This window comes from Rattus norvegicus, chromosome 19, assembly GCF_021556685.1.
Source record: "Rattus norvegicus strain SHRSP/BbbUtx chromosome 19, alternate assembly SHRSP_T2T, whole genome shotgun sequence".
In the NCBI taxonomy this organism is placed as follows: Eukaryota; Metazoa; Chordata; class Mammalia; order Rodentia; family Muridae; genus Rattus; species Rattus norvegicus.
In genome coordinates, this window is record NC_141552.1 from 49453105 (window position 1) to 49572500 (window position 119396).

Sequence of the window (119396 nt, forward strand, 5' to 3'; positions counted from 1 at the left end):
AAGTGTGTCACTGTGGGGGTGGGCTTGGAGAGCTTCCTTCTAGCTGTCTGAGGATGCCCAGTCTGTTCCTGGCTTCCTTCGGCTGAAGATGTAGAACTCTCAGCTCCTCCTGCACCATGCCTGCCTGGATGCTGCTTGATGATATTGAACCTCTGAACTTGTAAGCCAGTCCCAGTTAAATGGTGTCCTTATAAGACTTGCCTTGGTTATGGTGTCTGTTCACAGCAGTAAAACCCTAACTAAGACACAGGGTATTGTTTTTGTTGTGACCTATCACCTCATTTAGTTTACTTAGACTCTTACCCAGTTTTCCCAGATATTTTTTATTTTTTTTTCTTTCTTCAAACACATCCAAACAACGCTTCCAACGCTACAGTTCAAACAGTAAGGATAATTATTGAGAGAATGAGACCTCACGTTCATTTCTCTGTGCTTTTTCTCTTATATCTTGTTTGACTATTGCTATAACATGGCTGGAACTTTCGGTGGCAGAACTTCATGGAGGAAATAGAACACTGGGCATATGCCCTTCAAAGAACCCCAGCCCATCCTGTCTTCCTAGCCATCATCAGCCTTCCTCTGTGACAGGCACCTGCCCAAAGCAACAGACCAAGAAGCCACGACTGAAACCTCTGGAACTGAGCAGAAATCAGCTTTTCTCCCTTGATGCTGGTTATCTCAGGCATTAGTAATCAAAAGCTGAGTTAACTATGAAAGCTGGGTGTGGTGGTACATGCTGGGGGAGGGAGAGAGTGACGGAGCTCCATCAGTGCTGAGTAATCTCAGACGCAGTACAGCACTCATTCTCAAAGACCCCAGTCACACAGGGCCTCCTGGGTAGTAGCTTCTCCCTGTGTTTTCTCCCACATAAGGGCAGAGTGAGTCTCTGAGAGTGATCTGCAGGGTTCAACCCTGGGACTTCCTAAAGACCTGAGTCAGAGGGAGGGAACAGCCTGGCCAGTGTGGTGTCTGGCACCAAGCACTCCGAGCCACACCTAGGAATGTGCTGGACAGTTTACGCCAGAGGCCTGGAGCAAGGGCCGTTCCTGGGCATCCCCTCAAAGTCAGACTGAGTTGCCAGTCTCTCTCCACATGTAGGGATTTCAGTACACCTCCCCAAAGCTACAAGTAGCTTTGCTGAATATCTCAGGAGAACGGCAGCACCCTCACTTTCCTTGAAAGTGATGTATTCACCCGAGCCTTAAACTGAGGCTTAACAGTTTGCTACCACTGTTGAGTCTCCATGAAAACTGTGCTCACTTAAGCTGTCTCCTTCCTTTCCCTGGAAGGGGTCAACTGTTCACATTTACTTCCATTTAGGGCTGATTTTGAGCCACTCCATGCTCCTTAAGGACCTTATTTTCAGGAATTCACTTGTGAATAGATGAGGTTCTCGTGGTTTTTGCAGTTAATGGCATCGTTTCTTTCTCCCTTTTCTGCTCCAAGCCTCACACTGAGCGGCACACCCGGTTCAGCAGCTCCTAGGTGTGCACTTAGTTAGCGTTTATGAACAGAAGTGGACAAGCCCCAGGCTGCTCAGCACTTTCCCAGTTCTCTTTCACTGTCGGGTTTTTTACGTACATGGGTGCTTGGTCTCCACATACGTCTGCGAAACATTTGGGCACCCGCGCCTGCACAGACTAAAAGCAGGCGTCTAATCACCCTCTTCTAGGGTTGCAGGTAGTTGTGAGCCCCCATGTGGGTGCTGAACGGAACCTCCATCCACAGAAAGTGTAACCAATACTCTTAGCTGCTGAGCCATCTCTCCAGCGCCCAACATTCCCAGTTCTTGCTCAATAAATACTCTGAATGATCTGAGGCAAACTCCTACGTTCTCAGTGCATCAACTTCCTCTGCTGTTGAATGGGATATTAATGCTGCATGTGGGGCTCACAGGGGCATGGCATGTGGCTCTGGTTGGCACCTGTAGATGCTTCTTGCCATTGATTTGTCATTTAGCAGATGGGCCTGAAGTTAAGACACTGACTAGCTGTGCTATTGTCTCCCACCTTCGTACTGGAGTCGCCACAGCCCTACCTAATAGGGCAAATTAAGAGGATTGAATGAGAGTACCAGTAAAGTACTCTGCACTGGGCCACGAACATCAAAGTGCTTTTTAAAGTCCCCAGGGTTAGGACAAGTGCGGAGGGACACACCTATAATTCCAGGGCTGCAGAGGTTGAAATAGGAGGTTTAGTCATTCTAAACTGCATGATTAGCTTGAGGCCAGCCTGGGCTACGTGGGCTTGGCTCAAACAAAACAAACAAACAAAACTTAAATAAACGAGTAATTACTCATGTGGACGGCAAGTGAACAGGGTACAATTTTGGAGGTGCTGACCGACAGCAACCACTCCTGGCTTCAGTGACCACCAGGGGGCGCTAGCGCACTACTGAGGGTTCCGGAGCCTCCCGCAGAGGCGAGTTGCATGAACTCGTCTAGCATCCTCAGGGATTTTATTTGTTTTGGTTTGAGTTTTTCCTTCTTATATTCCTTCCCTCCTATATATGATGCTGGAATTCCTTTCACTCTCATGAGATCAACCACCCTCAGCAGTTTCCATTTTTCCATCCCACGCCAGAGAGGAAGAGACCAGGCACCCAGCAAATCTCCTTCGGCCCTGATAAGGAAAAAAAGAGCAAGGCGCACTCCTGCCACAGGTCCTTAGCGCTTGGTTTTCTACACCAGAAACATTCTTCCCCTTAAAATGAATGGTTTTCTCCCTCATCTTCAAGACTTTGGTCAAATACCAGTCTTTCAGCAAAGCACACCTCTACTGTTCCCTTCAACACTGATTTCTCCCCCTAAAAATTATCACCTTTACCAGGCATAATGGCACTCACCTTTTAGCACTTAGGAGCCAGAGACAGGTGGATCTCTGTGAGTTCACGGTTAATCAAGTTGATATAGTGAGACCCTATGTCAGAACAGGAAAAAAAAACATACAAAATATTGCCACCTTCTGACATGTCACATTTCGGGGTTTACTCATTCATGCTTGTTGGCAGACAGTGTGACTGGCTGTTGGTGAGAAGCTTCAGTTCTTAGCCAAATGGGTCCCTGAACGCAGCTGCCTCTTGCTGTGGCAGCTGGCTTTCCTCAGAATGGTGAGCTAGAAACATGCAGACACCCAAGAGAAAAGCTGCTGTCTTTTCATTGCCTGGTTATAAGTGGGATGGGCCTATCTGTGTCCGGCAGAACTTCCCACGCACATCCCCCCCATCAAAGAAGTGCCTGACTTAACGGCACGACTTGTAAAGTGAACTTGTGGTGCGTGTGTGTGTGTGTGTGTGTGTGTGTGTGTGTGTGTGTGTTGGGTGTGTGTGTGTGTGTGTGTTGCTGAGCAAAAGGTTTTCAGATGGGAAGCTCGATGTAGGCTGCACAAGTGAGTCCAGTGCCTTCATGAGGATCCTTCTAGGGGTGGGGCAGGAGAATGAGAAGGACAGCCATGATGATGCAAAGGGAAGTTGGAGCAAAGCACTGAGAAGATGGAGGAAGGGACAGTGGACTGAGTCGTGTAGGCAGTCCAGATTAGCTGGACAAGCCAAGGAAACGGATTCTTCCCTGCAGTTTCTAGAAGGAACAAAGTCACACATCTGGAGACATCAGGAATAGAGTGTGTGCCCAGAATGTACAAGACTTGAAAGGGAAAAAGGGAGGGAGGGACAGAGGGAGGGACAGAGAGAGGGAGAGAGGGAGAGGGAAAGAGGGAGATGAAGAGAGGGAGGGAGAGAGGAAGGAAGGAAGGAAGGAAGGAAGGAAGGAAAGAAGGGAGGAAGGAAGGAAAGAAGGGAGGAATGGAGGGAGAAAGAAGGGAGGGAGGGGAGGAAGGGTGATGAAGAGAGGAAGGAAGGAAGGGAGGGAGGGAGGAAGGGAGGAATGGAGGGAGAAGGGAGGGAGAAAGGAGGGAAAAGGAGGGAGGGAGGGAGGAAGGGAGGGAGGAGCCCTGCTGATCCCTCACTGCTGCTCCGGAAGACCCACTTAGACATGTGATCCCCAACCTGTATTATCTTCAGCCATCATGCCTGTAGCAGTTGGTTACAGCATCAGAAGAAAACGAGCAAGCCAGCCTTCACTGTATTAATTAAAGTGAACCACCAAGTCTGGCCCACATTCACAGGGTGCGAATACACACAATTATTAGGAATGATTTTATCACGGTGAATAAATTAACATGAACCCCACTTCACAGGTAGATAAACTGAGACCCAGAGGAGTTAAATAACTTGCCTGAAGTCATAGAATTAAGAATGGTGGAGTCAGTTCTGTCTGACACTTGGAGTAAATTCTAAAGTCCTTGAAATATTTCTTATATTATTTTGGGGGAGGAAAGGCACATGTGGAGGTCAGAGTCAGTTCTCTCCTTCCACCATGTGGGTTCTGGGAATGTGTTCTAGTTGTCCAGCTTGGTGGCAGGCACTTTACCTGCTGAGCCATTTCACTGTCCCCCAAAATCCTTTTTAAAATGTCTGCGAAGAGCCACGAGAGCTGGGCTAGCTTCCCTCCCTAATTTTAAACACACCATACATATTCTCACCTCCACACTTTTTTTTTTTTTACAGTCTCTCTTTGTAGCCCAGGCTGGCCTTGAACTCAAAGTGATCCTCTTGCTTCAGCCTCTCAAGCACTGAAATTATATGAAAAAGCCACCACACCCAACTCCACCCAGTGAGCTTTCAAAGCTTGCTGTTCCTCCACAAAACTGTTCTTCATAGCAGAGTCTCCGTCTCATCCTCTTCCCGGGCCACCACCAACAAACACAGTGACTTCTAGTTTGTCAAATTACTTTCTGACGTCTGCTCCCACCACTCCCATCCCTCGTGAGGATGGAGTTCTGCATGCTTTGTTCATGGCTAGGTCCCCGGTACTTACAGGAAGTATTCAATAAGAATTTACAACAGGAGTGCGAGTCTTCATAAAGAGGTCAAAGAATGACACACACTGTTCAACTCACTTCTCTAGCTTATTAGGATTAAAGGGGATTTTTTTTTTTAATGACATGGCTTAGAGTCACAGGTATTATTTTAGAGAAATGAGTTTCGATTCTCCTACCAACCGACAGGACCCAGGGGCATTCACAAGTTTGAGTTCTGACAGTTCTTTGTCTTGACCTTCCTCAGTCTGGCAGAGGGCTGAGCAAACCACCAACCCATGCCACTTTTTGAGAATAACTGACTGATTTCTTCCCAGGCTGGTTCTGCTGGGCCCCACACCCCTTCTCACTGGTAAAATTCTTGGCCAGAAACTAGCGCTAAGACTAGTCACTGTTATTTATCTAGGGTGTGGCCATCTTGGGACTGGTACGGAAGGTGGAATTCATTATGTCAGTTGACAATTCACTGACTCTGGCCTCAAAGTCACTGTGTAGCCCAAGGCAGCCTCAAAATTTGTGGCAATCCTCTTGCTTCAGCCTCCCAGGTCCTGGGGACCACCTGGGGGGTCACTGTGGCATGCATTTCTTTGCAGCCCTAGCTCCCCCTTTACTGCGTCTGCCATGTATGTATGGGTATCTTTGAGTTTTTATATGGCTGTGTGAAATGGATGGTGTTCCTTCATGATAATATGATTTTATTTTAAAGTTTTTATATTTATTTCATATCAGCACACATACTTACTGTGGAGGTATGGAGGTCAGGAGAAAACCTGCAGGAATAGGTATTCTCCAACTACCGTGTGTATCCTAGAGAATGAACTCAGGTTATTACGCTTGGGGGCAAGCACCTTTACACCGTAGGCCACCTTACCAGTCATAAATTACTTTTTAAGAGGAATCTAGTCAGGTGCTAGGGAGGGTCCCTTGGTCTTCTCAAATAGAAATCATAGTTAGAGAGAGGTATCTTAGTATTGATAGACCTGGGCCCTTGAGTGCCAAAGGCTTGTGAGCCGGGCTGACAGACTCAGAACCTTATAGCTTTATGTCCTAAGAACTAAAAGCTTATGGCTCCAAGCTTTAGGGCCCACAGACCTATGACTGTAGGGACTCACCCCAGAGGCTTTATTTCTCTGGGCTTTGCCAGTAGCCCAGCACTCAGCAGCAGCCAGTGTAATCTCAGACTCCCAGCAGCAGCAGCGACAATCACCTAGTGTTGGAGCTCTCAAACCTCAGCTATATCCCTTTACATCGTATTCCCTGCTATGGTGAAAGGACTGCTATGGTTGTAAGGGCTGTCAACTCTTTTTTTTTTAATTTTTTGTATTAATTTTTATTTATATGAGTACACTGTAGCTATCTTCAGACACACCAGAAGAGGGCACCAGATCCCATTACAGATGGTTGTGAGCCACCATGTGGTTGCCGGGAATTGAACTCAGGACCTCTGGAAGAGCAGTCAGTGATCTCAACCGCTGAGCCATTTCTCCAGCCCAGGGCTGTCAACTCTTAAGGCTTAGCAGCTTCCAGGAACTCTTCCAGCAGTCAGGGCCGGCAGTCCCCCATCTTCAGCCTTTGATAACCTCTTCTCTCTTTCCAGGGTCTTTTATCATCTTGGCTGTGTCTGCTCCTCTCCTGGAAACTCTGGATTTCCTCTTACCATTGCTGTTGCTGCCTCGATTGCTTTGCTGTCTTCTCTTGCTCACCCCACTGTACCTGTGAGAAATCAAAGCTGAGCAAATAAATTTAGTCTTGGTGCTCAGGAGGCAAGGGAACTTCTGTGAGTTCAATGCCAGCCAGGTCTACATAATCTCCAGATGAGTCAGAGCTATGTAGAGAGAACCTGCCTCAAGAAGGAGGAAGGAAGGAAGGGAGGGAGGAAGGAAAAGGAAAGAAGGAAAAGGAAAGAAAAGGAAGGAAGGAAAGGAAAGAAGGAAGGAAAAAGAAAGAAAAGGCCATTCAGGAGAAACCATTTGTTCACCCTTGTTGTCCAGAGAGCAGCAGAGAAGGGTGTCTCCCAGCTGACCTTAAAAGTGAGATGAAGCTTTTTCCCCTGCCGCCGCCAAGTTCCGCGGAGGCGGAAGCTCGGGTGCGTTCAAGATTCGGCGTCACCCGTAATCCACCGCCATGGCCGAGGAAGGCATAGCTGCTGGAGGTGTAATGGACGTCAACACTGCTCTACAAGAGGTGCTGAAGACCGCCCTCATCCACAATGGCCTAGCACGTGGCATACGCGAAGCTGCCAAAGCCTTAGACAAGTACGTGTCTCAGTCTCAATACTGTGGGGTGTTGCAGCCGGAACAAAAACTGCAGCCAAGGGACGAAAGCGTGAAGTTCATGCTGTTAGCACAAAAGTTCTGAGTGTCATCCGTCCAGCAGGAAACATAGGAAAAGGCGCCAAGCCCATCTCTGCGTGCTTGCATCCAACTGTGATGAGCCCATGTATGTCAAGCTGGTGGAGGCGCTCTGTGCCGAGCACCAGATCAACCTGATAAAGGTTGATGACAACAAGAAACTAGGGGAATGGGTAGGCCTCTGTAAAATCGATCGAGAGGGGAAGCCACGGAAAGTGGTTGGTTGCAGTTGCGTTGTAGTTAAGGACTATGGCAAAGAATCTCAGGCCAAGGATGTCATCGAGGAGTACTTCAAATGCAAGAAATGAATAAATAAAATTTTGGCTCATTTAAAAAAAAAAAAAGTGAGATGAAAAGTTTGGTTCTATAACCAAGTAGGCAGTGGCAAGGATGCCTGTACCAGTCATGGTGCAGCCCTTCATGCAAACGCAGAACTGTATTTGTGCCAATCACAGCCTTTCGTGCAAATGAAGGGAATGACCTGCAGCAATCTGTCCTTCCGCGGGACAGGGGTGAAGGTGGGAAACGGGGAAATGGAAGTGGGGTTTGGGATGGGAGTTCTTCCCTCTAATCCGAATGAGCCAAAGAACAATCAAGGTCACCAAAGCTTACCTTATTATTGTTTGATTGATCTTTTTTCTACAGATAGAGCTTATGTAGCCCAGGATGTCCTCAAAGTCGTTATGTAGTGGAGGCTAACCACACTCACTCACACACACACACACACACACACACACACACACACACACACGCACACACACACACGCACACATACACACAGAAGAGTTGTTCGCTTTCATAGAGTGCTGCTTCCTGAGTCAGGGCTTAGAAATGTTCAGCTGTGGGGATAGAAAACCTTGGCCACTGCAGAAGAGTCCTCAGAGTACCGATAAAGCAAATCCCCAAAGCAATGCACATAGTCCAGCCGGGGACCGAGGGAGGGGCTGCTTAGGGTAACAGCTGACCAAGGCCGCCTGGCACACAGGGAAGGGCCTGTCAAAGAGCCAGCTCTTGACAGCTTAGTCATTCCCAGAAAGCATTAAAAGGGTGTTTACAATAGAGACTTAACGAAAGCTCCACACAGAACTGACAATGCTAAAGGCGTGTAATAATGCTCAGCAGTGCCTAACTCCTGCCCCAGTAACCTAGACTGAGGTTGTTCTGAATCTGTCCCATCGCCATACGTCAGGGCCAGTTTCTTCCTGAAGCAGCCGGCTTACAAATTTCTCCTGGTGGGTCTCCTGGTAGTTATATCTTCTGCAATGAATGTTTGCATCCCTACGAAAGGTACCCATCAGAGGTGGAATAAATTCGGTGACTTTTGGGAAACAGAACCTTTGGGAGGTTGAACACTTAGACTGAAGTCATGAGAGTGGGAACGTGAGAGCATTAGTGCCTTTTGTTTATCTGCCATAAAGCTGCACGTAGCCGGACTGTCCTAGAACTTCAGGTTGGCCCATCTCTCTCCCCAGGTTTTGGGATTACAGGTGTGCACCACCATACCTTGGCTGTGAATCTGTACCTTTAGAAGAAGAGGAAGTCAGGGGCTGAGAGGGCAGCTCGGTGGGCGAAGTGCTTGCCTGCTGCCTGTGCCCTGGACCTCTGGCCGTATAACCCTGCTTGTCCATGGGGGTGGAGGTGAGGTGGTGCAGACCAGCACAGACTCCAGGAGCAGGTGAGAACTGCAGCAGCAGCAAGCTCTTCCGAACGCTGCTGCGAGCTCCCTTAACACCCTCCACCCACACCCCATCGGTCCCAAGAAAGAATCTCTTCTAAACAGCAGTTCCCAATGGACTGCATTTTCTGCATCAGAAGAAACGCTTGGTCTTTCAGGCAGTCCTCAATTGGGTCCTGCAGGAGATACCTTTGTGGCTGTGCACCGCCCCCCACCCCCAGTGTTTATGCAGAGGTGGCCTCACCATTCCTCCTACACTTGCCAAGGGAGCATGAGGACTCGAAGTTCCTCCGTAGAGCCTATATGAAAGCCAGGCACAGCAGTCCCAGCACTGACAGGACAGGGAGACTCTTAGGGCTTGCCGGCCAGCCATCTTAGCCAAATTGGTTAGCTCTAGGTTGAGCAAGAGACCCTGTCTCAAAAAATAACATGGAGAGTGATTAAGGACACACAACATTCATCTCAGGTCTTCACGCACTACCACATACACATGCGCACGCGCGTGCACGTGCACACACACACACACACACACACACACACACACACACACACACACACGCAAGCACATACAAGAGGAGGATAAGGAGGAGCAGGAGAAATGCCACAGCTCACTGACTTTGTACCGAGCAAAGACCAGGGAATACAGAGAATAAAACCTGCCTTACTGAGCTGGAGCCTCCCAGCCTCCAGAACTGGAAATTTCTGTTGAAGCCATTTGACCTGTAGGCATCCCCCTACAGCTGGCTGGCTTCCTTTGCTCTACTCAAATAGAAATCACGATTAGAGAGAAGTTCCTACTTAGTGTTGGCAGACCTAGGCCCTCGAGTGCCAAAGGCTTGTGGGCTGAGTGACAGACTCAGAGCCTGAACTTCTCGATAAAAACAACAAAACCAAACCCAGTGTTTATCTCAAGCATCAATTTTGGTATAGATTTGCTTCCCTCACTTTCTCCCCCTTCCTCCCTCCCTCCCTCCTTTTATTTATGTATATGTGTGTGCGCCTGAGTATATGCGTATGCACTGTGTGCATTTGGTTCCCACAGAGGCCGGAAGAGGGCATGGGATCTCTTGGAACGGTAGTTACAGGCGGTTATGACCTGCCTGATGCACCTGCACCAGCAACCAGTGCTCTTGACCACTAAGCCATCTCTCTAGCCCCAAGGTAATTCCTACATGGGAACAAGTACCACATTTACTTCTTTCATTCAGTTGTACAGCTTGTTGGTCTAAGTCAACATACGTTTGGTTCAGAATCAACAAAATTCTACTGTACGGATCTGCACCATAAGTGTTTTAGGTCCTGCAGGCTGGGTATCTCTGTTGTAAGAACTCAGCTCTGCTCTTGGAGCACACAAGCAACCACACGGCTGGGGGTGGAGGGTGGGGTGGCTCAGAAAGTAGAGTGTTTTCCTCGTACGAACAGCGCTCTGAGTTTGATCCCCACTACTGCATATACCAGGCATACTGGTACAAACCTGTAATCCCAGTTTTGTGGGATCCTCGGAAGATACAGGCAGGAGGATCGATCACCCTCAGCAACATAGACAGTTCAAGGCCACCCTCAGCAACATAGACAGTTCACGGCCAGCGTGAGGTACAAGAGACCCTGTTTCAAAAGCCACAGACAGTAAGTACACAAAGGATTAAAGTTGTGAGCCAGTGAGATAGCTCATCAGGTAAAGCACCCACTACCACACTTGACCTGGATTCTATCCCCAGAACCCACACAGCAAAAGGAAAGAAGCCACTCCCCAAAGTTATCTTCTGACCTCCACACACATATGCATGTATGACCTTGAACTTGTGGTCATTCTGTCTGATCCCCCTGGAAGCTGGGCCACAAAGCAGGTGCTGCCATCCTCAGCATGTTGTTTTGTTTTTATTCTGGGACTTTACAGTTCATGTAGCTGACACAACGCACAAGCCGCTGTGTGTCCATGGAGTTGTATGTCTCCACGGTGAGCAATTCTGGCACATTTTCACCATCCCTAGAAGAAATGCTCTGGTCCTAAATCCCCTCAGCTCATCCACTTTCTAGCTCAACAAACTTCCTTTTTTCTTTTTCTTTTTTTATATGAGTACACTGTGGTTCTCCTCAGACACACTAGAAGAGGGCGTTGGATCCCATTACAGATGGTTGTGAGCCATCACATGGTTGCTGGGATTTGAACTCAGGACCTCTGGAAGAGCAGTCAGTGCCCTTAACCACTGAGCCATCTCTCCAGTCCTCAACAGACTTTCTTATTCTGAACATTTCAACAAGTAAAAGCCACAGCACACACAGCACCCAGCACATAGCACCCACAGTGCACACAGCACACACACTACACAGTACATAGCACATAGCACACAGCATACAGCAGGTTCTTTCACTCAGTGTAATGGCTTCAAGGCCCATCCATCCTGTAGCACATAGAGACACTACCCTTCCAAAATTTTGAATAATATTTCCTTGTATGACTAGGCCACACTCTTTTTTTTCTTTTTTTTTTTTTTTTTCGGAGTTGGGGACCGAACCCAGGGCCTTGGCGCTTGCTAGGCAAGCGCTCTACCACTAAGCTAAATCCCCAACCCAAGGCCACACTTTATTTATGCATATATCCATTAATGGTATTGTGACCTTCTACTTCTAAAAGTACTTTGTATTTAGTCCTTGGCAGTTTCCTGCACGTACACAACATTTCTGAATCATACCCACGCTTAACATGTCCTCCCATCTTCATGACCCCTCCTTTGAAAAACACCAGTCCACCAAGAGCAATCAGTGCTGGCTGCTGGAATGTTGACTGACCTTGTTGGCACGACCATGTGCGCATGACCACAGGAGTGCTAAGGCAAGCAGCAGGCAGAGGACGGCACTTTTCCCCATCTCCTCCCCACCCGTCTCCACAGAGTACCCCAAGCTTTTGGTGGGACAGGTCTTTTACTTTTTAATCTGTCATGAATAGAGCTCCTATACACCTTCATGTAGAAATTTCTATGTAGACATAAATCATTTCTTTCAGGTGTATATTTAGGAGTGGCATTGCTAGCTCAAATAGCAGTTAGCTTAACATTTTGAGGCAACACCTGTTCTTAATACATTCCGGTCGTCGAAATGGTTTCTGCCGTTAAAGATAGTCATAAGAATAATAACATATTGTAACACGAGAAAATGGCCCAGGGCTCCAACTCAGGGTGCACAGAACTGCCTTATTTGTCTGGGTTTTATCTGTGGATGCTTCTGTTTTGCATGGTAGTGCTGAGTAGTATGGTGGATGCCAGGCTGGCCTCAAATTCGCTGTATAGTCCAAAGAGGACCTTCAATTGCCCATCCGCCTGCCCCGCCTTCCAAGTGTTAGAATCAGAGTGCACCGCTGTGGTAGTTTGAATGAAAATGGTCCCCAGAGACCTCAGGGAGTGACACTATTAGGAGGTGTGGCCTTGTTGAAGTAGGTGTGGCTTTTGGAGGAAGTGTGCCAGTGAGAGTGACCTTTGAGGTCTCAGCAGCTCAAAGCAGGCCTAGTGGCTCAATATCTCTTCCTGCTGCTTGCTGATCTGGATGTAGAAGTCTCGGCTCCTCCTGCACCGTGGATGCTGCCATGTTTTCTGCCGTGACAACAACAGATTGAGCCTCTGAAACTGTAAGCCAGCCCCAGGTAAATGTTTTCCTTTATGGCTGCAATGGCCGTGGTGTCTGTCCACAGCAACAGAAACTCTAAGACGAGCGCCATGCTACGCTGATGTAGTGCTGGGGAGTCAAACCCAGAGCTCCTGTGTGCTAATCATACAGTTCGACAACTGAGTCCAGCCCATCCCCTGGTGGTCCTCACGGCCCCTGAAAGCAGCTTAGCTAGGTCCTGCCACCAGGTTGGATGGTAACAGGACCCAGGCATCAGATTCTCCCGAGCAGCTGCTTACTATGACATGAAGAAATGAATTCTTGGCTCAGTACATAATGATACTGGATGCTGAGACAGAGACCCGAGTTTAATGCCCGGGACCCACGTGATGGAAGGAGAGAACCAAGTCCTACAAGTTGTCCTCTGACCACATACAAACAAGGGCACACATGTACTATCACATGTAAACAGGCACACATGCACACACACACACACACACACACACACACACACACACGTCAAACATAAATAGTTGGGTGTGGTGGTGCATATCTCTAATTCCAGAACTCAGGAGGTAGATGTAGGAGGATCTCTGTGAGTTCAAGGTCAGTTAAGTCGATGCAGTGAGTTTCAGGAAAAGCCAGAGCTGCCCAGTGAGCCCCTGTCTCAATAAACAAATAAACATGATTTTAAAACAGAAATGAGAGCTGGAGAGATGGCTCAGCGGTTAAGAGCACTGACTGCTCTTCCACGGGTCCTGAGTTCAAATCCCAGCAACCACATGGTGGCTCACAACCATCTGTAATGGGATCTGATGCCCTCTTCTGGTGTGTCTGAAGACAGCTATAGTGTACTTATATAGAATAAATAAATCTTTTAAAAAAACAGAAATGAAAGCTCGTGTCTAGCCATCTTCTGGATCAGAGTGTTGGGCTCAGTCAGGCTGGTTCATGTACATTCGGGGAGGGATAAGTGAGGCTTAGCTTTTCTGTCTTCCTGGGCAACTTCCTCCTCTCCAGCTGAGAAGACTTGACCCTGAATAATTCATGGCTGGGGTTTCCAGAGCACTCCGGCTCCTCAGAGCACTTTGACCATCATTAATTAGTAAGAACTTGGCTCTGGCTGTCACCATGTTTTTAAAAAAGTGACTTTAATGTCTCTGCTGCCAACGCTAGAAGCTTCCATCTTCAGGAGCTACATGACAAAGTTTTGGCCAGCACGCTCCTTCTCTCCGCCCATTGCTCCATTGCCTCCTGGACCCACCATTTTGACTGGTGTCTTCTGAGAAGCCATGTCCCCTCTTCGCCCTCATTGTCCTGTCTGAAAGGGCTTGGGAGGATGATCGCTGCTGAGTTTCTGTTTACAGAACTGTTCTGAAAGAACCTCCATGCACAGACCCGGACATCCGATGGCCGCGCAGCTTTGAGAGCAGCCCAGCATCTCCCCACATGGTCAACCATCAAGAGACCAGATGTCCCAGCAGTTCCACTCGTTGATAGCTAAGAGGAGTGATAAGCACACAGACACCTGAACGCATGGCAGCATTGTGATGACTCTCAGAAGTAATGGGGCGGGAGCGCTGGCCCAGCAACAGGCACACTTGTGGCTTGGCAGAGGATGACACCTCCACATGGTGGCTCACAACCACCTGTAACTCCAGTTCCAGGGTCTCTGATGTCTCCTTCTGACCTCCAAGGGTACATACATGCAGCCAAACACTCATACACGTGCAATAAATAAAACAAAACAGATTCCAGGGCTCCATTTTGGACTGTGAGACATTGGGTTTGTTTGTTTGTTTGTTTGTTTGTTTGTTTGTTTGTTTGTTTCTATCATAGGTAGCTAGCCAACCAAGGACCAATAGTCCATAATCTCTCTCACTTTAATCTCCCAACTTGAAATGTCTGATCTCCCTTGCCAGGTAATACTTTTGTTTATACAAAGATGGTTCTGAATCCCCAGAGCTTAACGGCCTAGACTGATTGGCCCTTCCCCATTTTCTTCATTTCCTTTACACCGATTCTTTTAAAACTAGTCACAAAAGAGTGTGAGGTCAGACCCCAGGCAAAGGGAGAAGAAAAAAGTCAGAGTCAGTTAGAATGAAATCCAAGTAAACTTCCTGCCCCGTATGCGTGGTTGGTTTGGATGGTGATTCGTTCTTTTTACAAAAAGAAATCGCTTTCCCAAGCTATCTGCACCTTATTCCTACATACCTTTGTACACTGATTACTCTTCATTCCTAAGACCACCAGCATACCAGAACTTCTATTTTTAGTTTTGTTTTGTTTTTTTTTTTTCTCGGAGCTGGGGACCGAACCCAGGGCCTTGCGCTTCCTAGGCAAGCGCTCTACCACTGAGCTAAATCCCCAACCCAGAACTTCTATTTTTAAAAACTCTTTAGGTGAGGAGTCAGCCTACTTTGAGAAACTGAGGACCCAACTTGGAGTCACGTAGCTTCTTTATACCTTTCCCCAAATCCCCTCCGTTGTCTGTTGTTTCATCTTGACTTGCCACAGACTCCTGTATTTAAGAGCTCAAACTCTTAGCCTCAATAATCACACGCAGCCCCCGGGAGTTTATAATTTCCCCATAGTTCAATTCTGGGTAAGGATTGATGACGTTAATAACAGCAATAGAGACCCAGTGCCAGGCTCCTGCGCCGTTTCCCAGGTGTCATGTCCTCGTATTCTCTCTCAGAGCAGACTAATGAGTGAGTGTGGCTGTCCCTGGTTTGCTCAGAGGGGCTAAAAAATTTACTGAAGGATTTGGGGGAAGTTAAGTGGCAAGGTCAGAATTGAGACCCAGTTTTGAATTGTTTTAAATTTTATTTTTATTTATGTGTAAGCGTGAGTATATGCCATGTCAGTACAGTGCCCACAGAGGCCAGAAGATCCTCCCGAAGCTGGAGTTACAGGTGGATAGAATTCTTCGAACTCTTGGTACTAAAAACCAAACTCAGGTCCTCTGAAGAGCAGCCATCTCTAGCCCCCACGTTAATCTTATACTATTTAATACCTGGTAGTAACCTCAGTTCTCCATGTGAAGAAATAGTGGCTCAGAGACATCAAGGAAATTTTGAAAGATCACACAGAAACTTCTAGACCAAGCTAAAGCTGGCGCCCACATCATTGTTCTATGACATAAGTCCTACTCAATTACTTTATCAGAAAAAAAGATGCAAAACATTGATTGCCCTTTGGGGTCAGTGTAATATACTCCGGGTTTTACCACTAGAACATTTCTTTTCCAATCACAGACTATAGTGGCTAATGCTGAGTGAACAGTCTCTTTGTCCCAAGAATAGTTTTAGGTCTGTTCTTGCACCCCCAGCCTGGTTCGAGTGCTGGAATCACAGGCATCCTACACAACCCTGACTTCGAGTGTTGTATTTGAGTAACATTTCGATCCCAACAAAAGATGACATGGGACCTGTTACTAATATCAGCACACTGTGCCCACTCTAGAGACTGGCCATGGAGGTGCTGGGCTGTATGTGTTTTTGTTGTTTTAGATCTGGAATTCAGATCCTGACAGGGCATCTGTACCATCTGGGCTTTCACTCTGGAGCTGTCTCCTGAAGTGTGGTTTATACCACCGACTAAACAGAGAAACTTATCTTTTTTTTTTCCTTTGGAGACAGGCTGGCCTCTAACTTACTACATAGCCAAGGGGCACCTTGAGCTCTTTACATTCTGCCTCCACCTCCTGAGTGTTGGGAATACAGGTGTGCACTGCCACGTCTGACTTTGTAGTGCTAGAGATGGAACCCAGAGATTCCTGCAGGCAAGGCCAGCTATCTACCAACTGAGTCAGACACACCCTTAGCTCTGAACCAAAATTTATGAATCCATTACATACTCTGCAGATGGCTAGGCATAAACTCATGCCCATAATCAACTCAGAAGGTTGATGCAGGAGGATTGTGTGAGTTCAAGGCCTGCTTGGATGGCATGAGAGTTTCTCCCAAGAAAGGGGGAGTGTGTGGGGATATATATGGTTCTTGCCTAGCCCTGGGTTCTTCAAAGTCAAGCAATACAGAGAGACTTGGAAACTATTACAGTATTTAAAAAGGCTAATGAGCTATGACAACTAAGTGCAACAGAGGATGCTGGGTTAGATCCTGACTAGGGAAAATATATAAGTACAGCTAATAGATTTGATGCAATGTGGAATGGAGATCAGATGAGGCTGAGGAAAATTGTCCTAAGTCAGCTCACTGCTGTGGCTGTGTATGGAAATGTCTTTATTCCTAAGAAGAAATCCATACCAGCTGAAGTGTGTAGTGTCCCTAGCACAATTCAATTAGTTCAGAAAAGGCAGATAAACATGACTGTGTATAGAACTTGGGTAAATGCTATAGGGAAAACAAAGATCGTAAGAATATGTCAGACCGAATTGGTTCATGTGGATTAAAGAGTTCTTGGAATTTCTTGTATTATTCTTGTACTGTTCTATGAGTCTAAAATGCTATCAAAATTACAAATGATAAAATAGAGGGTGGCAGTGAGGTGGCTTAGTGGGTTCAGGGACTTGCAGCAACCACGTTGCACTGAGTTCAGTCCCCAAGACTCACATGGTGGAAGGGGAGAAAGGCTTTCCCAAATCCTCCTCTGACCCTCGCACATGTGTAATGCACATAAACACACACAGGCACACATGCACACATATAACAAAATGCATAGTTAAATATTTCATTTTTTAAGTATACACGTAGAAGGGCCATGAATATGGCTTGGTAGGGAAAGGTGCTTGCTACCAAGCCTGACGATCTAAGTTCAATCCCCAGCCCCCACAGTGTGGATAGAGAGAACTGGTTCCTACAAGTCGTTCTATGAGCCTCACACACATGCCATAAAATATACAAACATCAAAAATATACATGCTGAAATTGCTATACAACATATATGGAGAAATGAGTATGTCAGCTATACCCAGGAGTTGTCGTCCTGCAAAGCTCTTCGCTCACTGTATCCTGGATGGGAACAGACTCTCATCCACTCAGTGTAACACAGTGGTTTGTATGTGTATATGTGGGTACATGGTAGGGATGTGCATGTGGAGGCTGGAGGCTGACATTGAATGGTTTCCTCTACCAGTCCGCACTTTGTTCACTTTTTTTTTATTTTTAGATTTATTTATTTATTTATTATATATAAGCACACTGTAGCTATCTTCAGACACACAAGAAGAGGGCATCAAATCCCGTTACAGATGGTTGTGAGCCACCATGTGGTTGCTGGGATTTGAACTCAGGACCCGTGGGAGAACAGTCAGTGCTCTTAACCGCTGAGCCATCTCTCCAGCCCCTCGCTTTTATTTTTATTTGAGACAAGATCTCTCTGTGTAGCTTGGCTGGCCTGGAACTTGCTATATAGGCCAGGTTAACCCTGAACTCACAGAGGTCCACCTGCCTCTGCCTCCTGAGAGCTGGGGTTACAGCTGTGTCACCACTGACCAGCTCCACCTTATGTTTTCAGACAGGATCCCTCACGGAGCCTCACAAATTCAGAAGACTAGGTTGCCAGCAAGCCCGGACATTCCTGTTTCCGTGCACACAGGGCCCGTGGTGAGGATTGCAGCCATTTACCACCGTGCCTATCTTTTTCCCATGAACACTAAGGATCTGAACCCAGGTCCTTATGACTGTAAGGCAACCACTATACCAGCTGAGCCATCTCCCAAGACGCTGGTTTTTGGTTTTGTTTTTTTGAGACAGGATTTAGTAACCGGGGCTGTCCCGGAATGTTATAAGTAGTCCATGCTGACCTTGAACTCACAATCCCCCTGCCTCAGACTTTCAACTGCTAGAATAAGAAATAAATCCTACCATATCCAAAGTCAAGTTACTAATGTTCTCTCTGCCCATTTCCTCTCCTCACCTGTGCAGTAAGAATAGCATTGTCTACACTGGGGACTTTATAAGATGCCACAGTGTAAAAGACATATGGGTGACATGGGCACACACAAAGGCTTATACATCAATCCTTGTCACATCAAATTGATAACATTTTGAGGAAAATACTCTGAATTTTTAAAAACTCCATAAAAGAATCAGGTACTGTTTACTAAGCATCTAGGAGTTGGAGGCAGTAGGATCAGAAATTCAAGACCAGCCTCTGGAGCCCATTCTGGGCTACATGAGAAAGCTCCTGTCTTTAAAAACATCATATCCCGTAAGGAGAACACAGGATACTTTTGTAAGCAGACAACACAAAATTGAGTAAAATCTAGTGGGCTAGAGACATGGTTCAGTGGGTGAGCATGATTGTTCGTCAAGCAACAGAACGTGAGCTTGAACGCCACTGTAGAAGCTGGGATTGCAGAAGCACAGGGATCAGCTGACCAGTCGTCCCAGCTGGATCAACCAGCTTCAGATACAGTGAGAGAACTTGTGTCAAAAAAGTAAGGGGAGGGGTGTTGGCTACTCTTGCAAGATACCTAGCTTTAGTTCCAGAACCCACATGGTGACTCACAGTCATCCTTAACTCTGGTTTCAGGGCACACAACACCTTCTGCTCTCCTCTGGCACTGTATCCAAGTGGAACATATACATACATGCAGGCAAAACACTCATCCACATGAAATAAAGAGTAACCTTTACAAATAAATACTGTGGAGCTTGATAAAGAAAGATATTCAACATTGTGCTCTGACTTTGTCATGTATACATATATGAGTACATCTGCACATACATACATGTGCATACACCACAGATCCACAGATGCACACACACCACAGATACACACACTCACATGCACAGATACCACAGATGCACACGCTCAAATACAATCACACACATGTACATACACACAGATGTGCACATACACATGTGTATTCACCACAGATGCACACACATGCACATACACCACAGATGCATATCACATGTGTATACACCACAGATGCACACACATGTGCACACATCACGATGCACACACTCAAGTACAATCACTCTAGATACACACATACATGCATATACCACAGATGTACACACATATACATATGCCACAGGTGTACATACACATGTAGCACACACTCAAATACAATCATTATAGATGCACACAGGCATGTACATATACCACAGAAGCACACTCATGCACATATACCACAGGTGTACACACACATGTATATACACCACAGATGCACACAGACAAATGTTAGAATTTTAGGGAATGGGGGACTCTTTTCCAGTGGTTTAGCTCTTCTCTCTAGGTCTTCCTCTACTGCCATTTCCCTTCCTCCAGCCTTTCCTCTTCTCCTCCCCCTTGACATCCTCTCTCCTTTTCTCCAAAGATCTCTAAGTTCTTACTTGGTAATTGCCACTTCAGGAATTGCCATGGAAATTAGCCCCTACCTGACCTGTTTCCTCCTTTTTCTCAACCCTGGGAAGCAGAGGCAGGAGACCAAGGTGAGCCCTGAGAGTCATGATTGTTCCCCCCTTTGTGTGTTGAACATTTGCTGGGTGTGCCAGGCGAGTCAGCACACGCCCCACTCCCTCAGTGTATCACATGTTGGGTCCTTGTGACATCCCAAGAATGACCTTGAACTCCTGATCCTCCTGCCTCTACCTCCCAAGTATCAGGAATGCAGGTGACCACCACCATTCCAGGCCCTGTGAGAAAACCGGAGCTTGAGATCTTAGTGAGCCCCCTGAGGCCTCACAAGCCCTAGGATTGGGGTTTGAATCACATTTGATCTGGTTCCAATGCCGAATCATACTTCTCAGTCAATGAGCCCCCTGCCCCCAGACCCGGGCAAATGCACTAGTAGTTTAATAAAAAAGCCTCTCCTTTTATTGTCATTCTTCATAATAAGCCTTTTATAACAAGACCTCATGGCTCCTCCCACCTAAAAGGTGGAGTCTTTTCTTCCTAGCCCCTGACTCTGGGCTGGCCTTGTTTTGGCAAAAATATTGGGCCAACAGTGATATGTGGCAACCTCTGCTCTATCTCTATGGGCACTGACAGGAAAACAAGCCCAGGCTGGATTACTGGAGTATCGCAGTCCACTCATTCTCATCCCAGCTGACAGCTAGCCAACTGCTAAACATTGTGAATGTGGCTATTCTAGACGTGGGGGCCGTCCACGACTAGATCTGTGAATGAGCCCACATGAGATGAGCTGGGCCTGCTCTGAACCACAGAACCACCAGACAGGGTTACAGACTCATGAGCAACTGTTGAAGCTGCCAGGTTCTGGGAGTGGTTGGTCATACACAGATGTCTAATGATGGGGCTGCATCTAAAAGAGGCTTGGTGCATGAGGGGTGCAAAAACCTCAACAGAGAAGAAATCACTCTCATCTTATGTCTACCTAGGGCTGCTGGAGCACGGACCTGCCTTGGGAGGCCTTACCTCTGGTTCCTTCCACCAAAAACGATCAGTGACATCAAGTTTAATATTTACTGTACACTGAGCATTTTCAATGAATCACTGTGAAGTTTTATGTAGTAGGTACTGCTGAATATCCTTCATTCGAAATGCTTGGACCGGAATTATTTTGAATTTATTTTATTTTTTGCCAAATTTATAGCATTTACAGGTACATGGTTCGGGACTTGGGGATGGGACTGAAGTCTAAACCAAAATGTGATTTATTTCATACAGGCCTCCTACTATATTGCTCAGAGGCAAATTTTATGCCAAACTTTTAATGACTCTGAATTGTTTTTGTTTTGTTTGAGACATGATCTCACTGTGCAGCCCTGGTTGTCCTGACACTTGCTGTGTAAACCAGGCTGGCCTTGACCTGTCTCTGCCTCCCAAATTTGAGATCAAAGGTGTGCAGCACCAGGCCTGGCTGTGCCCCTGGATTTTATTATATGGGATCAAGTATAGAAACACAGACACAGACACAGACACAGACACAGACACACACACACACACACACACACACACACACACACACACACACACACTTAACATTGTCATCTAACTTCCCGGCAAGTGGTGTACTCCTGTGTGTGCTCAAATCTTTCTGCGTAGTCAGCACCTCATACTTACTGTGACTCTGATTGATTGAACAGGCTTAAAAGGCCTGTTCTTGAATTTGAGATCTCAGGCTTCTAGGCTTCATAGGTCAACAAAATCCGAAGGCCTGGTATGAACAGGAGGTTATTATTCACCCGAGAAGACATTATAAACCACAAGAACGCAAGGCCAGCAGGCAGAAATGGCCACCCAGCTCACCAGGCACATCGTGTCCTCATCCCTCTCTCCAGCCTGCTCCATAATTAAATCTGCCGATGGCAGGAGGCAAACGAGAATTTCATGCAAGCTGTCATTGGGGAAGCACTAGGAATGCAATTAATTCAATTTTGTAACCCCAGAGCTCTGGAACTGGGCTGCAACACTGCCGTTAGAGACGTCCCTCCTTAGCCATAAGACCTGGAGGGAGACAACCAAAGTAGGCTGTCAGTCAATAGGCGAAGTCTAGATTTGGGAAACTGTGACAACCAAGATAATATATGTCGGGCTGGTGAGATGGCTCAGCGGTTAAGAGCACTGACTGCTCTTCCAGAGGTCCTGAGTTCAACTCCCAGCAACCACATGGTGGCTCACAACCATCTGTAATGGGATTTGATGCCCTCTTCTGGTGTGTCTGAAGACAGCTACAGTGTGTATAATAAATAAATAAATTAAAAAAAAAAGAAAGTGTTTAAAAAAGATAATATATGTCCAGGTCCTATATATGTTCCCAGTTAAGGGAGAGAGGGAGAGAGAAAGAGAGAAAGAGAGAGAGAGAGAGAGAGAGAGAGAGAATTGGGGGTAGGGAGAGAAGCCAGTGTGTGAACAAGGGACATTAAGAATTCTTAGACAGCAGTGCCTGGCATTCTTGGGTTAAGCTACCCAACTCCAGGGGGCAGCACTGGAATTGTATTCTGTTTGCAGAAATGTAGTTCGATGGCCTATGAGTAAAATAGGGACATAATAAAGAGAAGTGCCACCATGGGGCTGGGGATTTAGCTCAGTGGTAGAGCGCTTACCTAGGAAGCGCAAGGCCCTGGGTTCGATCCCCAGCTCCGAAAAAAAGAACCAAAAAAAAAAAAAAAAAAAAAAAAAAAAAAAAAAAAAAAGAGAAGTGCCACCTAATGAGCAAGGATAGGAGTTCATCAAAACTAAACAAAAGCCCCTCTCGGTTCCCCGACACCCCACCCCCACCCCCAGTGAGTTTCTCCTGTGCCTCACTTCAGCCTCCCGCTCCACGGTCCTAGCGTTGACCCTCTCGTTCCAATAACTGGAAAGCCACAATCCTAGCTTCCAGCATCTTGCTCGGTACTCCCCACCTCTCCTTCCATTTTCTTCTTCCACTTTTCCAACCCCAGCCACTCTTAGGCTCTGTGACGATGGCGGGCAAATCCTCGGATCCCATGGCTTCAGCTCTGTGTCCTATCCTGTCCCTGCTCAACTTCTGTGCCTCTCTGCTGTGTTTACCAAGACAAAAGCCACCACTAACTCCAGCCCTTCTGCTCCTGCACAACCTTGCAGCTGAGGGGCTGAGGAAAACCCCCAGCCGAAAGGCCCGAAGGACTGTACAGCGTGTCTGAGCAGCCCCGTTGCTTTCCTCTGACCTTCCAGTCTCCTGCTTCCCAGGAAGGGCCTTTCACACCTTCCCTTCTCTCTTCTAGGTACACTCATCCTCTCCTGTGCTCACTCTGAGCTGATGGCGTCATCAGAGGAGAACTTTGAGAGGATCCCACCCCCAGGTGCACCTTCTTACTCAAGTCTGTCCCTAACCCCACCTGGGTTCCCAGAACTCTCTTTTTTAAAGACCAACCAACCGGTTTAGCTTTTCCTTTCCCCTGGCTACTCCTTTCTCCTGCGTGATCAGCTTTCTTCACCCACTGAGATTTCCACACAGACCTTCCACAGTCCTGTAACTTATCAATTAAAAACAAACAAATCACCAAAAATGCGCAGGTTAAACGGTGCACATCTGTAACCCTAGTAGTTGGGAGGTTGAGGCAGGAGGATTGTAAATGTGAGGTCAGCCAGAGATTCATAGTAAGTTCTAGGTCAGCCTGAGCTTCATGTCAAGACCCTGTCTCAAAACAAAACAAAACAAAACAAAACAACAAAAAAGAGGAACAACACTCCTCAAAGCTTAATTGGGATAGATAAAAATATAAGTCAAAAATCAAATATGAATATAAATAGGGGTTATAGAACCCTGGTAGTGGATCTTTAGTATGCTTTAGTACAATTCTTTTTAGTACAATTCTTTCAACCTTTTTGGTATATTTGGAAAACTTTTATAAATAAGATATTGGCAAAACATTTCCTCTCTGTAACTAGAAACGAAATCAAAACTCACCCAAAACCAAACAAAAACAAAAACAAAACAAAAAGTTACAGGAACGTCACATTTCACTCTAAGCGAAAGTCCTTTGATGCTGAGTCCATCTTCAACCTGGGTCTGTAATCTTGCCTTTTGCACTCTCTCTTCATCCTCCTGTTGCTTTGGTTGCCTCTGTGTGTGTGTGTGTGTGTGTGTGTGTGTGTGTGTGTGTGTGTGTGTGTGTGTGTGTGTGTGTGTGTGTGATTGGTTGTTTATTTGTTTCGTTTTGGGGAATTTGTTTGTTTTTGTTTTTGTTGTTTTAGCCAGTCTCGCTGTGTAGCCCTGGCTGTCCTGGAACTCACCAGGAAACTTTTCACCTAACTGTACTGTGCTTAAATATGCCTAAAATAAACTACTCAGGGTCAGACTCCCGAAGTTTGAACCCACACTGGTTACTGAGTTGTTTGGGCCAAACTATCTTCTTGTGTCCTACAGATAGATCATTACCCTGCTAGCTGTGGTGGACACAGAGACCCCTAAAACTATATATTGTTGGTTTCTTTTTTTAAATAATTGTTTATTTATTTTATGTATATATGAGTACATTGTAGCTGTCTTTTTTTTTTTTAAAGGATTTTATTTATTTTATATATGTGAGTACATTGTGGCTGTCTTCAGACACACCAGAAGAGGGCACTGGATTCCATTACAGATGGTTGTGAGCCACCATGTGGTTGTTGGGAATTGAACTCTGGAAGAACAGTCAGTGCTCCTAACCACTGAGCCATCTGTCAGCCCCAATTGTTGGTTAAAAACAGGATCTAGAAATGAATGAATGTCTGAATACCAGTTTGGACACACAGAAAGAACCCCAGAGCTTCTTCCACTAGGCAAGGGTCTGGGACAAAAATCTGTGCCTTTTTATCTTGACATGGGGTAAGGGCAGAGGTGGATGGGGGTTGGGGGACAGGACACTCCTGAAAGGTAGAGTATACACTACTTGAAAAGGGCCAAGGTGAAGCAGGGCAGTGTTGGAGAGTGGTGTCTATGAGACGCAGCTTCCCACTAGTGGGTCAGGAGTGTGTCAGCATGGAAAATGTCCTGCTTAGGCAGCTGACTAAGCCGGTCTGCAAGTCATTTGCCTTGCCCTGGGTGACTCCATTTTGCAAGCAGTACATGTTTGACTCCATGTTTAAGTAGTACAAGGCCACTCAGGCTGACTCTGTACCTTGCTGTACATGTAAATACAACCAGCCAGCCACATCCTCGAGGCATAGGATGATACGTAACTTATTCCTAAAAGTAAAAGGTGACCACAACAAACTTACCTTGTGAGGGGGCTGGAAAGATGGCTCAATGGTTAAGACACTTGCTATTAGTCTTCACTGAGTTCAGGCCTGAGCATCCACATGGTAGCTCTTCTGTGACTCCTGTCCCAGCGGATCTGCTTGCTGCCTTCTCTGGCCTCTGAGGGAAGCAGCCATACACATGGTGTATAGACATGCACGCAAGAAAACCTTCATACACATAAAATAAAACAAGTCGAGGTTGGAGAGATGGCTCAGCGGTTAAGAACACTGACTGCTCTTCCATGAGGTCCTGAGATCAAACCCCAGCAACCACATAGTGACTCACAACCATCTGTAATGAGATCTGATGCTCTCTCCTGTGTGTCTGAAGACAGCTACAGCATACTCATGTATAATAAATAAATAATATTTTAAATGACATTTAAAATAAAATAAAACAAGTCATTTTAAAATTACCATATGAGCGTATTAAAATTATGTCAGGAAATCTAGGTCATGGAACTTACAAATCACACCAGACAAAGGAAAGGGGGCAAAGCCTGGACCCTGGAAGAAGAAGACAACACTGTGACAGGAGTGACCCCCATGACCCATCATCTGACACATGCATCAAGGAACTGACAGGCAGGCAACCCCCACCTCTCCCAGGCTTCAGTGAGGCAGTATGCTACCACAATCACTGTCTGTGCGTCCACCCATTTGTCCGTCTGGATCGGGTACTTCGCCCCTATACTCTGCATCATCCCACACCTTACACTGGCAGTTGAATCAGCTCAGCTCTGACCTGTGGCTGTGGCCTGGCCCTGCAGCAGTGACCTTAGTTGTTCCTATACAGTTCTCTATCTAAACACCCTCCCCACCCCAGAGACTGTTTATATCTCTGCCAGCCTCTGCCTCTGCCTCCAACAAGGCCTCCTTGAACTCTGCTGTGGCCTTCTAAACCCTTTGTAACCACTCTGTAACCTGTGTGTGTGTGTGTGTGTGTGTGTGTGTGTGTGTGTGTGTGTGTGTGTGTGTGAATGTAATTGTTGTGCACTGTGTAATATGTGAGCTGAGAGTTCATATTAGCAATTAAAATTGGAATAAAAGAACCTGGGTTTGCCAATAGCCTGCTATAAAGGGAGATTGGGACGACCAGACACATTGCAGCCAGCAAAACACAGAGCATGTGAAATCGGTGTTATTTTCTAAACTCCTGACGTTGTAGGAAGGTTGACTACAATACCAAGTGGAGCAGAAGCAGAAGACAGGAGGGAGGCAAGAAGAGCTCTTCTGACCTTGTGGCCAGTGTGAGGACACAGGGTCTACACAGCTTGGGGCCCTGTAACCTTATGATCTGATGACAGTGGGGTGTAGACTGTAGAGACAGAGGCAGAAGTGGGGAGGCCAGGGAGGAGGCCATTGCCCTGGTGTAGGAAAGCTGGTGGAAGCTTGGGCCAGAAGATCCTGGAAGAACGTTGGAGTTAGAACCCATAGCACGAACTAGATTAAAGGTGAAAGAAGGAAGGGAAGGCCACTTCTAGCATTGTGTCCTAAGCAACTGCCCTGGGTCCACACTGCTGAGGCCTGGAAGCCGGCAGTGGGAACAGGGAAGGCTAACTCAGACATCACTGAGGCAAGTTATAGGGGCCAGAGATGTCCCTTGGACGTAGGCATGGATAATGTATGAAAACAGAACATGGGAATAGAAAGCACACATCCTACATGTCTACACACACACACACACACACACACACACACACACACTAAGAGAGAGACAGAGAGACAGAGACAGAGAGACAGAGACAGAGAGACAGAGACAGAGAGACAGAGACAGAGAGACAGAGACAGAGAGACAGAGACAGAGAGACAGAGAGAACTTGTACTACGTTCATTGTAGCATTAATCATTATAGCCAAAAAGTAAAGAAAAACCCAAAAATCCATCACCTGGTGAATGGATTGACTGAATGTGGTATGTCCATACAATAGCACATTACTTGGCATAAAAAGAAATGAAATGCTAACACGAGGCACTTCATGGATAGATCCCAAAACTATCATTCAGGCTGGGCACAGTGGTAGACACAGAACTCAGGAGGTTGAGTTTGAGATCAATTTGGGCCATAGAATGAGACTTTCTCTCAAACAAAGCAACAAAATCATAATTCAAAGTAGAAAAAAAGTCACAAAAGACTATTATAGCCAGGAGGGGAGGGAGGGGGTGTACTACAATCCCAGCCCTTGGGAGACAGAGGCAAGAGAGTCAATAGTTCAAGGTTATCTGTGGCTATAGAGTGAGTTCAAAGGCTGTATGCTATCCTGTCTCAAAGAGCAAACAACAACCACACCAGAAAAACCATTTCATGATTCTGTTTTTACAAAATAGATGAGATAGGCAGCTGTGTAGGTATAGAAGGTAGACGAGCAGTTGATGCTGTGCAGGAGTTTGGAAAGAGCTGAAGTTGGGCTGCAGAGACAGGATCTCTTAGAGGGTAGTGAAAATCTTCTAAAATAGATTGTGGAAGGTGGCTGTACAAGTCTATGAAGCTATAAAAACACCAAATCACACAGTTTCAATTAAAGAATTATGGGCCAAATCTTGAATAAAGTTCTTATTGATTTTTTTTTTTAAACAGAAGCTTGAAAAGAAAGAGGACATACTACAATTTCCCCGAGGGAGCCTCACATAGCTCATGTGAGCATGGGTCAGGGTGGACACCGCGACCAATCAAACCACAAATGACTCCAGCCAATGGCACATGGGAATTTGCAGTCACACACTGGTCACACGGTACTGTCTGTACTCAGTACTCGTCATGGGAGTTCACAATCCATTTTGAAGATGACACAATGGAGCAGGCAGGGTGAGGTTCCCAGAGCATGAAGAGCAGCAGTTATGGTCGTTCTGCAATGGGACAAGGCTGACTTTGACCTCAACTCTGTGTGGTGGTCACTGGCCCTTTAGTCTCTGTGTGCCTCAGTTCCACGTAATAGTGACCACGTAAAGTGACAAGTGGATCAAGTGAACTACTGTTTGTAGAATGTTTAGCATAGCTATTGATGGGGGAAGGGTCAGGAAAAGGCAGCTGGCATCAACTATAACCTACATGGATCTCTGAGCAATGTCTTTTGGGACATGAGGAGGAATTATGCTATGAAATGACAAAAGTGTATGTGTGTGTGTGTGTGTGTGTGTGTGTGTGTGTGTGTGTGTCCCCTGTGATGTATATTATCTTTCTACATGGATAAATGTGTGATACACACACTAGTCCAGATTTCCCTTGAACTTTCAGAGATTCACCTGCCTCTGCCTCCCAAGTGCTGGGATTAAAGACTTGAGGTGCTATGCCCAACAAAACTGGAGTTTTGATATAGAGCCCAGGCAAGAAATGGTATCTTCTCTCCAAAGCACAAACTGAGTCAGGAGGCTAGAAAAGAAACTCAGTTTAAAACAAAAAACAAACAAACAAACAAACAAACAAACAAAAAACCGCAGACCTGGAGAGACTGCTCTTTCAGAGGTCCTGAGTTCAATTCCCAGCAACTCCATAGTGGCTCACACCCACCTGTGATGGAATCTGATGCCCTGTTTTGGTCTGAAGACAGTGACAGTGTACTCACATACATTAAATACATCTTTTTTTTTTTTTTAAACACAGTTGGTTTGCACAAGAATTCAATCTGACTGTGCGTTAGTACACATTATCTGGTTAAAGGAGAAAACAGAATTATCTCAGTGCCTGAAGGGAAGAGCCATGGTTACTAAAACAAAAGCCACAGATACTCAGTGCTCATTTATGATTAAACATTAATGAACCAAAATCACTTTCCTGCTGCAGTTTGAAATTGCATTTGTGTGTTATAATACTCCAGTATAATAATCCTTCTACGTAATGTTACAAGTATCTTAAACCTTATCAATCAACACAGTTAACGGTGAAAACAAGAAAACTGCTCCCCAGGTGGGAGGGGTGAGGATGTGCCCATTATTTGGTGTGGTGATGGACAACTGATTCCGAACAAGGTTGCCAGTTCATCCAATGGGGAAAGAAAGGATGTCGTCAGGACAACTGGATATTGGCATGTAAATACTAGCATTTAGATTCTTACACCATATTTAAAAAAAAAAAAGAATTCTAAATGGGCCAGACACCTAAATAAGAGAGGTAAAACTATAAAATTCAGAGAATTCTCGGTGTGGGATTTTGCAGGTTTCTTAGGCAGGACACCAAGAGCTAATCAAAGAAGAAACAGATCAGTTAGACTTGACCAAATTTCCATTTTATATTAAAAGAGGCTGCCAAGCCAGATGTGGTGGTGTCCTTCTAAAATCTTAGCTCTCAAGAGGCAGAGACAGGCAGAATTTCATGGCTTTGAGGCCAAACAGGGCTGTATTGTAAAACCCTGCCTCAATAAACAAGCAGAGCTCTTTCCGACTCCGGCCGCTGCAGGGAGAGGAGTTGCCGCCATGTCTGCGCATCTGCAATGGATAGTCGTTCCGAACTGCTCCAGTTTCTTTTTCTTTTTTCTTTTTTTTTTTTTCTTTTTTTCTTTTTTTTTTTGGAGCTGGGGACCGAACCCAGGGCCTTGCGCTTCCTAGGCAAGCGCTCTACCACTGAGCTAAATCCCCAACCCCACTGCTCCAGTTTCTTGATCAAGAGGAATAAGCAGACGTACAGCACGGAGCCCAATAATCTGAAGGCCCGAAACTCCTTCCCTACAACGGGCTAATTCACCGCAAGACCGTCGGAGTGGAGCCTGCGGCTGATGGCAAAGGGATCGTGGTGGTTATGAAACGCAGATCCGGTCAGGGAAACCTGCCACTTCCTACGTGAGGACCACTGAAAGGAAAATTATACAGATTTAAGGTTTAAAATTATGAAGTTAAAAGAGTATGTTTCAAAATTCACAACTTCAGGACTAAACACTGTGAAAAGCAAGTCCAGGCAGCCCCGCCCTGCCGCTAGAACTAACAGACCATAAAAGGAAAGGAATGCAGAACAGACCAGGAGTACCGGATCTGATTCACAGGCCACCTGGCAGGAAGAGATAAGCCCCCAGCCCCTGACATCCAGGACGCCCCAAACCTGCCAATGTGTGTAGCTATACCTTATTACCTCATCATGTGAAATAGCCAATCATATGTGAACATGTTTATGTGCCTCGTTTGAATCCACCAATCCCCGTAACTATGCAACTGCTTCTGTACACCCGCTTCTGCTTCCCCAATCCCTATAAAAGCCCCATGCTGGAGCTGCTGGACGCGCAAGTCCTCCGAAGAGACTGTGTGCCCGCAGGTACCTGTGTTTTCCAATAAACCCTCTTGCTGATTGCATCTGAGTGGACTCGGCTCGGTCATTGGGCGATTGGGACTCCTCCTGAGGGAAAGGTCCTCTCCGGGGGTCTTTCACCGCCATCAACAAGAATGCTCGGGCTACCCTCAGCAGCATCAGGCAGATGATCCAAAAGAACAAGTACCGCCCTGATCTGCGTATGGCAGCCATCCGCAGGGCCAGTGCCATCCTTCTAAACCAGAAGCCTGTGGTGGTGAAGAGGAAACGGACCCGCCCCACCAAGAGCTCCTGAGTCCCACACCCCAGAAGCAATAAAGAGTCCACTGACTTGTTCGACCACCAAAAAATAAATAAATAAATAAAAATAAACAAGCAGAGCGAACAACAAAAAACAAACAACAAAAATCAGGTCTTAAGGTTGAAGGTATTGCTCGGTGATAGTGTGCCTGCCAAGGGCGGTGGTTTGAAGATGCTTGGCCCAGGGTGTGGCACTATTGGGGATATGGTCTTGTTGGAGTGGGTGTGGCCTTGTTGGAGGAAGTGTACCACTGAGGGGTTGGGCTTTAAGACCCTCTCCCTAGCTTCCTAGAAGTCAGTCTTCTCCTGGTGGCCTTCAAATCAAGATGCAGAATTCTCAGCTTCTTCTCCAGCACCATGTCTGTCTGCATGCTGCCGTGCTACCTACCATGATGATGACAGACCGAACCTTTGAAACTGTAAGCCAGCCCCAGTTAAATGTATTCTTTTATGAGAGTTGCCTTAGTCATGGTATCTCTTCACAGCAATAAAACCCTAACTAAGCCACCAAGCAAGTGTGCCATTCTAACTCCAAACCCCAGGACCAAGAAAAGACGGAAGAAGGTGGAGCTAGAGCTGCAGCTAAAGATGATTGACAGCAAGGCAGATGTTCTGGCTTCGCTCTGCGATGAACACTCTAACCAAACATAACTGAGGGGCGAGGAAAGGGTTTATTTCAGCCTAAAGGCTGTCATTGAGGGAAGTTGGGGCAGGAACTTGAAGCAGAAGCCATGGAGGAATGCTGTTTGCTGGCTTACCTACATATACATGTTTAGCCCAAAACCACCTGCCCCGGGAATGGTACTGCCCAGCCTCCTACTCAACTAATAATCAAAATGGTGCCCCACAGACATGCCCATAGGCCAGTCTGATCCAGACAACCACTCCACTGAGAAATCCCTCCTCAGGTGGCTCTAGGCTGTGTCAAGTTGAAGGTTAAAACTAACTAGGACACTTGACAATAACCTAAGTGATTGATCACTAGAACCCACCTGGTGGAAAGAGAGTTTCACAAGACTTCCATGTGTGTGCCTTGGCATAGCCATGCACACAGTGACAACCAGCCCATGGCTGTAAAACAGTCAGATTCCAGCCATTCTGCCTGTTTGTGCATACCTCAGAGCTCTATATACTCTAGTTCTCCAGGAATCGATATGAAGATGTCATTATAGCAGATTACAAATGTCAACAAAGACTTTTCAGTCCTACCTCGTCCCACATCTCCAGGTGAAAACTTTTCCCCACTTTTCTAATCTAAGCTGGTCACGTGACTGACTCACTTTAGCCAATAGGATTCCAAGGACATGACTGCTGTCTAGTTCTGAAACTAAGCCTCAGCTCAGGCCTTACAACTTCTGCTTGCACTCCCTTAGAACAATCCCACTGCTCTATAAAGAAGTCCTGCCTCAGAGCAAGCCCCAGACCTTCCAGATGAGGCTCCAGATGCATGTGAGTCATCACAGAAGGAGTCTCTGCTATCCCACTACAGCCACCAAACAAGCCAGTTTGAGTAAAAGAACCTCCTTGTCAATTTACAGAATGTTGAGAAACAAACTTATTGTTTTAAGACTGAATTTTGCTGGGCGGTGGTGGCACACGCCTTTGATCCCAGCACTCAGAGGACAGAGGCAGGTGGATCTCTGTGAGTTTGAGGTCAGCCTGATCTATAGAGTAAGTTCCAGGACAGCCAAGGCAGTCTGCCCCACAGATAAACCCTGTCTCAAAGAAACCAAGAACAAACAAAAACCAAATTAAACAAAACAAAAGATTCTGAACTTTTTCATTTCGCCAAAATAATAATGGAGAATGGGAGCTAAGCTATAGCATTCCTCAATCTCTGCCTCCCATCTGCAGATGCAGTGTGACACAGCATACCTCAGAGGTGACACACAGCCGTACCTCAAGCTCTGGGGTGAAATAAACTCCCCCTTACATACTTGCCTGTTTATCTATTTGGTTTTTCAAGGCAGGGTTTCTCTGTGTAGCCCTGGCTGTCATGGAAATCCCTTTTTAGACCAGGCTGCCCTCAAATTCACAGAGCTATCCACCTGCCTCTGCTTTGCAAGGGCTGGGATTGCAGGCGTGCACCATCTAAATAGTAACTAATACTCTTCCTATTCTTCGAAGAAGTTCATCTGAAAAGGACCAAGAACTCTCTCTGAGGAGGCTCCGAATGAGTGAGGTCTTCCAGGTCACGGATTCAGAGTTCAGCTGAGGATGTAGCTAAAAAGTAGATCCCTTGCCTGACATCCACAAAGCCCTGGGATCCGATCTCTGGCACCACAAACACCAGAATAATTCAAGTTGTTGATAATCGGAGAGAACTAGACCGGACTCTGGCAGAGAGAAAGGTTCTTGGTTGTCTAAATGTAGTCCCTCTGTGTGATGGAAGCCGCCATCTTCCATAGACAACCCAAATGTGTGATGTACATCATCTTGGAAAAGTCTCGGGAATAATTATTGTGGGTTAAAAAGTGAGTGGTAGTCAGGCGTCGGTGGTGCACGCCTTTCATCCCATGACACTGGAGGCAGAGGCAAACAGATCTCTATGAGTTCTAGGTCGAGCATGGTAGAATGTGTTTGTAATTCCAGCACTTGAGACAGGAGGTTTAGAAGTTCAAGGACAGCCTCTGTTCCACAGTAAGTTTGAGGCCAGTCAAGACCCAAACAGAGTACACAGGCAATATTCTACAGAACAGCCAGTATGTCTGCCTTATTACTTGAACTGTTGCTGGGACAAAATACTCTGACAGAAGCACCTTTAGGGAGAAAGTATTTCTTTTGTCTCACAGCTTGAAGGCATGGACCATTTTAGCCTGGAAACCAGCGGCCAGAGGCAGCTGGTCACAGCCATCCACATTCAGGAAGCAGGGAGAGATGAGCGCTGGTAATCAGATTTGTCTCCTCCCTCTTATTCTAAGGCCTCAGCCCAGAACATCTCTCACAGAAGAGGGGGTGGGTCTTCCTGCCTCAGTTAACTTAAACTCAATGTTCTCTCACAGCTGTGCCCAGAGGCCTGCTTCCTACTTGACCTGATCCTGTCAGGTTGACTATCAGCATGAACCATCACAGGGTCCTTCCTGCTCCTTGAAAGCACTTTTGTGGGCTGGAGGGATGGTTCAGTGGTTAAGAGCACTGACTGCTCTTCTGAGAGGTCCTGAGTTCAGTTCCCAGCAACCACATGGTGGCTCACAACCATCTGTAATGGGATCTGATGCCCTCTTCTGGTGTGACTGAAGACAGTGACAGTGTACTCATATACGTGAAGTAAATAAATCTTTTAAAAAGGAAAAGAAAGCACTTTTGCTCTGTTTTTTTTTTTTTTTGTTTGTTTGTTTTTAACAGCTGCTAATTCACTTCCCAGCCAGGAATAACCTTGAACTTCTGATCATCCTGCCTCCACCTCCCGAGTGCTGGGATTCTAGGCACCACCACTATTCCCAGTTAAGGAACTTTCATTATACACATAGTTCTATAACTCACTTATTTTTGGTTTTTTGAGGCAGGGTCTCTCTACCTAGCCCTAAACGTCCTAAAACTCACTATGTTTTAGGGGGAAATGTGGGGGAGGGGCTTGGTTTCTGAGTGACAACAGAGTTTTGCTTTAATTACTATTCCTTTTAATTATGCAAAAAGAACACTAGTGTGATCTATTAATTCACACATTTTTGTTGCTTTTTGCTTTGTGCTGACAGAGTCTATGTAGCCCAAAGTGGTCTATAATATTCTTCAAGTTTACAGATCTCCTGTTTCTACCTCCCTGATGCTGTGAACATAGTCATAAGCCTCCAAGTCTTGATGCTTTCAAAATTATACAAAAAATAAATAGGCAGCATCTGGGGAAATGGCTCAGAGATTAGATGCACACACAAGAGAACCTCCAGTGTTACCATTTCTTCTAGGCTCCGTCCAACAGTTACCTAGCAACAGCCAGGTACTCTGGCCTCTCTCACTACCCTACTCTGGCCTCTTCCCTTCTCCATTGTTCCCAGCTGGCTTGGCTTTTCCTCCCTTCCCCTCCCCTCCCCCTTCCCCTCTTCTCTCCCCTCTCTTTCTCTCCCTTCACAGCCCCTTCTCTTGCCCCAAGTAAAACTTCATTTTATTCTAGACCAGTTGTGTGGCTGGTACCTGGGGTGGGGGTAGGGGCTGAGGCGCCCGCTCCCGCAGCATCGTGTTACAAAACATTTCACTCAGCACTTACCTAAAAGTGGTTTTCAGAGCGCTCATAACTCCAGAACTGGGAAAGGAAAGGGCTTGCTGGCTAGCTGAATCTCTGAGTTCCAGGTACAGTGAGAGACTGTCTTAAAAAATAGAGTGGTGGGGTTGGGGATTTAGCTCAATGGTACAGCGCTTGACTAGCAAGCGCAAGGCCCTGGGTTCAGTCCCCAGCTCCAAAAAAAAGAAAAGAAAAAAAAAAATAGAGTGGAAAGTGACTGAGGAAGACATCAACATCGTGCGTGTGTGTGTGTGTGTGTGTGTGTGTGTGTGTGTGTGTGTGTGTGTGTGTGTGTGTTCTGAATGCTTTCTTTTTTGCAGCATCAGCCTGCAGACCTGCCCTGCACCGCCCCTCACATTTCTGTCTCCAGGGAGGATGCTGGAGCCAGGTGAGCCTGTAGCACCTGGCAGTGAGCTCTCCCAGACTCTTGCATCTAGGACCACCTATGCCCTCAGGCGCCTACATTCTTGTCAAGGCCTTAGATTTCAGGCTTTGATCCCCAAAACGTTTCCAGAGAATCAACTCATTAGTTTCACCCACGTGACTAGACCTGGCTTCCGACAGCTCTAAGGAGCTGGGCCCTCAGGCCAGCTGCAGAGAGCTGGGGTAGGTGTTTGTACAGGTGGGCAGCCGCTCGGTTGATTGCCAGAAGCCATTTCCTTCCCTAGCAGATGTGAAATGGAGGGCTTTATCGGGCCTTTAAATTTTTAAAGACTATATTGGAGATGGTTTTGTCTTGCTGTCGCCCCTTTTATCAAGGGGGTGGCTTTGGTGTCCTAACTATTGTGTAGGAAGGTGTGAAAGCCAGCCTCCTACAAGCCCTACAAAATGCAGATTAGTGGGGCACAGGGGGCAATGGGAGTCCAGAGACTTAGCATCCTGCAAAGTTGTTCTGTTTGTCCCCCTTCCCTGCCCTGAAGGTTGTCGTTTCTGGCTTTGACCAATAGATTCTTTACTGGCAAATCTTAAAACCTTATCTCTGATTTAAAAACAAATAAACAAACAAACAAAAAACTATTTTTTAAACTCACAAATGACAAGCTTTTAAAATATTTTAATTTTTTACATTGATTAGTTGTGAATGTGTGTAGATACACTGGGTCAAAGAACAACTTGGGGGAGCTGGTTCTCTCCCTCCACCTTGTGAGTCCTGGAGAAGAAACTCAAGTCATCAGACTGGGTGGCAAGTGCCTTCACCGGCTGAGCCATCTTACCTGCCCACAGTTATTTCTTTACTTACTTATCTTTGAGACAGGGTTTTTCTGTGTGGTCCTGGTTGTCCTGGAATTCACTCTGTAGACCAGGCTGGCCTAGAACTCAGAAACTCACCTGCTTCTGCCTCCCTAGTGCTGGAATTAAAGGCATGTACCATGCCCAGATGGAGATTTTTTCTTTTTTCTTTTTTTATATAAAACAAACAAAAAATAGGAAAATATACAGATATACTAAAAAGAAAATGAAAGAGGAAGGCATAATTACTCATATTTATACCTCTTAGAAATGTGGTTTTCAGCCTGGTGGTGGTGGATGCCTTTAGTCCAAGCGCTCCAGAGGCAGAGGCAGGTGGATGTTTGTGGGATGTTTGTGAGTTGGAGGCCAGCCAGTTCTACAGACCAAATTTCAGGACAGCCAGGCTACACACAGAAACCCCATCTGAAAAGAAAGAAAGAAAGAAAGAAAGAAAGAAAGAAAGAAAGAAAGAAAGAGAGAGAGAAAGAAAGAGAGAAAGAAAGAGAGAGAAAGAGAGGGAGGGAGGGAGAGAGAAGAAAGGAAGGAAAGAAGGAAAGAAAGAAAGAAAGAAAGAGAGAGAGAGAGGGAGGGAGGGAGAGAGAAGAAAGGAAGGAAGGAAAGAAAGAAAGAAAGGGAGAAAGAAAGAAAGAGAAAGAGAGGGAGGGAGGGAGAGAGAAGAAAGGAAGGAAGGAAGGAAGGAAGGAAAGAAAGAAAGGAAAGAAAGAAAGAAAGAAAGAAAGAGAGAGAGAAAGAAAGAAAGAAAGGGAGAAAGAAAGAGGTGGTTTCCAGTAGAATATGACGCTGTGATACTGGCCACCTGGGATCCCAACACTTGGAGAGCTGAGGCAGGAGGACGGAGACTTCAAGTACAGTGAGGGATACACAGAGAGCTTGAAACCACTTGGAACACGTAGCAAAACTGCATCCTGAAAGAAAAACGGGCTGGAGAGATGGCTCAGTGGTTGAGAGCACTGACTGCTCTCCCAGAGGTCCTGAGTTCAAAGAAACAGGGGGCTTTGTGTCCATTCATTTATTCACTCTGTAACTGCTACCCACCTTGTCATGCCAGGATCCATCTGGGGATGGGGGGCTAAGCATGGACCCCCTTCTCGGAGCTCACAGTGAACGCAGAGGCACAAGTTAGTAAAAGAAACACACAGAGAAACACCAGTCCAAACAGCAAGGAAGACAGCAGGCTCCAGCCTACAAATTTTTTGTGTTTCGTTTTATTTTGCTTTGCTTTTCCAGACAGGATTTCTTTGTGTAGCCCAGAGATCCACCCACCTTTGCCTCCCAAGTGTCACCTTGTGTCCCACCAAGTCTAGCTGCAGCTGATACTACCTCTTCTTCTTTCCTTTTTAAGATTTATTTATTTATTATGTACAAGTACACTGTCACTGTCCAGACATATTAGAAGAGGGCATTAGATCTCATTACAGATGGTGTGAGCCACCATGTGGTTGCTGGGATTTGAACTCAGGACCTCTGGAAGAGCAGCCAGTGCTCTTAACCACTGAGCCATCTCTCCAGCCCGTTGTTTTTGGGTTTCATTGTGTAGTCCTCTCTGTCCTGAAACTCTCTCTCTCTCTCTCTCTCTCTCTCCTCTTCTTCTTCATCTTCTTGTTTCACTTTTATTTTATTTTGTGTGTATGAATGTTGTATGTATGTATGTATGTATGTATGTATGTATGTATGTATGTATGAATGCTAGCCATGTGTGTGCCTGGTACATACAGAGGCCAGAAGATGGTATTGGATCCCCTAGAACTGGAATCACAGAGAGTTGTTAGTACCATGTGGTGGCTGAGAACTAAACCCAAGTCCTCTGGAAGAGCAGTCAGGTCTTTTCATAGTTAACCTATCTATCTATCTGTCTGTCTGTCTATCTGTCTATCTCTATCAGATAGATATCTATACACAGATTTATTTCCTTTTTATTTTTTATGCATAAAAATTCTTTTGTTCAGGGTTGGGGATTTAGCTCAGTGGTAGAGCGCTTGCCTAGGAAGCGCAAGGCCCTGGGTTCGGTCCCCAGCTCCGAAAAAAAGAACCAAAAAAAAAAAAATTCTTTTGTTCTTTGCCTACTCAGATGTACATATGCCAAGTACAAGCCTGGTGCTTTTGGAGGCCAGAAGAAGCTATCAAAATCCCCTGGAACTGAAGTCACAGAAGGTTGTGAGCCGTCATGTGGGTGTTGGGAACTGAACCCAGATTCTCTGGAAGAGCAGTCAGTGCTCTTACTCCCTGAGCCATCTCCCCAGCTCCACATTTGCAACTCTTGAACCTCCTGCCTCTACCTTCCAAGGCTAGAACTGTAGGCACTGTGGGGGATGGCGTTGTTTAAAGTTTAAATTTCTGCGCTTAAGAGATCTGTAAAGCAAGCATACCTCTAACCTGTAAACCCCACTTGCCGGATAACTTCCTGGAATGCTGGGGGTTGCTGTTCATGTAAGGTAACAAACCTCGTGTTTTCACTTCAGTAAACAAGGCTGGTGGCCCCAACTACACAGGATGTGCTTGATCACAGGTAGGCAGGAGTTTGCAACGGGAAGTACTTCAGGATGCATGCTTGCTCCTGGTTAGGTGTAGGTAGAAGTACTTAGCCTTATGGGGCTTGCCTTTATAAACACCTGGCAAGTCTACTTCAGTGCCATTCTGGAGTCCCAGGTATGACCTAGCCCGTGTCCATCGTCCTAGCTACTGTTAAATAAAGCTTGTTTTAATTAGACAATCATGGATTTGATCTTTCTCCTCAAAGTTTTCAGATTTAACAGCATGTGTCTCCAGCCATGCCCTGCATGTTTAGAGATTTTGAGACAGGGTCTCATATAGCCCAAGATGGCTTAAAGCTAACTGTGTATAGGGGCTGAAAAGATGGCTCAGCAGTTAAGAGCACTGACTGCTCTTCCAGAGGTCGTGAGTTCAATTCCCAGCAACCACATGGTGGCTCATAACCATCTATAATGGGGTCTGATGTCCTCTTCTGGCGTGCAGGCATACATACAGGCAGAACACTATATAATAAACAAATAAAGCTTAAATTTAAAAAAAAAACTAGCTATGTAGATGAGGCTGGACTTGAACTCCTGATCTTCCTGTCTTAGCCTCTAGAGTACTGGCTTATTATTGCTGTTGTTGCTGTTCTTTTAACACAAGATTTCACCAAGTTTCACAGGCTGGACTCAAGCTCTGTCTTGGGAGGCCTTAGACTTTCGGCCCTCCTGTTTCAGCCTCCCAAGGATCTAAATTTATAGGGGCACGCTACCAGGCTTTGATTAAGAAAAAATTTTAAGACTTATTTAATATTTTTGTATGTGTATGAGTGTTTTACTTGGACTGCATATCTGTGTGCCACACGTGTGCCTGCAGAGGCCAGAAGAAAGAGTCAGATCCCCCAGAACTGGAGCTGCAGAGGAATCTAGTTGGGGGCCTCCATGTGGGTGCTGAAAACGAAGAAATAAAGTTTCATAGTTTCACAGATATGAGAAACAAAGTTGTGAAAACAAGGTTTTGAGAAATACATCTGGTGGTTAGGATGCCTATGACAAACTTGTGACCTTTCTGAGAGATATATCTGATGTCAGGATGCCCAGTGATATGATAAAGTTTTGGTGATCAAGATTCTGACTAAGCTAATTAAGACAAAACAAAGAAAAAACAACTGTTCTCAGAAAGACCCCCTACCCCTCCCTGTGGTAAATTCCAAGAACCACAAGATGTCATCCTGACCCTGCCTGACCACCCAGTTCACCCCCCATCTAAGGGACCTGCCAACTTAGCCCTTTCCCAGTGATTCTCCAAGGCCAGGCGTAGGGCTGGATGAGGAAAGTGACCAACTGAGCCAAGAACAGCCCCTTGAGCGGGCCAGCCAATACCTGACCAGATCCTTTGTCCTGTGTTCCACCAATGAGAATAGGCCAGCTAACCCTGTTGCTGAAGTCTGCCTTCTGTAACGAATAAAAGTTGTGTGCTTTTTGGGTTCGGGGTTGCCTCTCCCTGCGTGGATGAGCAACCCCACGTATGTGGATTAAAAACCTTATACCCTCATGCTATTGCAGGGGTCACTTTGTCAATCTGTGCTCTGTGGATGGCGCTCCTGAGGTAAGGCCACTATGGGATCATCAAAAACTGATCCCAGAGTCTTGCAAGAAGTAATATTAGCTGCCAGATCACCTCACTAGTCCTGAAACCCAGCTAGATTATTAGAGTTTAGGGGTTGTTTTGGTTTGCTTGAGATAGCCTTATTCTGTTACTCGGCTGGCCTTGAAGGTGAACTATTTCTGCCTCTGCCTCCATAGCACTCCCCCCACACCTGGTTTAGATATCATTTTAGTTAAACCATTTGTTTAGCTACATTTTTCAAGGCAGAGTCTAGCTGTGCAGCCCAAGCTGACCTCAAAGTAACGGCCCTCCCATTTCTACCTCCCAAATGCTTAGAGTACAGAGTACCACATCCAGCAAATCAATTACGTCCAAATGTTTTTTTTTTTTTTTTTTTTGTTCTTTTTTTCGGAGCTGGGGACCGAACCCAGGGCCTTGCGCTTCCTAGGCAAGCGCTCTAACCACTGAGCTAAATCCCCAACCCCCAAATGTTTTATTACAAAAAATTTCTTTTGAAAAACTGAGGGGGTTGTCTGGTGGGTAAAAGCAGTTTCTGCCCGAGATTGAGAACCTGAGTTCAGATCCCAGCACATATGTTGTTGTAAAAATATAAAAAATAAAAATGCTGTCTTTTATCCCCACTAGGTCCGGCACTGCTGTGCCCCATGATAGCTGCTAGATACCTTAAGTCTTAGTCAGCAAAGCCTCTCACCCGCTTTGCTCCATCCCATATCACACTGCCAAAGGCCTCTCTCTGAGCCTGGCAGCAATCTCTCTACCTGTCTAGTTCCCAAGGCAGATTTCCATGCCAGAAACACACATCCCAACTCTGGTGGCCCAGACCAGCCACCGCACACTTTCTTACACTTAAATTGCCACATGAAAGAACACACAACACAATAACCTTTGGCCCAATTGATAAGATATAATTGCCCACCTAAACATTCAAAGCCCAATACACATCCATCCCTTAAGAACATTCGTAACAACCTGTAAAGGAATCTTAACGTCACCTGCCACATTGTCCTGCCATGGCTTCTCTCCCTCTCCCTCCCGTCTCTTCCTCCTTTCCATTCCAGTCTCCTCCTCTTCCTTCAAACTTTTCTCCCGCCCATCCTTCCTTCTCGTCCAATGACAGGCCTCCTTCTATCTTGTACCTGCCTCACCTATGACATCATCCCACACACATATATTAAAAGCTGGATTTGGCTATACACAGACCTGTAACCCAGGCACGGTTGTGGATGGAGACAGGAGGCTGACTGGGGCTTGCTGGTCACCAGCAGTCAGCCTAGCTCCAGGTTCAGTGAGAGACCATGGTCAAGTGACCAGAGAAAAGAGCAGCAGCGAAGGACACCTGTCATTCTGCACTGACCATGCACTCACCTGTGTAAATAATTCTTGGGGGATTTCTCTGCCCTCTTTGTACCTGAATAACTGCTCCAGCCTACTTTAGCTCTCGAAGAAATGACACCAAGACCTGGCATTTTTATCAACAGGCTGCAAGCACTAACTCTTGGGCAGATTGTGGTTTATTGCAACCCAAGAGGGCTGAGGTTACGCAGCTAAAAGTCTTGTCACTTGCCTTGTGGTCTTGCCCTAGTTCATTCTGGTCCATGTGTGTCCTCATGGCTACTTTCTCATTTCGATCTCATGGCAAATCCTTTCCACACCTTCTCTTCATAACACCCCACCCCCCTTCTCTCTCTCATCTCCTTTGGTACCACTGACTGGGATCAGAAGTCCTGCCCTATTCTCTTCTTCTCAGCTATTGGCTGAATCAGCTCTTTTTTTTTTTTTTTCCCGGAGCTGGGGACCGAACCCAGGGCTTTGCGCTTGCTAGGCAGGCGCTCTACCACTGAGCTAAACCCCCAACCCCGAATCAGCTCTTTATTAACCAATAGGAGGTGATGGAAAACAATTTTTTTTTTTTGGTTCTTTTTTTCGGAGCTGGGGACCGAACCCAGGGCCTTGCGCTTTCTAGGCAAGCGCTCTAACCACTGAGCTAAATCCCCAACCCCAACAATTTTTACTGAACCGGAGATTCTTTTTTTTTTTTTTTTTTCAGAGCTGGGGACTGAACCCAGGGCCTTGCACTTGCTAGGCAAGCACTCTACCACTGAGCTAAATCCCCAACCCCGGAACCGGAGATTCTTGACCATGCTAAGATCCAGACTGTAACCAGATGTCTGGGCATAGAAATCAGCATCTGAATACGCAGTGCACAAAACCATCTCCCAACACACCTGCAAACATACACACATGATACACACACGAACACTCAGATACTTATATAAATACATACAAAATTGTTTTCAAGGGCTAAAGAGAATATATCAGTAAGTGCGAGCCTTACATGTATGAGGATGTATGCTTGATCCTTAGAACCCATGTTTCAAAAAGTAGGTGTGATGGTACATCCTTGGAGCACTAGGGAGGCATCCACATACTCAGGACATGAACATGTGTACTTGAGTGTCCATGTGCACATGCATGCACGCGCGCACACACACACACACACACACACACACACACACAAACACACACACACAGAGTATGTGTATTTTTTTTTTTTGGTTTTTCTCTTATTTTAATATACTCTACATCTTTTTTTTTTGGAACTAGAAATATCATCTTTTTTTTTTTATTAACTTGAGTATTTCTTATATACATTTCGAGTGTTATTCCCTTTCCTGGTCTCCGGGCAAACATCCCCCTCCCCCCAGAGTATGTTTATTAAAATACACAAAAAATGAAAGAGTTGGATTCTCTGAGTGACATTTCTGTAGTTTTGCTTTATCACATCTGTCTAGTTACTCATGCCTCCAACTGCTGGCACATTTCTCTTTGTATTCAACAGCACACTGTGTACGTCTTTTCATAAAGTCGAACACTCTCCCACAATAATGTCTTACACCGCCTCCCCCCATGCTGTCTCAGAGTGTGGCACTTCTGTAACACCTGCCTAAGGTAAGTCTTTAAGGAGGATATTGGGACACTTGATGGGGCAGTGAGTACTCAACACTGGGATTAGAAAGCTAAGTTCTGGGGCTGGAGGGATGGCTCAGAGGTTATGAGCACTGACTGCTCTTCCAGAGGTCCTGAGTTCAAATCCCAGCAACCACACGGTGGCTCACAACCATCTGTAATGTAGCCCTCTTCTGGTGTGTCTGAAAACAGCTACACTGTACTCATATAAGTAAAAATAAATAGATCTTTAGAAAGAAAGAAAGAGAGAGAGAGAGAGAGAGAGAAAGCTGAGTTCTAAACCAACAAGAAGACAAAGGAGTCGGTAGCTGGGAACCAAATTGCACCTACATTGCTAACAAAGCTGCTATTGGAGAACGGAGGCTCTGCCTGCAGGCAAGTGGGCTTATTAATTTCCCTGTATGAGAAAGAACTGGCCAGTTAACTCTTCCCTCAACAAGGGCATAACTTGCACCTGTAGAAGAAGAACAGAACATGTCCTTTCATTCTGTTGTGTACGGAAGTTTTTTCATAATGTTTGGACTTTGGTTTGAATATGTCTCCCAAATTCATGTGTTTAAACCTTGATTCTCATTTGAGCCTTGTTAGGAGGTGGGGGCTAAAGAAAAATGGCTGGGTCAGGAGGGTGGAGCCTTCAGGAATTATCACCCTAAGTCAGGAGTGAGTTAGTTATTGGAGAGTGGACTGCTCATATGAGCATGAGATAGCTCAGTAGTTAAGAACTTGTACTTTACTTGAAGAGGACAGAACTTGCTCCCTACCACCCAAATCCTGTGGCTCCCAACCACTGGTAATTTCATCCCCAAGATATTCGACATTGTCTTCAGTTTCCAAGAACACTGCATTCCAAAACCATGTGTGTAGGCATAAATTTTTGCAGCCTATTTTAATAAATATTCAATTCTACCACCCACCAGAGGTAGTGGAAATGAAAAGTTATTAGGACACGGGGGAAGTAAACCAGTTTGGAGATAGCTCTAAACTATTGGTGAGTCCAGTCTTCATTGTCAGGATATCAGCAGTTCAGTCCCAAAGCAAATACCAAATACAAGTCAGCAGCCTCAGGCCAGTCTTCTCCGCAGGCAGAAGAACCAGAAGCTACAGTTCAATCTTGAAGAAGTCACAAGGCTCACCAACCAGCCCAAGGCTGTGGAAATGGCGGAAGGAACCTCACAAGAAGTACTTTAGCAAGTTTCTCTCTGGCATCACCACTAGTAGAGGTCAGCAATCACAATGTAAGGTGATGGTGTAGATAGCGAGGTGGAGCAAAACAAACCAAAGCTCCTGTCTGTGGGTTCCAGTGATCCTCCTTCGTCATGAGTCCTTTTACCTGTTTGCTATAGCAAAGCATCCTTTCACCCGCGTGCCCAGCAAAACAGCATTTGACATTATTGACTTTTCAAAGAAACCAGAAGTTTCCACTCCACATGTGCACATGTGCAAGAGCCCACACATACAAACACACACACACATACACATCAAAATTAAATAAAATGAAAATCCAAGCTAAGTGCAGTTGTGTACATCCATAATCACCCCACTCAGACTGCAGTAAGGACATTGGGGATTAGGAGTGCTACATAGTAAGTCCTGTCTCAAACAAACAAACAAATGCTGGGCAGTGGTGGCTGCACATCTTTAATCCCTGCTCTAAGGAAGTGGAAGTAAGTGGATCTCTGTGACTTCAAGACCAGCCTGGTCTACATGAGCAAGTTCCAGAACAACCAGGAAATAATTGTTTCCAACAAACAATTTGTTTGTCTTGAACAAGCAAACAAATAAACAAACCCGACAGATCCACTTCCTGTATTCCCTTCCGTGTGTGTGTGTGTCCTACCATGTTCTGACATGTTTTCAGATGTGATAACCTGCCAGGAGTTGACACTGTGCCTTGGACTTCCCAAAACTGTGAGCTAACCAAACTTTCCTTCTCCTCAAGCCCTGCTCCCCTTTTGAGGCAAGATGACGTCATGTAGTCCAGGCTGGTTAAAATCCTCTGCCCTCCGCTTTCTAAGTGTGGGGATACAGGATTGTACCTTCATGGCTGGTTTATAAATGGCTAACGATCAAACCCAGAGTTTTATACATGCCGCTCCCTCTTCCAACTGAGCTTTGGAAAGGGCTTGAGCTGAGGAATTAGTCTCAAATGTTTCTTTATAAAGTTCCTAGTCTGTGAGATTCTGTTATAACAATAGAGATGAGACTGAAAGAATTTTAAATTGTTTTAAACAAAAGAGACCCTGGGGAAACCCATTTTTGATAGATGTTCCAAGGAAGTTACATCAAGATGGGAGATGGCAGGTGGTTTGATTAGCCCTGAGTTTAGTCTCTAGCATCCTTGGGATAATATCTCCTGAGGGAATCACCCCAGATGGGCACCAACAGCTGACCAAAGTATGTATCTATATGGGTGGTATGTGCTCCTGAGTGCAGTTACATATAAAAGCCAAAGGAGGGCGATGATTTCCCCTAAAGCTAAGATCACAGGTGGTTCTAATCTGCCCAGCATTGGAGACAAGAACCTAACTCGGGTTCTCTGCAAGCTCATTTCTGCTCTTAATAGCTGAGCCATTCATCTCTCCAGCGCCAATCCTAGCCTTTCTTTCAGTCAGAGTCCATTCGAGTATTTAAGTGAAAGGGAATTTAAACAGAGTAACAGACAGCTTGAGAGGTCAAACAGGGAACAAAACAGAAACTCAGAGATTTGAGAGAATGAAGCCCCAAACTTTTCCTTTGCCCCACCATCCAGGCCTGAATAGTGTCTCCTGTTGGCTGAGCCCTGACGGAAGTCATCTTTAAAGGGAATCTGGGAGATAATCCTCAAGGGTAATCCTGCCTTTCAGGGAAAGGGAACTGAAGAATGTTTCTGAGAGAAGCTGTTATTATTTTCCTTACGGTTTCTGAGAGGGGTGGGCTCTAGAATTCCAAGTCTCTATACCTCCAGTGAGATCTGAGGTATCGTGAGTGCTTTATTGATTCTTTGCCATATGCATGCTTGGCTTCTGGTCTCTGAAAGGTAATCGCTCAGATCTTGGCAGGCATTCACCAAGCCCTGAAGTCAGCCCTGCTCACCCATGGTTCAGAAGGAGGGAAGCAAAGCCTTGGAGATTTCTCAATGGATGCAGATGGATTGTCTCAGCACCTTTGAGGACTCAGAAAAAGTGCTGACAGTGATGTCACACGGAGGCTCCCAGGAAATTCAGGAATAGACTCAAAGAAGAAAGATTGTGAAATAGTTTGTGACAAGCCCTGAGTGGAGCATGCCCAGAAATGGCTTCACCCAGTTTTAAGGCCACTTCCTGGAAGGCTGGGCAACATCCTGTGGTCTTTGAGATCTCCCCATAAGTGGGTTCTGGGGGAGTAAAGCTCTAGGAATTTTACTACCAAAAATGGGAAGAAAGTCTCCATCTAAATATTTCTCAGGAGACCCAGAGCTAGCCTTGAACCAGGGTCAAATATGTTTATTTTCAGAGATTCTTGAGAAAAAGAACAGTGACTTGGAAGGGAGCTCATTTGGTTGCTAAAACCCTGGTCTGTTGTCTGCAGGGCCCTGGGTTCAATCTTCAGCAAAACAGAAAAGTCACCAATATTTAGGCATTCTTTCTCATGTACGAAACATGTTCTCCAAGCTCGTTCTAGAAAATGCTCTTTTTTTTTCTTTTTTTCAGAGCTGGGGACCGAACCCAGGGCGCTAGGCAAGCGCTCTACCACTGAGCTAAATTCCCAACCCCCTAGAAAATGCTTTTTAATAGCAGGTTGGCAGTAAGTCTGGGAGTCCAGAGCTGGATACAGCATGGGTTTCACTTCTTCCTTGCTGTTTGGCCTTGGATAGGGGTACAGAGCCTCTTACTCTTAAGAAATAAAACCAGGACAACCAGGGCTATATAGAGAAACCCTGATTAGGAGAGGTAGAGGGGGAGGGGAAGGGAGAAGGAGGGGGAGAGGAGAGGGGAGGGGGAGAGGAGAGGGGAGGGGGAGGGAGGAATCTTATGAACTACCTCATAGAATTGTATAGATTAGAAGCATTAAACTCACACAGGAAAGCACATGGCTGCAAGTCTGGTGTGCAGTGAATAATACGGAATTGTGCTTATTTATCTTCTTGTGATGCGCATGATTTGTGTGGCACTTTGCAGAAACACTCCCTCATGTGAGTGCACTGGAGCGCTGTTGTGTGAGGTCGGTCAGGGAGACATTGATTTTGCTTCTCCTATGCATTTAGCACCCTGCCAGATGCTAACAGTTATTGTTTTGTTGGTCTCGCTCATTCAATAAATATTTGAGTATTTGGTGCCAGGCTGTTTTATGCACTGCAGTGAACGAAGTAGATAAAAATCCTTACCTGGGGCTAGAGAGACGGCTCAGTAGGGAAAGACTAAGGATCTGAGCTTGGATCCCCAACACCTACCTGAAAGTCTTGTGTGGCAACATGTGTCTGTAACCTTAACGGACAGAGAGGCAGACCCCCAGAGCTTTTGGGCTAGCCAGCATAGCTATATTGGTGAGCTCTGGGTTCAGTGAGAGACTCTTCTCATAAAAAATGAAGTGGAAAGCCAAGTGAGGAAGACACCTGAGGTAGACCTCTTCAGTCCTACGCAAAGGCGAGAGTGGAGGGGGCTCCAGATCTTAGCACCACTGAATCCATGAAGGAAGCACCACTCAGCAGAGAGACAGCACCTGCTGCCAGAACAAAAGGAAAGATCTAATCCACCCAAGTCCACAGCTTAGGGAAAGTCTCTAATGTACCAGCCTCGCTTGATAGCTTCTAAAGTTCCACTGCTGGCTAACTGTCCCTGTTAACTGAAGTATGTCGATCCAGGACTTGGTTTTTCTTCTTAAAAGCTCACCCGAGGAAGACTCGGTGCCACCCTGGGGTCTCAAATACCCAGTGTAGTCACCAGCTATCTCATAAAGACCTTCTTGTAAATGCAGTTCTTTGGGGGATCCTATACCCTTTTTGCCCCCAAATAACTCCAGGGCGTTTCTGCACTCTGCTCCAGCCCATTTTAGCTCTTGGATATTAGACACAGAGACCTGGCATTTGTATTAACAAGCTGCAGACCTAAGCTGGCATGTTCTGAGCTATGCTCGCCCAACTAGGATATTGATACTCAGATAAATGCCCCGTTACTTGCCATCTGGTCTTGCCCTGGTTTTCTCATCATGACCTCACGGTGAATCCCTTGGTGGCCTGCTCATCACTACTCCTCCTGGACCTTCTGCCTCATAGCCACCTCTTCTCTTGCTTCCTCGTGGAGGTCCCCCTACCACTCTCTACCTGAAACCCTAGTCTGGGACCAAAAGTTCTCCTCTGCCCAGTCAAAGGCTGAGTCAGCTCTCTATTGACCAATCAGAAGGTGATGGAGAAAAATGTTTACAAAACACTGAAACAGTAAATGCTTCATAAAAATAATAATACCGAAGTCACTGGTGCTCAACCCTTTGCAGGTATGGAAATCAGCATTTGAATAATACAAAGGCAACCTTTACCCAGCATGCAAAGAGATGATCCCCACACTTTCTATTGGCTTGCAGCTGTCCGAGCAGTCTTCTGTGGTGCATACCTCACAAGAGGACACACACACAAATGTGCACTCGTACGTACACTACACACACACACACACACACACACACACACACACACACACACACAAATAAAAAACAGTAATTAAGAGATGTTCATTAGGGGTTGGGAAGATTTGGTTAAGAGCACTGGCTGTCCCTCCAGAGCACCCGTATATCAGCTCACAATCATCTGTAACTCCAGTTCCAGAGATCTGGAGCTTTCTCTGGCCTCCATGAGTACCAGCCACTCACATGCATGACATACAGGCAGGCAAAACACTCAGACATAAAATAATTTAAATATTTTTGAAAAGATAGGGGGCTAGAGAGATGGCTCAGTGGTTAAGAGCACTAACTGCTCTTCTAAAGGTCCTGAGTTCAATTCCCAGGAACCGCATGGTGGCTCACAACCATTTGTAATGGGGTCTTCTGGTGTCTGAAGACAGCAACAGTGTACTCATATACATAAAATGAATAAATCTTTAAAAAGAGAGAGAGAAGGAAACAAACAAAAAAGATATTCATTAGTTCCTCTTCAGATAATTCAGCTGCAAGTTGATTAAACTAGTTTTTGTTTTTAAATTCCTTTCTCACCTAAGGGCTTCTCTCCACATGGAGAAAGACAATAAGCACAATATCTTTTAGGTTTGATGTCATACAATACAAACATCCATTGTACACATGACTTTCAAGACACATGGACACTTACTCAGAGTCTCGTGGCCAAGTGGAGCTAAATTCAAGGTGTAAAGCTGGGTAATATGATTCTGAGCTCTGAATTCTAATCATTATGGTCTGTTACCTCCCAAACAAAAACAAAATCAAAACAAAACAAAAACTTTACTATTTCTGGGCTTTTATTTTTGTTTTTTCACAGGGTCTCTCTCTATGGCTCTGGCTGTCCTGGAACTCACTATGTAGACCAAGGAGCATGCCTTTAATCCCAGCATTCAGAAGGCAGAAGCAGGCAGATCTCTGGGAGCTCAAGATCAGTCTGATCTACATAGAAGTTCTAGGTCATTAAGGACTACATAGTAAGACTCTGTCTGAAAATAGTAATAATAATATAATAATAGTAATAATAATAATAATAAAGAATCAGGCAAAGGGGAGAATAGGGTGTATGTCTCTATGCAGGGTGTTCAGGGAGAGGCTCGTCGAGGACTCACACAAGAGCAGAGACCTTCCAGGCATGGGAAAGGCTCCAAGAGATCTCTTGGAACAGCAATCCTGACTGAGGGAAGAGTCTGTGCAAAGGCTAGAAATGGACCTCTCCTAATGTTCTGGGGAATCACATGGACACCAGTGTAGAAGGTACCATGAGCCAAGGGCTCACAGATGGCTCAGCCCAAACTGTGGGCAGGATGCCATCGTTGCCGAGGAGGATTATGGGAGCAGGTTTGCATGGTAAGGTGAGGGGATGGTTTTGGTAACACCGAAGTGGGACTTACTAGCTCCAGAGGATGTAAAGGGGTTAGTAGTCCCCAGGCAGTCATTTTCCAAGGCTTGATTCAAACCCATGGAGATGAGTGCTGTGGTACACACCCATGATCCCAGTGATTGGAAGGCAGAGACAGAGGATCAGGAGTTCAGGGCTAGCCTGACTTACATAATCAAGGGTGAGGTCAGCCAAATACCCTCAATAAAAATAAGGGCTGAATATAGGGCTGTGCTGGAGTGCTTGCCTAGAACGTACAGGGCTTTCACCTTAACACCACATAAGATGGGAATAGTGGGTCCCAGCATCTGGGGGATGGAGACAGAAAGACTGCAAGTTCTGGATCATTCTCAACTATTAGTGAGTTCAGAGCCAGCCTGGGCTACATGAAATACTATCTTAAAAAAGGGGGGAGTGGGGTGGGAGCTGGAGAGATGGCTCAGTGGTTAAGAGCGGTCAGTGCTCTTCCAGAGGTCCTGAGTTCAATTCCCAGCAACCACATGGTAGCTCACAACCATCTGTAATGGGATCCAGTGATGACATCTTCTGGTGTGCTTAAGGTACAGTGTTCTCATATATACAATAAATAAATAAATAAATAAATAAATAAATAAATAAATAAATCTTTTTTTAAAAAAATAAGGGGTGGAGAGGAGGGGATATGGTTCATTGGTAAAAGTGCTTTTAATACAAGCAAAAGAACCAGAGTTCAGATCCTCTGAACTCATATAAATGCTCTGTGGGTGTGGTGGCTCACCTGCCATCTGCCTGGGAAGGTGGAAACATGGGATCCCCCAAAGGAGCCTGCCCTGTGAAAGTAGCTGTCTTGGTAAGCTCTGGGTTTCATGAGAAACCCTGCCTCCACGGATAAGGTAAACGAGTCATAGAAGATTCCTGAATGATAAAACAGCCTCAGGCCTCAGGCCTCCATCTACATGCATTTGTGTTTTGCACCTGCCTGCTGCATGCACTGGGAACACACACATTCAAACACACACACACCACACATACAACACACACACACCACAGAGAGAGAGAGAGAGAGAGAGAGAGAGAGAGAGAGAGAGAGAGAGCGCACAATCTCTGGTCTGTGGGCCTTACCTTTAATGCCAAATACACTTCCCTGTGTGGGTGTGGGGAAGTCTGGAGCTGTTCAATTCTGACAGGTTTAGCCCCTGTCCCCAAGGAGGGTTTAAGGTGGGAGGAAAGGGGGAGAAAGGTATCAGAAAGTATAGCAACAGACACACTTAGAGGAAAGCAGAGGCACCAGAGATTTTTACAGCACAATAAAAGGCAAGTGTTTAAACACAAAATGCAATCAAGAGATTCTGAGAGGGGGTTATTTTCTGGAAAGGAAAAGGGAATGAGAGAGTTCCAGCCCCATGGACCTGGAGGGTGTCCAACAGGCTATGCGCTGCTGGAAATGGTATTATAGTTTAGACCTTTGTCTCCCAGAGTGGTCTGGGGAAATAGCTCAGCCAGGCAGTGTCTGTCACACATGAAGCCCCAGGTTTTATCCCCAGAACCCCCCTCCCTCAAAGTCTCCAAAAGATTGGTCTCCAAGGTCCACTAACAGGAAATGATAGGAATATTTAAGAGCTGGGCCCAGGGATAGGTAAGTGGTAACTCCTTTAATCTCAACACAGGAGGCAGAGAGACAGACAGGTCTCTGTGATTTTGAGTCCAGCCTGATCTACAAAATAAGTTCCAGGACAACAAAGGCTACACAGTGAAATCCTCTTTCAAAAAAAGTCACACATAAACACACACAAAAATATGCCTGGTGAATATATTTCTATATTTCGTTATTTAATATTTGATTTGTTAATGCTACAATTTTTAATTTTTTAAATTCATTTTACGCATATGAGTATTTTGTCTGCATGTATATTAGGCATGTGAATGTCTAGAGAAACCAGAAGTGGGCTTCAGATTCCCTGGAACTGGAGTTAAGAACATCTGTCAGCAGCCACGTGGGTGCCCAGAACAAACACAGTTAAAATTTTCTCTGCAAAAACAGTGAGTGTACCTCAGCCCTGAGTCATCTCTTTGGCCCCAAATTAGTTTTGTTTTTTGTTTTTTAACCTTTTTAAAATTTACTTTCTGTGTATGCTTGTCCCCACGTGTGCATGTGCACTGCTTGTGTTCCTGATGCCTGAGGAGGCCAAGAAATGACATTGAATTCTAATACTGAAGTTTCAGGGGGGTTGTGGGCCACCATGTGGCTGCTCAGAACCGAACCTGGGTCCTCTGCAAGAGCTACAGCGCTCTTGACTGCTGAGCCATCTCATCAGCCCCTAAAGTAATTAATTTGGGGGGCAATCTTATGTATTGCGTTTTGATTACATTTACCCCTCCCCATTATTTTTTGACTCCCTCTTAATCCCACCCAATCCCTTCTTCCTGCCTAGTCCGCTGGGTTTTCAGTGTGTCTGAACTCAGGTGGGGCTGTTTGCACCACTGAAGAAAAATGTCTCCCCATTCCACTTAGGGGCATTTTCTGAAGCACCAAGCCGGTTCCTCTTCCACTCTTTGTTTCCAAGGTTACCAGGAGGTAAGTGAGTTTTGCTTCCCGTATACCTCTGCCACGATAGACTTTGGGGTCTCTCAACTGTGGATTGGAACCTCCAAAACTCCATTCTAACTTGCTCGTCTCCGGTATTTTCTTATTGGGACAGAAAACCCACTGATATAGATGTGAAGGCTCCAGAAGCCCAGGGTCGAACCTCCGCAAGCCTTCCACTGTAGGGTGCCAGACTCCATGGGTTCTCTTTGTGACAGAGTGTATCCCCCAGCCACACATGTCCTCTGAGGTGGAGCATACAACAACAGCCTTCTCATCGCACCCTGTCAGGCTTCTGAACATCCCCAAACAGAAACTCTGTTTTTCTTAAGTTCCAAGCTTGTTCTGCCCGTGATGGGATTCCAGGAACCAATCTTCGGATAAGGACTCACATTCCCACCGTGACACGTCAATAAGTGTTCCCAGGAGGAAGTGGTAAGAAGCAGGGGAAGCGGGGTAAAGAAAGGCAGCAGGGTGGTGTGAACAGTCTCAGTCCCAAAGAGAGCATCAGCCACCAGCCAGATGCACAGGGGAACTCTCTGGTGCAATTACATCTTAGGGATTGTCTGTTTGGAAGGAAGGATGCTGGGCAGTCACCTACACCAGGTAATCATTGGCTGTGGGTGGAGGAAGCATTTCGGGCATGTTTTGTTTTTCCAAGACAAGAGGTTGAAAAAATATATCTGTATTTGCCCATGCTGACCTTGAACTCATGATCAGGCTATCGGGAAATTTAACTGAAACTCAAGACTGAGATTCATTTAGTTAAATGAATGAATTGATAAATGACCAGCTGGGGAAGCTGCGCAGAAGGCAGCGTCCGGGCCCAGGCTCGCCCCGAGGAGCTGAGTATCATTTTCTCCGCTCTGCTCGCGGCCCCCCGCCGGAATGCTGAGTGCCCTGGAAGGAGGCGGAAATGAGCGCGCTCCACAGCTCTCCAGTCGAGTGTTTACTTAATTAGGGCCTGTATCCTGAGGCTCGTTTGTGTTTAACTGTCTGCCTAATGGTTTCGCCTGGCTCCGGGCCGGCGCTGGGGAAACTTTGGGGGTGAGGATAGGTCGAGCCACCCCGTCCCCTCTAGGTTAGACCATTGATCAGCCCGGGCGGGCACCTAGGACTTGGCAAGCGTCCCCAGCAGGAGAGTTGGACCACTAAGCTGCCTTGGGCTTTTCCTGAAAGTTGCCACCTCCTACCACAGCTGCTAGGACTGCGCGGATCACTGAAGACTCCAGAGATGGCAGATGCCGGCTACCCGCAGCGGTGAAATTGAAGGATTCTGACACTGCTCATTCTCTTAGTTGTGGAACTGGGAACGCTAGCCAGTTCCCTGGCTGGTGAGGCAGAGAAAACTAAATGAGCCACATCTTAGAGCCCTAATACAGCATTAGGCAACACTGGGCCCTTGCTCAGTGCCAGCTTCTGAGTTCAGCGTTTTTAACACATTAATCTGTTTAATCCTCAAGTACACATATTCGTTTAATTCTAATACAGCCGAAATTTCTCCTCCCTGATCTGTTGAGACAGACAGACAGACAGACAGCTTGTTCATGAGTATGAGTAGAATCCGTGTGTATAGCCTGAGGACAACCTCTGAGACAGTCCTATCTTTCACCTTGTTTAAGATTGGGTGTCTGCTGTTTGACAATGTATAGACCAGACTTGCTGGCTGCTGGATTCCTTCTGCCCTTCTCCCATCTGTCCATAGGAGATCCTTATAGATGGGCTACTGCCTTCCACATTACATGGTATCTGGGGACTTGAACTTGGGACTTACCAAAACTTATTATCCACCAAGCCCTCTCCTCTAGACTACCCACCTTCATTTGAAACAAATGCTCACTATGTAGTGTAGGCGGTCCTTGAACTTGCAGCAATCATCTTGCCTCCATACCCTGTGTTGGGTTATGTCTCAGTAAGAGGCAGGGCCTGAGACTAAATCCCACCCAGTAAAGTGAGTCGAGCCAATGCTTGCCTGATTACATCATAAGTTCCACTGCTCAGCCAGAGACTTGGGTAGGAAGGACAGGTAGGTTCAGGTTAATACTTGAAGGCAAACAAAACAAAACCCCTATAAACACACCTTTCAAGCTGAGCTAGATGGAGAAAGCAGGGCATCATCCTGGGGTTCTCTGGAGAGCAATGGAAGATGGGGAGCACACGAGAATAAGAGCAAAAAAGAAAAGATACATTGGTTCAGAGAGCTCATCTTTTTTTTTAAAGATTTATTTATTTATTATATATAAGTACACTGTAGCTGTCTTCAGACACACCAGAAGAGGGCATCAGACCTCATTATAGATGGTTGTGAGCCACCATGTGGTTGCTGGGATTTGAACAGAGAGCTCATCTCATCCCGGGCTGAGGCTGCAGCTCTGCATAGAGCACTTGTCTGACAAGGGCAAGGTCTTGTGTTCAATCTCCAGCATTGCAGAGAGGCAGGGGGGGAAATGGGGGAGGAGCTGGAGAGACGGCTCAGTGGTTAAGAGCACTGACTGCTCTTCCACAGGTCCTGAGTTCAATTCCCAGCAACCACATGGTGGCTCACAACCATCTGTAATGGGATCTGATGCCCTCTTCTGGTGTGTCTGAAGACAGCGACAGTGAACTCACATACATGAAATACATAAAAAAAAATTTTTTTTAAAGTGGGGAGAGCTGCTTTTATTGGGAAAGGGCATGTGGAGTGGGGCAGTTGAAGCCCAGGGACCTGTGTGCCTGTGTGTAAGGAGGACAGTCACTTGTCCAATATAGTTGAAAGAGCAACATAGAAGAGGAACATGTTTTAGCTCGCTAGGAGCGCTGTCTTCAAGGGACAAGCACTACACTGCAGCTGGTTTTTATAATATGTACAGTATTTCAGGGCAATCAAAGCTACATTTAAGATTGTCACTATTGGGACTAGGGTTGTAGCTCAGATGACAGACTGTCTAGCATGCATGAAGCTCAGAGTTCAGTTGCCATTAACCACCTGAACCAGGCATGGGTATGCAAGCCTTAGTACTAGGAAGGTAGGTAGAAGCAGGAGAATCAGGAGTTCAAGGCTATCCCCAGGTGCATATTGAGTTTAAGGCCAGCCTGAGATACATTACACTTTTTTTCTTTTAAAAAGCATCATTATTAAGCTGGTCATTACGGGTCATGTCTTTAATCCCAGAAGTTAGGAGACGGAGATGGAAGGTTTGCAGTAAATTCAAGACCAGCCTGAGACTACAACGCGAGACCCTCATCAAAACAAAAACCCCATAAAAACAAACCAAATAAAAGGGCAAAGGAGATGACTTAGCAGGTAAAACACAATCCTGATGACCTGAGTTCAATCCCAGAACCTATTTAAATCCACAAGGTCGTCCTCTGACCTCCACTTGGGTGCAGTGGGTCATCACACATATAAAGATAACTAATAAGGAAAACATCTCCATTGTTTGCATTTAACATAAAATTAAAGGAACATTTATATTTGAGGAAGAAAATATTTATATTGGGGGTGCCAGAAATAATGGAGCTAAGTTGGGGGTGCCAGAAATAATGGAGCTAATAACAAATAACTTGTTCCCTACCTCAAGCCCTTTGAAGTTACTATGGCTTCCAAACTCTGGGGCTTTCTGTACTAGCTTCCTTCCACTTGTTCAGCTGCAAACGGAAGTAACTATTCTCTCAAACGTATATCAGATCCCTTACCGCGGTCCTTTGAGACCTCGATGCTACTTTTAAAACCCCAGTGCTTCCCCCGGGATAGTGTAGGAGGTGGAGAAAGTGGCAGAGGGCAGACCCCGCTATAGCTGGTGTAAAGACACGCCCTGCCTCCATCAAAGCTTTGAACACAAGCGCCTCCGGCAGCATGAATGAGGAGCCTCTGTTTTTTTGTCGGGTTTCAGATGAGTCTCCACTTTTTTTTTTTTTCCGCTGTAGCTGCCAGCAATGGAATATTTGTCTTCCCGTGCTGCAGAGGCAGAGGTGAAGTGGATTGGGGGTTTTGTTTTGTTACATTTGTTCCATTGAAGCCAGAAACTGCGAGAGCCACGGGGTACCTTTCAGAAGTAGTTCCAGAAGAGCAGGGAGGACGGAGGAGGGTACCGGGGAGGACCTTTAGGAGCTTCGGGAGCGACTTCGGCAAGCTGGTCTGGACTCCACCTGCGAGGGGGCGGGACCCTGTGACGTTTGACCAATCAGCAGCTACCTGAGCGCACCTGGCCTCCTCCCGCGGGCTCTAGCGAGCCGCGTTGCTCAAAGCTGCACCGGGAGCTTAGCGGAACGCTTGGCTACCGTCGCGGCAGCCTCCTCACCTCCCTTCAGTCATGGAGCTGCTTAGTGGGCCCCTGGTCTTCCTGCTCCTCCTGCTCCAGGTACCACAGTGCTTTGCTAATGGTCCTAACTCAGATTGCTCCCTGGAGGGCGGGTGGGGTTCTCACGCTGCGGGCGTCGGGGGAATCTTAGGGCTGTGCTCCTTGGGGCCAAGGTTGTCCCGGAGGCCCACCGAGGACTCCCAAGGATGGGTGTACAGAACCAGGCACGCTTGTGACTCAGCCTTCTCCTTAACCCTTCTTCCCTCGCACTCAGGTTTGCTGGCTACGCAGCGTGGTCTCCGAGTCCTACCGGGAGGACTTCATCCGGGAGGCTGGAGTGACCTTGGAGGTGGGAGGAACTGACCTGGAGCCGAGCCAAGCGCTAGAGAAAGGTAAGACCCCTCCCGGAGCCAGCCTGGATGGAACCACAGTGCGGAAGACCGCGCGTGGTTCGCTTTTCTGTGGCCCATTGGAGAGTTGTCTAGACCAGAGCTGGGACGTCTGGAGCCACCTCACAACCCGAGAGGCGCAGAAAGTGGCTCCGGGGCTGGGATGGGAGCGAGAGGGCTGCGCAACGGTGCGTCTACTAACGTCCAGCTCCTCTGTGCCTCGCTGCTGCTGCTGCTGCTGCTGCTGCTGCTGCTGCTGCTGCTGCTGCTGCTGCTGCTGCTGCTGCTTGTCTTGACCTCTTGGTGCCTCCCGGCTGAGCCCCTCACCCAGCCCCGACGTGGAAAACTCTCCCGCCTGGGCCACAGCGGAGGAATGCGCAATGCACATTCCTCCCGCAACCCCCGCGCAGGTGTGGGGATGAACCGTGCCCAGAGCAGCCCCCTTCACCCCTTCTCTGGCCCCCTTTGTGAACCGTGCTTTGTGTCTCCGACAGACAGACCGGGTCTGTTTCTCTTCTCCAGGCTGCCCTCCCCGCCCCCCTTCTTCCCGGGCAGCTGGAATGCACTCTTAACCCTGACATTCCCGGAGGGCCTGTGCCCCTGCTGCCTGCCTGCGAATGGCCTGGCACACCTGGGTGGAGGGCATCATGCATTGGGGACACTAAGTCCCTCACTTCAAGTGTCTTGGTACTAGGATGTTAGATCACTTGAGTCGCGGGGGGGGGGGGGAGGGGCAATCTGTGTCCCAAGCGGGCGAGTGAGCGAGGGATCAAAGCACATTTTGATCTTTCTGTTGCGATTTTCTTCACTCTAGTTCAAAAACTTGAAAGTGGAGGGTCATTTTGGTGCTGAGAACCAGTGTGTCATGAGACTCGGGCATCTATCAGCTGGTTGGCGGGCTCTTGACTAGAGAGGACAGTGGGGTTTTCTCGGTAGATTAAACCGAAGTTGTTAAACCAGGAGTAACTTGGGGATCCTTGAGTAAAGTTTCAGAGGACTTGGGAGAGGATCTGTAGTTTCAGCTGACTTCCAAAAAGCATTTGCCACCTAGCACTTTCTAGTGATTCTCACCCAAGGTACACATGGCCAAAGCTTGAATATGGGAGTGAGAAAAGTGAGACCCTCGGGTCTGTAGAATGCCTTAAAAAAAAAAAAAACTTTTCTCAAATAACTTTGCAGATTGACAAAACAATTAACACCCAGGCTAGGCTAGGTTCCTTAAAGGCTTGGCTGTAGGGAGCCGGAGCCCAGGCATTAAGAGGCCATGCCTCATAAACTTTAAATTCTTGCACATGGGTTTATTACTGGCGGGCTAACAAACTGCGACTGAGCCAACCTGTAAAAATGTTAACTTGGCCGGGGCCCCAAATCCAATTCTGGCTCCCTGAGGAAGCTCTATGGCTGACCAGATCTCTGCCAAATCCACCTCCCTGCCCCGGCCCTCGCCCCGCCTCCACATCCTCTGCTCTATTCGGAGAGCAGGTATGGCTTTGAGTTGTAGGTGTCTTATCTTCCTCACTGAAGCAAAAAGTATCAGATTAACCGTCACTTCACTTGGCTGGAGGTTGCTGATCCCGGGTTTTGATTACATGGTTAAGTTGACCTGAGCTTCCTGGTGATATCACGAACTTTAAAACTTTTTTCCCCCTAAGTAAATTCTGCCTTCTCTGATGTCTGGTTTATGATTGTGAAAATGGTAGGCTTGTGTGCCAAGAATGTACCTGGTTAATAAAACAGAGAGTGGGCTAATGTGCTTGGCACATCGTGATTTTTCCCTACGATCTCGGGGCAGGCTTCCCCGGAAATGGGAAGTCAGTTTGGTCTTAAGTGAAAGCAAGTTTCTGGCCCACTTTGAGCTAGTAAGTTGAGATTTTCCATGCTAGATAGTGTGCTTACAGTTCCAGCTCCTTCAGAGACTGAGACAGGATCCCTTGGCCCCAGGAATTCAGTTCAACATAGAGACTATAGCAAAATCCTAGCTTTTTTTTTTTTTTTTTAATTACTTAGTTTGGTGTGGTAATGCATGCCTTTAATTCCATCAGGAGGTGTAGGCAGAGGTCAGTTAGGCCAGGCAGGGCAACATAGTGAGACCCTTTATCAAAAAACAGAACAAACAAAATAACACCCAACAACAATATTTATTATTTGTGGCCAGAGTGCATTCAGAAGTCTATTTTCTTTTCCCTCTGTGGTTTCCTGATATTGAACTCAAGTTTTCAGGCTTGCTCAGCAAGCTTTTTCACTTAGGAGAGAGAGAGAGAGAGAGAGAGAGAGAGAGAGAGAGAGAGAGAGAGAGATCGATCCCGTATGTATGTATGTACAGCACATGAGTGTCCCCACAGAGGCCAGAAAAGGGCTCTAGTTCTCTGGTACTGAAAGTATAGAGGTCGTAAGTCTCCTGAGTGCTGGGAACTGAACCCAGGCCCTCTGTGCTCTTAATCACTGAGCCATCTCTCCAGCCTAAGAGGTGGTCTCTTAAAAAAATATAAATGCAGCTGTGGCTGTACCTCAGTGGCAGAATTAGGTCCTGGATTTGATACTTAGCACTGTAAAACTGGACTTTCAAATTCTAAATGAATGAAACTTCCCCCAACAACAACAAAAATATGCGGGTCTCACTCCCCAGTATTTTTCTTCACAGTCTTCAGCTGCTGTTACATTTCTACTTCTCTGCCTCCACCCTAACTCTCTTGAAACATTGATGTCCCTGGATCTGACAAGGTTAAAAGGCTTATCCTGCAGGTACATACAAACCCCCAAGTTTGGCCAAACAAACAACACTTTCCATATTACAACCCTCCCTCCTTGCCCCTGGGTTATGAATGTTACAAGAGGCTATGAAGTTGAGCTCAAAGAAATGATGTGGTGTAATTAGTGCCTTGTTTGTGTGTGTGCGCGCCTTTCTCTTCAAAGCCCTTCGACAACTCGGAGCTTGCTCTACCCTCTTAACATTCCCTCGAAGCAGGTAAGGTGAATATTAAATACTTTGAGGTCTTAGTGTCCGAGGTGGAACTTGAGAAACCCCATGGCCAAACCCTGCCAGAGATTTTAAAGATGGAGAAACAAAGGCTCGGCTTCCTGGTTTTAATATGTTCAACAGTTCATAAACATCTTCCAGGCTCCCAGATAGAACTTTTACTTCCTGGTGCTTACCCAACGCCCAGTAAGTCCATTGTGAAGGTCAGTCCTTTTTTTTTTTTTAACCCCTATCCCCAACCCCTTTTTTTAAAGCTAGGGTCTCATTATGTAGCCCTGGCTAGCCTAGAACTATGTAGATCAGGCTGGCCTTGGACTCACAAGAGATCCACCTGCTTCTGCCTCCCATACCCAGCTTGTCATTTTACAAAAGAAACTCCAGTGGCTGTGATTTTTACCACAGCCATTGTGTAGTGCCTCGCTAGGATTTGAATGTAAATTTTGACTCCCGTGTTGTGCGGAAGGAAGAATCGGAATGCTGGGTCATGGCTCTCACAGACACCAGTCAATCCCTACTCCTGTGAGCACTTAGTCGTTTGTCTGTCTGTTTGTTTGAGACAGAGTCTTGCTATGCAACCCTGCCTGGCCTAGAATTTACTCTTTAGACCAGGCTGGCCTTGAGCTTGCAGAGATCTGTCTGCCTCAGCCTGGTGAGTACTGTGGATAAAGGCAAGCACCACCATGCCCAGATAGTCAGATGTTTTCATTGTAGCATTTTTCAAAAACATTTCTTCACAGGGAGACACAACACAGTCTCCAAGGGTCCTAATATTAGGACTTTTACTATAGAAGTTAATCTCGAAGGAAAGAGAACAGAACTGTTCCTCTATTCTGGCCCCTCCCATGGGGGGAACCTTAGTCCTTCAGGTGTGATCTGAGAGCATTAGACAAACATAGAAAGTGATCAGTGGGAACTTGTGCGATATGAGTAGAGTTATTAGAAGTGAAAGACCATAGTCACCTTACCTGTAACCCTGAGCCTTTCCCAAATAAGGACACAGAGACTGACTATATTTATTGTAAGCTTTGGGTACTACTATAGCTGGGCTATAGTATCAACTATTCTAACCTGACAGTGTTGGCCTAGCCTATGTCCCGCCAGTCACCTGTCTGTCTTAGTCCCTGCACCTGCTTCTTCATCGTGTTGGGCTGGACTTTGCCTCTGCTTCCTGTCTGAGGCCCTCTCTTTCAGCCCAGATGTCCCACCTTAATCTCCAGCCCAGCTATTGGCTGTTCAGCTCTTTAACTGACCAGTCAGAAGGTGATGGAGAGAGATGTTTACAAAACATTGAGGCAGGATGTGCTTAACAATACCCAAATCCTGTCTGTAATTAGATCTCTGCCTTCTGAGGGTTCAGGAATCAGCATTTGAATAAGACAAAGACAATCTTTACCCAGTGTGCAAAAAAGATTATCCCTACACTTACCCATTCTTGAGTCGGAGCAATTGAGAGAAGCAGCTTCAAGATATTGGCCAAAGACACTCAGGACTGTAATTGACTCCTGTCAACCCTGTCCGCCAACTCTTAGGAAGCCTTTGGGTAAGTCTAAATGCTAATGGCCACTCTGTGTTCATCAGTGAACCTGACTTAGTTTCAATGTGGTTGTGTTTAGCCTAGCTTTGGGCATAAACCCCCCCACCCCTTAGCTTGGAGTGCTTCATTCTTTCAGTAAATGTGTAATTGATATCTTCGTGTTTCAGGGGTATCTAAAAGCAGCGAACTAAACAAAGTCCCTGCTTTTGGGAAGTTCACAGTCTGGCATGAGCTGTATTTTAATCCCTTGCAAAGCAGGTGCTAGGACCTTCCCCCATCCATGTAAAATGGAGTCACTGGGTAAGTCCAGGATGTAGAACCTGGTTGGCTGCCCATGGCCCAAGGGGGTTGATTCTATAGTGCCCCATAAATCTGCCTCAGAGGAATGAATGGTAGGGAACTGGGGTTTGGAGCCCAGCCAGCTGCCTTCCTCCCTCACAGAGGGGAGGGCTGGTTGCTGAAGACTCTGATCTATATCACCATCCATTGTGTCAGGGGAGCTGGTCTCAAACCTCTAGTCACCTCCTCTCCCAACACTGTTCCTAGGTTACCCAGAACCGGTGTTCTCACCTCTGCTGCATCAGGAAGGCATCTCAGGATGGACAGGGAATAACCAGGGCCAGAAGCTAAAGGTTTTTTAAGAAACATTTGGACGATGGTGGGATAGGAGGGGGAGAGGGCCTCCCCTGCCAAGATCAGTGAGGCTCCTGTCCAGAGACTTGATGTTGAAGAATACCGTAATGTTGAGGGCTGGCAAGATGGCAGCACTTTAAGGCCCTTGTCACTGAGCCCAGTGACCTGAATATGATCCCTGGGACCCACATGGTGGAAGGAGGTAACCATTCCTGCAGGTTGTCCTCTGACCTCCACACACACACCAGGTCACATGCCTTTCCCTCCTCCCCGCCATAACTGACTAGATAAATGTAATTCTAAGAAAAGAATTAACTGTGTTGGGATAAGTGGCAAAGTAACTGGCTTACTGACACATCACCAGCTTAAGATGTGTGTAGCAGCACACAGACCGCTGGTGTCACCAGTAACTTAGATGCCTCCCAGCACCCTTCTCTCACGATAACTACTGTTCTGGCTTCTGATATCGTAGGCTAATTTATCTACATTGGAATTTTATATATGAATCTCAGTGAGGTGTGCATTACTTTTCCTGTAACCCCAGTAGTTGGGAGCTAATGGATCTGTAAGACCTTGTCTCAAAAGACAAATGGTCTCAGCAGATAAAGACATTGCCAAACCTGAATTCAGTCCCTGGAATCCACATGGTAGAAAGTGAGAACTGACAGGCATGTGCCAGGTACCATTCTGAGGACTGGGGATACATTAGTGAACAAATGAATGAAAGCCCCAAGCTTCACGGGCCACTTTGAAAAGTGGAGAGGCGGTGGGAATGGAGACTCAGCTTAGAAGGCGATACCATTAGGAAGTGATGTCTTAGCTGGAGACCGAGACATAGCTAGAGTGCTGGACATGAAAGATGGCAGGGGATGTTCTTGCAGGTGAACATATGGGTTCTAGGGTTTTAAATACATTCCATATGGCTGGGCCATAGAATGTCAGGAGGGAGCGCAAGTGAGAGCTGTTTAGGAATGTCCGAGCCTGAGCACAGATAGCAAGGTGGTGTTAGGGAAAGGCAGGCCAGATGCTGGGGCACAGTCATAGTCTCACGGAAGTCCTCCTCTGAGCCAAGATGCTGACCCCCCCCATGCCCTCACCCGCTCCTCCTGGCTTTCCTCAGACCAGAAGACATGCCTTGTGTTGATCTCTTACCCCTTACTTCATTGATTTGGGCAGAGAAACTGGCAAGAAAGGGTTCAAAAGCTATCAGCCGAAATGACGTCTTTTATTTTTATTAGGTTTATGTATTTGTCTTGTATTTGTGTGTGTACATGGGCTCATTGGTGGTGCTCAGAGGGAAACTTGCAAGAGTTAGTTCTCTCCTTCCACTGTGTGGGATCCAGGGATCAAACTTGGTTTGTCAGGCTACCTTGACTCACCGACTTGGCTCTCCAGCCCTTGGCCCCCCTTCTTGAGAGCTTACTGCATTCCAGAACCACACTTCTTACTGATGTTATAAGCCCCTTTAACCCTCCAAAAGCCCCACGGGCGGGTACGGGCCCCATTTAGCTAGAAAACCTACATTAGTAATTTTGTAACTTGCCCAGTGTCATCTATTAGAAAGTTGTGGCATCCTGCTTTGAAGCTCCCGAAGTGTACAGTACCAACCATGTGGGAATCCAAGTGGTTGAGGGAAAGCCATTGCAAAGTCCTCTGGCCCCAGACAAGCTAGAGGAAGGTTGGAAATAGTTAACTTCTGACTCAGAAGCTTTGAATTCCTGTTCCCTCCCCTGGCTTCTGTTAATCACAGGGAACTGGTGTAGTGGGGGGTTGGGGATGGGGGCAAACACTTGTATCCAACAGCTCTGGTTCCTCCTTAGGATGGGGGGGGGGCGTGGAGTTCAGATACCAGGCCTGACCCTGCTCAGACTGACATTTTTAGCAGATACTGCCATGGGCTGTTTATCTTCTGCCTCTCCTCAACCCTCACCTCCCACCCCTGGCCCTAGACAGTAGAGCTTGAAAGACCCCACCCCCCTCTCATCTCCTCCACGACCAAATTCCAAACCAGAAGCATCAACATTAGTGGTCTAGAAACTACCATAGCTACCCAGGCTGCCGCAGCTGCCCTGGTCCTGCTGGGCTGCTCAGAAATACCTCATCCTAGGAAAGCAAGCCCAGTGAACAACTTCCTTTCTCTTTCACCACTTTGGCTTCATCACTCACTAGCCACAGAGGAGAAGGCTCTGAGCCACACAGACAGTTTGGTGAGGCAACTTCTGTCATCGAGGATGTGGCGGGCTGCTTCCTCTCAGGACTTGAATGGAGTACTCTAGGCTGAGGAGATGTAACCCCAGGCCTCTCCCCCACCCCCTTAACCTGAAAATCCCATTTTTGCCCATCTGAGAGGGCCTGAAGGGCCAGGCGTTGAGGCGCATGCCAGGGATTCTAGTGCTTGGAAGGTAGAGACAGGAGAGTAGAGGGAGCCTGACAGCTAGGCATGATGGCGCATGCCTGTGAGGCCAGAAGATGGTGGGGTGAGGCAGCCTGCTCTACATAGCAAGATTTTGTTTCAATAAATACATAAAGAGGCTGCCTAAGAGAACTGGAGGTATGGCTAGATCACTGGTAGAAGACATGATTAGCAAGTCTTCGCTTCCCTAGAATTATGTATATAGGGGCGTGGGTGCATATTTCTAAAAAGATTCTATTAACTTTTAAGACGGAGTATTGCTATGTAACCCAGGCTAGCCTAGAACTGGAGACCTTCCTGCCTCAGCCTCCTAGGTGGTAGAATTACATGCACATTCTCCCAAGCATACCAGGTGCTATACCAGGCACCTGGAGGTCAGAAGACAGCTTGAGGGAGCTGGTTCTTTCCTTCCACCATGTGGGTCCTAGGCCTCCAACTCAGGCTGGCAGGTTTGGAGGCAGGCACCTTTACCCACTGACCCACTGACCTTGGTCATTTTATACAGAAATAAGACCTCCCATCTAAAGTGAACATGTGGGGTTGGGGATTTAGCTCAGTGGTAGAGCGATTGCCTAGCATGTGCAAGGCCCTGGTTTCAGTCCCCAGCTCTGGAAAAAAAAAGAAAAGGAAAGCAAAACTGATGCACTAATCGTTGGGCTGGAGAGATGGCTCAGTGGTTAAGAGCACTAACTGCTCTTCCAGAGGTCCTGAGTTCAATTCCCAGCAACCACATGGTGGCTCACAACCATCTGTTATGGGATCTGATGCCCTCTTCTGGTGTGTCTGAAGCAGTGACAGTGTAGTCATATACATAAAATAAATAAATAAATCTTTAAAAAAATAAATAAAGTGAACATGTAGCACAGATCTAATCCCACATGGATCTAATCCCAGTGCTTGGAAGCTGAGGTGCTAAGAGGACCATGAGTTAATACCAACCTGGTCTCTATAGCAAGATCATGAGCCCCACTCCCAAATTCCTTTAGACCCTTGTTAAATGGGTCAGAGGGATAGACATACTATACACCTGAGCACTTAAAAGAAAGGGGAACTTTCTGTCTTGATGCTCACCCCAAACTGTATGACCCGGGGCAAGTTCCTCTAAGTCCCAGCTCCAGACCTGGAGGCTCAGAATGCCTCCCACGCCCTGGGTTCTGAGGAGATTAGACTCTGCTTAGACAATTAGACAGTCGGAGGGTCTGCTAAAGGTGCCGTGCCCCTTGGCACATCCTGGGTATCCTGCTTCAGTCTGGTTGCTGGCTGAGCTGCCTTCACAGGACAAGCCCTGTCTTGCTCCTTCAGGCATGAGGTAAATAGGTGCTTGTGGGATTCCTACACACAAGCCAGAACAAGACACCAGGCCCACGCCCTGCCCTATCCCTACAGAGTCCCTCAGCCCAGTTTCCCAGCTAACTCCCAAACACCCCCCCCCCTTTTTCTTGTTTTTGATGGTCTTTATCCCATTCTAGACTTTTCTCACATTTTCCCCAACTTGGACTTAGCCCTACGCCCACAGTTTCATCCCTGCCTTCTTCGGTCTCTGATTCAGTAATTCACAAGTTTGGCTGATAATCAAAATTCTCTAGGGAGTCTTTTATCTTTTAATCACCCTGCCCCCATATACGTTATTTTATTTTGTTGATATAGGGCTGAGTGGTTGTTTTCAGATTCATTTTATTTATGATTACATATACATTTGTGTCTGTATGTGGGTGTGTACATGAAAGTGGATCCTTGTAGAGCTGGAGTTACAGGCAGTTGGGAGCCACCTGGTATGGATGCCGGGAACCGAACTCAGATCTTTTGTAAAGCAGTGTATGCTCTTAATGACTACCATCTTCCCAACCCCTGAGATTTTTAATTAAACCATGTACATATTCTCCTCATAGATATAAACATTTTTACAGTAAAATATGTGGTATTTTCTATGTGGCAGGCAAGCATGTCTCTAAGAACCTGATATATACTGTTAGCTCATTAAACTCCCAGATTAAGGGAGAGGTACCATCACCCAACGTTACAGGCAAGGGAACTAAAGTCAGTTAAATATCTCCCCACTTCCCAGGCCACAATGATCTCAGCAGACACAGAGTTTAGACTTAGCAGCCCTACTCTCTGTCGGTAGCAGCACATCATAAGTAAATACAGGATAGTTTTCATTCCCAGATACTGCTTGCTATGGGCAAACAGTTAATGGCTTAATCTGTTCCGTTTTGTAGGCCTTTTTAATTTTTAAAAACACATTTAGGGGTTGGGGATTTAGCTCAGTGGTAGAGCGCTTGCCTAGGAAGCACAAGGCCCTGGGTTCGGTCCCCAGCTCCAAAAAAAAAGAACCAAAAAACCAAAAAAAAAACCAAAAAAAAACAAACACATTTCTTCATCTATGTATGTGGACAATGTGGTGGAGTTAGGGTTTTGAGATCTTTCTGCGATGTGGGCTTTAGGGGATTGAACTTGGGTCTTCAATCTTGGCAGCAAACTCATTTACAGGCTAAACCATCTCGATGGCCCCATGTAGATCTTTTCCCATACAAAGACATGAGCGCACATTCAGGAATTTGAACCAACTGGACTATGTCACACATACATGTTACCGTGCAGCTTGCTTTGTTAGCTTAGAGAAGCAGGCATATTTCCAGACTGTGAAATGTACATCTATCATGATGTGAGCCACTCTGGAGTCTTCCAATGGTGGATGGACATGATTTATTCGAGCCAGCTCTCTGTTTTTATCTTTTACAGATGTGGTGGTGGGAAGGAGTTAGCACCAAAATTGTGAAGCGTTTGGGTTTTTAGAAATCTATCAAGAGTCGCCTTATTAGGAAAGACAGCCGGCCGGCCGAAAGATGATGGAATGAACTTAACCCTGTCCAGGCGAGCTGAACTTTTTATGGCCAGGCTCTGCTGCAAGCCCAAGATAAGGCGTCTGCACTATTTAAAAAGCATTAGTTTCTCACAGTTACATTTTTTTATGACTCCATGAGTGTTTCAAAAGCATTCAAAAATCACCAAAAAAAATCAAGACAGTTTAAAGCCGTTTGACAGAGAAGTAAATTGCCAGATGTATGCATGCAGGCATTATTTCCTGAGACTGCTCAGAGCTTGAAAGTGTGGTTCAAACAGAACAAGAAAGAAAACACACACACACACATGCACGCACGCACACACACACATGCACACACACACACACACACACACACACACACACGCACGCACCCCAACCCCACACCCCTTACATTTTTCTTTAGACTTCGAATTCTGCTAACAGGCCTTTTGTCCCAGTAAAAGTTGGTTTCCATTTTTAAAGCAGACATTCACTTCTGATCTTATTTTTCCCTTGAAAGAGATTTATAAATTCTTTCTTAATCCGAGATAGTGCTGTGGTAGACAGTCTTGCACAGCTCCTAGCCTCACTGATGTAAAGGGTGCATTCCAGAAGGCCTCAGAAAATCCATAACACCCAGGATTTGAGACGTGTTTCCGTATGAGCAACTGTGAACTGTGTGTATGGCTCAGGGCAGCGGGGGCTTTACATTCCCACAGTCTCTGCAGCTTGGCAACTGTGTGACTTTCTACATTCTATTTATTTTATGTATATGAATACACTGTGGCTGTCTTCAGACATGCCAGAAGAGGCATCGAATCCCATTACAGATGGTTGTGAGCCACCATGTGGGTGCTGGGAATTGAACTCAGAACCTCTAGAAGAGCAGTCAGTGCTGTTACCTGCTGAGCCATCTCTCTAGCCCCCTAGGTTTTTTTTTAATACAAAAATATTGGAATTTGTGGGGTCTTTTTTCTTTTTAAGGTTTACATATTTATTTTGTGTGTTGTTTTGCTTGCATGCATATAAGTACACTGCGTGCTCAAAAGAGTTTATCAGATACCCAGGAGCTAGAGTTACAGACCTTTGTGAACCACCGTGTGGGTGCTGGGGTCCGAACCCAGATTCTCTGCAAGAGTAGCCAGGACTCTTCACCTCTGAGCCCTCGCTCCAGGCCCCTAATAGAAGGAATTTGTGTGTCTTTAGACTTTGCACACAAAGGGGGACTTGGTGGGATCATTTCAAATTTCTACAGTTGAAATTTGCATAAAATTCATCAACGTTAGGTGTGGTGGGCTTGGGCTGAAGTTCCAGTGTCACTGGACTGGATTGAACCTGTTTGTTCCCTTATTGCCTGTGGCCTTTGGTCCCAATCTTTAACTAATCACTGCTCCTTAGTTTCTCATTTGTGAAATAAAAAATATTAGGGACTGGAGAGATGGTTCAGCATTTAAGAGCTCTGTTCTTGCAGAAGATCCTGGTTCATTTTCTGATACCCACACGATGGGGTTCACTACCATTCTTAACTCCAGTTCAGGAGATCCAGTTCCAGATCAGTGCCTCTTCTGATCTCCATGGGCACCAGGCACACATGTGGTGCACAGATACACACAAAGGCAAAACGTTCATACACATAAAATAAATCTAAAAAAATTTCACATTTTTAAAATCAAGATTTTAAAGCCAGGCAATGAGAAGTAGAGATGAGAGGGTCCAGTGTCCAGGACAAGCCTTGGATATATAAGGAATTTGAATATAGCCTGGGCTATACAAAATACTGTCTCAAAAAATAATAATTAGCTGGATGTGTTGGTGCCCTTGGGAGACAGAGGCAGACAGATGTCTGTGAGTTCAAGGCCAGCCTGGTCTACATTGTTAAGGATAACCAGAGCTACATAATGAGACCCTGTCTTGAAACAAAATAATATTGATGATTATCTAGGTATGATGCCTGTTTGCTTGTTTTTAAAGAAACGGTCTCACTGTGTATACTTAGCTAGCCTGAAACTCAAGAGATCTACCTGATTCTACCTCCAGAGTGCTGGAATTAAAGGTGTGCACCACCACATCTAGCCTTGACTCTTGACTCATTCCACTATTTGGGATGCAGAAACAGGTTGATCTCCATGAGTTCAAACCCACACTGATCTAGTAGCAAGTTCTGGCCCAGCCAGTGCTAAAATCCTGTATTAGGAAAAAGAGGATGGTGATAATGATGATGGTGGTGGTGATGGTGGTGGTGGTGATGATGATGATGATGATGATGATGATGATGATGATAAAAAAGTAAATTGTATTACAGTGAGGGAATTTAAAAAGTGTGTGTAAAACCACAAACACACCTACCAACGGGAATCTAAGCACTGAGAAGATGAAGTTCTAAGGATTGTGAATTTGAGGCCAGCCTTGATTACACAGTGAGATCTTGCTTCAGAGAGGTGGGGGGAAAGGGGGAGAAGGGAAAAGAAGAAAAAAATTGGAAAAGGAGAGGAGACAGTGTGGCTAGACAATGAGGTAAAAATTGTCTATCAATGATTTTGAGGGGCTTTGTTTTAAAGTTTTTTTTAAATTTATTTAATTATATATAAGTACACTGTAGCTGTCTTCAGACACACCAGAAAAGAGCATCAGATCTCATTACAGATGGTTGTGGGCCACCATGTGGTTGCTGGGAATTGAACTCAGGACCTCTGGAGTCCCCTAAAAAAATTTTTTTTCCAGAGCTGGGGACCGAATCCAGGGCCTTGCGCTTGCTAGGCAAGCGCTCTACCACTGAGCTAAATCCCCAACCCCAAGATTTATTTTTTTAAATGTATGTAAATGTAGTGTGACAAAACACACTTCCCTACTCATCCCAGATAGGAAACCTACAACAGACCAAAGTACAGATACTACCAAAGTCCACCTTGGTGAACCAAGTTTTATGATGGTTACTAATAGTGGGGGTTTGCCTACAGGAGCAGAAATGACTCTAAGACACTTGCATCACCAAAGCCCGCCCCAGCATGTATGACAGCTCACAAAGCTGGGAACTGGAGCTGTGGGGACAACTCAACAGGTTAGAGAGTGTCCTTTGCAAGGGACTCTGGTCTAAACCTCTTCCAGGTATCTGGGCTGGCCTCAGTCTTCCAGGCAGCTGGGCTTTCTTTTCTCCTTACTCTGGCAGGGAGGGGCCTAGTGAATCTGGTCAGTTTTAGATACTGCCTGAAGGTTATTATCTTGAGGAGGCTGCAACACAACAGTCTGCCTCCATGAGTCTATGTGCACCCCATGCATGCAAGTGCAGACCCTTTCACAAGGTGAGCGCTCAGAAACTAAGAATGTACAGAGGTCAGCAGCAGAAGCTGTGTTTGTTTGTGTTTTATTTTAATTTTAGTGTGTTATTGTTGTTAGTTTAGAACTTACTATGAAGTCCAGGCTAACCTTGAACACACAGAAATTTTCCTGCCTCTGCCTCCTTAGTGCTAAGATAAAGGATATGCACATCTTTAAAAAGTATGGGTGTTCCCCAGCTCCGGAAAAAAAAAAAAAAAAAAAAAAAGGAAAAAGTATGGGTGTTTTTAAGTTTGCTGACAGTTTTATCAGCTGTGTTTGCGACATTTGCTCTAGACATTAGGGTCATTACTGATGTGTTTGTGACATTTGTTCTGGACATTTGGGTCACTGTGATGACACTAAACATATCGAAAGGAATAGACTGTGCGTTTTGTCCCTGGCACTCAGCAGTAGAACAGAAGTCCAAGGACATCCAGAGTCTCAAGCCGTCTTGGGATACAAGAGACTCTAGCTCAAAAAAAAAAAAAAATGCCATTTTAAAAATGGAATTTTGGAGCTTGTGAGATGGCTCAGAAAATAAAGGTGCTTACTGTGCAAACCTGGTAACCTCACTTCAGCCCCCAAGACACACAGGAAGGTAGACAGAGAGAACTGTCAGCACAAAGCTGTGGTGACCCTCCCCAGTGCATGCACATCATGCTCAAACACACAACCATAAATTCCCAAATCTTAATAATTGTATTCGGGCTTCCTCTCTAGTAATTGCCACTTTTTTTTTTTTTTGGTTCTTTTTTTCAGAGCTGGGGACCGAACCCAGGGCCTTGCGCTTCCTAGGCAAGCGCTCTACCACTGAGCTAAATCCCCAACCCCAAATTGCCACTTTTTAACACTTTATATTTCTATTCTGAATGACTTACCTGCTTGTCTTTTTTTTGTGTTTTGTGAAGACAGGGTTTTTACACCATAGTTCAAGCTGGCTTTGAACCCACTATGTTCCCCCGGCTGGCCTTGAACTTGTACAATCCTGTCTTGGTTTTTCCAGTACTAAGATTTCATGCTTGCACCACCACACTTTTTTTTTTTAAAGCATATCTCCCCAATTCATCTCCCTTCCTTTCCATCTAAGCGTCAGTCAGTGCCCAAAGCCAAGCTTCTCCTCCCGCACTTTTAGACTACGGTAGCTGGGAAGGGGCTCCAGGCTGAGCGCCTCCGATTGCATCGGGTTCTCTGCAAGATCAGGACCTCTGTAAATCCTGCAGAAATGAGGGTGACCTGCCACCTAACCTCACTCCCCGGAGATTGTACATCCTACAGGAGTTTATAAAGTCACTACTGGGATGGTATGACTTCCACTTTAGCTCCAGCATCAGGATACTGAGGACCCCTTAAACATCCAGAAGACAGTGTCGAGGTCTCATGCTGGACTTCCGGCTTGTCCACTATAGAAGCTCTGGAGAAGAAGCACCGGAACCCCCAAGTGTACTAGAGACTACCTTCAATGAAGTTAGTGAGGGGGTGGACATCCCAGCATGCCCTGGGGCAGCTTCTGAGTCAAACAAAAGCACTGGGTATCCCAGCCTGCATAGCGGAGGTATATTCCCAGTGTGCTTTTCTGCCCTACAGCGTCTTCGCATCAGCCTGCTCAGTTCCAGTCTTGCTCACCATTTTTTTCCTTTCCTCTTGCCTTAGCCTTTGGTGTTAGTATATATAGGAATGTGCACCACAGGCAGCCATCTTGGTATCCCTTTGTTTGGAAGATGTCTGATGGTTTGGGTTCAAAGCTTGGGAGCCTTCTTGGTTCCAGGGCTCGGCCCCATCTCTCCTGATTTGTGCCGTGTGAAACTATTAATATTGTATAATTGTTGGATGAGTACTATAAATGGCTCTTTGTGACCTTTCCTCTGCTTTGTAGAGCACTGGTTTCCCTTGGGGTTTTCTTTTATAGTATTTGAGGCTATAGTGTAGACATTTGAGTATCTGTAACGCAGCCTAATTAAGCATTCATTGAAAGGTTATTGAGTCCTTCATTTTCTCCTATTTAAGCAGCAGATTTGAGGATGCTCACAGATCTGGTTTTTGCCACACCTGGGATGATTTCTGACACGATACCCAGGTGAAAGGACTTATTTATGAATTCCTAAGTGATAGAAAAGTACCAGTTTCTATTGTCACTTGTCCCAGCAGTGTACAGCAGCACCTGGTTCCCTGGTAGTAGTCCACAGCACTTGGCTTTTAATTAGTCTTTCTCAGTGGATTTTTTTTTTTTCGTCTAAACACAGCTTCACTTGGGAAAGTCCCAGGATCTTAACGGTTATTTCCACGTGCTCTTCCCCGAGCTACCAACCTCTCATTCAGAAGCGTGTTCACTTTGTATTCAAGACAAACTAGAACAGAGACTTTGAAGGCGTTCTCTCCTGGCCTCTCTCCTTGGATGCCCTGTGGCCACACCCTGATCAGACAGGTACTTCCCTTGTCTTGTAGTCAGTTGCCCAACATCAGCGGGTAAATTGGCCAGGACTGATCATTGAGAATCTTCTGTGCTCAGAGAGATGGGTCGTTTTATTTTGCCAGAACATCTAACAGAATTGGACGTTGGAACTCTGTAGCACCTTCATGTTGTGTCTGAGATGTCAAATCTCCACCCCACTCCCCATCCCTTTCATGGGTGTTTCCTTGGGGTTGAGAGGGAGCAGTCTGGGCATTTCTGACCCAAGGGAAATCAGATGTCCCCAGCACAGTACCCATCAGTTTGCATACATCTGTCTTTCTTCTTCTTCTTCTTCTTCTTCTTCTTCTTCTTCTTCTCCTCCTCCTCCTCCTCCTCCTCCTCCTCCTCCTCCTCCTCCTCCTCCTCCTCTTTTCTTTTTTTTCTTTTCTTTTTTCTTTTTTCGGAGCTGGGGACCGAACCCAGGGCCTTGTGCTTGCTAGGCAAGCGCTCTACCACTGAGCTAAATCCCCAACCCTGCATACATCTGTTTAAGAACCTTTCTTTCTCTGGGTTCGGTCCCCAGCCCCGAAAAAAAACAAAAAAACAAAAACCTTTTTTTCTTCCCCAGCTCTAGTATCCCAGAGGCTGGACTCTTCTTGTCCAAGTTTTATAGTGGTATCAGCTTTTAGATCTGAGGTTCAGCCTTTACAGACTGTCTTTTAAAGAAGATTTTGAACCTAAGTCAGGGATTCCAGGTTCCATTGAGTGTCCCCCTATCTAGGGCGGAAACATGGGACTCCTACCTCTTTGGTTGTGCTTGTTACGTTACTTTCTGTAGACACAATCCCAGCAAGAAAGCCGTCCGTTCCCCTGCGTCCAGCAGGCACATCTTCCTTCTTCAGAGGATCAGGTTCAAGTTCATTTCCCTCTGTGGGGAAAACAGGCTACAGCAGTCAGGCGCCTGAGGCCTGGGGTGGGAATGGAAGTCAGAGCCATGTTAAGGCCTTTTGTTTTCCAGCTTTAAAGCTGTTGCGTCATGTGCTCTCTGGTACTCATCAACTCACGTCAGAAAGATATCGACACAGGCCCATTCATGCCCCCATCAGTTAGCTAAGATGCATGGCCTTGCAACCCTACCACACCTGTTTCTACGGGCATCTTTCACTGAGGAAGCTGAGGCCAAGGCAGGATGAGTGGTGGTGAGACCTGGTTTGAGATGAGCTTCACCCTAAGACTATGGCACAAGGCCACTGGTTCCAGGAAGCCTCTGCAAGGAAGCCGTAGTGATCTGCCCCAGGGCTTAACCTGTCAGCAGTTTCTCTGTGATGCTTAACTTACAAAGAAAGTGACTCATGTTCTCACAGATACCCCAGCAAATCTCTCTAGAAAGGTCAGTGTGTCTGTGAAATGTCCAGCCTCTGCTTCCCCCCAGTGAGCCACAGAGACCCCCTCAAACAGCCCTTTCCAGAGGCAGACTGAGCCAGTTTTCATCTGTGTTCTTGGGCACTGGGCATCTGCTTCTCTGTACTCATTCTTAAGGTAAATCACAGTCGCAGGTTAACCCCTTTGCAGGTCGGGAGGTGGTTTTCCTGTGGTTTTGAAAAGACTAGCGGGGGGGGGGGGTACTGGAGAGAAGGAGCAGGGGATATGAGCTCTGGCTATTCTTCAGAGGACCCAGGTTCAGTTCTAGACACCAGTGCGACCACTCAGAACTGTCAATAACTGCTCTTGCGCCCTCTTCAGGCGTGTGCAGGCACTACATGCACTTGTCCACATTCTTTTTAAAAATTAAAACAAAAGACTAACTGGGTATGGTTGTACACACCTCTTATCCTAGTACATGGCAGGCCAAGGCAGGAAAATGACAAGTTTGGGGCCAGCTAAGCCTATGTAGTGAGTTCAGGGGCAGCCTGAGCAGCATAGCAAACCTTACCTCATAAAAGAAAAAGAGGGGACCAGAGAGATGGCTCAGTGGGTGAGAGTGCTTACTCTGCAGGCATGAGGACCTGAGTTTGAACCCCCACATAAATGTCTGGCATGGTTGTGTGTGGCTATAACCCAGCCAGCACTGAGAGCAGAGACTGGCTGATCCTGAGAGTTTGCAGTCCAGCCAGCCCAGCTGAAATGAGGTGGGATGGGCACTTCCTGTTCAGTAAGAGACTTTTTTAAGGCCATAAGGGAGAGAGAAATAGAGCAGACACCTGATTATTGATCTGGCCTCCACATGTCTGTGCACCATACATATATATGAGACACCCATATATCCAACACACAATTTGGGGGGTGGAATCTGGGACTTGATGTAGACACCTCTGTATGTATTATGCATACGTAGATTAATGGTACTTTTATCGAAGGCTTACTTGTACCAGGCACACGTTAGTGTCCCCACTTTTCAGATGAATAGATAGAACTTCCATATGCTCACGATGTTTGCCTAAGCACACAGCTGGTAATTGTGTAGCTATCAGCCCAGGTCTTCCGGACCTGTCTGAAGCTATGTGGTTGGGGCTTTCTTTCTGATGCTGTTTCCTGGAGGCAGTTCAAGACACCTCCATCCCTGCACCCTACAGCCTCTCGTTCACTGAGCTGTTGGTTAGAAGCTGTAATAGTCCTTCCCAGGACTAGGGAGAAAATCACTGAGCTGAGTGTCTTAAGCACAGTGGGTGTTTGAAGCATGCCCCTGCCTGCCCGGATTCCTGCCTCGTGGTTGTGTTCTGCTTCCTGTTGAACATGAGTTGGAGCTGATGCTCCAGGGGTGTGCGGTCTGCGGGGGAGGCTGAGACATTCATAATACGTGACTGCTGGCTGCTTGATTGTTGTCTCAGAGGGGCCGTCCCCTCTGAGAAGAGATGGACAGCAGAGATACTGAGATGCTAACATCTGGCACCATGCACCAGTGGGGAAATGCAAGCGACCGGGTAGCAGGGCAGTCTGCACACTCCTTGAGGGTAGAGTTTGTAAATAATAGGAAGAGGTTTGTCTGAGTTAGTGACTCCTTGCAGGTATGGCAGATTTTAGAGTTTGGGGGGGGCTTGAGGCTTCTGAGTATTGGGGGAACCATTAGTTCCCTGCTGGGTAACCTGGAAGGATGGAGCTGCTGCAGAGACTGAGAAGTCGCTGGCACACCTGTGCTAGCTGGAGGCTATCTCCCAGTTCAGGAACGGGGCGGGAAGGTGGCGATTAAGTTTTCATGTTTGTTTTTTTTTTTTTTTTTTTTGAGATAGGATCAAGTACAGCCAAGGATGGCTTGACACTATATATAGCCAGCAAAGACACCGAGCTTATGATTCTTGTGCCTCCTCCTCCCACGTGCCAGGATTACAGGCATATGATAACGTGCCTGGCGTGCTTTAAGTGTTTCGAACAACTGATACGGTCAGTGCCATGGGAAGCCAGAAGGGACAGTGACAAAAAGTCTTATCTTTGTCCCAGCTGCAGGGTACTCTTCCCAGAAGCCTGGGTTTTTTTTAATTGTTTTTTTTTTCAATTTTCTGTTTCTGTTATTTGTTTTCATTTTAGTTAGGGTGGGGGGTCGGGTGCCCACAGAGGCCAAAAATGGGCATCAGGTCCCTTGGAGCTGGAGTTATAGATGTTTGTGAGCCACCTGATATTAGATGCTGGCATCTGAACTGCATTCCTCTGACTGATCAGGAAGTGCTTGTAACCACTCCGTCATTTCTCCAGCCCGCAAAGACAGTACAGATATGGACTGAGGAGCGTAGCTCAGTGACAAAAGTTTCCCCTGTCATATGTTAGTTCTGGTCAATATCCCATGCTATGATGATGATGATGATGATGATGATGATGATGATGATGATGATGTACAAATGCAAACATTACTAGGGAACCATATCGCTCTACCTTAAGATGTGTTAACAATGTGTCCCAGCATCTTCTCATATAACCTACAGAATTTGAACATCCATTGATGATAGCTTGTTTATTTTTTGAGAGCTGAAGTATCAAAGCCAAGGCCTCATATGCTAGGCAAGTGCTTTACCACTGAGCTAGATCCCCTGCCCTTTTCGTAGCTTTCTGTGATGTCTGGTTTGTCTTCCATTGCTTGGAGGCGGATGATGATGATGTCACAGGACTCCATCCCTCGTTGATGTGCATTTAGATTGTCTCTGCACTGTAGCTGTCAGCCATGCACTGTTGATTAGTTTGGAGAGCCAAGAGCACCCTGCAGGGATTTAGGCAAACTTGTGGGTGAGCGCTTTTGTTCCTCCCTGTGTCTTGGTATCATAGGTACACAGTTTGCACCAAGGCAGAGTTTGAATGAATGCCTTGCTGAAGAATATGGCTTTAGACTTCTGACCATGCCTGGGTTCTGATTCTGATTCTACTCTTTAGCAGTCTGGATTTGAGCAAGTCATGTGACCCTGGAGTTCTGGTTCCCTGGTGCTGAATGCTAGATGATGCTGTTTGCGGCTGACAGCGTCATGTTTGGAGGTTTTGCTCTGCGTGGTGTTTGTGGTAGTTCTGTGAAGTTGAGTGCTGTTCTTCCAACTCTAATAATCCAAATTCTTCATCAAAACACTATGCTTATGCCAGGCCATAATCCCAGCACTTGAGAGGCAGAGGCAAGTGAATCTCTGAGTTTAAGGCCAGCATGGTCTACAGAACAAGTTCTAAGACAGCCAGGGCTACACAGAGAGACCTTGTCTCCAAAAACAAAAAAGACATTGGTGTTCACAACAGATTTTAAAGATAAAAATATAGGGGGCTAGAGAAATGGCTCAGTAGTTAAGAATTACACTGCTCTTGTCAGGGTCCCATGGTTAGTTCTCAGCACCCATACTGAGCAGCTCACAACCACTCCTAACTCTAGTTCCAGGGGATCCGGCGCCCTCTTCTGGACGCCTCACATACTGCATGCCTGCAGTGTACAAACATACATGCAGGCAAAACAGCCATACACATAAGGTTAAAACAGAACAAAGACTGGCTTTAACAATAATCTTTATTACTTCTATAGAGGAGTGGTGGTAAGTGAAGAAGCTCTCAGAGAGATGGAAAAGACCAGAGGTGGGTGGCTATGCAGATGACTCAGGGTTCAGACTGGTTTGGGAAGGACTTGGATTTTCATCGCCTCTCTCTATGTGACTTCAATGAACTTGTTGAACCTCTCAGTTTCCCAGACTCAAAAATGTCCATTAAAATGCCTCTTATAAGTTTCTTCATGAAGATGAAATAAGGAGCTATGAGCTGGGCCTGATGGCACATGTCTATAATCCAGATACTTGGGAGACGGCCGTGGGAGGATCAGAGGTTCAAAGCTAGCCTAGACTACAAGGGACCCCATCCAAAAATAAAGAAACTAAAAAGCAAACTATGTTAATGTTGGCTGGTAACAGTAACGCAGAAGAATGAGAATTCCTAACCACTGAGACTGGAGCATAGCTGTTAAGACCACTGAGACAAAGACCCGGGGCTGGCTGGCCAGGACAGGAATTGAGTCTCACAATTCTAGAGGTTTAGGGTTGGAAGCCAAGGAAGGTTTGCTCTCCTGAGGTCCTTCTTGGCTTTGTGATGGCCAACTCCTTCACTGCTGTCACAAAGCCTGTACTGTGTCCAAAATATCTTTCCCAAGAACACTAGCAACAATGGGATTAGGGCCAGTGGCCTCTTTTAAGACCTTTTCTTCAAATGTAGCCACATTGTGATGTACAAGGAGCCAGAAAACTTCAGTGTAGAGATTGGGGTGGAGCAAGAATCCAAGATAATACAGGAGTCAGGCATGGTCAGCACACTGGAAATCCTAGAATCTTGGGAGACAAAGGCAGGAGAATCGTGAAGTCAAGTTTGGGCTTCAAGTTGAATTGCAAGCTAGCCTGAGCTAACAAGACCTTGTCTCAAAACAGAGGGCTGGAGAGATGGTATAGTCATTCCAGCACTTGCCACTAAAGGGTAAGGCTGGGAGTTTTGACACTTGACACACATAAAAGCTAAGAGGGGGCCTCGGGTAAGAAGCCAGGTGGTGGGAGGAGAGAGTCAACATGGTGTGCTTCGAGAGTCACACGTCCACAGACACACAAGTGTAATTACAGTAAAATAACAAAAAGCCAGGCGGGCATAGTGGCCTGCGTGATATTCCAGCAGAGCAAACTGACTGACTAGGTCTCTGCGAGCTCTGGGCTCAGTGAGAGACCCTGTGTCAGTAGGTGGAGAGCAGCTGAAGAAAACGCCACACACACGTGCACACAGAGTCAAAAAGATCGCCAAAAACAGAGAATGAAAACAAATGGTTAGCATATAGCCATGGCCACGTGGTTAGAAGAGTTAAAAGTATCCTGCAATCATGGGAAGGGTCATTTCTTCAAGGTTTTTCCCCCGTCCATAGTTACATGCACACTGTGTCATTTCAATGCCTGCTTTGTTTCATAGCACAGGAGCGTGTCCTTACATACTTTTAAAACTTTACGGGCTGGAGAGATGGCTCAGCGGTTAAGAGCTCCTACTGCTCTTCCAGAGGTCCTGAGTTCAATTCCCAGCAACCACATGGTGGCTCACAACCATCTGTAAAGAGATCTGATGCCCTCTTCTGATGTATCTGAAGACAGCTACAGTGTACTTATACATATTAAATGAATAAACCTTTAAAAAAAAAAAAACTTTACAAGTGCCTCTTTGCACAGCTGTATGAGTGCATGCTACACACACACACACACACACACACACACACACACACACACACAATATTTTCTGTATTTAAGCTGATTTAGTCTTTAGCATATCAGTCATTCCTGGTTTTTCTAGGGTTAAGGCAAAGCAAAGTTCCTCAGATGAGCCTGCAAAAGTGTGCAATAGAGTAAAAGACAAGGCCACTTCCATAGATCCTGTGGCTCCTGGAATGGAATCATGTCCAGGTCCCTTTCTTGCCCCAAACCAAGTGTGTCAGCGCAGGCCTCCTCAGAGAGGATATCGTCAAGGAGGCAGGGCCGTCTCTAAGCAATCTTCACTCTCCCACACGTACATCCCAGCCTTCCAGGAGGACTCTGCCTGCATGTGTGCACTCAGGGGCTCCGGGGCTCCGGGCCTCGGGGACTCCAGGCCTCGGGGTCTGGCTCTGGGGCTCTGGGGCTCTGGGGCTCTGGGGCTCCGGGGGACTCCAGGACTCAGGGTCTGGCTCTGGGGCTCCGGGGCTCCGGGCTCCCAGCCTCGGGGACTCCGGGACTCGGGGTCTGGCTCTGGGGCTCTGGGGCTCTGGGGCTCCGGGGGACTCCAGGACTCGGGGTCTGGCTCTGGGGCTCTGGGGCTCTGGGACTCCGGGGGACTCCAGGACTCGGGGTCTGGCTCTGGGGCTCCGGGGCTCCGGGGCTCCCGGCCTCGGGGACTCCGGGCCTCGGGGTCTGGCTCTGGGGCTCTGGGGATCCAGGGCTCTTTGGCTTCAGGACTGGGGGGCCCCGGAAAGCTGGCACTGGATTCCTGTGGGCTGCAGGTGGCTCGTTATGGTTGTTAAAACCCGCTGCCCCTTCCGCTGACTTCATCCACTTCCATAAGCTCTGCCAGGCTTCTGACTTTACACGGTGGAGCCACACTGCCGGCAAACAAATGTGTTGCCAGAAAATATGTTGTGGATCTAAATACTTTTGAGCAAAGTGCATTTAGGAAGAACCAAAAGAACCAGGCATGGTGGTGCACTCTTGAGTCCCGCTGCTCCCTTGGCTGACTCTGAGGTCAAGGCCAGCCTGGTCTACAGGGCTATCTAGGAAGACCTTGCCCTAAAAAAAATAATAATAATAAAAATAAAGCGAGGGGCTATATACCGAGCATGCGTAAGACCTGGATTTGGTACCTAGCACTGGAGAGAGAGATGGCTCTCTCTGCCCTCCTAGGTCAACTAGGCACTCCTTTCTGAAGACCAACTCTTATCAATAACGAAATCTCACAGCATTAGCTTGCTCCCTGGATTCACATCCACAGTCTCCTGCCTCTGTAATGGCTTCCCTCTGTCTAGTCTTGGAACCACACCATTCATGATGCCGTCCACTGAGGCTTTGCCTATGTGACACATACTGAATGCGCTAATACGCTTGTTTGTCTCCTCTTACTGTCTTTTATTACAGGGTCTGTCTAGACCACAAGCGTTGGCTGTTAGTGGGGGATTGTCTTTCTTCCCTGGCAAGCATGCATCTGGCTTTGCTTCTCACCTTCTGCTTCTTGAACCCACCCTGGTTGCATGTTCTTGTGGTTGAGTTGTTCCAAACGTGGCAGTACCACCATGTTTCTGTCCGTGCAGCTTTCAGGGACATCTACCATTTCCAGTTGTGGCGGTGAAGAGAACATCTTAACATGCACCTTCCCTTTTAAGTAGTGGGAATTTGATTCAGGACTTGGTATATATATTAGACAACACTCAACCACTGAGGGACATGCCCAACCTTGCGAATACATTTTAACTTTTTTTTCAAATTGTATTTATTATTTAATGCATATGGTGTTTTGTCTGCATGGATGTCTGTGCACCACATGCATCCTTAGTGTTCATGGAGGCCGGAAGAGGGTGTGAGATCTCCTGGAACTAGAGTTACACGATGTGGATGTTTGGAATAGAACCCAGATCCTCTGAAAGAGTAGCCAGTACTCTTACCTGCTGACCCCCTCTCCGGCCCCACTGCCTGACTTTTCCACAGTGCCTGTTCCTTTGCTCTCCCCACCAGCCAGACATGAGGCATCTGGTCTCTCCACTTCCTCCCTCTGGGAGCACAGTTCCTTACTAAAGCACCAGTCTCCCATTCGCAAAAACCCTGGGCTTAGTCCCAGCAACACAGAGTAAAAGGGGCGGGGCGGGGTGGGGCTAACAGCAAGCTTGGGCAGATGCCAGTGACTTGTAGTTACTGACTGTTCTTCCACAGGACCCAGGTTCGATCTCCCAACATCCACGCGGTGGCTCACAAGCAGCTGTCACTTCAATACCTGGGGGAATCCAGTGCCCTCTCCTGGCGTCTTTGGGTACTACATGGTTGTGGTGCACAGACTTAGAAGCAGGCAAAAATAAAAACACTCAACACTCACATGTGTAAAATAAAAATAAATCAGTCTTCTTTGTTGGGGGTGGCTAGAGGGCAGTAGCTTTGTAGGCAGAATTCAGAAGAACTATTGTCAACTTAAATCACCAGAAGTTGGACAAATCGTCTGTGGGTAACAGTGTCACGTTCTCGGGGATAGGTTGCCTGCGGTGTGCAGATAGCCTCCAGGATGCTGTCTTCCTTCAGCTGTATCTCAACAAAGCTACCTGCCCACAACCTCCAGCCTGATAAACACAAGGGTTAGTTAGACACACGAAGGGGTGGTCCTCCCTCTCCCAGATCCAAATGTAGGGGCTGGAATGAAGATGGCTCAGAGGTTAAGAGCTTATACCATTCTTCCAGAAGACCTGGGTTCAGTTCCCAACACTCATTTGACATGGCTCAAAACCACCTGTAAGTCCAGCTCCCAGGCCTCTGACTCCTCTGGCCTCCACGGGCACCTGCACACATAAGGTGTACACCAATGGAAAAATGTTTTAAATCGTGATAAGACTGAATGTAAAAATGCCAACTGAGAGTTGTAACCACCGCCTGGCCAGGAAAAGTAAGCCAAGGCCCTGAGTGCCTTCGGCTGGTAGTCCTTAATCTAGTCAAGGGACTGCTTTCTAATTTTCTCTCTCTTCCTCACAGAGGCATTGGCTGGACACGAGGTGCTCGGTGCAGACAGTGGAGGAATCATTACACTGAATAGGGAGACAGTCCAGGTAAATTGTCATGTCTGTCATCAGGGCAAAAGAAAGGTGCTATGTTCAGATTTCTGCTGGCCAGAGTCTTTGTTACTATAGTAACAGGAACCAAATTAACCCTAACCCCAGCCAGCCGTGAGCTGTGGCTGCTAATCAGAGCCGTGACTGAGGTTTACCAATAGGGGACGATAGAGAGTTGGTCCAGGGGCAGGGAAGTGGGGCGGGGCTGCCATCACCCAGCTCACTCAGGCTCTGTATACTTTCATCCCCTTGCTCCCTTCCAGTTTTGTCCAGGTTAACCCCAGGTGAAGCCTATTTCAACACAGGATTGCCATCCCTATGGACTTCTAGAATTGTAGACCTGAGGCGTTTAGTCATACTTCCTGATGTCTTTTTCCCCCTTTCTCTATGTATTTCTGGCTATCGTAGAACTCACTATGTAAATAAGGGTGGTCTCCAACTCACAGAGATCTGCCTGCCTCTGCCTCCTGAATGCTAGGATCAAAGGCATACGCCACTACAACCAACTCCTGGTGTCTTTTAATTGTTTGAACGGGAGAATGTTCAAAACGTAAAAATATTTAAAACTATATAACAATCTGTCTCCCATCTATTCATAGCCTGTCCATCCCTTTTGAGAAGACACACATAAAGATAAATTATTCCTTGTATATATACAAATTAAAAATGGACGTCTTTTTTGTTTTCCTTTATTGTTACTATTACAGTTGTTGTTGGGTGTGGTGGCATGGACCTTTAATCCCAGCTTTTAGGAGACTGAGGCACGAGGATCTCTGAGTTCAAGGTCAGAATGGTCTACAAAGCCAGTTCTAGGACAGCCAGAACTGTTATACAGAGAAGCTCTGTTTCAAAAACAAACAAACAAAATTAAATAAACAATTGTTATTGTTACTTTTTGTGTTGTTGTTAAAGGCGAGGTCTCATGTGGTTTAGGTTGGCCTCAAATTGCTATGTAACAGAGGAGGACCTCGAATCCTCCTGCCTCTCCTGAGAGCTGGGAGTATGGGTGTGTGTTGCCACGGACGACTCTTTCTCCTTCCACGCAAAAGCTAATGTGCTCTCCACACCTTTGCTCGCAGGGAGGGAAGGGTGTGATGAACTCCCCACCCTCACGCATCTTACGGAGACGAAAGAGAGAGTGGGTGATGCCACCAATATCGGTCCCTGAGAATGGCAAAGGTCCTTTTCCTCAGAGGCTGAATCAGGTATGGCTGGGCAACTCTAGGGTCTACGGGCTTTATCGTCCAAAGGCCTAAGAACAAGGCTTCTTGCTGCTGGGTATCGCCTGCAGAAGGCTCCTGGCCACCAGGTGAGGCACCTGTCCCTCTGTCAACTGTCATTTTCCTCTGCTTCTAGCTTAAATCTAATAAGGACAGAGGCACCAAGCTTTTCTACAGCATCACGGGGCCTGGAGCTGACAGTCCCCCTGAGGGAGTCTTCACCATAGAGAAGGAGACGGGCTGGCTGCTGTTGAATATGCCACTGGACAGGGAGAAAATTGTCAAGTATGAGGTAAGAAGCCTTCAGCACCCAACGTAGATATGTTTACTGAGGCAGGCGCAAGGCCTGGGGCGGTGGGAACAGCAGCTGACCCGAAACCTCTGTGCCCACAGCTTTTTGGCCACGCTGTATCTGAGAATGGTGCGTCTGTAGAGGAGCCCATGAACATATCCATCATTGTGACAGATCAGAATGACAACAAGCCCAAGTTCACTCAAGACACCTTCAGAGGGAGTGTTCCGGAGGGGGTAATGCCTGGTAAGGAGGTTGGGAAGGGGCTCTTCTGGAACTTCATCATATTCCCTGTGCACCCCATGAGTCCTGCTCAAGCCTGACTTGTAGCAGAGCTCTGGCATTCACATTTGAAACCTTCCCAGAAGCTCTGGACTCAGCCAGACTTAGGAGCTGCAAAGACTCAGACTTGGATCTGGACTTTGTCTCTTTGCTGGTTGTGACCATAGGCAGGACCTCTGAGCTTCAATCCAAATGGGAACATCAACTTTGAAATGCTACAGAGATTAGAAATAACACATGCCACTGAGGGTGTAGCTCAGGGGTGGAACACATGCCACATGTATGACAGGCCCTGGGCACCAGCAGCACGCGAGAGGGTGGGAGGGAGGGAGAGGGAGGGAGGGGGAGAGGGAGAGCACGAGTGCATGCATCATGTGTGTACTCCTACATATGTGAAGCACCCAGCCAGAAGTTCTACAGCTACGGGGCAAGCAGCCAGGACTTGGAGGGATTAAAGTGTGATTTTCAGAAAACAAAATAGGTTGCCATCCCTAGGGAGGAGATGGATAGAAGATGAAGGAGAAATAGATTCGTATTCCTAAGAGCAGCAAGGGGTACAAGGAGATGGAGGGGGCTCCTCTTCTTGCTTAGAGTGATAGGGAGGGACTGCTCACCACTCGGCTTTCCGGCTGAGAGTTTCAGAAATGAGTTCACCCGAGATTGCCAACAACAGAAATTCCCACCATTAAAATGCTGATTTTTGGGGTTGGGGATTTAGCTCAGTGGTAGAGCACTTGCCTAGCAAGCACAAGGCCCTCGGTTCGGTCCCCAGCTCCGAAAAAAAGAAAAAAGAAAAAAAATGCTGATTTTTTTTTTTATTTGTTTATATTTTTTGGAGACAAGATCTCCCCATATAGCCCAGGCTAGCCTCAAACTTGTGGCCCTCCTGCCTTAGCCTCCTGAGTACAGGCCTGCGCCAACACTGATAAAATGAATGTTGGGGGCTGGAGAGATGGCTCAGCGGTTAAGAGCACCCAACTACTCGTCCAGAGGTACTGAGTTCAATTCCCAGCAACCACATGGTGGCTCACAACCATCTGTAAAGAGATCCAATGCCCTCTTCTGGTGTATCTGAAGACAGCTACAGTGTACTTATATATAATAAATGAATAAATCTTTTAAAAAAAAAAAAGAATGTTGGTCTCACTGTATATCTTTGGCTAGTCTGGAACACACCATGTAGATCAGGGTGGCTTTGGACTCACAGAAAATCACTTGCCCCCACATCCCATGGCTGAGATTACAGGTGTACAACACCATGCCCAGCTTTTAAGTCTTTTGTTTTGTTGTGTGGTAAGTTTGTTTGTTTGAAACACGGTCTGTGTAACCTTGGTTCATCTGAAACTGACTATGTAGACCAGGCTAGCTTAAATGGTCTTAACAAGATGAAAACTTTCCTCTTTCCTTTCCTTGTACTCAGAAAGCTTAGAGGCTGTTGATCCAGGTGCCAATGGGGATCCTGTTAAAGGGCAAGGATCCTGTCTTGTTATTTTGCTGTTTTGGCCTCTGTTCCCACAGTTAGCTCTTGTGGCTGCTAGAGCCGTTAGATTTAGTGTGTGTGTGTGTGTGTGTGTGTGTGTGTGTGTGTGTGTGTGTGTGTGTGTGTGTGTGTATCTGTGTGTACCTGTGTGTCTGTGTGTGTATGTGTGTATGTGTGTGTGTCTGTGTGTGTATGTGTCTATGTCTGTATGTGTGGGTGTGTGTGTCTATGTCTGTATGTGTGTGTCTGTGTGTGTGTCTGTATATGTGTGTATGTGTATGTGTGTGTGTCTGTGTGTGTATGTGTGTGTGTGTCTATGTCTGTATGTGTATGTCTGTGTGTGTGAAGAACAACATCCTTATTTATTGTTTGTTTAAGACAGAGTTCTCCCTACTTAGTAGTGAAGCCCTGACCTTACAAACCGCTCTCCCGCTTCAGCCTCCCAAAATTGGGATCACAGGCTTGAGTCACCAGCTACAAACAAGCACAGTCTTTTACAACAAAAAACTTCCTCCAGGGCTGGAGAGATGACTCAGCAGTTAAGAGCACCCGACTGCTCTTCCAGAGGTCCTGAGTTCAATTCCCAGCAACCACATGGTGGCTCACAACCATCTGTAAAGAGATCCGATGCCCTCTTCTGGTGTATCTGAAGACAGCCACAGTGTACTTATATATAATAAATAAATAAATAAATCTTTAAAAAAAAAAAAAAAAAAACTTCCTCCAAATGTGTATCCTGTTCTCAGAAGTCACTGCCGTAGTCATGTGGTTGCTGGAAGAATGGGCGCTAGTGTTTGTCCCCAGGGTCTGTGACCAGCCTAAACTGAGAATCTACTTTCTGGGGAAGAAGGACAGGATGGCAAGGAAGGCTTGGAGAGAGACCTTTCTGGTGTGCAGGGCAGAACTTCACAGGGTTCCAAGGTAGGCACGACTGGCTCTAGGCTGAGCGGGAGAGGTGCTCAGTGGTCCCCTCTCCCCCGCAGGCACTTCTGTGATGCAGGTGACAGCCACAGATGAGGACGACGCCATCAATACTTACAATGGGGTGGTGGCTTACTCCATCCATAGCCAAGAGCCGAAGGAGCCACACGACCTCATGTTCACCATCCATAAAAGCACTGGGACTATTAGCGTCATCTCCAGTGGCCTGGATAGAGAGGTGGGTAGTCTTCGGGAAGGCACCCGACAAGACCTGACTCAGAGTGGAAGCTTCGATGGTCAAGGCAGGGCAGGTCATCTGGATTGGCTTGGCTGTTGCTGCATTCACTTCTGCTGCCCCACAACTTCTTTGGGCTAGAGGCCTGCTGTCCAGCCTGCTGGCTAGATCCCCTGGGGGTGAGGAGGCAGCTGTAAAATGCAGGCTTTTCAGCTTTTCTCATTTCCCGTCCAAACGGCTCATTTAGTTTGCTTGTTGCCTGGATTTGTCCCTTGTGCGCCACAAAGTGGAACTAGCTCCATGGATATTGGAATTACCTTCTGTTTCCTAATTAATATCTTTGCCTAGATCCTTGCTCCAAGTTCCTGTGTGGAGCAGCTGAGGGTTGGGCAGTGCCTGGGCTTCCCCAGGATAGCCCAGGAGGGCTATTGAGCACCTCTTCCCCCCACCCCCAGTCATACATATACATGTCTGATCCCTGGAAGTTGGTAAGGGGTGAGCCAAGGAATTGAGGAACACTGAAGGGGGGAGGGGCTGCTGCTCCCTCCTCCATACCCCAAGGCAGTTTCTCATTACCCAGGTGAGTGGCCTCTCACCTCGGACTTACAGTGAACTCTCTGCTCCTCTCTCCCTAGAAAGTCCCTGAGTACACACTGACCATCCAGGCCACAGACATGGACGGAGACGGCTCTACCACAACAGCCGAGGCCGTAGTGCAGATCCTTGATACCAATGATAACGCTCCAGAGTTCCAGCCGCAAAAGGTAATGGCCCCTTCCTTCCTACCCGCGTCATCACGTAAAGGCCTGAGGTTGGCTGCTTCTCTCAAACCAACCCACGCCACCACCAGCCAAGTCCCAACTCCGTCACTTGCGGACTGTGTAAACTTAACTGCCTAGCCTCTCTGTGCCCAGTTTCCTAGTCTGTGAAATGGAAATTATGATACACACTGGATACAGTGTTCTGGAATTTTGGGGAAATGATCTGTGTAGAGTTCTTTCCAGTCTACAGCTGACATGGGGGCTTGGTGTGGAGACCTCATATCTGTTGCCGCCCATAAGTATTTATATAGCTCCTAGGACAGAAAGCTCAGTGCAAAACTGGAGAGTGGGCAAGAACCCAGATGACCTGAGTTTGATCACGGGACTCACATGGCGGAAGGAGCAAACTGACCCCAGCACCTGCTCCCACACCCACACCCCGCCCCATACATGCATGCAGTACAAAAATTAAAAGGAAAAAAATCTCAAATCAGTTAAGGTGACACGTAACACCTACATGTATTTACAGATCTAGCTTTGGAATGTTATTTAGGGCTCCTTAAAAAAAAAACCCTAGGGACAGTGCTCCCGATTGTGAAGTGTTTACTGTGCAAGCCTGGGACCTGAGTAAAAAGCCACGCATGGTGGCCCACACTCAGAACTCCATTGTTGGGGAGGTGGAAATGATATTTCTGGGGCTCCCTGGCTTGTGTCAGGAAACATGGTGGACCTATAATTACAAGGTTTAGGAGGTAAACGCAAGAGGAATTCAGGGTCGTCTTCCACTCCATGTCAAGTCCAGGTCCAACCTGGGCTACATAAGACTATCTTTAAAAACAAAAACAAAGGGGCTGGGGATTTAGCTCAGTGGTAGAGCACTTGCCTAGCAAGCACAAGGCCCTGGGTTCGGTCCCCAGCCCTGAAAAAAAGAAAAGAAAAAAAAAAACTAAAGTTTAAAAAAAAGGGGCTGGAGAGATGGCTCAGTGGTTAAGAGCGCTGACTGCTCTTCCAGAGGTCCTGAGTTCAATTCCCAGCAACCACATGGTGGCTCACAACCATCTGTAAAGGATCTGATGCCCTCTTCTGGTGTATCTGAAGACAGCTGCAGTGTACTTATATATAATAAATAAATAAATCTTTAAAAAAAAAAAAAAAAACCAATAACAATTCCCCAGTCTATTACCTGCACCAAAGCTCCTGGCCAGTGCTGCCAGCACAGTGAGGCACCTGTCCTTGTGGCCATCTTTCTTGGAGCCTCTGCTCTCTGTGGCTATGTACAGCTGGGGTTTATGCATCCAGACTGGAGAAAGTCCCGAGTTTCAGGCTCCCATGGAGAAGGAAAGTAAGTCCAGAATGTGTGGCCTTATCCCCAGAGCTGTGCTGATGGTTGGGATTGTCTTTCCATCCCTGTGTGTGTCCTGGGGTCTTTATGGGCCAATGGCCCAGAACTGTGAAAAGGCCACGGGGCTTCCCAGCTGCTGGAGAGTGGTGCAGCCTGCCGGGATGGCTCCTCTCTGCTCCGATCTCACTGTGTCCTGTCCCTCTCTTCCCAAAGTATGAGGCTTGGGTGCCTGAGAATGCAGTGGGCCACGAGGTACAGAGGCTGACAGTGACCGATCTGGATTCCCCCAACTCACCGGCATGGCGTGCCACCTACCACATTGTGGGAGGTGACGATGGGGATCATTTCACCGTGGCCACTCACCCAGAGACCAACCAAGGCATCCTGACAACCAAGAAGGTAGGTCTGTTTGGGCCTCTAGGGCAAAGGGACCCCTCCTGCCTTAGGTCACTTCCCTTGGGCCATTCACTGGGGACTTCACCAAGACAGTGGCTCCAGGTACTGTCCTGATTTGGGCTTTTGTAACAGGGCTCACCAAAGATTTTGGGTTTTTGCAGGGGTGGGCGGGGATGTCCTGTGGATCGGAATAGTATGGGGGTGTTGGAGATCAAGCTCAGGGCCTTTTTCTTTTATGGCCTTGTTTTTATCAGGATAGAGGGCAAGATTAGGTCAAAAAGTCTTTGGGAACAGGGCATGGTGGCTTACACCTAAGATCCTGCACTTTGGAGGTGGGATCAAGAAAGTCAAGAGGTCAAGTTCATTCTCAGCTATGTAGCCAGTCTGAGACTAGCTTAAGCTAAAACAAAACAAAACAAAAAAACAAACCCAAATGAATAAACACTTGAATAAATTTGATCTTTGAGAGACAAGCGGGGTTGGGGATTTAGCTCAGTGGTAGAGCGCTTGCCTAGCAAGCGCAAGGCCCTGGGTTCGGTCCCCAGCTCCGGAAAAAAAAAATAAAAAAAGAGAGACAAACTCATGGACATAATGTCACTTGTCTGAAATCCCAGCATTTAAGGCACTTGCTCACCAAGGCTAGCATGGCTCACCATGTGAATTCAAGGCCAACCTGAGCTGTACAGTGAGACTAGTTCAACAAGAGAAAAAAAAAAAAACAATAATTAATGGTTCAAAAATATGGGCCTGGGTTGGGGATTTAGCAGCGCAAGGCCCTGGGTTTGGTTCCCAGCTCCGAAAAAAAGAAAAGAAAAAAAATATATATATGGGCCTGTTTAAAAGGTCTCTGGTTTAATCCCAGGTTTCAGCACTGAAAATCAACATGGACCTGATTTGGGCATTATGTCTTACTTGCTTACTAACATCAGAAGGCAGAGGCAGGGAGATTTAACGAGTTTAAGGCCAGCTTGGGATATACATACATACATACATACGTATGTACATAGCAAGACCTCATCTTAAAGAAAACAGAAAAAGGGCCTGTGTGTCTTTGCTTTCTTTGTCTTTCTAGTTCGCAGTAGAGAATGACTTAGTCTGAGTAGTTCTTAAAACAATCTCAGCCAAGTGCAGTAGCATTTAGGAAGCAGAGGCAGGAGGATCTCTGAGTTCAAGACCAGCCTAGTCTACAGAGGAACTTCTAGGACAGCCAGAGCTACATAGAGAAACCCTGTCTCAAAAAGCAAAGGAAGGAAGGAAGGGAGGGAGGGAGAGAGAGAGAGAGAGAGAGAGAAGAAGGAAGGAAGGAAGGAAGGAAGGAAGGAAGGAAGGAAGGAAGGAAGGAAGGAAGGAAGAAAGAAAGAGTACCAGGCCAGCCAGGACTATATAGTGAGACTCTTTATCTAGATAAATAAATAGAGCAGGGCCTTTAGTCCCAGTACTCAGGAGGCAGAGGCTAGATGATCTCTCAGTTCAAGGCCAGCCTGATCTACAGAATGAGTTCTGGGACAGCCAGGGCTGTTATACAGAGAAACCCTGATTCAAGAGGGAGAGAGTAGAGGGGAGGGGAGGGGAGGGAGGAGGAAGGAGGGAGAGGGAGGGGAGAGAGAGAGAGAGAGAGAGAGAGAGAGAGAGAGAGAGAGAGATTATAGAAGGAAAGAATTCTAAAGATTTTGACGTGTGAGCTGTGTTTGAGCACAGCTGCACCAGAAAGCACAGTGAAGCGGTCAGATGCTTGCATTTATTTGTAGAACATTCCAAGTACAGTGGATCCCAAATGTTGGCCTGGTGACACATTTTCTCTACTGGTATTCAGAACCATGAACCAGCAACCGAAACCAGCCTGAGCAAATTAACTCACCAGGCCCTTTTAGAAGTTGCCTTCCTCAAGAACTCAGCCGAAGCTTGGTTGATATATTAAACATGTTCTCCGTTCTAATTACAAACAGGTTTCTCACTCCGGTGACCACGGAAGCATCAGTATCGCAAGGGACACAGAGGGGGCCCTTTGTTTACAGCATTGGGGCAATACAGCATCCTACCCAGAGGCACCCTGGTCACAGTTAACACGCCCCGCAGGCTCTCAAGCCCCTCCTAGGGAACACCAGTACTCCATTGGGATCTAATCTGCTAGGCCTCACTAAGCCTTTGAGGTGGTCTGAGAGACCCCAGCAGATAGATGTTCTCTTAGGAAACGGGATTATGTCAGGGGTGGGAGTGGGAGGCCACCAGAGCCTTGTTTCTTTACTGTGAGCCATCTGATGCCCACAAGTCACCTCACAGAATGCTGCCTCAGATTCTTCTTCTCTCCTAGGGTTTGGATTTTGAGGCTCAGAACCAACACACCCTGTACATAGAAGTGACCAACGAGGCTTCCTTTGCAGTGAAGCTCCCGACTGCCACCGCCACCGTGGTGGTCCATGTGGAAGATGTCAACGAGGCCCCTGTGTTTGTTCCACCTTCCAAGGTCATTGAGGCCCAGGAAGGCATCTCTATTGGGGAACTGGTCTGTGTCTATACTGCACAGGACCCTGACAAGGAGGAACAGAAGATCAGGTACCTGGGGCTGGGCACTAGGTCAGCCAAATACCTAGGTACACTTGGTGACTTGCTCTTCTCCATAAAGTTTGTTCTACGCTGTTACCACCATTCTTACACCAAACCCTTCCCGCCCTCCATACTCAAGGCTAAAGGTTCTGCACTTGATCTGAGGAGGCTCTGGATGGTAACAAAATTCTACAGATGTTCTCCGTGACTCTTCTCAACCTTCTTTCCAGCTACAGCATCTTGAGAGACCCAGCCAGCTGGCTTGCTGTGGACCCGGACAGTGGTCAGATAACGGCTGCAGGCATCTTAGATCGTGAGGACGAGCAGTTTGTGAAAAACGACATCTACGAAGTCATGGTGTTGGCCACAGACAATGGTGAGAGCTTCCACCGTTCTGCCTCTGGTACCCAGACATAGGACACAGCATGTTCCCTCCTTAGCAGGGAATGGTGGTAGGGAAAAATGACAAACCAGTCTGCATTTAAAGGCCTGTTAGGGTCCTAATTTTCTAAATCCCAAGAGATAGGCAAGGTGCCAAGGACTCCCTTTTCTTTCTTTCTTTTTTTTATTTAAGATGTATTCATTTACTATATATATAAGTATACTGTAGCTGTCTTCAGATACACCATAAGAGGGCATCAGATCTCTTTACAGTTGGTTGTGAGCCACCATGTGGTTGCTGGGAATTGAACTCAGGACCTCTAGAAGAGTAGTCGGGTGCTCTTAACCGCTGAGCCATCTCTCCAGCCCAAGGACTCCCTTTTCAATCCATTTTTTGTTCACTAAAGTCTGAATTGGCCTGTCAGTTTCCACTAATGATTGATTGACAAGGTCTGCTGGGAATACCACAAATGATTAGTGGTGTTGCATCATAACTGGGGGAGATTATACTGTTCTGCCATTTGCTTGCCAAACGGCTTTGAGGCAGACTCCTCTGAAGCTTCTGGTTCCCTGAAGCTGATCAGTAAATGACTGTCCTAGCTTGAAGTAGCCAGCAGGTTTTACTCTGTGATGGATTATAATGTCTGTCTGAATGTAGTAGCTGCAACTGCTCTGTGATTTGTTAGTAATGTCTGCTGTGGTCACAGATTAAAGTCACGGTATGATCACCATGTATTTGCCATTGCCAGTTTGATCTACAATGAAGTTCGTGCCTGGCTTAAGAGGAGGATAGCTGGGAGGTAACCAGAAGCTACTTAGAAGCTGATCGAGTAGTCTTAGGGGAACTTAACATTGGTTCATTCACCAGCCAAGAGCAGATGCTGAAAGGAGATTGTATATGTAATTGTAAACAGGAAACCCTCCCACCACCGGCACTGGGACCCTCCTGCTAACACTTACTGACATCAATGACCATGGCCCAATCCCTGAACCTCGTCAGATCATCATCTGTAACCAAAGCCCCGTGCCTCAAGTGCTGAACATCACAGACAAGGACCTGTCCCCCAACTCCTCCCCTTTCCAGGCCCAGCTCACACATGATTCAGATATCTACTGGATGGCAGAAGTCAGCGAGAAAGGTAAGTCTGGTGATAAACAGGGGGCTGTCAGTTCAGCTGGGTAGGGGTCAGTCCCACAATAGGACTCACACACCTCCCTGTTCTAGTATCTGCAGGTCACAAAATTAGTGGTCTCAAAAATGGCCACCAGGTGTTTCCTTAGCATTATATGTCTTTGAAATTCCTCAGGAGCCCCTGTGGGGCTGGAGAGATGGCTCAGAGGTTAAGAGCACTGACTGCTCTTCCAGAGGTCCTAAGTTTAAATCCCAGCTCACGACCACTGTAATGGAATCTGATGCCCTCTTCTGGTGTGTCTGAAGACAGCTACAGTGTACTCATATACATAAATAAATGAAAGAAAGAAAGAAAGAAAGAAAGAAAGAAAGAAGTAAGTTCATTCCTCAGAAGCCCTAAACAGATAAACAGGGTTAGGTATGATTGCCTTAATCCCAGCACTCAGGAAGAAAAAAAAAAAAAAAGGTTTGTGGGTTCAAAGCCAACCTGATCTACTTAGTGAGATTTAGGGCTTTGTAATGAGACCCTGTCTCAAAAGAACAAGCAAACAACAACATCCACAATAAAAATGCAAGTTAAACAGAGAGAGATTTCTCAGAGGTTAAGAGCACTGGTTGGCCTTCCAGAGGACCCCGGTTCAATTCTCAGAACCCACATGGTGGCCACAACCTCCTGTAACTTAGTCCCAGGGGATCAGATGTTCTCTTCTGGTCTCTACAGCACTAGGTACACACGTGGTACACAGACATACATGCAGGTAAAACACCTGTATACATTAAATAGCATTTAAAATATTTTTTATAAAAGCAAAAAGCACGTTGCTCTTGTAGAAGAGCCAGGTTCGATTCCTAGCACCCACATGGTGACTCATAACTGTTTGTAACTCCCATGTCGAAAGATCTGACATCTTTTTTTGACATCCATAAGACATTAGGCACTCATTGTCCACATACAACATGCAGGCAAAACACTCATACCCATAGAATAAAATAAATGTTTGTTTAAAGATAAGCAACCGGGGTTGGGGATTTGGCTCAGTGGTAGAGCGCTTGCCTAGGAAGCGCAAGGCCCTGGGTTCGGTCCCCAGCTCCGAAAAAAAAAAAAAAGAAATTAAAGATAAGCAACCAAGTTAAATAATAATGTCTGTCTGTCTGTCTATCTGTCTTCCTTCCTTCCTTCCTTCCTTCCTTCCTTCCTTTCTTTTATTTGTTCGTTCTTTCTTACAACAGGGTCTCTGTGTATAGCCTTGGCTGTCCTGAAACTCACTCTGGACATCAGACTGACCTAGAACTCAGAGATCCACCTGCCTCTGCTTTCTGAGTTCTAGGATCAAAGGTTGTGTGCCACCACTGCCAGACTTATGATGCCTTTTTTAAAAATTTATTTATTTATTTTATATACATCATACAGTTTTCTGCCTGCATGTATGCCTGCAGACCAGAAGAGAGCATTGGATCACATTCTAGAGGATTGTGAACCACCATGTGGTTGCTGGGAATTGAACTCAGGACCTCTGGAAGAGCAGTCAGTGCTCTTAACCGCTGAGCCATCTCTCCAGCCCCTATCATTGTTTTCTTGTTTGTTTGTTTTTAATAAAAGGACAGCCAAGTTCAGTGGCTCACACCTGTAATCCCAGCACTCAGAAGACCAAGGGAAGTGAATTAACATGAGTTTGAAACCAACCCAGACTACAAAGAACTCTGCCTGTAAAAGATTAAAAATAATGAATTGGACCTGGGCAGATGACTCAGTGGTTAAGAGCACTGGCTGCTCTTCCAGAGGACCCCAGGTTCAATTTCCAGCACCAACATGGTGGTTCACAAACTGTCTGTAACCACGGTTCCAGGGTATCCTACACCACATTCTTCTGGCGTCTAAGAGCACCAGGCATACGTGGTGCACAGACATGCAAACATACATGCAGACAAAACCCATACACACAGAGAGAGAGAGAGAGAGAGAGAGAGAGAGAGAGAGAGAGAGAGAGAGAGAGATGTTGTGGTCTAGCAAGATTTCTCAGTAGACATAAGTGCAGCGCAGCTTGATGGAAGATAAGTTTGACCCTCAGAACCCAGAGGTTGAAGGAGAAAACTCATTCCAAAAAAGACTTGTTTTCTGATCTTTGTATGTTTATCATAGCACACACATGCCCACATTCTCACACACACACACACACACACACACACACACACACACACTCACACACCACAACAAAAACATAAGATGATATTTTCGAAAAAGAAAAGATACTAAAAGAATGAATTAATTCTGGTAACCCATTAATCCTTCTCACAGTGGTAAAGTTTTGCTCTGCCAGGGTTTTGGAGAGCTTCTGTTTGTTTTGCTCGTCTGTTTTGGGGATTGGGCCCAGGGCCTCGTGGACGCTGAACAGGTAGGTCCTCCATCACAATGCCACACCTAGACTAAACCTGCCTTTTGTTCTTTGGGTGCTGAGGCTGTTCTCAAACTTCTATCATCTTGTAGTCAGTGCTCAACCCGAATGACACCCCTAAGCTAATAAATCATCTCTCTCCAGGAGACACCGTGGCCTTGTCCCTGAAGAAGTTCCTGAAGCAAGACACATATGACTTGCACCTTTCTTTGTCTGACCATGGCAACCGGGAACAGCTAACCATGATCAGGGCCACTGTGTGTGACTGCCACGGCCAGGTGTTGAATGACTGCCCCAGACCCTGGAAAGGTGGCTTCATCCTCCCCGTCCTGGGTGCTGTCCTGGCTCTACTGAGTGAGTACCACATGCCTCCGTGTGCACCGGGGTAGTTAAGAGATTGTTCTCAGAACTTCTGAACTAAGAGGGCATCCATATTGTTCATCCGTTTCTTTCTCTTTTAGTTTTATGGGTATGAGTGTTTTTGCCTGCATGTTTGTATGTGCACTGGGTGTGTGCCTGAGCGAGCCATTATAGAGTCAGATCACCCGGAACTGGAGTTACAGATGGCTCTGAGCTGCCCTGTGGTTGCTGGGAACCGAACCTGGTCCTCTGCGTGAGTAGCCAGTGCTCGTAGCCCTCGTAGTCTCCTCCCCCAACTCATCCACTTCTTAAACTCTAAATTCTAAGAGTATCATTTAGTCAGTAGATGTTCCAGAACTTCTAGTATGTGCCAGACCAATGCCTCCCTGTCATGGCATTTTGAGGCCTAAGCAGTGGTTCTGGGCAGTCCAGGAATTTGTTAGAAAGGGAGACTTCCGGTTTCAGCCTCTTGCTCCTGCAGCTGGCTGTCCCCTGCAGTATAGGCCTGCTTTTTAAAGAACAGGCAGTTTCCTGGGTCTGCAATCCTGCAGACCTGCTGATCCAGAAACTTAGGAGTAAGACCTAGTTACCTGTGTTTTAACAAACCCTCAACAGCTTTTAAAACACAACACAATGTAAGAGCTACTGGACCAGTAGGCAGAAATGTTTAGTTAAAAACAAATTTCTTGGGGCTGGGGATTTAGCTCAGTGGTAGAGCGCTTACCTAGGAAGTGCAAGGCCCTGGGTTCGGTCCCCAGCTCCGAAAAAAAAAAAAAAAAAAAACAAATTTCTTTCATGACATTGGCAGGGAAGTGGATACAACTGGAAATCATTAGGCTAAGTGAAGTAAGCCAGAAAGACATTGCCACACGTGTCCTCTCACATGTGGTACCCAGACCTAGAATTCTATGTAAATATATTTATGTATGTGCATGTATGCATGTGTTTATACGTGAGTGTTTGTGGGTCATGAAACTAGAGTGGAGTTACAAGGGGAGGAAGTAGAAAAGAGGAAATGAATTTCACATAATAAGAATACAATAGGGGCGCTGTGTGAGGAAAGAGAGACCAACATAAGTGGGTGGTGGGGCCCGAAACAAAGGAGGACAAAGAACAGTAGCACAGGAATGAAGCTGATGTGATGAAACCCCTAACTTAATAATAAAATAGTAAAATAAATAAGTAAATAAATAAGAGCTGACCCTGGTGACCCAAGCCTTGCTGGGTCCCCAAAGTGAGAGTTCCAAGGCAAACAGGGCTGTTACACAGAGAAACTCTGACTCAAAAAAAAAAAATCTAAAAATAATAAAATAATAACAATAAATAAATACATAAAAATTTCTTGCAGCTGGACATGGTAGTACACAGCTGTAATGCCAGCACCCAGGGAGCAGAAACAGGAGTGAGGAGTGTTGCCACAAGTTTAAGGCCAGCTTGGGCTCCTGCCTCAATAATAATAATAATAATAATAATAATAATAATAATAATAATAATTTGAGCTGGATATGGTGGCATGTTCATAATCCCATCGCTAGGGAGAATGAGGCAGGAGAATCACAGGTCCATCCAGACTACAAAGTAAAACCCTGCCTCAAAAAACACATGCAAGCCCCAGATTTCTTTCCCTAAAAAATAGAATCTATCGCAGGTGCCTTTTCTGGCTTTTTGGCTTGCACTTCACATGCTCATAGCAGCCAGGTGTAGGTGTGGGACAAAGATGAGCCTTAACCACTCAGCACACTGTTCCCCAGTTAGCACACAGGCCCCAGAAAGTGAGGAGATGGGGCTGAGGGTGCAGCACAGAGAAAACTGGCACTGGCTGCCCAGGGAGAGTGGCCTCAGCAGCACAGATAGGACGAAGTTTAGCAGGCAAGTGAGTGCTGCCGGAGAGAGAAAGCCAGAAGAGGGACAGGGTTGGAAGTCTGCAGTTTTTTTAAAAATTTTTTTAAAGATTTATTTATTTAGTATACACTGTCGCTGTCTTCAGACACACTGGAAGAGGGCATTAGGTCTCATTACAATGGTTGTGAGCCACCATGTGGTTGCTGGGGTTTGAACTCAGGACCTCTGGAAGAGCAGTCAGTGCTCTTAACCACTGAGCCATCTCTCCAGTTTGAACTAGGATGAACAGAACAGGCCTCAATCAAGGAAGCCTGTAAATAAAGATTCCAATAAGAGAAGAAAAGCAACCATGCACATCTCCAGAAAACACCCTGGGGCAGGACTGTGCTCACTGTATGGAGACTGCGGTGGCTGTGCTGGGAAAGTAAGGGATAACATCAGAGGGTGTCATCATGGCCTCGTAGTGGGTCTTGTAGACTGCTGGAAAAACTCCGGGTTACTGGGAAGTCTCTAGAAGATCTGTAGCATTGAAGTGCTGTAAAATAACAAATTTTACGATATTCCTACTGAAAAGAACATGCAGGGCTGGAGTGGAGGCAGGGGACTGTTAGGAGACTGCTGCCATAGGTTACAGATGAGAGGATGGTAGGTGGCCACACCGGGATGGAGTAAAGAAAAGAGCTGGCGGGCTGGAGAGATGGCTCAGCAGTTAAGAGCACCCGACTGCTCTTCCAGAGGTCATGAGTTCAATTCCCAGCAACCACATGGTGGCTCACAACCATCTGTAAGGAGATCCGATGCCCTCTTCTGGTGTATCTGAAGACAGCAACAGTGTACTTATATATATAATAAATAAAATAAATCTTTAAAAAAAAAAAAGGAAAAGAGCTGGCAACCATTCCAAGCATTTGGGGATGAGCAAGTTAAAAACAGGATTTGGGGCTGGCCCTGGGGCCTCCTGCACCTTTCCTCAGCGCCCAGGCTCCCCAGCACTAATCAGTCAGTGCTTTGATGTTCCTTCCCATGAGTCATGAACCAGTTAGGGACTTTGTTCCCTGGGTTACAAACTTCATCAAAGTCCCTGGTGCTGCCTTTTGGTCTGTAGACTGTTGGATGTTTTTGCTAGTTGTTTGGTTTTATTTTCTGTCACTGTGATAAAATATCCTGACAAATGCTGGGTGACTCTGTCACGCACCTTTAATCACAGGACTCAGGAGGCAGAGGCAGGTAGATTTCAAGGTTAACCTGGAGGGAGTTCCAGGACAGCCAAGGCTACACGGAGAAACTCTGTCTCAATAACAAACCTGACAAAAGCAACTTAGGGGAGAAAAGTTTGTTTTCACTCCAGGTTCCACTCCAGAACTTGAAGTAGCTAGTCATATCTATAATCAAGATGCAATGACGCATCCCTTTAATCCCAGTACTCTGGAAGCAGAGGCAGGTAGATCTCTGTAAGTTTGAGGCTAGCTTAGTCTACATAACAAGCTTGTGGCTAGCCAGAGCTGCATCGTGAGATTCTGTCTCCAAAAAGGGATAAAGGAGGCTGGAACGACAGCTTAGCAATTATGAGTGCTAGTTGTTCTCCCAGAGAGTTCGATTCCTAGCACCCTAGCTTGTGGCTCATAACTATCTGTAACTCCAGTTCCCAGGGATCTGAGGCCCTCTTCTGACCTGTATGGACATCAAACATGTGCATGAGACACAGAAATATAAGCACCTGTGGGACAACAGAGACAGGATAGACGAATACTATGCTCACTTTTCTTTACTCATATATAGTTTAGGCTCCCTTGCCTAAGGAATGGTGGCACCCACAGTGGACAGTTCTTTCCACTTCAGGATAATCCCCACAGGCAAACCTGATCTAAACAATCCTTCCTTGAGATTCTCTTCCCAGGTCATTTTAGATTATGTTAAGTTGACAATTAAAACTAACCATCATACTAGTAGTAGTCACATCTTAGAAATTATTAAGGATAAGCAAGACCTCCTAAGAGAGCTCACTCCTATGTCACCCAGGTACTTAGACTAAGTTGAAATGAGCCCAGATTTCTATTTTAAGAGGATTGGGCCTTAGCCAGGCAGTGATGGCACACACTTTCAATCCCAGCATTCAGAAGGCAGAGGCAGGCAGACAGCTGTGAGTTTGAAGCCAACCTGGTCTACAGACTAGTTCCAGGACAGCACAAAGAATCCATGTTTCAGGAAAGAGAAAGAACTGGGCCATGACAGTATTAACCCAGGGACTTCACAAAGTATTGCTGCTTGATTGTACAATCAACTGGAAATCCAGAAGATAGCATGTGTCATGGTTGAATGAAACTTCCTTTATTGAGTATCAAGCCATGTAGCAGAAACTTTGATTTTAGTGAAAGAATACTTGCTTAACAGGCATGAACCCCTGAAACCCCTGGGTTCTATCCCCATAACCACATAAAAAAACTTGGTATGGCCAGGGCAGTGATGGCATAGGCCTTTAATCCAGCACTCAGGAGGCAGAGGCACATGGATCTCTAATTTCAAAGTCAACCTGATCTACAGAGAGTTCCAGGACATGCAGGGCTATAATGAGAATCCCTGTCTTCAAAAACAAAAACAGAATAAAGCCCAAAAAGCTGGGTATGGTACCAGACCCTGCAGGTCCAGTCACTGGGAAGCAGAGTCAGGAGAATAAGGTCATCGTTGGTTCCATCATGAGGTCAAGCTAGGGGACGCTATGACACCCTATCTAAAAAAGAAAAGTAAATAAAAGGGAAATAAGTTTGAACTATGATGGGGACTTGGGGAACTTCGATAAGGAAATACAGTTTCCTTTTGCCAGTTTGTTGAGGGAAGGGATCTGTCCCGCCAGACCAAATGGAGAAGTGAGTAGGTAGATACACATTAGCGCCTTGGGCGCCTGAGAAATCCAGCTTCCCTCAGGCCCCCAGACGGGGGAGGAAAAGAGATGAAAAGCCACATCTGGTCCATACCTATGTGTGCATCCTCAGAAGCCATGACCTCCCAAAGAAAGCTTGGCTCATCTAGACAGTGGTTCTAATCACCACCACCACTAATAACAACAACAATAACAACCACCTCAAACAGTAACTGCGTCAGCAAACGTGAGAGGGTACCCTATGACAGCCTGGCCTTAGCTGGCCAATTCTTCCCAGGCAAATGTTTTGCCAGTCTTACCAACTGTGTAACTGAAGACAGATCCCTTAAAATCCCAATTTAGCATTTGCAACTAGGTCAGTTACTACAGGGTATCAACATTAAATTACTTTACCTTTAAGTCCGTAGCTACTTATGGAAGGCAACAATGACAAGTATGGGGGCATCTGTTCCCTTAATGCCATCAGTGTGGAAAGTCTGATGTAGTAAGTGCTGTAGGGTTTTAGGTGGGAGTGGAGTCATGCTGCTTCCAGGAGGAGGAGACATTGAGCGGAGACCTAAAGGTAAAGCTATGAATGTGCACAAAAGTCAAAGGCTGGGGACTCTAAATATAAGTGGAGCAGGATATGGTAGTGTGTGCCTGAGATCCTAGCATTTGGGAGGTCTTGGAGGCAGGGTGTATTAGCAGGGTTCTCTAGAGGAACAGAACTTATAGAATGAATACACACAGACACACACACACACACACACCTCCTACACCTACATATAGGACTTATTAGAATGGCTTACAGGCTGTGGTCCAGCAAGTCTCACACAGACTGTCTACCAATGGAACATTCAAGAATTTAGTTGTTGGACTGGAAAGATGGTTCAGTGGTTAAGAGCACTGATGACTCTTCCAGGGGTCCTGAGTTCAAATCCCAGCAACCACATGGTGGCTCACAACCATCTGTAATGAGATCTGATGCTCTCTTCTGGTGTGTCTGAAGACAGCCACAGTGTACTTATATATAATAAATAAATAAATCTTTTAAAAAAAGAATTTAGTTAGGGGTTGGGGATTTGGCTCAGTGGTAGAGCACTTGCCTAGCAAGTGCAAGGCCCTGGGTTCGGTCCCCAGCTCCGGAAAAAAAAAAATAGAAAAAAAAAAAGAATTTAGTTATTTTTCAGTCCATGTGCTGGATATCTCAGCTGGTCTTCAGTATACACCAGAATCCCGAAGAAGTAAGGCTCTAATGCCAGTGAAGGGATGGACTTGCCAGCCAGAGAGAGAGCAAGCAGGCAAAAGGCAAGCTTCCTTCATCCATGTCCTTCATCTAAGCTGCCAGCAGAAGGTGTGGGCCAGATTAAAGGTGGATCTCCCCACCTCAGAAGATCTGGATTGAAAGTGGGTCTTCCCACTTCAAGTGGTTTAATTAAGACAAAACCCCTCACAAGTGTACCTGGCTGCTTGGGTTTTAGTTAATTCCAGATGTATTCAAGTTGACAACCAGGAGTAGCCATCAAACAAAGGGATCAGGAGCTCAAGACTAAGCTTCAGCTAGACAGTGAGACTAATCTGGGCTACGTGAGGCCCTCTCTGGAAATCAATCAATCAATCATCAATGCTCTGTGCTCTGGGGGTCCTCATGGTTGGGGGAGTGCTTACATTTCTCCACGCTTTCAGCCCTTCTTCTGGCGCTCCTTCTGTTGGTGAGAAAGAAGAGGAAGGTCAAAGAGCCCCTTCTGCTCCCAGAGGATGACACTCGTGACAATGTCTTCTATTATGGAGAAGAGGGTGGTGGCGAAGAGGACCAGGTGAGTCACTGGAGGGCTTAGAAGGTAGATTATGTTGACAAGCCCCAGCAAGCCCATCAGTCTTCATGCAGGACTGGCCACAGCTCCCTCTCCTGGGTAGGTGTCTAGTGCCATAGTCCCTTTGCCCCAGTTAAGTGGCTCTCAAGTCTGTCCTTAATTTGGAAGAAGATTGGGGAGTAAAAATGAGGGATTTCTGGGATCTCTGACCTCCTTGTAGAATGTCAGAGGAGTAAGATGTGACTGGTGGAGAAATGGGCACATTCTCAACCCAGTGGTCCCATTTGTTCTCATAAAGGACTATGACATCACTCAACTCCACCGGGGACTAGAGGCCAGGCCTGAGGTGGTTCTCCGCAACGACGTGGCACCAACCTTCATCCCCACCCCCATGTACCGCCCCCGGCCCGCCAACCCAGATGAAATCGGCAACTTCATCATCGAGGTGAGGCATGACAGGTTTACTGAGCAAGACCAGCCCTGAGTCAGGCACAAGCATGGAGAACAAACACTGGCTTTCTGTATTGACTGTGAATTCTAATCCTGGCTCTGTCCTCCAACTATGCGATCTCTGCATACTCGAATATCTGTGGGTTTCTCTTTCCTCGTCCACAAACTCCAGATTTCATTATTGAGCTACTAGGAAAATACTCCAGAGTCAGGCAGCTTAGGTTTTATTTGGGGTTTGGGGGTTTAAGGTTCTCTCCCTCTCCCTCTCCCTCTCCCTCTCCCTCTCCCTCTCCCTCTCCCTCTCCCTCTCCCTCTCCCCCTCCCCCTCCCCCTCCCCCTCCCTCTCCCTCTCCCTCTCCCTCTCCCTCTCCCTCTCCCTCTCCCCCTCCCCCTCCCCCTCCCCCTCCCCTTCCCCTCCCCCTCCCCCTCCCCCTCTCCCTCCTCCTCCCTCTCCCCCTCCCCCTCCCCCTCCCCCTCCCCCTTCCTCTCCCTCTCCCTCTCCCTGTTGGTTTTTGTAGATTGTTTTTAATTTATTTTTTTTTATTTGTGTGTATGAGTGTTTTGCCTACATTCATGTTTGTAAACAACATGTGCACGGTGCCCTCAGAGGCCATAAGAGGGTGTTGGATTCCCTGGAACTGGAGTTGTAGACAGTTGTGAGCCCTGTCCTCTGGAAGAGTAGCTGAGACTCTTGGCTGCTGAGCCATCTCTCCAGCCTCTGCTTTGCTTTGCTTGTTTGTTTGTTTGTTTGTTTGTGACAGGGTTTCTCTGTGTAGCCCTGGATGTTCTGGACCAGGCTCTCTGTAGACAAGGTTGGCCTCAAACTCGCAGAGACTCTCCGGTCTCTACCTTCCAAGTGCTGCAATCAATGGTGTATGATACTATTCCTGGCCTCTTGGGGGTGTTTATTTCATGTTTTTACGTTTTATATATGTTTTTAGTGTCTGTCTTCCATATCTGTCATGGTACACAAGTGAGGGTCAGAGGACAAGTTTTTAAGTTTTCATTTTATTTTCTGTTGGTGTATGTGGAGCTGGAGAGATGGCTCAACAGTTAAAAAGTATTTGCTGCTCTTCTAGAGGACTGGGGCTTGAATCTAAAAACCCACGGAGACTGACAGCATTCTGTAACTTCAGTTCTAGGGGTATCCAGTGCCCTCTTCTGGACTTTGCAGGCACTGCATACACATGGTGCATAGACACGTGCAGACAAAACACCAATGCACATAAAATAGATAAACCTTTTTTTTTTTAAAGATAAACCTTTTTTTTTTTTTTTGGTTCTTTTTTTTTGGAGCTGGGGACCGAACCCAGGGCCTTGCGCTTCCTAGGTAAGCGCTCTGCCACTGAGCTAAATCCCCAGCCCCTAAGATAAACCTTTTAAAAATAAAAGTAATTTTTAGGCCAGGCTTGGTGGCACACAACTTTAATTCCAGCATTCAGAAGGCAGAGGCAGGTGGATCCTTGTGAGTTTGAGGACAGCCTGGTCTACAGAGCAAGTTCCAGGACAGCCAAGGCTACACAGAGAAGCCCTGTCTCGAACCCCTCCAAATAATAATAACAGTAATAATAACAACAATAATTTTTAAAAGTTCGTGTAGTAGTATATGTCTTTAGTACCAGAATTTAATAGGCAAAAGCAAGCAGATCTCTGAGTTCAACACCAGCCTGGCCTACAGAGTAAGTTCCAGAACAGCCAGGGCTTCATAGGGAGACCCTGTCTCAAAAAAGAAAACAAAACAAACAAACAAAAAAAAAAACAAAATGATAATAGTTTTTTTTTTTAAATTAAGTACTGGACTGCTCTTCCAGAAGTCCTGAGTTCAAATCCCAGCAACCACATGGTGGCTCACAGCCATCTGTAATGGGGATCTGATGCCCTCTTCTGGTGTGTCTGAAGACAGCTACAGTGTATTCACATATACTAAATAAAGTCTTTTTTTTTTTTCTTTTTTCTTTTTTTCGGAGCTGGGGACCGAACCCAGGGCCTTGCGCTCGCTAAACGAGCGCTCTACCGCTGAGCTAAATCCCCAACCCCCTAAATAAAGTCTTAAAAAACAAAAATAATTAAGTGCATGTATCTAGGGAGGAAAGTGTCCATGTGGAGCTAGGGGGTGGGTCCACGTGGGGGTAGGGATGGGTATAGAGGCTCAGCAGGAGTACTGATTTGTCAGAACCCAGGCAGCTGGCAAGGGTCTCCATCCAATGTGTGCTGACTGCTGCTCTCTACTAACCTAGAACCTGAAAGCTGCCAACACAGACCCCACTGCTCCTCCCTACGACTCCCTGCTGGTGTTTGACTACGAGGGCAGTGGCTCTGATGCTGCCTCCCTGAGCTCCCTCACCTCCTCCACCTCTGATCAGGACCAGGACTACAACTACCTTACCGAGTGGGGAAGTCGATTCAAGAAACTGGCTGACATGTATGGTGGCGGTGAGGATGACTAGACTGGCCGGCCATGCTGTCCAGGCAAGAACTACAGACAGGTCACAGCAGCATCTCAGGGGAGCTCTCACTCCTGCTCCTGAGGACTCTGAAGCTCGCCAGGAAGTCGCCCGCAAAGCAGGCTGCATCTGACATGAAGGCTAGACTGTGAGCCTTTCAAATGGGAGGATGTGACTCTGACTTCAACACTGATCCCCCTCAGCCGATGCTGAGCCCTCAGAATGGACTGTCTAGAGGTCTCCCGCCTGCCACACAGGGCTCAGGGCAGAACTTGCTCTGATGCCCTTGGTGACTTTCTCCACTTGAATGGCTCTCTCTTTAGAAAGAGACCTCTCACTAAGGCCCCTTTTTCCTTTAATGCAGTTTTCATAAAGAGGCTCAGGGTGGGGCAGGGTGCAGACATCAGTCTCCCTTCAGGCCCTCCAGAAGAGAAGCCTACAGGGCACTGGCCCTGGTACATTTCTCTGATCTCCAGGTCTTGAGGCCTCACATTGGGAGGGATAAATGCTTTTTTTTTTTTTTTTAATGAGTATATCTAAGTTGTCTTGTATTTTTTTATTTTCCCTGATGTGTGCTGTAGATGGAGAGTGATGACAATCGTGTAAATGTACTAGAATTTTTTTATTAAAATGAACTTTTTCCCAGAGGTGCTAGGGGAGTGAATTTAAGACAAAAGAGTTAACGTAGTTCTCATACTATGCGTTATGTGAAGCGTTTGGTTTGGTGGGCTTTAGACTCTGACAAGCTCTTGCAAATGCCCTCGCTTCTCTCTCTCTCCCACTTCCCCACCTGTGGTAGATGCACTCAGGATTCACTTGCATGGCCTTGCAAGCTCAGCTGATCTCAGGGCTGAGGCAGAAATGATGCCTGAGGGCTGGAGGTAGGACACAGACCACCCTCCCCTTGCAGCTTCAGAGTTAGGGGAGAACCTCAGTTAACTTCCTTCTCTGGAACTGAGTGCTCCAAGCCCATATTCAGGACTTGGGAGGTGAGATCTAGAGCTCCGGAGTCTTGGTGAGCTATATAGCAAGCATGTCCACCTAGCGATGGGGGCGGAGGAAGGCTCGTGGGTGGTGTGCGTATGTAATCCTAGCACTCTGCAGAGGCAGGAGAGCTCGAATTGGAGATCAGCCTGGCTTACCCATCAAGACTCTTGTCTCAAGAAACAAAAATTCTTCCTGGTGGGCCAGAGCTTTGTGGCGAGACCATGTCTCAAACAAACAAACAAACAAACAAACAAGCGGGTTTTCTGGTTGAATAAATTGATAACCTGCCATTTGGTAAGGGCTGCCATTCACTCAGAACTTTTTAAGTCAGCCTGAGTGACAGTGACTTCTTTGTGAGGGTTGGGTTTTTTGGTTTTTGGGGGGTTTGTTTTGCTTTGTTTTAAATAATACGTAAAAAAGTCAAGCAAAACAGGAAATTAGAGAATTCACTCAAAATAAATAAAATTATTTTAATAATAAAATAATATTAAAATAAATTACAATGTTCCTGACACTGCCAGAGCAAGAGAACCTAAGTCAGAATGATGTCTTTGAAGTGAAGTCCAAAATTATTCTTTTCTATTGTTTTATGTATGTGGGTGTTTTCCCTGCATGGGTGTCTTTGTACCGGTGTCCCTTTTGCCCAAGGAGGCAACAGAAGAAAGTGGTGAAGTGTTGGATCCCTGGACCTGGGGTTATATAGAGTGCTACAAGTTGCCCTGTAGTGCTGGGAATTGAACCCAGGTCCTCCTGAAGAGAAGTCAGCATTCTTTACCATTTAGCCATCTCTCTCCAGCCCCACAAAATTGTTATTTTCAGATGTTGAGTATGGCCATAGACAAAAACATCCTTTTCAGTGAGTGAGAAGAGTGAATGGGGCTAAAGGAATCAGTGAAGTTACAATATATGCTTCTTCCCCTGATGGTGACATTTGTTTTGTTTTGTTTTGTTTCATTTTAGAGAAAGGGTCTCTCTAACCCAGGTGTTAGACCTCACACTTAACTGAGTGGATAATTGTCTTTTCTAAGGTTTATTTTTATGCATATGAATGTCTTGCTTCACGTATGTATGTGCACTGTACATGTGTTATCTAGAGAGGCCACAAAAGGGTATCAGCTCCTCTGGAACTGGAGTTAAAGAACAGACAGTGTAAGCTGCCATGTGAGTGCTGGTGTTATGGAGAACCCACCAAAGACACACTCAGACACCGTCTGTAGACAATTGAAATTCTTTATTCCAACTGTCTAGAACTGCACTTGGGTATTCAGGACGCAAGTGTAGCCCTGAGCTTTTAGAGCAAGGGGCTTTAAAGGCAAAAACTACATCCTTGTCTCTTGTTTGACAGCTGCAGGAGGAGGTTTTGAGCAAGCAGGTAGGTTAACAGAAGCTAAGATAAGCAGTTAGCAGGAAGGGGAGGTTTTGCACAAGCAGGTTGTTTAACAGAAATCAAAATAAGTTAGCTGGAGATCTTGACCCTTGGCTTCTTAGTTGAGTTGGAGCTCAAATTCTAGTCAAACCTAAGATTGCTTCCACATGGAGGAAACTCTGTTATTATGTCACTGGGAATTAAACCACAGGTCTTCTGTAGAAATATCAAGTACTCTTTTTTTTTTTCCCTTCGGAGCTGGGGACCGAACCCAGGGCCTTGCGCTTGCTAAGCAAGCGCTCTACCACTGAGCTAAATCCCCAACCCATATCAAGTGCTCTTAAACTGCTGAGACTATCTCTCCAGTTCCAGGAATGGTTAAGTCTTTAAAGCAGCTGTATTTCTAATCCATCCTGAACCTAGAAGCCCCAGCTGTCACCTGATGTGCAGGCATGCTGGGGGTGGACCCTGCAGTTGAGTTATTCAGACTTCAGGTGATCAGGGTGTATGCTTAGGTTTGATATCAAGACTGACAATTAATGCCACCTGATGAAATCCAAAGAGAATTCTGGGGACAAGTAAGATGGCTCAACAATTGAAGGTGCCTGCCACGAGATCCAACAGCCTGAGTGTGCTCACTGGAACCCATATTGTCCTGGGAGCTCCACATGTGTGCCAATGGCCTGCATACCCATGCACATGCACACTAGTAAAAATATAATAAAAAATATTTAAGGGAATTATGTGGGTTTCTCGCCTATTCTTGATTTGTTTGTTCCTCAGTCCTCAGACCAAGGCTGTTCCTGCTTCTTCTTTTGAGCCTTTGGTCCCCCTGCTGTTCTTGTTGATAAGCAGGTATGGGAGGATAGGATGTCCTAGCCAGTCACACCTGCTGCCCCTTATCTTTGACTCCCCTCTCAGAGGCTGAATGAAGCTGGGAAATCTTATCTGCAGCTGCACAAAACCAAACAGCCACTGTTCACCCAGCTTCCCTCCTGGGATTCTTGGAAAGTGTCAGGGGAGAAATGGCTTTTCACAGCCAAGTCTGGTCTCTGTGAATGAATCTAGGCATCTTTGACAACAGGGAGGGGAAATAGTCACCAGCCTGAGTGTCTGGGAAGAACAGGCCTAGACTAGGTGGTTAGGGTATGTGCCATTCTGTTCTCTTGCTACGAACATGCTTCCCATCTACAAAATAAACCTGTGGCCATTAGGTTCTATAGCAAGACACCAGGGGCTGTGAGATGGTTCAGCAGGTATAGGTGCTTGCTGATCTGGGACCCAGAGAACTGACTTCCTAAAGTTGTTCCCAGACCCACACACACATGAACACACAAACTAAAAAAAAAAAAAAAAAGAAGAAGAAAAAGCTGTTTTTTAAAAAAGGGCTGGAGAGATGGCTCAGCGGTTAAAAGCACTGACTGCTCTTCCAGAGGTCCTGAGTTCAAATCCCAGCAACCACGTGGTGGCTCACAACCATCTGTAATGAGATCTGATGCCCTCTTCTGGTGTGTCTGAAGACAGTGATAGTGTACTCATATATAATAAATCAATAACTAAATAAATAAATAAAGAGAGAGAGAGAGAGAGCACTGACTACTCTTCCAGAGGTCCTGAGTTCAATTCCCAGCAACCACATGGTGGCTCACAACCATCTATAATGGGATCCAGTGCCCTTTTCTGGTGTGTCTGAAGACAACAACAGTGTTACATACATGAAATAAATTTTTTAAAAATATATTTTCAGAATATAAGTCAGCATCTCTATTCCTGGCGAGTGATAGTTGCACATGCATATGCACGTATACACACACACACACACACACACACACACACACACACACATACACACACACACAAAGGCTGCCATGCTAATGAGAACTGCCTGGGTTTTTGGCTGATCGTTTACGTTCATCAGCTGTGTGTGTCCTCCAACTTTATCCCGTGTGTAGCACCCACGTTTTGTGTCATACTTTTGCATAACACTGTGGGGACCCCTCTGTTGTCTCCATCAAACCCAATTTGGCCTTGATCTGCCCTCACCACAGTCTGTGAATGTAATTCTAGGTGTTTGTTTTGTTTCTAACAACAATGTCCAGGGCATCTGCTTTGTGGAGGCTTCAAAGCTGCCTCCAGGTCTGATGAGAGCTGAGGATGCAGTTCCGGCTGAGATCAGGGCTCTTGGAGTGGAAGGCCCAACCTGGGATGGCTGGTTAGTGTTGAGAAAACCTCTCAGGTCTACTCCTCAGATCTGTCCCCAGGCTTCTAAAAAGCCCAAAAGAAAAGAAAAAGTGAATCTTCAAGAATGCACCGAACCGGGCTGGAGAGATGGCTCAGCGGTTAAGAGCACCCAACTGCTCTTCCAGAGGTCATGAGTTCAATTCCCAGCAACCACATGGTGGCTCACAACCATCTGTAAAGAGATCTGATGCCCTCTTCTGGTGTGTCTGAAGACAGCTACGGTGTACTTATATATAATAAATAAATAAATCTTAAAAAAAAAAAAAAAAAAGAATGCACCGAACCAAAGATCCCAGTACTAGGGGAAGTACTAGTTCAAAGCCAGCCTGGCGCTTCCTGGTGAAACTTTCAGAACAACAGCAAAACAAACCCACCCCCACACCCAGCCCCTGAGAGCTTTCCTGTGGGAAAGATCTTAGATTCCCTGAGCCCTGTATCCTCAGCGCCCTCCCAGCGTGGTAGCAGGCCTTTTTACATTGTCGCTCACCTAGCATTGTTTTGTGGGGTTTTCCCCCTCCATTAGGTTGCAGGTAATTCTGCATGCCCAGTCATCCCATGGCCTAAAAAGGAATTAAGATTGTGGCTGGCTGTCCAGTCAAGGCAGGGACTCTGTGAGGCCAGCTAGGTGACAGGCCACCATTGATACTTGGGGCAGTCCCCCTGGAAAGTCCCACCAGCAGCCTACCCCGTGTGTCTAGTTGGCTCACTGGCGAACTCCATGGGCTACCTGCCCCAAACACTGCAGGCAGAGCCTTCCTTCCCACCTCCAACTTTTCCTTTTTGTTGTTTTGTTTTGAGAGGGATTCTCTGTGTAGCCCTCGCTGTCCTGGAACTCACTGTGTAGACCAGGTTGGCCTCTGCATCCAGAGTGCTGGGATTAAAGGCATAAGGTGCCACTGCTGGTCTTCCCAGCACTTTTTCTTTTTTTTTTTTTAAACATTTATTTATTTATTATATATAAGTCCACTGTAGCTGCCTTCAGACACACCAGAAGAGGGCATCAGATCTCATTACAGATGGTTGTGAGCCACCATGTGGTTGCTGGGAATCGAACTCAGGACCTCTGGAAGAGCAGTCAGTGCTCTTAACCACTGAGCCATCTCTCCAGCCCCCGCCCAGCACTTTTTCTAAGGAAGCATGGTTCAGAGGCCAGATTCAGATCCTGCACTTCTGGATGAGGCCTTGGGCAAATCGCTTTGGTTCTCTGTGCCTCATTTTTTTCCCATTTGCAAATGGGGTGAGTAAGCAGATCTTCATCTGGAAAGTGCTCAGAGGGTGCCTGGCTTGGAAGGGCTGTGTAAGACTGATTGGTGTAGGAGGTAGAGGGGAGTGTGAGGCCTGCTTAACATCCCTACACACGGAGTCTGTGTGGAAGGTGAACATCCATGGGAAGAATTCTCGGAAATTCCCAGACTGCTAAGGGACATCTCCAATGATCAATTGCTGTGGTTATCCCTAGGGAACGTTCCTCTCCCTCCCAGCAGAGGGCACCATTCTCCAAACCACAGCTGGGGCTGGCATTTGCAGCCTGGCTTGACGGGGTGGTGCCACAGGAAGCAAGGGCACATGCCACAGGGCCACTGGCGGTGGCATACCTTACACGGAAGTCTGCTTGTGAAGACAGTTCAGCCTGCACAGAACCTATGCTTGGCAAATACTTGTTGAATCAGTGAACAAAAGAGCTCTCTGATGATATACCCTAGATGGGGATGATGGCTGAAGAGACCCCTGCAGTCCATATTTATTGGACTGTGTGATGGGCTATGGCCTTTACCAAAGAGTTGGAGTTGCTTACGGTCTCTCAACGAGGTGGGTTTTTTTTGTTTTTTTTTTTTGTTTTTTTTTTTTTGTTTTTTTGTTTTTTTATGGTTTCCTTTTAAAAAGGAAGTTGAGAGCCAGAGAGACGGACAGCTCAGTGGTTAAGAGCATGATGTGTTGCTCTTGCAGAGGGCCCAAGTTCAATGCCCAGCATGGTGACTCACAAATATTGATAACTCCAGTTCCAGAGGATTCAAGACCCTCTTTTGTCTTGCATGGGCACCGGCATGCATACAGTAAACAAATATACATGCTAGCAAAACATCTGTACTTATATGATAATTAAAATTAATAAGTTTAAAACAAATGCCAAGGGCTGGAGAGATGGTTCAGTGGTTAAGAGCACTGACTGCTCTTCCAGAGGTCCTGAGTTCAAATCCCAGCAACCACATGGTGGCTCACAACCATCTGTAATGGGATCCGATGCCCTCTTCTGGTGTGTCTGAAGACAGCTACAGTGTACTCATAAGAATAAAATAAATCTTTGAAAAAAAGAAAAAAGGAAACGGTGAGTTAGTTTAAGTGCTGGGCTGGGCGTGGTGGCACACCAGCGTGCATCCCTGTAATCAGCACTTAAGAGGCAAACTGAGACAGGAGAATTCAGAGTTCTGGACCAGCCTGATCTATGGGAAGACACCCAGATAGAGTGACAAGGGAGACAGGTTCAGATCCAGTTCTCCTGGATCTCCAAGGATGGGCCTTTATGTTTTCTTTGAGGCTGGTGTCTCATGTGTACCAGGTTGTTCAAATCTGAACTCACTCTGTAGCTTCCAACCTCTGTTCTGTCTCTACTGCTCAGATGCTAACCTAAGAGGAAATGGACCACCATGCCTACCTTATGAAATGCTGTAACTGGACCTAAAGCGTCATGAGTGGCAAGTGTTCTAGCAAACGAGGCACCTCTAGTCAGCAGCCCTTTTATCATAAGATTAAAACCTCTGCCAGGCATGACGGTAAATATACTTCGGCATCCAGGAAGCAGAGGGCAGAGACAGGCAGATCTCTGAGTTCTAGACCAGCCTGGGTTATGTAGCTAGCTCCAGGACAGCTAGAACTACACAGAAAGACTGTCTCAAAAACCCAAAACCAAACAACCAGCCAGACAAACAAGAACAAACCAAGGCTGGCTCCTACAGGGTTACGTGTCACCCTGCTAGAGGTTACAGCTGGAGCCAAAATGCAGGCACACATGGGACAAAACTAGCCTTCAGATGTTACTCTGGTCCTGCAGTAAGGCAGGACTGCCCATATGACTATAGGACTCTAGGTTCTACATCAGCCCTTCCAGCCTTTTTGGGGGGCCCCTTTGAATGTAAGCTCTATATCTCAGGGTCTTTGTATTCATTCACGTAACAACTACTTACTGATCAAACTTGTTCTATGCCAGGTACCATTGTTGGTGATGGAGAAAAAGAAATTTGGCAAGCAGCTAAAAATCCAAACTCTGACATGTCGGGGTCTCTGGTTAAAAATTGTGTAGTCTTGGTGCAGTGGCATAGACCTGTAATCCTGGTGCTTGGGTGGTGGGAGGAGGAGGATCAGGTGTTCAAGACCAACCTAGTCTGTATACTATATAGAGAGTATGTAGCTAGCCAGGCTGCATGAGAACCTGTCTCATATAAGCTAAACGTGTAGAGCTTACTACGGAGAAGAGAGCTGGGGTAGAGGAGAGGGGCCGGAATGGGGACTCCATTCTAGCAGTCAGAGAAGGCCTTGCTGAGAAGTGTGTGGGCACAGACTTAGGGAATGAGCTCCCAAGTGTGTGTCTCAGTAAGAGAAACAGAAAGTGAAAGCTGAATGCAGAAGGGGCTGGCAGAGTTCAGCGGGCAGGCCAGTATGGCTGGAGTGGAAGAACCAGAGTGGGTAGCAAGTGAAGTAAGGAATGGGATCCAGGGTGCCCAGTGCTGGGCATCTTTCTCTGGGTCTGGGCTAGGTGCTGAGTGAAGGGCCAGGCCCAGCCCTGGAAACCCTGGGAAAAGTCCTGACTCAGCTCTGCTCTGGAGCCAGCAAAACCTGATTCTTTCACTGAGCCATATGCAGTCACCAAGGGGGAGGCCAGGGCCTGCCTGGGCCTGTGTCAGCTGCAAACCTGGCAGACAGGAACAGCAAGATTCTTCTCTCAGGGCCCCAGGGCAGAATGGCAGCCTCTCAGAAGGCAGAACCTGGGTTAGAAATACAGACTTTGTCTTGGCAGGTGTGTGTGTGTGTGTGTGTGTGTGTGTGTGTGTGTGTGTGTGCCTGACTTCTCCCAAAGGGCCAAGGGAGCCCTCCGAGATGGTGTCTGAGGACCTGGTCTGACATGAGGCTAAGGTTCTGTAGGACATATTTGCTGTTAATATTGCTGTTATCTGCTCTTAGGCCCTCTCCAATTCCAGGTGGGCCAGGAGCCCTGCCCATTCCTTTAACCTCATCATGGTCTCAGCCCAGCAAGCTGCAGGATGGGGTAGGAATCTGAAAGGGGATGGGTGGGTCAAGAATGCTGAAATCCTGCCCTGTCATTCCTGTCCCCACTGCCCTCTTAGTAAGCCAAGCTCTGAGGCTATGAGGGCGGGCAGGGCAGAAAAGGCTCCTGCGATATCCTGAGATTCCCTCCCTCCAAATCAAACCTGCTTCACTCAGGGCCCCTACATTTGCATATTGCCTGGCAAGCCAGCCCCTTACTTCCTTAGGCGCAGCCCAGTGTCAGCTTCTTGGAGATGCCATCTTTGGATAACTCTCTAAAGAGCCTTTCTTTCTTGTGTATGTACGTGTTTGTGTGTATGTACACATGTGTGCTGGGGATGTGGACCAGAGGGGTCAATGTTGGGTTTCTTCAACTGTTCTCTACCTAATTGTCATTAGTGTGTGTGTGTGTGTGTGTGTGTGTGTGTGTGTGTGTGTGCGCGCGCGCGCGCGCACATGTGTGTGTTTCCGTGTCTCTGTGTCTCTGTGTCTCTGTGTGTGGTTTTTGAGACACAGTTTCTTTATGTAGCCCTGACTGTCCTGGAACTCACAATGTAGACTTTGCTGGCCTGGAACATAAAGATCCCCCTGCCTCTGCCTCCCAGTGCTGGGATTAAAGCCATGTTCCTCTATGATAAGCCACCTACATTTTCTAGATCAATGATGGATGTGGGTGGGCCCAGCCCACTGTGGGCGGTGCCATTCCTGAGCAGGTGGTCCTGGATTGCACAAGCCATGAGGAGCCAGCCAGCGAGTAGCGTTTCTCCGTGGTTTTTACGTGAGTTCCCGCCTCAGGTTCCTATTTGAGTTCTTGCCCTGGCTTCCCTTCATGCTGGACTCTAAAGTGTAAGTCAAATAACCACCCCACCCCCACGTTTTTGTCATGGTGTTTATTCTAAGGGCCTGAAAATCGCTGACGGAAGGCCCCAGATTCAGATAGAATCCAAAACCAAAAGGTATTTATTCTGCAGAAACAACCAACTGGCAGAGGTCAACCATTCTTTGAAACGGTGACCTCAGACAAAGGCATGCAGGCCTTCTTACAGGGAACCCAGGGGGCTCTCTAGAAGGATTAGGTAATCTAAAGTGTCATCGGTGGGTGCTGGGGGTAACAGGTATGGTCTGCATTCCTCTGTCATGAACGTTCAACCATGTGATGAGATAAGGCTGCCCAGCGCAGATGGCCCATTCCGAGATAAGACATTTCTCCACTTGTGTGGTTATCCCCAGGCTGTTCTTTGAGAGGGTGTTTATGATCTTCTGGATTTTATGTCTGTCCCTGGAGCTGATGCCTCATGGCCTAGTTTCTGGGACTTATAGTCTGTCCCTGGAGCTGGCACCTTTTGGCCTTTTTTTCTAAATCAGGCCTGGTCTTAAATGGAGACAGATGGGGATTATGTTGCCCTTTCCTTTATCAGGGCAATAGAGAGCAAACCAGAACGAACGCCCACTTGCTTTACTTTTTGGGACAGGGCCTTTGAACCTGAAGCTCACCCTTCTGCTAAACTGGCTGGCTTGCAAACCCCAAGGAGCCTTCTGTTTCCACTTCCCAGTGCTGGGGTTTCAGGCACACATTGCTAAGCGTTCTACCTGGCTTTTTATAATGGTGTTTGGATCTGAACTTATGTCCTTAAACTTCACAGCTAGACCCTTACCATTGGGCCATCTTCCTAGCCCATCATAGTCATCGTCGTCATCATCATCATCATCATTGTCCTTCATGTGTCACCCAGACTGGCCATGAATTCCTGAGTAGTTAAGGCTAAAGGTATACACCATCTCACCAGGCTGGATTGCATCTTGAAATTTGAGCATGTTCTCCCAGTGCCCCATATATATATATATTATATATATATATATATATATGTATATATGTATATATGTGTATATGTGTATATGTGTATATGTGTATATATGTATATGTATATATGTATATATGTATATATGTGTGTATATGTGTGTGTATATGTATATATGTATGTATGTATGTATATATGTATATGTGTATGTATATGTATATATATTATATGTGTATATATATATATAAATGTGTATATATATATTTAAAACCACATTGTATCCAGTTTGTCGTGATCTGAGGCTACCTGAGCACAAGCTTCCCGAGTGCAGGGGCAGGAACTCTGTCTGTTTCTTCACTATTCTAACCCTAACTTGGAGCGTACTGCCTGCCACTCATTAGATATTCAACAAATATTTGCAGAGCCATGTACAGTGGCCTATAATCCCAGCACTTGGGAGACTGAAGCAGTAGGATTGCTGTAAACTTGGAACCTGTCCGGGCTACAGTGTGACATCATGCCTTGAATAATAATTAATAAATATTTGTTGGGGGCTGGAGAGATGGCTCAGCAATTAAGAGCACTGACTGCTCTTCCAGAGGTCCTGAGTTCAATTCCCAGCAACCACATGGTGGTTCACAACCATCTGTAATGGGATCCTATTCCCTCCTCCGGTGTGTCTGAAGACAGAGACAGTATACTCATATAAATAAATAAAATAAATAAATAAATAAATAAATAAATAAATATTTGTTAAAACCTGATATGGCCAGACAGTGGTGGCATAAGACTTTAATTCCAGCACTAGGAGGCAAGGGCAGGCAGATCTCTGTGAGTAAAAGTAAGGAAGGAAAGATGGACGAGGGAGATAGCTCGGCAGTTAAGATCACTTGCTCCTCTTCTTTTTTTTTTTTTTTTTAAGATTTTATTTTATTTTTGGTTCTTTTTTTTTTTTTTTTTCGGAGCTGGGGACCGAACCCAGGGCCTTGTGCTTCCTAGGCAAGTGCTCTACCACTGAGCTAAATCCCCAGCCCCATTTTATTTTATTTTAAATATGTGAGTACACTGTAGAGTGAGTACACTGTAGCTCTCTTCAGACACACCAGAATAGGACATCAGATCTCATTACAGATGGCTGTGAGCCACCATGTGGTTGCTGGGATTTGAACTCAGGGCTGAAGAGCAGTCAGTGCTCTTAACCACTGAACCATCTCTCCAGCCCTCACTTCCTCACTTGCTCCTCTTGCAGAAGACCTGGGTGCCTGTAATTTGTAACTCCCACTCCAGGGGATCCAACTCCTCTTCTGGCCTTCTTGGTCCTTGTCTCCTTGTCTATCTTGCACTTGCTCTCTCTCTCTCTCTCTCTCTCTCTCTCTCTCTGTCGCGCACACACACACACACACACACACACACACACACACACACACACAATTAAAAAGAAAAGAGAGCTCATGAATTTAGAGTTCCATGCCTGATCAGAATTCTGCGGATATGGCTGGAGGCTTCGCCCAGTGCCTGGGCCGGGCCCTGGAGACATAGCACATGCCTCCCACATGGGGTTTCGTCCTGAGGAAGGAAAAGTGATCCCAGGTAGGGGGAGCCCACCCCACGCTGTATCCAAAAGGAAAGCTGGGCAGGAATTTTCCAGTGGCTTAGGAGGACAGCAGGAGCAGGGAGTGTGTGCTCTGCGGGAACAGGAGCATGATCAAATTGACGCTCTAGAACTGACTCCTCTGGTTGTCTTTGATGGACATTTGCACAGATGCAAGATGACGGATGGACAAAGGACCTTCATTTCACCACTGTGCTGCCTGGATAAGCAAGGATGGCCAGTGACCTTTTACCCAGTAGTGGGGGCTGCTTAAATCATGTGTCCCACTTACTGTGGAAGGCTCTGCCACTGAAAATAAAGGGGAAGCTTGCTGTGTGCTGATGTGCAAAGGCCTGGGAGAACTGGCGGGCAGAGGAAGACAGAGATCTGAGTTTAAAGGGCAATGACTCTGGAAAGAAAGGGAGAAAGTTGGACTGTATGAATTTCTTTTGTTTTGCAGGTTTGTTTTGTTTTGTAACTTAAACATGCAGAGAAACCCTAAAAAATGCTGTCCAATGGAAGCCTCTGCAACAATGGAAACATTCTGTGCTTACACTGAAAACAAATAGAGCCACTTCCAGCACTGAATACCTGAATTTTGACGTTATTTTATATATCATCCCTGCTCCAGTTTTTATATATGGGGGAGAAACCCAGCCTTGAAGCATGCTAGGCAAGGCCTTTCACATTGACCTAAATATTCCCTTTCCCATCAAAACAAGACCCTTGTTTAAGACAAGGTCTCACTC

At 46.5% G+C, this 119396-nt stretch overlaps 2 protein-coding genes and 1 pseudogene across 2 annotated transcripts; all 3 read left to right on the forward strand.

Moving 5' to 3' along the window:
• The first annotated feature begins 6916 nt into the window (after positions 1-6916).
• On the forward strand, positions 6917-7556 carry Rps12l1 (ribosomal protein S12 like 1). Its single transcript, NM_001408967.1, has 2 exons — positions 6917-7129; positions 7266-7556. Exons 1-2 carry the CDS (start codon positions 6999-7001, stop codon positions 7531-7533), a joined length of 399 nt encoding a protein of 132 aa, NP_001395896.1. The 5' UTR covers positions 6917-6998; the 3' UTR covers positions 7534-7556.
• Positions 29536-30653, forward strand: Rpl28l1 (ribosomal protein L28 like 1; annotated as a pseudogene).
• Positions 56709-107050, forward strand: Cdh3 (cadherin 3). Its single transcript, NM_053938.2, has 16 exons — positions 56709-57101; positions 57316-57433; positions 83181-83254; positions 84337-84462; positions 84614-84769; positions 84871-85015; positions 87515-87690; positions 88323-88451; positions 90004-90189; positions 92498-92739; positions 92961-93106; positions 94026-94250; positions 96781-96990; positions 103382-103512; positions 103808-103954; positions 106197-107050. Exons 1-16 carry the CDS (start codon positions 57054-57056, stop codon positions 106404-106406), a joined length of 2469 nt encoding a protein of 822 aa, NP_446390.2. The 5' UTR covers positions 56709-57053; the 3' UTR covers positions 106407-107050.
• Positions 107051-119396: the final 12346 nt, after the last annotated feature.

What these genes read in the sequence shown, in the direction of transcription:
- Rps12l1 (NM_001408967.1), top strand. Translation starts at nt 6,999, where the DNA reads ATGGCCGAGGAAGGCATAGCTGCTGGAGGTGTAATGGACGTCAACACT. An exon ending in GCTGCCAAAGCCTTAGACAA is followed by an intron (nt 7,130 to 7,265) that starts GTACGTGTCTCA and finishes ACATAGGAAAAG; the next exon opens with GCGCCAAGCCCATCTCTGCG.
- Cdh3 (NM_053938.2), top strand. Translation starts at nt 57,054, where the DNA reads ATGGAGCTGCTTAGTGGGCCCCTGGTCTTCCTGCTCCTCCTGCTCCAG. An exon ending in TGCTGTCCTGGCTCTACTGA is followed by an intron (nt 96,991 to 103,381) that starts GTGAGTACCACA and finishes CCACGCTTTCAG; the next exon opens with CCCTTCTTCTGGCGCTCCTT. An exon ending in GTGGTGGCGAAGAGGACCAG is followed by an intron (nt 103,513 to 103,807) that starts GTGAGTCACTGG and finishes GTTCTCATAAAG; the next exon opens with GACTATGACATCACTCAACT.